Source organism: Pinus tabuliformis, chromosome 2_2, assembly GCF_031772625.1.
Source record: "Pinus tabuliformis cultivar Carrire ecotype Pingquan chromosome 2_2, CPIR1, whole genome shotgun sequence".
NCBI classification, from domain to species: Eukaryota; Viridiplantae; Streptophyta; class Pinopsida; order Pinales; family Pinaceae; genus Pinus; species Pinus tabuliformis.
In genome coordinates this window covers 1,161,494,319-1,161,638,497 of record NC_142300.1, presented here as the reverse complement: position 1 = coordinate 1,161,638,497, position 144,179 = coordinate 1,161,494,319, and the positions used below count along the sequence as shown (strand labels likewise).

The following is a 144,179-nucleotide window of genomic DNA, read 5'->3' as shown; positions in this document are numbered from 1 at the left end:
ATGATTCACATTTCATTGCCCCCCATAATGTAACTACCCCTTCTCTATAGTTCATGCCAGGACCTCCATACTAGAAGAAATGATAAGCGAGGGAGGGATTGATGATAAAGTGTACTCCACATCCACAATGCCCCGTGGAGGCAGCATCATGAAAGATAGCCACATTGTAAGAGAAATATATCTCCCTTCGCGTAACTTTTCAAGTGTGAGTGAATGGTCTCCCCATGCCTTTCTCCAGAAAAAATTCCACAATATGCAAGACGATGGATCTCACATCTAGAAAGATTTTCTCAAAAATAAACTTGTTCCTACTACACCAGGTACCCTAAAAGATATAAATAGGAATGGCCTTGTATTCTTTCTTCCTAGAACTACAGTTTGTAAAACATAGTTCAATGGAGGATCTCTTCACCTCATGGTTGAGTTGAAGTATTATAGAGACCTCATCCCATACCACTTTTTCAAATGGAAAATGAAAAGAAAAGATGAATCACCTCCTCACATTTGGAACCACACAAAGGGCATTGACTAGGGCCCTAAAAATCTCTCGTTAGGAGATTGCCCCATGTTATAATACAATTTTGGACAAGAAGCCAATAAAAACATTTCATCCTTGAAGGAATATTCCACTTCCACATATGTGGTAAAAAATTAGCAAAAGGCTTTTTTTGAACCTGTGAGCAAATAAATAAGTATGAGTGTTTTGTTGAGATGTTGTCACCAAAAACACTCCCTGCCCATGATAATTTTTTTGGCTTATTTGAGAGATAGAGTATGGCATGAATAAGTTTTAATTGGCATGTATCCCACTATTCCTCATAAACCCTTGGTGGTATGAGATTTGTAGAGTGGAGCCAAGTAGTTCTTGAGAAGATGGAGTTGCAAGGTCTCCAATATGTGCCAGCGTGAAAATAACAAGTTTATTGAGGAGAATGATAAGGGGGACAGGGAGATTATGACCACTAGACAGACCTTTGATATTATCTAATCCAATATAGAATTCGTCGTTAGTGCACCTCCTAGCAGAGGTCACTACAAAACCATATTTTAAATTTCATGAGGCTTTGCCAAATGAAAGGGGCATTACTCTTGACAAGAGTACCCAATGAGATCCAATATTCAATGGAAATATTCTAAAGATGTTTTTTTTGAAATGATGTTATTCCACATACCAAGAGCAAAAAAATGCCTCCATAAGCTTTTGGATAAGGAGCACTTGGCTGAAACGTTTGGTATCTCGGATACCCCAACCACCCTTAGACAGTGGTTTGGATATAGATTCAAGACTGCATAAGTGATACTTCTTTTGTGAACTAACATTGTTCTTGAGAAATTTGAAATAATCGCTTCATTTATTCGAATGATGGTCAGAGGGAGATGAAAAATGTGCATCTAGTACACAGTTATACCCTGCAACAATGACTTGGTTATAACTAACTTTCCACTAAGGGATAACCATTTCTTCTCTCATTGCACTATTTTCTTGGCAAGTTTATCCACAATCCAAGTCCAGTTCCACATTTCATATTTATTTGGTTTTAGGTGAAAACCCAAATACTTGAAACCAGTGGATAAAATTTTGACCTTGACACTAAACATAGTAGTGATATGTTGGAATTCCTTATTGTCTTCCTATGTTGCTATGAGTTCATATTTGGAAGCATTCATAGTAAGCACAAAGGCATTTCTAAATTTTGTGATAACATAGTGGATATTTTTCCATTCATCAAAATTTTCTCCCCCCCATAGTAAGGATGTTGTCAGCAAACATATGATGGGTGTGAGTGATTTTTTGGGTGACTCTGGAAGCCTATTTTGTATAAAATCAATCTAATGTAGTCCCATTCCACCCTGTCACATGCCTGGATCACATTTATTTTCATGAGACATGCATTTATATTTTGAGATTTTATGAAGTGAATTATTTCTGGTCAAACTGCCACTGTATCCTGAATTCTTTGATCAGATAATAAACCATATTGTTAAGGGGAAATGTGTTTTGAGATGACTCTCTTAATTTTGTTTTGTAATAACTTATAGATCATATTATAAACAATTTTATATAGTGAGATAGGCCTGTAATTAGAAAACATTTCAAGTTAAGATTTTTTTATGAATAATAGTTAAAAAAGTAAAGTTTATAGCACCTGAGGTGAAACTAGCTCGACGAGATTCTTCCGTGATTCTTCACAAATATAGAAATGAAACTATAAACTTATGAGTAAAGCCTCCTTCATAGATCCATTAGAATTTCTCGTAAAATATATAAATTTTACATTTATAACAACCACTTAAAGAATAATTTAGAGATTTTAATTTCTACACCAGCCTCCTTCATAGATCCATTAAAATTTCTCGTAAAATATATAAATTTTACATTTATAACAACCACTTAAAGAATAATTTAGAGATTTTAATTTCTACACCACTCTGCTGCCAAATAATTAGACAAACTCTCGAATAATTCCACCATATAAGGACTGAACTTCAATTATAACTCAAATTTCTATTGAATTATTGCGCGAACAAGAAATCTTTTTGTTGCAAGATTAGATTTTTACTTACTCCCAATGGGACGTTGTATTTCATAGCTGTATTAATTGACTTGAGATATGTCCGCCAAAGTTGCAAGTTCGAATCCCTTGTGAAATCAATGGATGTTGTTGCGTTTACTATTGGTCTCTTCCCTACTTGTTTCCCTTTTTGTACTTTTATGGAGTCATTATTGAAGTAGTGCAACAGGGTACTCGACAAGATATTTGAACAATAGACATCCAACAGTTGCTCGCAGAAACTTTCTGACCATGCAATTGTAGTAAATGTGTTGTTCGTTGAAGATGATAATCAATTGAAAAACACAGTGAATGCCAACAATTCTATGATGAATCCAAAGGTGATACCTTATGTAGCTTGGGCCTATAAATGACTCAGGAAACAAGCTTTGTGATGCCTGCAAGAAGAACCACAAGAAGGAGAATACACTTAGCTCTTCAACAAATGCGATGCGATTAACAAATAACACAGAGCCCTAGATCGAATTCTAAATATTTGTGAAAATCATTCTTGCCCCACTCTTTTCCTTAAAATACATGATATGGAAGCAACAAATTGAATTGAAACAAGCTATAATACCGTATTAGAAAAAACAGAGAGAGAGTCGAATAATATTGCACACATAACACAAAACCACACTTCATTACTTTATTGATCACAATAGTTACATATATAGGGTATAGAACACAAACTTTGGTGAATCTAGATCCCAAGAAAGTGGATCTATCACTTAGACATGATAGAACTACAACTCATACACATTGGAAACAATTATTTCTATATTGACATCTCAAGACTCATGATCATGACCTGTAAATCACATGACACACATGATAAACAAGGAAGAACTACTTCCAAGACCTCCAATTAGATACAATATTTAGAATAGAAATTATAGTATATAACACCAAAGGTGTAGAACAAATTTTTATGACATCCAGACTTCATACCAAATCTACTCCCCTCATCTATTTTCCCATAGTCATTCTAAAATGTCTTTCTCAACTTCACACAATTATCTTTGTGTGTTTTGTATTTGTAATTAGATTTGTAGTAGTCCCTTAGCCTTACCAAGAAAAGAAAGAGTAAAATATTCAATAAAACAATCAATTTTCTATATTATTTCATCAATATGATATTGGAGTAAGCGTTCCCTTTCTCATTTTTTTGTTACCACACTGAAATATAAATAACATATATCACTTTAAAAATCCCTTTAATCATGATAATGTTGTGGATGATATATCCCATTCACCAAAAATAACTAGAACTTACACGTAACTCCAATTGCATAATTAATTTTCTTAAATAATCTTTTATTTTTTATATTTATTATACTAAAGTTTCTATACACCAAGTTAAAAGTCTATACACACAAGGTAAAAGAGAGATGTCAAAATGCAATAAACTTATAACAATTTTAACAAATTTTGGTTTTATAAATATAAAGCATATATATAAAAGAATTCATCTCTCTAAACATATTATTGAAAGAGGTTTTTTTTTTAAATTTTGAAATTCACATGTATAAATGGATACATTTTATTTTCAAGGTTGTGTTTGTTTTTTTTTTTTTTAATTTTGAGTTGAAATAAAAACAAATTCAGAAAACCTAACATTTTTAAATTTCAAATACTCAATTATAAAAATATTATTTTTGAATTTATTCAAAAATATATATAATATTTTTAATTTAATGTTTACTTAAAAAACAAGTTATTATATTATAAATAAATTTAAGTTAAGAAACATAGAATAAATATTCTTTCAAATGTTAGTTTTATATATATATATATATATCTTAATAAAAAAAATTATATAATTGAATAAATTTTAACCTTTTACAATAAAAATATCATGGATTAAATTTCACAGTTGTTTATTCGTATTTTGTTTATTTAATCATCAATTACTAACCATTTTAAAATTTACATGTTACTAATGATATTTACCTAATTTTTCAAATCGTCAATTTTATGAATGACTTAAAAAATTATTTGTGTGTATTAGCAATTTCAAATAAAAATTATAGAAAGAAAAGAAGCCATTGATTCCTTTGGAAGAGACTTCAAGACTAGTATTTCCATATGCAACACCCACAATACTAAGACATTAAGATGAGACTTCAAGATAAGCATGAACTCATTTTTTATATGTCATTTTGTCACATCTAGTTAATAAGCCTACAAACTAGATCAATCAACATCCATGGACACCTTGTCATCATCCCTACACAAATCCCTAAGCATGACTCTCCAAAATCCCTACGTTTCTGACCTTGACTGATTCATTTTAGTGTTTTTAAGGCCCAAGGCACCGTGGCCCTTTAGGGATCTGCGTTCAACAAAAAATTGCTCAGTTATGTACCTGATTTGATCAAAGCAGGTTGTCCCCTACTGAGGGTGCATTGATTCTAGAAATTCGGGAAAAATAAAAATAATCTCGAAGCTTCCTCTTCTAGAAGCTTCCAGGAGTTGTTGAAACCATTTACCTTAGATAATAACTTTGAATCCTATCTGATCCTACCTTGGAGATTTCACCTCTTATCCCTTGAGCTCAACCTCTTATCAAGAGTGGATCTCAAGCCTAGATTGGTAAATGAATAAGAATTCCTAAAATACCATCCTCTCTGCCATCCAAAAGCTAGAGCTTGGCCTTTGGATATTGATCATACCCGTATGTTGTTGCTTTAATCATAAGAGAGTTATCATTCCCATGCACTAGGGTGACCTTGATGTGTACATTGTGACAAGGAAGGACAAGTAAACTTGGGAGATCTCTACAATATTAGCTTCCACTTTTGGTTGTAAACTCTCTCCTTTCATATTAATAGAAAGAGCATAACATTTTCCTATATGTGTTATGTTATGCTCACATTCATAATTTTCAATGTTATGTTTATCCATTAAATAGAGTGATTGGATAATGCCACATAGATGTCACAAATCGTTGGCTTGTGTTGATATTTTGTGCAGGTTCTATTTTTAGCGATTAGAGCTATGGTTGGAGCTTACAATCCAAGAGGAGAGAAGAGCTTGCGACAGATCACAAGCAAGCATATTTTCATTCTCCAATTTCTCTAAGGAGAGCTCTCCTTTTTTTTTTTTAGTTGTTTTAGACCAGGCCAATAGGTCTAGGGAAGATTCTTCTATCAACATTTGTAGATTCTGTATAGAAAATTGGTGACTCCACTAGGGATCGATTCATTCCCTTAGTGGTTTCCTTGACTTTATCCCTTGTTACGCCTCTTGAACAGACCTCCAGTGCCTCACTCAGTTTGAATTGATGATAGGAAGACCTTTAATTGAGATGAATTTGATTTTTTGTGTCAGAAACTCATTTTCCTTGAGTGTTGCAGAGAACCCTGGCCTTCTTTGTACCTGCTCTCACCCCTATTTCATGAAAAAAATCCTTTTCATGCTTTTATCTCTGATTAAATTAGTTATAGTTTGTCCTCCTTATGTACGTGAGTGCTTTTAGCTCTCTTAGAAGCCTTCATTTTGTCTGCTTTCGGTTTTGATTGCCTTTGATAAGGATTTGTTTAGATTTTTGTTTGTTCTTTTCATTAGGTCATTAGCAAACTGATTACTTGATCATTAGGTTGCTTGAAGGAATTGGTGTTTTATTCATCGTTATGAAAAGTACTTTTTATCAATGATTATGCGAATATCTTAGTTTTCATCTGAAAATCAAGTGGAATTGAAAAGAAAAATCTTATGCAGCATGCATTGCATCTAGGGTTTTGTGAGTGAAATTGTATTTAGAAGCAGTTGCATTAGGGGAATTTCTTAACAGTATTGTTTGTTGCATCTTGTATGTTGAATATTATGTGTTCTCTTCTCTCCCATATATAGGTTTTCATTAAAAATAAGTTTCATTTTATCATTCTAGCTTTCATTCTAGGATATTCAGGTGAAATTCGTGCTGAGACTTGAAAAACGAAACTTAACTCAAGAGAAACTTTAAAATTTATTGAATCAACCTAAGGAGAATTTGTAACATTAACGCAAACATCTAGAGGTCTAGGCTAGAGATGTGTTCTGGCGTCTATAAACATAGGAGTTGTCAATTTTTTCTAGCATTTCATTCCGATGGTGATACCATGTTCCACGTACATAAGTGTATCGAATTGTTCTCCACGTATCTCCAAGTATATAACTGGATGACACTCAATAGATGAAAATTATATGGGAATGCTCTCATTGTATGGTTACACATTAGACACCACTAACACAGACTACACTTGCACATACCGTTGAAAATGTTTTTTAATTCCACCATAGGTTGCTATCCTCGCCATAGATAATTGAGTCGGATGCCTTGTACACTCTTATACACCAAACACAACATTCAAGGAGATTGCCTTCCCGTACGTAAATCCTTAGTTCTCCAATGTTGTATATTACAGTTCACAATTGGTTGGTAAACCTTTATGCCTATTTTACCCTGTTTGAATTATTTTGTGTTAATTATTAAAATGTATTAATCCAATGTGGAAGAAGAAAACCCTTTACCCCGTTGTTTGCATAGGATCAAAATAAGCCTCCTCTTCCACCTAAGGAAACTCTTGGTTGTAGTGAGAAGCATAAGAAAACACAAAATACCAATTTTAGTACCTTAAGAGCTATTACTTTTGGTCCTCCATCTAAGATAGATCCACCGGAATCATCTTTTTCTATGAGGATGGAGCCCGATATTACCTCTCCACTGGCTGGTGAATCTGACATAGTCAACATTGAAGCACCTTAAATCTCATTACCTAATGTTATGGAACTTGGCTATATTGAATCAGAGATAACTCAACCTGAAGTTATACCACTTGAGGTGCCTCAGGCATCTACACCTATAACTTCACGACCTTAGTATTATCTTCCTTTGTCTCAGACACAACCCCAAACTATATACCTTGGACCTGACGGTGAACCCCTTCCACCTAGTCTTGTGAGTATCGAAGAGATTCCATAGGAAGAGCCTCAACCCTCCTCTCTCATTCGAGAAAAGGCTCATTTTTATTAGGGGCATCCATTTCCTTCTCCTCATACTCCATTTCAGCATCCTTTGTATGATTCTTTTCCTTTCAACTCACCTTTGAGTGTCCCTTGGCAATATTCTTTGAGATAGATAATCATGATTGAGTCTGCTATGGTTTCCCAACCTGTATCTACTACCATGGCTGAGGCAACCTGAGTTTCAACCTCTTCCATGTTTGTAACAAAACCACAAGAACATTTGTATGGTGGCCCATCTATCATTTGTGATTACCAATCTTTGTCGAGTACCTTCTCTGGTGCAACATCTATTCCAAGGACCTCTCCCATGACATCTACATCTGGAATTCCATCTAGCAGTTCCTTAATGAGTGCAACACAGTCTGATCCTCTTCTTCCATCTACACCTGTAGTTCAACAGCAGACTGGTCCTTATGTTAGTAGACATGGTTATCTACTATAGCCCAATCCATCTCCTGTTGGGATCACTCCTCTTGGGCGGAAGTTTCCTTCGTATTATCCTCCTCTTTCAGTAGGGGGGGTAACCTGTTGTAGGTTCATTTCCATCTCCTTAGGTTATTTCTCAGCCTCAAAATGAATCCTCCCTATCCAGTAATGGCTGGTAATATTTGGAAACCTACTATTCCTATCCAACCTGGTTCATTTGTGGCTTCATCTCTAGTCTCTCAACCTGTTCCACCTACTTCTCAGATTTCTGTTCAATAACCCATATATCAAACTATTTAAATTAAATGAACGTGAGACAAAATTTATAGGTTGTACTTTTAACTCAACACATTCCATGGGTATTTAGCACATCTCAAGCCATGTATACCTAGCCTCTTCAAGGTAACTTACAATCACAATAGTTTGGGGAAGTCATTCCTCAAACACAAATGGCTTAGACTGTGTATGGTATGGTTCAAGCACAACCTCAACCAAAACCACCTTATGTTGGGATGATGGAAAACCCCACAAGGAAACAATATCTATTGTATCAAGGTATTCCTCAAATGCCTTATGGTCAACATGTCCAAACTCACTTGCTTCAACCTTTGCAAGGTTATCCTAGAGCTGGATAATAGGGTTAAGTGTATACTAGATATAAAATCCTCCCTATCTTGAGACAAAAATACATGTTGCTTAGGCCATCCCATATTACCAAAGATATCCTCCACTGGAACTTAACAGACAGTTGCTATTTGTAGCAACTTTCGAATCATCGGATTTTACTAGGCTAACCAATGATCCCATTGCTCTTTCTCCTTGATGATTGACTATTCCTACCAAGTTTCCTTCTAGTATTCCTAAATTCAATGGAAATATCTAAGAAGACCCATCCATGCACATAATGACTTATCATTTTTGGTTTTATTCAAACTCCCTCAATGATAATTATATCCGTTTACGTCTTTTCGAACGTACACTCACTAGTACGACAAGTAAATGGTACATTGAATTATATCAAGTTTCGTTTGATAAATTTAGTTCCTTGGATACCACATTCCTAGCACATTTCAAGTTACCCATCAGGTATGAGACTGGAACATAACTCTTAACCAATCTTAAAAATAATAATGCCACTCACATCCCGATCATATTCATGATTGGCAACATTGTCATCGTTTCGTTAAAACTTTTGTTCCTAACCAATTGTTAGTTGAATGGTTCATTAAGTCTTTTTTGACATCTATCATAGAAGATGTAGCCAAAGGCGGAGCCATAGCCGAAGAGCAGGTGATTTATCATGCCCAATACTTGGATCTCATATATACCCAATCTAGCACACTTTATGATAAGATACCAAATTCTCTGCGACCTACCAATATTGTTTCTAAAACTATTGTTAAAGAATCACATGTTGTCGATGGCGTGATTGGTTCTACCATCCAACAATCGATGAATAAACAATATGGTATAAATATTGTTGTCACTTATCAAAGCTCTCCTTCCACTCCTATGGCTTCTACTTCTGATATCAATTTCATTCAATCATCCAATGGAAAATCTCTGGAACCAAGAAGTAATAAGAAAGGAAAAGAAAAGAAGAAGAAATAATATGCTCCATAAGATTAAAAAAATAAATCAGTCTCCTAAAGAAAAGAGGAAACCTCATTACTCATGTCTGATTTGTAATGAGGAACATTTCACTCGTGATTTTCCGCACCAAGGGGAGTTGAATCAATTCCTTAAATCATCTACTGCACCATCTGTGTTGACGGACCCATTTCTGAATCAGGAGACCATTATGGTTTCCCAGGACCACAATTCCTCTAACTTCGTTTTGATGCTTTCCTCTACTAAGCCCAAAAATGAAGCTATGGTGGCTACTCGAAGTAAGGACTATGGTAATATGAATCCTTTGAATGGTTAGGACACTGATCAACCTACCAGTTAAATCAAATCTACATCGGATCTTGCTCCAAATGTCTTACCTACTAAATTACGATTAAGCCTCCCAAGGATGTTATCCATAAATTGACATTCAACCCTCATGCGAGATTTTCTTAGAATTATAACATAGTTGAGGATCTAGCTTAGGCTCCATCAGCTATGTCAACTCTTGAGGTGTTAAAATATTTCCCCACCCAAAAGAAGGCTTTGCTTTCAGTAATTGGATGTATTGATCCATCAGATTCCAACCTAGTAGTTTTTAACCATGAGAACCATACACCTCGACTTCCAACTCAATTAGCTTTCGTGATCCAGGTTTTTGTTCGTGGTAAGAATATCCATTGTTTCATTGTGGATGAAGGAGACTCGACCTGTATTATGTCCATGTCCTGCTGGAAGGCTATTGGTTCTTCAAAATTAAGTCAGTCACCAAGCACCCTGAAAGTGTTTAATGGAAGAACTTATACACTGTATGGGATTTTGAATTCTCTACATGTATAATTAGGCAGAAAGGTTGTATCAGTACAAGTCGAAGTTATTGATGAACCTCTAGATTATAATCTTCTACTGGGTCATATGTAGGTCTATTCCATGGTTGTAGTTGTTTCCACATATTTTATAATGATCACTTTTCCACATAAAGGCAGTGTCGTAGTCATCGATTAACTCACTTTATTTTCCATTGATTCTTCAGTTACTGGAAATGTCCCTCTCGTGGGGGAAACCCCTCACCCATATCAACATGTTGGGGTTGGACTGCTTAAGGATTTCTCTCTCATGGGAACCTTTTTGCTTCCTCCTCCCTCACTTCCTAAAAATCTACCTTGGTTTCCTATATTAATATGGTATCTTCTTGTATTTCCCTAGTTGATCCATGGGTAATACCAAACCAATCTAATATCAAAAAAATTTGGTGACTATATGGAACTCAGCCCCATTGAGCAATATTATGAAGCCACCTATTCGCCTTGTGCGACCTATTGTGATCCTTCCTCTTTGATCAATTGGTTCCATCATTCTTTAGGTTATGGTACATTGTCTGATCCTTTCTCACATACATTTTCCACGGATGTGAGAATCATAAAGATCATGATGCTGAATGATGCACCATGGGAAGATCATCATCATCGTTCCTCCTTTTCAGATTCCTTTGAGGACAATATTAATGAAATTTATTAACCCAATATCATTGAGTTACCTATAAATTTTGCATATATCTACGATGTCAATTCTGAGAAGAACTTGTCGATTATTGAAGAGACACTTCCTCTCGAAATTTAAATTAAACTCAAAATTGTTGAAAATCGACATATTGGTGCGTCTTGTTCTCCTGATGAGGTCAAGACTTATAAATCCCTATTCCAAGAATTCATAGATGTTTTTGTGTATTCTTATGAAGAAATTTATGGTATCGATCTGAACATCGTTGTGCACAAAATTAAAATGTATCATGATGCTAAACCAGTTTGACAACACCTTTGTCCTATTCATCATAAGAAGGTCACTACTGCTAAAGTTGAAGTTGAAAAACTTCTATGCATTGGTTTCATCTATCCCATACCTTTAGCTAACCGTGTGTCTAACATTTTTCCTATCATGAAAAAACAGGGAACAATCCATGCGTGTGTCAATTATCAGGACATAAATCAAGCTTATCCAAAGGAAAACTATCCCACCCCATTCATCGACTAGATTGTTGATGATTGTTCTGGTTGTGAGATATTTTCATTTATGGATGACTTCTCCAGCTATAATCAAATCAACATTCTCATGACGAATCAACATAAAAATGTATTCATTTGTCCATGGGGCACATTTTCATATAGAAAACTCCCTTTTGGATTAAAGAATGTTGGGCTACGTTGTAGAGGGAAATTAATTATGTCTTCAATGACATCAAACATATTGTGCAACCTTTTTTGGACGATTTTCCTGCTAATTCACGACATTGGGTTGATCAACCAATGCATCCTAGGGTCATTGTTTTACAATGTAGACATTATAACATTCAACTCAATCCGAACAAATATGTGTTTTGAGTAAGCTTCAATTGTCTTCTCGATTTTGTTATATCAAAACAAGGAATTCATATTGATTTGTTGAAATTTCTAGCAATCATTGATCTGCCTACTCCTTCTACCCTCCTTCAGCTTCAATGACTCCAAGGGAAGGCTAAATTTCTTCGGAGGTTTGTTCCCAACTATGCGAAACTAACCAAAGGATTTAATCGCCTGTTAAAGAAAGGGGTTCCCTTCCATTGGGATGACATTGCTTAAAAGAAATTCGATGACTTGAAAGATGTACTGATTCAGGAATCCTCGTTATATCCCCCAGATTACCAACACGATTATTTCTTATACCTCACCGTTGCATTTAATACCATTGCTATGAGATTGCTTCAAGAGGATGATGTAGGAATTTAAAATCATATTTATTACTTAATTTAGACTCTCAATGATACCGAAATCAGGTACACCCATGTTGAAAAGTTAGATTTGGCGACTGTTCAAGCTGTCAAGAGATTTCGCCATTACATTCTGCTCCAAAAAACTATGGTTGTTTTTTATTGCAACCCCATGACATACATATTATCATGACAATTATTGGGGGGAAATAATCTAAGTCAATTGTCATACTACAAGAGTTTGATTTTTAAGTCATCAAATCCAAGTCAAAGAAATCATTAGTTTTTGTTGAGCTATTTTGCGACCCTCCTAGTTCTGAATCTACAATAATATTTAGTGATTTTATACCAAATGATTCATTTATTTTTATCTTGTCATCTGACCCATGGTATGGAGACGTGATTATATATCTTCAAAACCAGAATTTCTAATCCAATACCTCTCGCTTTGATGAGGATTGTTGCATGGTAGCGATAGTCTCATGGAGCACAAGATTCTTTGCGACAATTTCTTACACATCACTTCAACAAAAGTACAACATTTGACAGGGGAACAGGCGGTTAGATCTTTAGGATGTTCTTTAGTGAAAGGGGAAATTATAGGCCACAAGGACTGCATTTTGGAATGAAAATCACTTACCCAACCCTCTAACTCATATTTCTCAATTTGCAACTGCGTTTGTACTAAAACGATGACATTTATTTGACATTGTTATTCATCACAGGAAACTTGGAGATTTGTGCAACAAATCTCGGTCTGAACTAGATGGTTCTCTAATTGAGAGATGGAAGCATGAATGAACTGGAACAACTACAATGAATACCATGTACTAAGGGTGTCCAATAAAGTTGAATCTGCCGTTAGAAGTCACAATTGCAGTGGTTGGCCACTAGTGACTGAGCACTCTAAGTGTGAAGATTCTGGATTTTATGAAATTCTATGAAGAATATGGATAGAAATAAATGTAATGAGGTCATGTTGTTGGGCTACAAGGGAGATTACTTGATGAAACTACTCTAGATCTTTCATGAAATCAACAACTTACGTAGGAGAGATGAGCGAAGTGGTGGAAGAAGAGGGACGAGATGAGGTAGTGAAAAAGGAAGAGCGGTGGATGGTGGGGGATTGGTAGTAGCAAGAAAACTAGAAAAAATAATAACACTGGTATCGATTTCCATGTCTTCCAGCTAATCGGCAATAATGGGTGAATTTGGGTGGTTAGATAAGGTTGCTCCTGTTAAATGAGCTAACTCATCGGAAGTAGTCTGTGGGGATGGTGGTTGTTCTTCATCAATGGGAACAACAAGATCAGTGGATGGTTGGCTGACATCAAGGTCGATGATGGTGGAGGAAAAGCTAGTAGCAGGTGGAATGGTGGTTGTGATAGTGGGTTGTGTAATGGAACAGGGAAATAAATCTTCATATTCTTTAAGCATATCAAAAATAAAAAAAATTCCTGAGTGTTTTGATCATCCCAATATTTCCCAATAGAAGAAAGCTTCATTTTATCTTCTATCATGATATTCATCTTCTTCAACTTAATGGGTTATAGGTGTGGGGCATCATGTAGAATATCCTATTTTATTTTCCATTCCTCTTTAGACTCTTTAAAGGAAAAATGTTTTAGCTCCTCGTCATCATCCGTATCTTTATTAATATTACTGCAAACAACATCATGGAAACCTGATTCATATTGGTGTGCAAAATATCCATACCTGTTGCATTCTTCTAAGATGTCCACACCTGAAAATAATACTCCTCTAATAGCTCAAAGGGCTTGTGCTATCCTTTGATCAACATTAGAAAAATAAAAGTCTCTACAAAACTGGGTAGATAACACATCCCAATTTGTTGTTTGGCATTTCAACTCCTCCAAATACCAAGCTTGTGGAATGTTTCCCAAGGAATGGATAAATAAATGTGGCCACATTTCGACTGCTGGCCCATCATCCCCCCATACAAAACATCAATGCTCAACATGCTCTTGTGGACAAGTATGACCATAATAAGTGAGGTTTTTACTTAAAATCTCACTTAGAGGAAGAAACTGATAAAGCAGGACAACCTTAAGTGTGCTACAATCTTGAATTTGATCCCAATGGGTTACCCACCATCTTGCAGGGGTTTATTGCAAAGCAATACTCATGAGAGGAACCTTTTGAATTTATTCTATGCAATAATCAACTTATTTAATAAAATTTACAATAGAATTAGTACCAACGAAGATAGGAAACTTGCATACCTCAGTAAAAATCTAGTGGACACATCAAACAATGGAACAATGCCAGGAATGAATTTCATGAGCTCCTTGTTATCAATCTTCCATCATAGCATTACAACCAACTTTAATAATTTGAATACTTCACCAACTGGTAGAACCAATTGTCGTGGGGTTAATATAATCTTCTTGCCTCCCAGCGGTCAGTTGATATAATTGGTCCAGTAAATTAGGTGGCTCAAATCGTCCACTAGTTCAGTAAATCTCGAGTCTTGATAAGGATCAAGAGGTTGTATGACTCACATGCCATCTACTTCAAAATTCATAGTTTCCCGCTTCAACTCAATGACTTCATATTTTTCAAAAGCCCAGTCGATGCCCAATAAAGCTCAATATAGATATCTATCCCCAATAATGTCAATAACTTGAAAATTTGCATATGTTTTGACACCGATAATATCAAAGTCAACATCCTTTAGTCTTCCAATTGGAATAATACAATATTGATTTTCCATTTGCAACTGAATAGGGGAAAGAACAACTTGGGTTTTCTGAGGGCTTCCCAGGTTTTTCTCGGCATAATATTGACATCCAAGCCCAAGTCCAACCTGGAGTGATTGATTTGAAAACTTGGTATCTTAGTGTCTACCCAGAACTACCTTCCATTTCACTTCTTACTCCACTGTACTCGTCTAGAATTTTGCTCAAGTAAATTCACGGAAATTGGTTCTTTAAAAAACACATCATCCTTAACAATATCTTTTAACCTTTTCCAGAATTGACCAATGAGTTGTTCATCATTCATAATTTGTATAAATAGCTTAAACCAATGCATTATTGGTTGGAAAGGTTCTAGAGAATGTCTCTCATCACAGACCTTTACTTGCTCTTATTGTTCACAGTGAGATCCTTGTGAAGAAATCAATTGACAGAAAAGTTAAGTTGCATCCCTATAGTATTCATTGTGGTAATTTGGATCATAAGACTTCTTTGGAGATGCAAGTCTTATGATGGTTGGTTGATTAGGAGTTCCAACATCGACTATGGTCTTCTTTCCTCCTCTTGTAACAACATTGATATTAGGCTGCGTTGTAGGACTAGGATCCCGAGGCTCTGCACATACCAAATTAGCTCCTTTAGCCCGGTTGTGCTCCTCCCAATGAGCAATAAGTTTAGGAAAATATTCAGTTGCATGGTTATTCACTCAACAATATGAACACCAAGGTATTCATGGCATATGGAATTCTCTTGCCCATCCTTCCTCCCTTGGGAGCTCCCCCTACTCATCTCGAGGAGTCTCATTGATAGAAAAGGCTAAAGGGTGAAGTTGGTCAGCTAAAGAATCCAAGGACCGATATTGATCCATATGATGGTTGAGCGATCCACAAAATTCACAGAACAAATTATTAGGAACATTGGGGTACTTATGCAAAATGGGACATCGGTGTGGTGAATGGCCAAAACTTTAAAAGATCTCACAATAATCATTGCTAGACAAACCTTGAGGATTTGGAAATGATTGAAATTGTGTATGGCCTGGAAAAGGAAGAGCATATGAAATTTGTGCAACTCCGAGTGATTGTAGTAGAGGAGGTACCATTAGGCCACTAGACAGTCCTAGTCCCCTTAGTCACAAGAATTTTGTGACATGATTTCCTTCCACCTAATAGTGAGTACACCAAATATGAGGTATCGTAGGCCATAAACGTGCAATATATTTTAATCTATCTATCAAGGTAGAAATTTGATTTTGATGGCCCACAATAGCAGGATTTGTTTAAGAACCACTGGTTCTATAGTCTTGCAGATAACTGACCATAGCTTCTACGTGCATCGCTTGTTCCAAATAATCTTAAAGTGTATTAATCTCGTGCTGAGACAAAGGAATGTGATCCATTGCTAACAGGGCCTTAATGAAGCAATCTCTTTGATGATTCATATCAATGGGGCAAGAAAAATTGTTGATAGCATCTTTAAAATGCTGCATACATTGCCAAGCAGATTCTCCCTCCCGCTAGAGAATATCCAACAATTTTGCCAAACCTTGCTCATTTGACCGAGGTAACTTAAATTTCTGAATAAACTCTTGTTTGACTATATCCATAGCAACATTGGGATTAGCATCGAGGAATTTGATAAACCACTATAGAGATCTATCCTGCAATGTAGTTTGAAATTCAATAATACTATTTGCATAAGGGGTCTTTCGAGCTCTCCATATAGATTTGCATTTAAATACTAGTGTTGTTCGACATCTTCACCTCCCCTTCATGGGAATTCTGGGTATCTGGTAAGTGATTCAACTATGACTCTGTGCATAGTTGATTGTCTTAAGGAAGCAAGTTTAAATCCTTGGGAACCTGGTTGAGAACAGCTAGCTAAACTTGGCTAGCCAATACTACTAAAACTACCTTTACCCTTATATCGATTATGCACTAGCTGGAATTTAATAATATTATTTACCATAGAAAAGAGAAGATCGTGACTTTGATATGGCACCAGGGGAAGGTTAGGGAGAGGAGGAGTCATGATGTTGTGTTGCGGGGTTCTATATTCCGGTACTGAATCATCCTCAAAGAAAAGCAACCTCATCGCAAAGTGTAGATCATCATCTACTGTTGTGTGCTCATCTGGTAGTATTCCATTGGTCAGTTGACTTAGGTGTTAAAAATCCTTCTGAGTCCACGTTTATTTGAGTATCCACTTCTAAACTTTCTACTTTACTCCCACTAGAAGCTCCTATTTTTCAAGAAAAATAACATTCTTCCTAATTTCCTTTCCACAACTTCAAAGTCTCCATTTACTTATTATGCACCATCGAACTTATTACAATGTCTTCTATGTGCTACAATTCCCTTCTTCTAACCCTGACTTCCTACAACTTCCTCTCTTACCACTCGTCATCTACTCTTGCCCTCGGCAATGCCCTAAAATCTCTCACCTTCCATAACTCTTCTTGATTCATTATAATAACTTCTTCATTCTCCTGCATCTGCACGCCATTCCTCTCCCCTAATCCATTCCCCCAGTACTAAAAACTTAAGCTTCCATTTGACCTTGTGGAAATACCAACAAGTTGTCTTCAACCATTAGTACTTTAATCCAAAGTGGAATCTCTTTTAGCAGTCGCCCCGTTAGCCCAGCTTTTAATATGCATTCTGCATGAGAGAAGGATTGGTGATTCTCAAATTCAATGATGTAGCTCTCAAGAGTCATGTCAACCCAAAAATCGACAACTCGCATTAAATATGGATCCAACTGATGAAGATCAACCAGATAAGCTAAAGTCCAAGTTCTGCGCAACATCGACCATGTCACAACAGCCGATTTATGTTGAAGTCAAGTCAACCAATTCTGTAATTCCTTAGGGAACCTTCACCAAAATATCTCGTATTGATCACAAGTAGACTTAGCGTACAAAACCTCCTCTTAGATCCAATGTTGATCCTTCTATCTCAATTCTTCTTGTTGCAAAAAAAAAAGTGATCAACTTTCTAATGCCAACATTCTTAGATCTCCTACCCAATATACCTTGGTCACATGATTTAGATCCCCTAAGAAGTTTAGGGTCACAGTGATTGAACCATTTGTTGGTAGAAAATTTTAGATGAATAATGACCCAGTGTTTGTCCTAGGGTGCCAACAAAGATTTCCCCGTAGTCTAGCGCTTTGCCAGCATTTTCACTCCCTTGGATCAAGAGAGTGTCTAACGTGAGGCGAGCAAGAACCAAAGATAGATAGAAGGGGATATAGAATTATATATTATGCAGTATGCGCAACCATCCATGCATTCATTCACAACAAGCTAAATTATGCATTTAAAAGAGAATAATCAACATACATAAATTTTTAAAAGGGGGTGTGACATGCATAAACCTGTGACAAAAATCCCATTCTCCTTTTATTATTAAACAACAATTCTTCAGTACAACTTATGACAAATTATAGACTTGTGCACATATATTACAACTCCAAATAACTATCAAAATACATAAGACATAATAAAATCTGGCTACAAACAATCTTTCTTTTACACAACCCAGTTCTAATCTTTTCAATTCCATCTAAAAATTTCGCAAATCCTTCTAAGCTTGTTTCTCACTACTTTGCATCTTCTTTTATAGCCCATTTTCACTTGATCTTGTCTTTGATACCTCTCTCGTTTGATCCACGATTTTTCAAAACCTTGAGCCATTACCTTGGTTTCCTATTGATTGTATCAAAATTGATTCCAACATTTTCGGTGCACGCCCTTACTTTTCACCACGCAAGTCCCAAACCAGATATTCTGCTGCTTCTTTGATTTTTCGGTGCTCCACTTCCGGCAAATTTATCCAAAATTTCCTCCATAACTTCTACTCCTTCAAAGCAAAGGATCCAACAAGTTAACTAATGTATCTTGTGAACACATGACCACATATGTGATATGTAGTCAACTAGTTGAGTCAAGCTATGGTTAGTCTAACAAAACTATTTTGGAGGGAAGCTAAGTATGTTCTACAGTACCTCATAGGCATTATCCAATTTTGACTATGGTACAAATGGACAGAAGTAGTGAAGTTATGTGGCTTCACAGATGTAGATTGAGTTGGGATCCCATTAAACTGAAAGAGTACATCAGGTGGAATTTTTAGTGTTGGGTTTGCAATGATTTCTTGGAACAAAAAGAAGCGTAGATACGTGGTACTCAACTTGGCAAAAGTAGAATATATGGATGCAATTCAAGTAGAATGTGAGGCGATCTAGATGATAAAGATACTTTGTTGGATTGTTTCCTCAAATGATGGATCCAACTATGATATATTGTGATAATCATAGTTGCATCAAGCTCTCTAAAAATGTTGTTTTTCATGATTGAACCAAACATAAAGATATTCGGTATCACCATTTACGGGATTGTGTGCAGAGGTGGATAATGTTGTTGCAATACATTTCGACAGAGGAACAAGATGCTTACATTTTGACAAAGGCCTTGTCAAGAGGGAAGTTCGAGTTCCACAGGTGTAGGATAGGGGTGGTTGATAATCCCTTTTTTGTTGAGAGGGAATGTTGAAAATGCTAAAAAAAAAATCTCTGTTTAACTTAGAGAATATTTGAATTTCCATTTCAACAGAAATATTGGAGGTATTTAACTGAGATGACATGGCACTTCTCACTTAGTTAACTACGTTAATTCAAGTTGGGGAAGCTTGAGTTCAATTTAGTATGATTGATTGCTAATTTGTAGCAATCTATTTCAGTTAAGTTGAGTTATGGTCAGTTAAACCAATTCTAACTATTAGAAGAACTAATGGAGGTTAAGTTGTGGAAGTGTAACTTCAACCACACTCAATCATCAACCAGTTAACTAATCAACCAACCCAAAATAATTGATCATGAAGGGAATTTAAGTTACCTAGCTGAGTTGGAGATTCCAAGGAAGTGTACTATCATTTGTACAGTATTTTGAAGTGTATAGGTGGTGCATGTAGTCAAAGGAACATCCTAGAGGAATTGCACAATTTAATTGAGGGAATTTCCTAAATAATAGGGTATAATTTCCTCAAGGAACAATGCAAGGAAATAAGAGCTTGGAGGGCTTGAAAATTGGCTAAGTGTGTGCCAGGGTCAGTCCGTTAGGCAAAGGGATAGACTATACAATTGCAGGTTATGCTCAAGCTTGAGCAAGCATATGTATTTCATATCTATTCTTTGATTAATGCAATATAGATAGGAAAGGGTTTTGGGTAGTTGAGTTCCCCTAGATAAGTCTTTGTGCATGTGTGATAATTCTTCTTGCATGTTTTAATTTGTGTTCTTGATCGTGAATTGAATTCCGCATAACAGTAGAGTAGATTTGAGTCTTGTGTTTTAGTAAATTTCATGAGCTATTTCAGATCTACACAATAATTTCTACAACTTAGATTTTTTATAGTCCCAAATCTATGCATCCTAATCTCTCCATCTTCTCACTAGATTGTGGAAAAGTTGTTGAAGAGACCTATGTCCCCTATCAATATAATTTTCAAGAACAATACAATATTTTAATAGTGTCATGATTTTTCTTATGATATAAACTTGATCCTTAGAGTGTATGACATCAAGCAAGGTTACCTAAAGCATGGAACCACAATGCTTGAGGTAAAAAAAATTCCTACATTGAAACTTTCCATATAGGACCCTAGAAGAATGCTTGATACTTGAATTAACAACAAAATTTGACACAATGATAGTTGTCGTGATTACAGTTTTTCAGTTTTTCATTTTAATTGAGAGGAATTGATAACTCATTGGGGTTTCTTCGGCGAGGCCTACTTTCAAATCTAGTTTGTTGCTACTATATCCCTTAAATTAGTGCCAATAACTTGCCATCCAACACTTAGTAGGAATATTATGACTTACAAAGGTTAAGATGACTTAGAGCACCAAAAGAAAATCTACCTTTCTAACCTCATCATAATAAGCCAACATCTCAATATGAATTTGAATTTAAAAGAGAATATCATGAAACATACTTCCTACACATTAAAGCAAATCACCTCACCCTACATCTTAAATTTATTTGTTGCATCTCCATTCACTAGTAATTTATGGTGACTAAACATTACATTGTATTTTATCTTTTGAATTTACTTCCAAACTTAAAAACTATAAACTACAATAATACAATTTTGATATAATTATTAATCATAATTATAAGCAATATTAATAAATGCATACATAAATTTATATATAAAAAATTATGAAATTTCAATATTCCATCTGACATCCCTAGCTTCTATACAAATCCATTGAAACCTTTAATTAAAACATTATGCATCCATGGAAACCTTTAATTAAAACATTATGCATCCATGGAAACTTTTAATTAAACTATTATGCATCTATAGTACAACATTGTCTAAGATTACTACTTCGCCGGTATATGTATCATATCTATTGAACTTTACTCCTCAGATTTAGCAACTACGAAATTCTAATAAGTTCAATTTAGATGTTTAGGAAATGAACTTTAAAAACCACTAAACTTAATCTCACACTTATATACTTAAAATAATTATCCAGGAAAAAAATCTCTTATAACCCAATATTAAGGTATATGAGAGTAGAAGAGATTTATGTCTATATTTATTTATGTGTAGTTTTAAATTAATTTTTTATAAATTAAATATTAATTTTGGTTTATTTTTAAATAATTTTGATTATAATATTAAATTAAAATTAAAATAAAAATAAGCAATGTGATTTTTATTAATGAAATTAAACAAGAACATAGTCACATTTTAGACTAGCAACTGTTCCGGCTGCCATCAAATTCCATGAAATGAATAAAACCATCTGTATATAAACAACCCAATACCATTAATGTTAGAATTCTTTTTATAATTATAAAAGTTGTAGTAAAAATTGGAAAATTGTTTGCAATATTTTTTTCCACATCTTAATTATTTTTGGCAGTTCCGACCATTCTTCCACCTGAATAAACGATACCTAAATAAAATCCGAAAGTGGCCCAAAAAAAAATTGAGTTGTCATCAAGAAAAAGCCGTGCCGATGTTTTTTATGGTTTTTCCTGAAAAAAAAAAAGGAAAAAAGGCTTGCTTTTGTTGATTTTTTTTCTTCTTTCTCATAAAGGTTTGAAGTTCAATATTTACATACCAGCTTTATCATTTTAAAGAATGGTTTGTGTTGGTAATTTTTTTAATTACTATAATTTTTTTTAATTATATAATATTTTGAATTATGAATTTTGATTATTGATGAGAGGATTTATTAAAAATTTATTTTTATTATTGAAATATTATTTGTGTTTAATATTATTTTATAAAATAATAAATTTTATAATAATAAATTTAGATGTTTTTCGATTAATCACATCATTAAGAATTGGGTTGATGTGGAACCAACTAATGTGATTCATCCTCAGAACAAGGTTCGAAACCTTGTCTTGAGGATGAACCATATTAGTTGGTTCCAAAGGTGGACCCAATTCCTAACGATGTGATTAATCCAAAAGACATTTATCTACAATATAGATCACAAAAGTCTTAAATCTAACAATAATAAATTTGTACATATTTTTAATTTTATTTTAATTTTTGATAACTTTGTGTATATGAATGATGTAGATTTTCAATTTTAATAGAGAATTTTCAACAATAATTTTATTATCATTATTTATAAATATTTAATAGTTTGAAATTCCAGAGAATAATATAATATTTTGATGTGATTAATCTAAAAGACATTACTAAAATCAGTGTAAATCACAAAAGCCTAAAATCAAAGGATATAATATTTTATTGAGTGTCATTAATTATAATTTGATTTTTTTGCTTACAAATACAATACCAAAAGGTTTTATTCCAATAAAAAATATTGAAACATATTAATTTAATATAAATTAAGGAAAATGTGTATTTATAAAATAAGAAATTTCATAATAATATTATTTTATTTTATTTTATTTGAATTTAGTGATTACTTTGTGTTTATTAATGACTTAGGTTTTCAATTTTAATAGAGAGTTCTCAACAATAATTTTATTATTATTTTGAAAGGTTTGTGGTAGTTGTTTATGAATATTTAATACTTTGTAATTTTAAAGAATAATATTTTATTTTATTTCTAGATTGCTATTCCAAATAAGCATTTCTAGACTGCTATAGCTTTTCTAAATAAACAAATGAAGAAGGTTGGTAGAACTCTCCAGCCAACAACACATGTTGTTGACCTGATCTTTGACAATCTAAGCATTTGATGGGGAGACTCTGCATATAGTTAGGGGGAGCTTCTGATCTTTGCATTTGTGAGATACTGGACCCTCTGAAGTCATGGAGTTACGAGTTCAGTGGAGGATGGGAGAAGCAAGAAGATCTTCGTTCATGGGAGATTCGATTAACTTCCAAACTGAGAAGGGAAAGGCGATGATCAACGAAACAGGTGGCTTCGATGAAATAAATGGTCAAAAAGATGCAACTGTGGAGAGTTTAGAAGGAGAAAATTCGCATATTTCACAGAGCAGTAATTTTCAAATTAAGAGGCTGAGAGAGATACAAGTAGTTGAAGTAGATGAAGCTATCGAATGTGAATGTTGATTTTGCGTATATCAAATTGAAAATATTGTACAGTGTCAAAATGGGCATCGCGATTAGGCATTCTTGCATAAGCTATTCATGGATGGACCCTATGAAAACCTTGATGAGTCATATCTGGACATCCATAGATCATCTCTCAGGAACACTCCATTGAAGAACATGATCTCTTATCTATCCAATGAACTATTGTTGAATACTTCTTCCACTTGCTTACAAGACAAGAAGTTTTCATGAGCTAGAAGAGTTTATGTAGGCACGAGGAGTTGGTTCATTACATGAATGAATGTAAGCACATCTATCATGAACTTCATTGCCAGAAAGAAGAGCACCATGAAATGGGGAGTAATACACCTATGAAGAAACTAGTCGTGAAGAAAAGGAGTAGCTTGACAAGAGGAGTACTTGGGCACCCCGTTTGCCATTGATGTCAAAGGGGGAGAGAATGTTGAAAGTGAAAAAATATTGCCATCAATGACAAAGGGGGGGGATTGTTAATCTAGGTTGTCATTGATGTCAATATAGCATTTTTTGTGATGGAAAATTCTTGTAGACGCCATATCAAGAAGATGATATATTATGATATGATGAGATGGAGGACCCAAGGTTTGAATACAGACATAATAGAAGCAGTGGACCCAAGGAGGAAAGATATCGGAAACCATCGGAAGAGAAATAGAAAGAGAAAGAGTAAAAAGAAGAAGCCATCGGAAGAGAAAGAGAAAGAGTAAAGAGAAGAAGCCATCGGAAAGCTATCGGAATCCATTGTGAAGCCAAAGAGTAAGAGGAAGAAGTCATTGGAAGCCATCGAGAATCAAAGAGTAGCCGTCGGAAATCACAGGAACGAGAAGCCACAGGAAAGCCAAGCCAAGAAGTGATACAAGGAAGAAAACAGTGATATCAACAAAATATCCAATAAAGAACCAAATCATATCATATCGATGATATATAATATTGGCGTTTTTATTGATGTATCACTGCCCAAAACCTCTGATGTGAGATATAAGGTGCAGACCTAACATGATTATATAACAATTAAATTGTGAAATCATATCCGCCACTTATCACCATCTTTGAAATGTGACCTCCGATAAGACTAAAACTCTGATTGCGACATATGTTACGAACCTGATAGGACTATCAAAGTAGTTTTATTGAAATATTGCATCCACCACATCGCGAGTCTTGAAGCCTTGTTACGCTGAAATCCCTGATTGCGATATGAGTTGCGGACCCGATGGTCCCATTATAACATACCCTAAAGTAATATCGCATCCGTCATATCGAAACTTTCATATCGCAAGTCTTAAATGAACATCACGATAAAACCTTTGATTGCGATATGTATTACTGACCCGACTGCACCATTATAGCATGACTCAATATAATATCACATCCGCAGTATCCCAAGTTTCAAAGGGATGACGTGTAAAACCTCTGATTGCGATAGAGTTATGGACCCAATTGATATTGCATCCGCTACGGTGTGATATGTGAATATCGGCGATATTGATATCAAAAGACAAAGCATGTGCACAACTTGTAAAACCTCCGATTTTTTATAAAGTTGTGATTGTGGGATTAAAGGAATGGCGTGGCATGTGGGACCTCCAATGTGGGTATAGCCTCTCCTATGCGATTTCCGTAAATAACAAGACTATGTTGTAATTGGATGAATAGTAACAAAAGGCTCCTCCAATATATTAATGGGTGACCTCATAAGTCAGCCTCTCCTCCAGAGAACGTGTCTTTTTGGTTATTGGTGAGACTCATATAAATACAAGTCAAATGCTTCACCTCAAGGGTCGATCAAGAGCATCTATCACAAAGAAGAAGAGACAGTTCAAAACTCGTGAACTTTAAGGAACAAAGGAAAGGAAGCCGAAGGTCGAGTAGGAAAAGAAATTCTGTTGATTGGGTTAATCTGTGAAAGGCTCGGGCCTGTGATGAATTGATCTATGGAAGAAGTACATACCGTAACATGAAGAATAGTTTTGTAAAGATTTGTATGACCTCGAACCAGCGAAGTAAGATTTCATCGGTCATCGTTTAAAGGGAGCAGTAGACAACACCAGCATTGAAGTGTTTGTGAGTTCGTTCCTTGGAAGTAAGATATCGCAACAGTGAGAAGCAGTCACCTCTGAAGCAATTACCGCAACAATCAATCCTCTGAAGCAGTGAAGTAGTCACTCCTGAAGAAGTTACCGTGACAGTGAGAACAGAGGCTTGAAACAAAGAATTGTTTTGTGCAGACATTGAGGCTTAGCGCAACCTATTAAAGATATCTTGTTGAAAAGCTTCAGCAAATCTTGGAGACATTATTGAATATCATGATGCATTGTTGAAATCATCATGAGGTAACTTTGCAGACTCAGTTTAGGTAACATGAAGAACAGTGGAGACTCCAAGTAAAGACACAGTTGTCATTGATAATGTCATGTGGAGACTAAGTGAGGTGTAGCATGAAGATTACAGTGAAGCTAAAGATTGAAAGGGCTCAGTGAAGAAGAACTAGGGAGTCGTGAAGTACAACCAAACATACCTTGACAAAGTAAAGCAACAAGGTTGGAGCCCTTGAGGTTGGTGCCTCAAAATTGACAAGGTTGGTGCCTTGGAAGATAGGGTCGGAGCTGTGGAGGATAGGAGTCCTCAAGAGACCAGGTTGGTGCTTGTACCACAGATAGGGTTGGAGCCCTAGAGGTTGGTGCCTCAGAGTGACAAGGTTGGAGCCTTGGGAAGTCCAATTTGGTGCTTGGCAAAATACAGGTTGCAGGCTGGGCGATTGAAGATTGGTGTCTTCATTTAGAGTTGGAGCCCTACACAAATATTGTACTTGATTTATTGAGATTAATAATAGTATTTATTCTTATTGTTCATTTTGTGTTCTAATTATAAGTAATCTAACTGGTAAAAGTAACAATTGAAAAAAAATACAGATTCGCCCCCCTTCTCAGTATTTCCAACAAGTTAGAGGAGATGAACAAGTTGATAAGGAATTTGCTAACAAACTGGTAAAACTAGAGTTGGAGAAAAAAAACCCTCCTCGACAAATTCAACCAACTCCTAACAGAAATTTTAACCCCCAATATGGGAGGCCACCCTTACAACTCTTGCAAAGGGAGAGAAAGGATCAACATGATCATATTTAGCCTCATTTGGATTTAGAAGAGGATCCTGAGGAGACAGCCGAAGAAACTATAGAAGTTCAAGAAAATCAATTCTCTTCTCTCTCAGAGCGAGAAAATGAAGTAGAAGCACTTGAAGAAGAAGGGGATGATATAGGTGCCGAGAAAATGAAGTAGAAGCACTTGAAGGAGAAGGGGATGATATAGGTGCCCCACTGGATGATGATGAGATAGATAGTTATTTCAAATAGTTTGTTGACTTCATGCAAGCCCAGTTGCACAGGGAATATTATCTCAGGACATCTAGGAAAAGGCCCAGGGGGGAGATCAGAATGAAGGAACTCTTCATCCAAGTCCTCCTAAGCCATCAAATAAAGGGAAGAACCCACTCAACCCTATCTCACCAACCAAAACAGAATCCTCCAATCTTATTCCAAATGAGTCTAGAGCCTCCAAAGCATAGAAATTTCCCCCGTCGATAAATTCAATCTGCAATGAGAACAAAGAACTTGTCAAGTTTGCTAAAATTGATAAGAATCCATTTGCCTTTAGTCTTCAAAAAGAGTTGGAGAAAGTAAAAATATATGTCCCTTTGACTGAATTTTTGAAACAGCCTAGTTATAAAGCTAAAGTGTCTCAGTTTATGAGTTCACCCACCACTACTCCCCTGCAAGATAGCCTTAACCTTCAAGAGGAAAGACCTATGGTTGTGTTTGGACTGCATGTGGAGGAGCAGGACTCTTCCACTACGCCATTTTATGTCACCTTGGTGATTCATGACCTGCTACTACATAATTGTATGCTTGATTCAGGAGCATCTCATAACTTAATGCCATTATCTGTGATGGAGTAGTTGTGACTACAGATAACAAAACCGAACAAATATCTATACTCCTTTGATTCTAAAAGAGTGAAGTGTCTGGGTATCATCAAGGATCTGGTGGTCAATTTTGGCTCAAATCCCAGTAAAAAGTGTAGTAATGGATATTGTAGTGGTTGACATCCCTGCAATATTTGGTATGCTTGTGTCCAGGTCGTGGGGAATAAAACTTGGGGGTTCCATTAAATTGGATCTAACATATGCTATAATTATTGTGTTTGGTGGAGGGGAGTGTCGATTATACAGGGAATCTAGATTCGTGAAGACAGTTACAAAGGCGGATTGTTAAAACAATGCTCTTGTGTATGGTAAAGAGAGATTTCTCTTGTCTGCTATTGGAAGAAGATGATCAAATTATAAGAGACAGCGAGGTTGAATGTTCTGCTCCACTGAGTAAAACAACATTGCAACATGACAAGGTATGGAAATTGTATTTTGACAGTGCTTATTCTAAGTCAGGAAATGGGGCAGGCATGTTATTGGTATCTCCAGGAGATAGCTTGATACCTCTCTCTTTCACGCTGGAGTTTGAGGCCACAAACAATGTTGTCAAATATGAAGCTTTGTTATTAGGGGTGCAAGCTACTAAAAACCTTAACATCAAGTGCTTGACCGTGTTTGGGGATTCAGAGATGCTGGTGAAGCAAATAAAAAATCAATGCCAAACCAAGCATCCAAAATTGAAGTCCTGCAGGAACAAAGTATGGGATTTGGTTGAAAACTTTTTCTTAACCTTAAATATTCAGTTCTTGCCCAGAGAACGAAATCAGACAGCTGACTCTTTGGCAATTGCCGCTAGTAATTCCATACCCCCTCAAAACCCCTTGCTTAGATATCAATTCAAGGTCAAGTACAAGCCTTCAGTAACAGAGAATGTGAGGTACTGGAAGGTGTTTGAGGAGGAAGAACAGATCAAGCGCTTCGTGGAGGTTTTTGGGGAATTCTCAAACTCGATGATTGATCAGGAAAACGAAGTGCTAACAGAGGAACAACAACTCAGTTGGGAAGGATCTATTGTTGGTCACAGAATCTTGCAACTAAAGGGAAATATCATCCCCAGAGGGTTGGTTCCATTGGAAAGGCTCTTAACTCAAATGATGTGATTGTTAAGCCAGCTAAGCAAGAGATTGAGGAGGAGGTGGAGGATTGTAATATTGGCACCGAAGAAGATCCTAGAATCATATAATTAGCTAAAGGAGTTCCTAGGAAATACAAACAAAGGTACCTGGAACTTTTCAAGGAGTACATTGATGTGTTTGCTTAGTCATATGATGATTTCAAGACTTTTGACACCGGTGTCATACAACACAAAATTCCTCTAAAATTTGGAGTGAAGCCATATAAGCAGAAGCTCGGGCATATTAATACCCTGTTACTTCCATCAATTGAAAAGGAGGTGAAGAAACTATTACAGGCTAAGATTATTGTGCCTTTGAGGTACTCATATTAGGTAGCAAATTTAGTTCCTATCAGGAAGAAGAATGGGGAGATAAGCCTATGTGTAGATTTCAGGAATCTGAATCAAGCCTCACTGAAAGATAATTACCCTTTGCCTAAAATGGATTATATTATGCAGAAAGTGGTAGGGTCTGCCCGAATGTCCACAATGGATGGTTTCTCTGGATACAACCAAGTTGTTGTACACCTTGAGGACAAAAGAAAACAACTTTTAATACACCATGGGGAACATTTGTGTATGCCAAAATTCCTTTCAACCTCATAAATGTTGGAGCTATCTTCCAAAGAGCGATGGATATAGTGTTTGTTGCAGAGGGATAAATTTGTAGTGATTTATCTAGATGACATAATTGTTTTCTCTAAATCAGATGAAGGGCACCTCAATCACTTACAGCTCACTTTTGCAAAATGTAGAAGGTATGGTCTATCCTTAAACCCAAAAAAATCACAGTTTGCTTTAAGTGGAGGGAAGGTATTGGGCCACATTGTGGCAAAGGAAGGAGCGAAGATTGATCCCAAAAGGGTGGGGGCTATTAAATATATTCCATTACCAATGAATAGGAACGAGATTCATGTTTTCTTGGGCAGAATAAACTTTTTGAGAACATGTATACCAAACTATGTTGAGAATGTCAAAGAAATCACAAAAATGTTAAAGAATGATAGGGAGGTCAAGTTGACTATAGAAGCCCATGAGTCATTCTGCAAAATTAAAAAAGCTTTTGCAGAAGCCCTAGTCTTAGCTAGCCCAGACTATCAGGGGCCATTCCTCATTTTCCTTTTGCCTCCCAAAACACATTGGCAGTTGTTTTATTGCAAAAAAACAACAAAGGACAGTAACAGTTGATTGCATTTTTCAGTGAGGTGTTGCGAGATGCAGAGCTGATGTATAATATCTCGGAGAAACAAGGCTATGTCTTGGTCAAATACCTGAAGGCTTTTCGAATTTATGTCTTGCAGTCAAATATAACATATTATGTCCCTACAGTTGTTGTGAAAGATATTCTTGTGCAGGGGAACAACGAAGGCAAGAGACGCAAGTGGATTGCCAAGATTCAAGAATACGACATGGATATCAAACCCACTAAGTTGATCAAGGGGAAGGGATTAGCGAAAATATTATATGAGGCTAACTGCTAGGCCTTAGGCATAAACCTATTGGAAAATATGGAAGAAGAAGGTAAAGGAGAAGAGGGGCATAAAAGCATTGTATCCTCAACAAAGAAATTTCAGATGAAGTACCTCGCCTCACATTGGTACAAATATATTGTCCATTATTCACTTTTTCTTAAATGACCAGTAAAGTTTGACAAAGTTAAATACAGGGCCTTGAGACTGCAAGCCTAGAAGTTTGTTATCTCAAATGGCCAATTCTACTGGAAGGACCCAGTGGGGATTTTGCTTTCATGCATGGTAGAAGAAGATGTTGCTAAGGTGATTAATGAATTCCACCCAGTGGGGATTTTGCTTTCATGCATGGTAGAAGAAGATGTTGCTAAGGTGATTAATGAATTCCATAATTGTGTTTGTGGAGGAAATTACAATTGGAGAGCCACAACCCATAAAATCCTTAAAGAAGGTTTCGATTGGCCCAAGTTGTTTGGCAAGGTTCATGCTTATGTCAAATCTTGTGAAAAATGTCAGATTTTTGCTGAGAAGTAGAAGTTAGCATCCCTCCCCCTCATTCATGTTTTTGTGGAAGAGCCCTTCAGGCAATGGGGGCTAGACTTCATTGGAGAAATACATCTAACATCCAGCGATTAACACAAATCGATACTTACATCCACCGATTATTTCATGAAACGGTGGAGGCCATTCCAACCAGAAATGCAACCAATGCAGTGGTCATTAAATTTATGGAGGAGAATATCCTTGTTCGATTTGGCTGTCCAAGGAAGATTATCACTAACAACGCTAAGGTATTTAAGTCAGTGAAGTTTCTTAATTTCTCCCAAAATTTCAACATCCTTGTGGGGCACTCCACCACCTACTATCCGTGGGGAAATGCACTCGCTGAATCATCAAATAAAACTTTAGTAAGGATTTTGAAAAAGACCATATCAGAAAATCAGAAAAATTGGGACTCAGTTGAAATTTGCTCTATGGTCCAATAGAGTTAACTACCAAGAGCTCAATTGGGAAGTCTCCTTTTGAGTTGCTATATGGAAAGGCTGCAATTTTCCCTACCAAACTAGCCATGCCAGTAATGAAATACTACAAGATGTTGAGGAGCAAAGATTTCTCATTTTCATCACCGTAAGTTTAGGGAAGCCATTGAAATTGAGAGGAGTTAAGAGTAATCTAAACAGGGATACGGATGGAAAATTAGTAGCTATTGGATCACAACCCTTTGCTCTTAGGCTTTCTCCTTCTTGATCTAGTGAACTTGTCATTTTCCTTGATTTCATTTTTCCTTGATTTTTGTTTTCTCTGTTTTCTCCCCTTTGGTTTTTTTTCCCTTTTGTTTCCCTTTTCCTTTTATTTTTTATATATTATATGGATCTTCATTTTTTTCATATTCTTCCTTTAACTTATGTTTTTATAATTTAGTCGATTTTCTTAAAGCTGTGTAATTAGTATGAGTTTCCCTCTTTCTTTTTTTTATAATTATCCCTAACCCCTTTTTTATGAATAAAGGGTTTTATTTCTTCACCCTTTATATATATATATATATATATATATATATATATATAACTCATTCTATTAACTTAAGAAATTATTTTCTCCTAATTCTTAGTCAAATCAGATTTAGTTTGGGAATCTAGGTTTTTAATTTATTTATATATTTTTAATTATTTGACTCATAATTAAAATATTAATTTTCTTAGTTTAGTCTAAAATATTTTATGTAAAAATAGTAAATATAATATTAACATCTTTGGTTACACATTAATTAATTCTTAGTAGTTGTTTTATAGCCGTTGGAAGGATTTGTCTTTCTATTTAACCTGTTGTCATGATATGATTCTTCATCTTGTCTTGACGATGAACCACAATGGTTGATTCGAAACGCGTCAAAAAATACTCTTTGATCTGATTTCTTCCAAAAGAAATCTTCTTATAAAGGAGCCAATTTCTCTTACCAGGAGAATAAATTAGTTGGTGGAACTTCAAGAAACTAGAGGGGAGGTAATTCAGAATCTGATTAAATATCAGGAAAGGATGAAGCCTCATTTTGACAAGAAGACTAGGGATAGATCCTTACAGCCAAGAGATTTGGTACTCAAATGGAATGTTGGAAGAGAGGACAAAGGAAAGCATGGGAAGTTTGATCCCTTGTAGTTTGGACCTTTCAAGATATCTGAAAAAAAATGAAACAACACCTTCTTACTAGAAAATTTGGATGGTGAGGTGCTTAAACTGCGTGTGAATGAGCAATTTCTCAAGCTCTATTTTTAGCATTAAAGAGGTCCATTTCCACCCATTGTATATATCAATGAGCCATTGTACATACCCGTAATGTTTTACGTTCTTATTGCTTATGTTTTTGCTTTTTTATGTACTTGAATAAAATGACTCCATGCCCAATAGGCAAAGGCACTAATCTGTGGGTTCTCAATGCATTGTTTGCAATACATTGTCCCCAATTGGAGTCGATGTTGTCATCTTTCATACCCTCTTGTAAATGTGTCAAATGGTCCTATTTCTTATCCCTGGTACAGAGAAGGATGGGTGAAATACTGGTCGACCAAAGGGAAAGCTCAAAGGGAGAGCCGAAGTCTGAAAGCTGAAAGGAAAGCCCAAAGGGAGAGCAAGTCTGAAAGTTGAATGGAAGGCCGACCATCGAGGGTCGATTCTCGGAATGGTGGATATCAGAGATAGGCTCAGAATATCGAGGGTCGATATCGAAAGGACCGGCTGAAAGGCATATCGGTACTTCGGGATATCAGAGGTCAGAACATAAGATACCTCAGCTGCCTATTTAAAAACGGACCCGAAATGGAATATCGGAGCCGACAGTCGAAAGGAAGGTATATCAGAAACTCGGCAGGTCAAGACCTTAGAGCGGGTTAATATCAGACCCTAGAGCTTGCGGAGATCGGAATCTCGTAATCCTTTATAAATTGAATTACTTATTAAACATTGAGGTTGTGGAGAAATAGAATTTCAAAGGAAATCTTTAAAAAACCAAAGCACTGAGGGACCCTTTCTCTCTCCTCAAGACAGGAAACATGGCAACAAGTAATTGGCCCCTAAGAGTTGATGAGGCAAATGACGTTAACATGACGTGATAGTACAAAGGACACGTGGCAGTAGGTTTCAGCGATTTTAGGTAACCTAGTGGGGCAAATCCGTGTGACACGTGTCACCACTTAAGATGTGTCACGTGGAGATGATGACCTCAACATGACGTCATCTCAAAGGTCGACATTTCGGAGGGAAGAGATTTTGAAACTCCTGTGTATTTGCAAATCGAATAAGTTTTGATGAAAGGGGCTTCCGATGTATGATTGGCACATGGTCATGGGAACCCAAAAGAACCAAGGGCATACAACAGGCCTTAACACCTAGTGTTGTAAAGGCACCACGTGGAGCATTTCAAAGGTCGGTTTAACGGAGGTAGGAGGCATCGTAACTTCGTTCTATTTGCCTTTCGAATAAGTTACGAAATAGGGAGCTCTCAATGTTGATGGTCGTATGATCGTAGAAGGGTCAAAAGACCAAAGGCATAAAGAGGGTTGGGCACCTAAGCACTATAAAGAAACATCGTAACTCTATTCGAATTTCAATTTGAAAAAACTTCTAAAGAAAGGAGCTTCGATGTGTTTGTGGCACTTGGTTATGGAAACCCGAAGAACTAAGGGCAGGGAGCGATTACAAAGGGAAATACGCCCCTAATAGGAGCCTGAAGGCTTTAGCACCCAAGTGCAAAGCCACTGGGAATGGCACCCAATTCTATGGCAGAAATGCGATAAGGGAGCTAAGAGCAAAGGCGTTGAAGGCGTCAGAATTTTATGATTTTGTAATGTTTCTTTTAAATAGAGTTACGATGTGTTGTTGCTCCAAAGTTGCACTATGGTGCAATGTTACGAGATAGAAATTCTCTTATACCGCAATACAGAGAGTATGGAGGATGTATGGGTCGACAGCTAAGTTATAGAGCACCTCTAACACCACCACACTCAATCACATCCAACTCCAAAAAGGGGAAATTTTAAGTAGTTAGAGAGAGAAAGTGATAGCAGAAATGGCAAGTAACCGTGGTAGGAATATCATGACAGAGTCATGGCCAGATCATCAACCCACCACTAATCCCATATAATGGAGCCTGAGTCCACCTTGGGAGATCAAAGGAATCGACATCAGATATATTTGGTTGTGTCCATTATGACACCTCATGCTTTTCATTTTTTGCTAATTTTGCATTTTCAAGAAAAGAATCAAGTCTGTTCAATATCATTATCACGGTGAGGCCATTCGCATGCTCTGAGAGTTGGTAGTTCATACATCTGTAGCATTCTGAGATATTTTGTAATTGTTGTGTGTGCCCTCTCTCCCTATAAAAGGGAAGAGGAACTCAGTAGTAAAGGTTCCCAAATTCTATTTTCAAAGGCTCTGAATTATGTGTTTGAGAGTTCTGAATTATGTTTTTAGAGGTTCAAAGTTTGGTTCTAATTTCATGTTCCAAGGGTTGTATTTGTTTTGCAAATTTCACAAGTTTAGGCCTATAGCAGGTATTTCATTTTTGAAGATTAATGAAGAAAGTTTTTGGTGATTCCAAGCATTGGGATATGTAGTATGTGTTCTACCTCCGCGTGTCATTTCAGGTGTATTTTCTTCTCCGGAAATTGTGTAATTGTAGCTGCTAGATTCACTCTTAAGTCACAGATTTACTTATGTTATGTAATAGTTGATGGTACTTGTGAGATTGTAGATTTATCTATGTTATGTAATAACAGGCAAGACCTGTGAGATTGCATATTTACATGTGTTATGTTATAGCAGATAATAACTATGAAACATTGAGTTGAAAGCCTTAAAATGTGCTCCATAATTTATGCACTTCATTCCTTTTATCTTGTAATGATTCTACCGGGATTTGTTGCATAGGATTTTGTGTTTATCAAGCCCTCTGCACTAGGTTCGTCTCTTATGTTTCTCCTTTCCATCTCCACTGCAATGACAAAGTTAAGTGGCATTCACTGTGTCGGCCGCCAGATTTGAACATTTATTCTTGGGAATGATATTTTGTTTATGAGCACACTGAATTTGTCTCTGAGAAAGGTAATTGAACCAAAATCTAAACCATTCCACATTTATCTCTTGAACTACACTAATTTATCTTCAAGGGACACTAACTTACTAAGATGTCCTAGACACTTACCTCACCTCAACTCGGGGGTTGTCTCTAGGAGCTACAACAGTAACAAACATAGTTTTTATACGCAATGGAATATTCAAAATATCTAGAATATGTAAATATCCATTATAGGACAAATAATATTTATATAAGAATGTTGAATGTACAAGAGATATGAGATATATGATTTGCGATTATTTGATTATAAATGAGGGCCACTTATATACCTAGGTAGGTGCTCCTTCATGAACGGGCACATCATTTAAGACATGCCTCTTTAGTAACCAATTATTATTTAATTAATAATTATTGTGATTATTATTATTATTATTTATAGTATTTGCATTATTTGTATTATATTCATAACAATTTCTTTGGTTCGAAGGTTTTTTCACATGATAATATTTTGCACATTCATATTAGACAAAAAAATATTGATGTCTTTACTCCCATGATTAATCAAATATTTGGCTTACACATCCAAACATCTTTGTATCCATCCCACTCATCCTTGAATATTGAGAGGCTATTGCAACAAGAAGTCAATCCCACAATAGAAGGCACTGAATTGCACTAAAAGTGTAGAGGCTATAGCCTTGGTGAGGGGCTAAAAGAACCAAGGGTTCCACTGAAATTTTTCTGTATTTATATATTTCTTAATTACAACAATGCCTCATATCCATGTCAGTATATGGTGGAGAGAACATTACCTATAGATCAAATCCAAAAATAAATAAGGAAATTTACTTAAGCAGCAACTCCAAACTCTTCCAGACTGTTCCACAATTTCCTGAGATCTGTGATGCATTCTTAGTTTCACTAGGCATGTCGAATCATCCTATCATCAATATCTTGACTCCATCTTAAGTACAAGATTCAATCCATTATTTGTAACTCTTTAACAACCCTCACAGAACATTCCATTTGCGGAATTCTGTAAGTAAGACGGTGCTTTGTCTATACTGCATTGTTTACTAGGTTAAAATCCCGATGGAAGAAACAAAATCAACAAAAATAATATTCACAGCCAGCATTTGAACATTGTTGATATGCATAAAATCAATGAGACTTGCAATGACAACGTAGTTGTAGTCATATCTCATTTGCTAAAATATTTGAACAGAGAAACAACCACAAACTATTTTACCTCTGAATTAGGCCCTCTGAGTTTAGTAGTTTGGCTGTCTAAATTTGATCTAGGAGGATCTTCTCGTGATTCTTTCTTGGACTCTAAAACATTTCTGGCTTCAACATTGTCAGTATGAGAAGTCTCTTTGTTTTTAAATTCTTCCTTGGAACTTGTATTAGCATTCCCTTTACTCTCAGTTGCAGCAGCCACTTGGTTGCTTGGCTGTTTCCCATGGTTACCCTGAGGTTCTGTTGTCACACTACAAGAAGTTTGTTCTCTCTCAGCACTAGTCAGTCTCTTAATAGTCTCTTCTAATGTATCAAGCCTGGATTTCAGTTCCTGCAAAGTTTCTACTTTTCCCTTTCCCGGCATCTCAGCGGAGCCACTTAACTTATCATCCAGCTCAACTTCCTTGGAGTTCACTGGCAAATCTAACTCAGAAGACTGGCGTGCTTGCTCTTCTTCTTCAGCTAGCTTCTTTTTCATCTCAACTTCCTGAAAAATGTTTCCAATTTAGTAAAGCATAACCTCAGAGCATTAAAGATCCATATAACTTATATCAAATTAGAGCCAAGGAGGTAAACCTTATGACAAACTAGAATGATAAGCAGAAAAAATCCTGTCATTTTCAAATGTATGCAGGAATGGGAGAATTATAACAAAGCACGCAATCTCTAAAGATTCTGAGTGTATCAGCATGAATAGATAACTGTAAATCAGGGAACAAATGACTCCCAGGCCAACAATGGTATAGGTCTTCACAGCCATCACCCATATATTGCATAGATGCAGAGAAACTGGAACCCTATTCTCAGATCGATAAGGCCTTTTTACAGCACTGAAATGCATTATTCTTATCCAATCAAAGCTACCAGATAAAGAAGCATAGCATTTATGAAAAACAGGCTATACAACAAGTATAAACAGGTGATTTAAACTTAAATAAATAAACAAACAAACATCTTAATTGATTAGTATCTAGATAGATGCTGCTTAGTTCAGATCAAAGGAAGCCTTCCAGACCTTGCCCTTCCAAGATTACCCAAAGCCAAAAATAGAACTCAAGAAAGCTAAATGCCACAACTTTAAAGACCCCTTTTCTTATCCAATCAAAGCTACCAGATAAAGAAGCATAGCATTTATGAAAAACAGGCTATACAACAAGTATAAACAGGTGATTTAAACTTAAATAAATAAACAAACAAACATCTTAATTGATTAGTATCTAGATAGATGCTGCTTAGTTCAGATCAAAGGAAGCCTTCCAGACCTTGCCCTTCCAAGATTACCCAAAGCCAAAAATAGAACTCAAGAAAGCTAAATGCCACAACTTTAAAGACCCCTTTTCAGAGGCCAAGCATCCAAGACAATGCAAGAATACAAATCTCGTTAATTAAAAATGACATTTTCTGAATTATATCTTTCCCCTTCCATGGTATAAGTTGCCCTGCAGAACTTGTTTTACATTTAAGAACATAAAATACAAGATAATCCACAACTTTAAAGACATTTTTAGAGGCCAGGCACCAAAGACAGCACAAGAATACAAATCTCATTTGTTAAAAATGACATTTCTGAATTATATCTTTCCCTTCCTTGGATATAAATTGCCCTGCAGAACTTTTTTTAAAAACACGGTTGAAATGAGATTATAAGTGTTGTTCTTGTTCATTTTTGTGTAGCATTGGGAGGTATTCTTGCATGCCAAGAGGCCTCCTAAGTCGGCCTAGAAAAATTATGGAGATTAAAATAAAATAAATTTTATTTTTGGACTTCGTCTAGGCTCAAAACAAACAAGTCGGCTCCACCATGAAAGGGCGTGTCCCTTGGGTAAATACACTAATTTGACTTGTATGTATACACATGACATGACACTTCATTTGCCTCACTCACTCATCATCTCTCTTATATAAAAGACTCTTCTGGGAGCAGAAAAAGGATGAAATGGCTAAAGTTTGGACTTGGTTTTTGGCACAGATTTCTAGACATTTTATTGTAAACCTTGCTGAAGAAGAATTTCTCCTAGAATAAGAGTTCTTGGGTTTTCTCCCAAGTTTGGGTTTCCCAGAGAAAATTTGTTGTCTCCATTGTGCATGGCCGTCTCTTTATGATCTTACTTCTTTCTATTGTTTTTGCTGCAAATCTTCTGATACCATGTTAAATTTTCTACAATAAATAAAGTGGAAACCAATTTTCTGATCTGCTAATTACTTCTAATTAATTGAAGATAATTAGAAGTAATTATCAGATCAGAAAATTGCTTTCCACTTTATTTATTGTAGAAAATTTAACATGGTATCAGAGGGAGGTTAAGAGAACAACCACTAAAGACAAGATGGAAGGACACAATCTTCTGGAGAGCATAAACCTTAGAGGAACTGCAGCTGTTCAAGAGAGGCCGAATTGACTGTCTGAAAGAAGAATGAGTTCTTTGATTGCTTCAGGTCTGAAGAACGAGTTCTGTGATTGCTTCAGGTCTGAAGCTGCAGGAAGCCGTAGGTCTGAAGCTGCAGGAAGCCGCAGGTCTGAAGTTGCAAGACCCCACACGTCCAATGTTGCAGGAAGGTCGCAGGGCAAGTTGTGCCCTAGTTTGGGCCACAGTTAAGAGGAGGCTTGTCAGAGGCTTCCACAGTGTGAACAGAACCTAGCCACAACAAAAAGGGAGTTTGTCCATTGTGTTTGAGGTATGGTTTGAACTCTGAGGGACAACTGAGGTGGTAAGGGCCTCACCGCAGGTCCTAGACAGCTCTGTTGTGTGGGTTGCAGCCCAAATTAGGGTTTGCCACAAGCAGGCCTAGCCCTAGGAGCAGGGCCGAGGCCTATAAAGGCTCAACAGATATGGCTGAGAATAATCTGAAGCAAGCCGAAGCTGTCAGGAGTATGGAAAGAGCTTAAGGAGAGGGTTGAGGTGTTGGCTAAGTTAACAGGAGAGAAATAGGCTTGATCAAAGGGTTGTAACAGAAGTCTGTTAGGTGAAGGAAGACCTAACAGCAAGGTGTTTTGCTGGTTTAGTACAGAGATCTAAAGGAGGTCAACCAACAAATGTCTATTGAGCCATTTGTAATGGGTCTTTTGGATCTTGAAGCGCATTTAACTTTAATTTTGGTCGCTCTCGGGAGCAAAGCCAAGGTCAGATTGTGTGGGATAATGAATTCATTAAGTACAAAATCAAATGCTCTAATTAATAAAGTAACTTCATATTTGGTTGACAACTTCCAAAGATGGATGGTTTTCTTGATGTAGAAGTAACGGAGTAGGATCTTCTTACCCTTGAATATGTTGGAAATTTGCATTAGCTTGGGATACTCAAGAAGGTCCCCAGCATGTGCTAACAATAGTGATATTTCTCTACTGGAACACCTCAGACATCAAGGACAGCCTAGCTGGGGTCATCTATAGCAAACTGAGTGTTCTAAAGTCTGTGGGAAGGCTATCCAAGCCAAGGAAAGGCTGTTGTAGATGAAGGCAGAAGTGCTGTAGAGGTCAAGCTGAAAAAGAGGGCTAGATCTAAGAGGATTCAGGCTATTGTAGCAGCAAGCAAGGCATTTGGTGATCTGCTGGAGAATTTTGAGGTGGTTGTGGCTTAGAGAAGGGTTGAGCAGTGGTCCAGTAGCCCTGGTAGTGGTTAGGGAAGACAAGAAGACTGCAAGTAGGCTGAGGCCTAAAGGAGAACAGTTGAGGGCTAGAAAGTGCCCAGATCAGCTGGACCAAGTGTTAGAAGGCAGATAGAAGGCTACAAGGAAGTCTGTTAGACATGTTGAAATTTCTGAATCTAACACATCAGAAATTCTTTCTGCATTATCTTGTTTATTTCACCTACTTGTTTATTCCTTAACAAGTTATTTAACCATATAAATACTGAAAATAAACACAAATGTAGTCTCAACTCATATACAAATCATCGACTGAAATAATAGACAAACACACAAGGGACACCATTATTTTTGGACAATCGTCCCTGGAAAAACCCAAGGCGGGAAAACCGGTGCAGCAATTCTAAGGGTTTTATTATTATGCAGATTTCTTGAGTACAACTAAGGTGCCAAACTAGCTCACCCAACAGAGATTTTTACACGACAGTAATACCTCTCATCGGAAGCAGATATTCAGCTTCTCAGCACTAGTCTGCACCACGAAAATCCTTCCAGCACTTCTCCAAGGTTCTGCATCAACCCTGTTAGCCTCTGCGTAGCTCTGGAACCCCCTGCGTCAACCCTCTGCCTCTCTGCATCAACTCTCTGGCCTTCTGCGTCACCCACGCAGGCCCTTCAGCCTCTACGCAATCTCTAGTTGTCTCTGTGTGGCTCTTGTTGCCTCTGCGTAGCCTCCTCAGTCACTGCGCCAACCCTCTGGCACTATCTCTTCCTCTCTGCTATTTACTCACTGCCCCTCACTGCACCTCAGATCACTTGTTCGAATTTTCTTAGCAAACCCCGCTCCAGAAAATTGAACTGACTGATCAATCTTGGTGTATCTCCAACTGACCCTCAAGCCTCCTCTTATACTTTTCTTGTTGAGTCTTCAACAACCTGTTGGAATTTCTAAGTCTAACCCGTTAGAAATTCTTCTTGTACTATCTAGTTTATTTCACCTACTTGTTTAATTACTTAACAAGTTATTTACCATGTAAATACTGAAAATAAACACAAGTACAGTATCAACATCTACAGATCATCAACTGAAAGAAAACAAGCACACAAGTGACACTGTTATTTTGGACCAATGTCCCCGGAAAAACCTAATGCGAGAAAACCGGTGCAGCTATTCAGAGGGTTATATTATTATGCAATTTATCTGAGTACCACTGGGTGCCTAAACCGGCTCACCCGACAGAGAAAAATATACGGCAGCAATACCTCTATATTCGGAAATAGGTATTCAGAAAACATGTCCCATGAAACATTCTACGACACAACTGAAGCTCAGCGCTGGCCCTTCTGGCCACTGCATTAGCCCCAGGACCCTCTGCATCAGCCTCCTGCTGACCTGTGTCAGCCTTCTGAGGCACTGCACATCCTCTGGGAGCCTTTGCGTCACTCCCTCTGCCCTCTGCGTGGATGACGTAGTCTCTGTTGGGCTCTGTGATGCCTCTGCTGGGCTCTGCGTAGCCTGGACTAACTGTTGCTCTTTCTCTCTCTGCTTCTGTGCTAGTCTCCCAGTGTTGTCCCTACCTCTCTGCCTCGCACTCACTGCCCCTCGTTGTTGATAATTGATTCAACTTTGCTTAGCAACCCCGCTCAAGCAAAATGAATGATTGATCACTCTGGTGTGTTCTCCAATTGACCCTCAAGCCTCCTCGTATACTTTTCATGTTGGTCCATCAACGACCAAGATTAAATATCTAATCAACAGCTAAGATTAGATTTGGCTTGATCCATGACTTTTGGAACCTTCTAACCCAGTTTTATATTAATACCCATTAATATTTTATTTTTCTTAAGTTTAGACTAAGGAACTCCATTAAAAATATTAATTATTTTAATATCTCCCAAACTTGTTAGAATCTACCCAAACCATTTTTGGGTCTTGGAGATCTCATGTGCTTTAGCCTCTCCACCAATTTTCATGGCTAGAGCACATCCGATGCTACCCCAAATCAACACTCCCTCTTAGCGAGGACTGTGCTCTAGTAATATTCCACAGTGAGCATCACCCTGATTATCCAGCACCGGTCCCTATGCTGATGCTAGGCCTCCCCGCCCAACATCCTCTACACTGCTACATCCTGTACTCCTGCCCATGGCCCTGCCACTGCCACTGCTGCATTCGTACAGCAACTCCCTCTGCATCTGTGTTGCTACTGGTCCATCCTCCTAGCACTTCATCTGCACTGCATCCCCTCTCATCATGTTGCATCGTGCTATTGCACTGCAACTCAATTACTGAGAAGTAAGTAACTGATCCACCCAACTTCTGACATCCCTGTCAGGCTAGAAACAGTCTCGATGTTGAAGCTCCCTCTGCCGCTAACAAGTGCTCCCTCTACTGACCTTTGCGTTGCTGCAACAACTCCCTGCATCTCGCACTGTTGCACACCTCTCTGTGCCATACTGCACTGGTGCAACACTCCTGTGCCTCTCGCACTGTTGCAGCCTGCTAGCCTCACACTGCCCCGAGACTCCTGCACTGTAGCACTCTCTGCCACTTCATTCACATCCGTCTCTACCTGCATTCGCCAGTCCTGCTACTCCTCTTCGGAGCTCCCGTAGCAAGGTATAATCAAAGAGGTTGGGTACCTCAAGGATCCTGCCCCTCATCGCCTGACTACAGCTCGATGTCTCCCCACTTATTCTCAAGTGGCACATGGGCACTCATGGCACAATCTGCATCCTCCTCGACTTCTTTCTCCACCTTCCTTGGCGCTGCCTTCAAGTCCAAAGCCTCTCCCTTACTCTTCTTCCTAGGACATTGGTTCGCAAAATGACCCAATTCCCCACAATGGAAGCACTTGACCTTGGAGAGGTCCTTCTTCCTCTTCTCTTGCTTTCCCACAGATGCTAGAGTTGCATCCTCTTCTTCCTCCTCCTTGATTCTGACCCCTTTTCCACTACTCCCCGCCTTGGTTAGCTGTCTGATCTCTTCTCGACGAAGAGCCGCCCACAGTTCTAACCAATCTAGAAGACTCGTCCTACCCAGTATGCTCTGACCAAATACCTCCCAATCCTTGGAAACTGCGTTCAGTGCGGTCCTCACCATCAATTCCTCATCCGGCGTGGCCCCTATGGAAGTTAGCTGGTCACGGATCTCCTTCAACCAACCGAGGAAGATCTATCTGCACTCCCTTCTGCATCTGGTATGCTCTTAGCTGATTCTCCAGGAGCATCTTCCTCTGCACAGAAGTATGTTGATACAACGTCTTCAAGGCGTCCCACATCTCCTTTGTCGTTTCCTTCTCGGCAATATGTGGTACCACATGATCCTTGACCCCATCAAGGATGATGCACTTAGCCTTAGCCATTACCTCCTTGTACCTTTCATTAGCTACCGAGTCAAATAGGATAGCTATCACTCTCGAGACGAAACCCTTAAGGCGATGTCTGTCTAGAATGGACAAGATCCTGGCCTTCCAAACTACAAAGTTGGATGCTCCGTCCAGCCTATCCTAATCTCTCAGCCCATTCATGGCCATCTCACTGCTCTTCTTTCTACTCGAGTCTCTCAACTTCCCGTCTGGAAGTTCTCGGTTTGACTCCCTCTGAGTCTTGATTTCCCTTCTAGAAATGCTTCTGCCAACGTCAAGTTGCCCCACTCCGATCGTCTGTGCAACTGCAACAATGATCCGGATTCCTTGGTTAGAAATCTGCCTCGGCGGCAACTCCCTCCACCTTGGTCTTGCCCTGTTAGGTACTGTTCTGACCACAGTACCCCACCAGCTTCACTCCGCAAACTACCCACAGCCTCCTATGCCCCAGCAACTGAAGGATTGAGCCACTTGGCTCTACGCAATCCCGGCACCAGAAAATCAGCTCCCTCAGCCAACTGCGTCAGCCTAATTTTGCCTCCCTCAGCCTCTGTGTGAGCCTAATTTTTCCTCCCTCAGCCTCTGCGCTAGCCTTTCTCTGGCCCAGAATGATGACGCAGTCCCACTGCGTCACTCCTTCCTCTATCACCTTCTGCAAGGACCAGCTCTGTCACTCGGGACAACTGAATCTACTGCAAATGCTCTACTCAGCTGATGCCTTCAGTTTTCCTGTGATCTGCGACCACGCTCTGATACCATGTTGGAATTTCTAAGTCTAACCCGTTAGAAATTCTTCCTATACTATCTGTTTTATTTCACCTACTTGTTTAATTACTTAACAAGTTGTTTACCATGTAAATACTAAAAATAAACACAAGTACAGCATCAACATCTACAGATCATCAATTGAAAGAAAACAAGCACACAACTGACACCGTTATTTTGGACCAATGTCCCCGGAAAAACCCAACGCGAGAAAACTGGTGCAGCGATTCAGAGGGTTATATTATTATGCAATTTATCTGAGTATAACTGGGTGCCTAAACTAGCTCACCCGACAGAGAAAAATATACGACAGCAATACCTCTATATTCGGAAACAGGTATTCAGAAAACTTGTCTCATGAAACCCTCTCCGACATAACTAAAGCTCAGTGTTGGCCCTTTTGGCCACTGCGCCAACCTCCTGCTGACCTACTTCAACCCCAGGACCCTCTGCGTCAGCCTTCTGAGGCACTGTGCAGCCTTTGGGAGCCTCTGCGTCACTCCCTCTGCCCTTTGCATGGATGATGCAGTCTCTCTGGGCTCTGCGCTGAGTCTGTTGGGCTCTGCGTAGCCTGGACTGATTGCTGCTCTCGCTCTCTCCGATTCTGTGTTGGTCTCCCAGTATTATCCCTACCTCTCTGCCTCGTACTCACTGCCCCTTGTTGTTGATCACTGATTCACCTTTGCTTAACAACCCCGCTCTAGAAAAATGAATGATTGATCACTCTGGTGTGTTCTCCAACTGACCCTCAAGCCTCCTCTTATACTTTTCTTGTTGGTCCATCAACGGTCGAGATTAAATCTCTAATCAATGGCTAAGATTAGATTTGGCTTGATCCATGACTTTTGGAACCTTCTAACACAGTTTTATATTAATACCCATTAATATTTTATTTTTCCTATGTTTAAACTTAGTAAGTCCATTAAAAATATTAATTATTTTAATATCTCCCAAACCGGTTAGAATTTGCCCAAACCATTTCTGTGTCTTGGAAATCTCATGTGCTTTAGCCTCCCCACCAATTTTCATGGCTAGAGCACATCCGATGCTACCCCAAATCAACACGGCCAAGATTAAGTCTCTAATCAACATCTAAAATTAGATTTGGCTTGATCCATGTCATTTAGAACATTCTCACCCAGTTTTATATTAATACCCATTAATATTTTAATTTTTCTAAGTTTAGACTTAGGAACCCCATTAAGAATATTAATTATTTTAATATCTCTCTAACGGCTGGAATTTCCCCAAACCATTTCTGAGTCTTGGAGATCCATGTGATTTAGCCTCTCCACCAATTTTCATGGCTAGAGCACATCTGATGCTACCACAAATCAACAAGACAAAGGAGGGGGCTAACAGTAAGCTTGATGATGAGGATGAGCATTCACCTCAGAAGGAGACAAAAGAATCCAAGCTTAATGAGATTGCAGACGGACTTCATTAATCTCTGGAAGGAGGCAAGAGGGAGTTAACAATTCTCTACAAACCTCAGCAGTTTCCTTCTTAATCAAGAGATAAGCACCTCATATTTTTTCTCCCTTGATCAGTCTTATTATTTTACTTTTTGTTTAGCCTCTCGTCCTTTCTATTTTTCTTCCATGACATCCTGAATGGAGGGAAGAATGGGTACATTATGCTAACTACCAATGCAATGATTCATGCAACAGTTGGCAGCATCAAGAAGTTTATGACAAGAGGTTTCTCCCAGTAAGAGGGACTAGACTACAAGAGGATTTTTTGCTTCTGTCACCGATGGTCAGACTCTTGGACTCGAGCATAGACTCAGCAAGAAGTGATTAATGTTCAAGAGGGAGCACTAATAGCAGAAGGATTTGATTACATGACAAAGGAAGCAGGGATAGAAGAAGGACTTGCTTACATGACAAAGGAAGCAGCCAGAAGGACAGGGCCAGGCCACTTCATACAAGGCATGATATAGAGAGGAACAAGAGAGCTCCAGTACATATCCACACATGAGCAGATTGTGGAAATACTTCAAAGCTTAGTATGAAGTTGAATGTCTCCCTCATTGGAAGGGAAAGATGAGGTCTTTGCAGGATTGGGTTGACCATCTCCTGAAGCCATAAAGGAATTTGGTTGGGTCATAAAGGACTTTGACTAGGGGAGATGGATACATTCACCTTTGAAGTCAAAAGGACATGGTTGGCAGAGGGACTTGGCTAGGTCATAAAGGACTTTGACCAGAAAGGTGAAAGACCCAAGGCAATTATAGGAGCAATTATAGAACACATTCACCTTTGAAGCCAGAAGGACATGGCTACCAAAAGGATTTGGCTAGGTCAACCAAAGGTCCCAAGGAAATTATAGGATTGGACAAATCCTCTCCCTAGAAGCTAGAAGGACTTCGCTATGTCAACTGAAGGAGATAGATGTAATTCACCTTTGAAGCCAAAAGGACTTGGCTACCAGAAAGACTTGGCTAGGTCATAAAGGATATTAACCAGGAAGTGTTGAAAATTGGCAGCTCATGGATGAATTTCTAAAAATAGAAAGGCTAAAAATGGAATTTCTAAAAATAGAAAGGCTAAAAATAAAAAGTCTAAAATAAATAGCATAACATCATAACAAAATGGAGGTTGATCCATAATAGAGAAATCTGATAAAGCCACTACAATAGAGTACAGACAGCCCTAAAAGTAAAGATGTCAAAACAAGCGATGCCACAAAACTAAGAGAGATGGCCATATTAGCATCAAACAGCCAAAATACATGTGTTGTTCTTGATTTGTGTCTGAGCCTAAGAAGGGACGACGGTTTTCAGAAGCACTCCCTAGAGCACATTCCCAAAACAAAGCACTATTGGGAGAGGTCCCACAAGCACACCCCTGGAAACAAACCACTTTCAAGAGAAGTCCCAGCAGAATGCTCCCACACAATACCATGGCCTATATCATGCTCTCCCTCACTAGACACTCCCAAAACACTCCTATGGTGGTTCAAAAACACTCCATAGATGCTCTTGAAACGTTCATGTAGCACTTGGTCACTCGCAGAGAACATGTTTGATAGTCCACTACAAAGGATAAATAACCCAAAGACGGACTAGCCAAAGCTATATAAAGTATATTTATGAGAAAAAAAGACCATTTGCAAACACATCAAACATAACCAAATGTAAAAAAAAAAAGACAATCAGATGTGATTTGTCATGACAATTAATGTTACGCAACATGTGTTGATCAAAAAAGTCGTATAGTTGTGAGTTATAAACGATTATGGCTTGTGGTATGAGTACGTTCTAATTTGAGGAAATTCTAGAAGGGGCTAGCCTTGGGCATGGCCCATGGGTTTCCACCTAGTTTATTACACACTTTGGTTACCATCAAAAGATATTCTACAGATTCTATGTTCTACAATGAGCTTTTGCTGTGATGCGTCTTTGTTATGTTTAAAACATGTATTGATGAGGTTACATGCTTTGAACAACAATTTAAAGAATAAAAGAGAAATTCCTAACCTACAATCTCCATATAATGTATAGATCAGTCATTCATAATTAAAATCAATATCTTCCCCATGAAATATCAACATTTATCAAGTATACCCTTTAGAGGCAAAAACATGCATGTTAATTTAATATCGTCTATATAGAGTTTATACCAACAAGACTAAGTTCATTTGGAAGGTGCCACGTACAACTAGGTAATTAAATGGTATTGAAAGGCCTTGAAAAGGTTTCTCCTGTAGCAAAAGATGTGTTGCCAGGATTTGTTTCTGGTGAAATAATTAATGAGATAGCCATAACTTCAAGTGAAATATGTTGATTATCCACTAGAGTTCTACACAGAGATTGCAGCCTTTGGCAACCTGTACGTTTTAATAGTCAATGAACACGTCTTCTGCAAAGGTGTTAGAGCACCTACAGTCTACTTGTTAATTTCCTAAATACCAGATCTCATTTATATCCCAAGTAATTTTTATAACAAAAAAATTTATTTAACCCAATCAATCCTTTTCTGAAATTACTGAATAACATACATTGTATTTTTAACAATAAAATTTGACAATAGAAACACTAGTGAAATAAATTACAGAAAAAAAATATAAACTTTCCAATTTATCCTTCACATTTATTTCTCAGAATAAATAAGGCCTCCCATACAGGGAAAATGGCCCAAAAAATATACAGCAATTGAACATAACAATTAGGCTCCCTGAAAATTTTGATGTGCACCCCTAAGCGATTGTACAGCAACTCTAGCACCGCCCTACCACTCGTGCGAACCTATTGAAGCTCTCCTCCATGTAGCACATGTGAATTCTGACCTCTCCTTCCTGCTCCTCTCTGCACCATATCCCGGATATAGTGATATTTAATCTCAATGTGTTTGGGCTTGTCATGGAACACGAGATTTTTTGCAAGTTGAAGCCCACTCTTATTGTCATAGTAAATTATTGTTGTATCTAGTACATGCTCAAACAGCTCTCCAAAGAGCTTCCTCAACCATACTGCCTCATAGCTAGCCATGCTAGCAGTAATGCACTCGGCTTCAGTCGTTCAAAGGGCTGCATACTTCTATTTTCTGCTCATCCAAGATATCATGGCAGTTCCCAAGCTAAAGCAACATCCAGATATGATATTTCACTATCAGAATACCCATGTAGCCTCACATGTACAGCAATATATCTCAATCCAAGATTGATGGTCCCATGCAGGTATCTTAGTGCATGCTTTGCAGCAATCCAGTCTGCATGCGATGGCTTAATCGTATATTAGCTTAGAGTATTGACCGCAAAGCATATGTCTGGTCTAGTGTTCACAGCCAACATCAGTGCCCCAATCAGTTGTCAATAGTCAGAAAGATTTGTCAAATCAGGTGTTATGAATAAATATATAAGAAATAATGTAAATGATAATAATTAATAATGATTAGTTAATTAGTAATTAGGTTGAAGAGTCATGTCTAAATGAGACATGACTCTCCATGAAGAGACACCTGCTTGATATATAAGCAAGCCTCTCACTCTCATTTGTAACATTCTTATTCATACATTTAATATATATTCTTGTATCCTCAATGGAGATCTACATATTCCAAGTCTTCTGGAGTAATTAATCTGAAAAAGGAACTTTGTTTGCTTCATTTGGTATCGGACCACGTTGGCTGATCACCAGGCCTTTGGCCATCAACTTTGCCGTCGTCAAAATTGAAGTGTTTCGCTACAACTCGGAGGTTCTCCATTCACCTAGTTCGCTACTAGGCCCTTGGCCACTAAAAAAAAAACAATATATACCAAACAAACAAACAAAAAAATTAGTCAAAAAAATCGAAAAAAAATATTATACATATGGAAAAAAATAGAAAAATAGTTAAAGAAATAGTTAAAAACAAAACTGCAAAAAAATTAATAAACAAAAAAAACAACTCGCAGTCATCCAGCCACATAGCTCCCTGCTCACCACTGCCGCCTACTACCACAACAACCTTGCCCGCCCGACCGACTACCACTGCACATTCAAAAACAACCACATACAAGTATTCAACCAAGGTTCAGACAACAACCTCCGCCGCCGCCGAAAGTCTGTTACCAACATAGTCGCAACTAAACATTCAAATAGCCAGCCATCAGAACCATTTATTGTTACCTCCTCTTTCATTGAACCAGTGATCGCAGTTGACGCTCCAAATTGTCCGCGGTAGCCACCCTCTCCAACAACGCTCCAAACATCTCACGGTCGTCCCTCGCTGCATCATCAGACCCCTGCCCGGTTGACTTACCTTGGCCGCACACCCAGCCCTCACCCTCACAGACCCACGCTCGTCCCTCGCTGACCTTCTCCTTGCGTCGTCAGACCCCCACCTAGCTGACTTACCTTGCCCACACACCCAATCGTCAACCATTCTCTCCATCCAGAACAGTCGCACACCCAAGTTGCCATCCAAACACTCTAACACCTCTATCAGATCCATTTTTCCGCTGCAACTAGTCGTCACCCTCTCAAACGCCTCCTTCAGTTGTGTTTCCCTCCTACTAATTCGTTGCTCCTTGACTATCATAACCTTCCAACACTGTTGCCCTCCAATAACTCATGTCCTCCACCATTTCATTCCCAACACCGTTAACAACGTATAATCACCATTTCATTCCTAACACCATTAAAATCGTATAATTTGTGTTCATACATTTGAGTAATAACCTTATAAAGTTACAAATAGTTAATCTATTTTGGACATAGACAACATTATTAGTAACTTCTCCCCATAGAAGCATTGGTAGCTTTTGATCATGCAACATAGCTTTCACTACTTCCATGATAGTTTTGTTTTTTGTTTCAGCGGCCAGCAACACCATTTTGTTCTAGGCTATATGGTACGGTGGTCTCTTTCCTAATTCCAACTTCTTTGCAGAAGTCAAAAAATCATTTTTAGTGAACTCTTCTCCATTGCTAGATCTGAAGATTTTGATCTACTCTCCAGTTTGTTTTTCTACCAGAGCTTTGAAATCTTTGAACATGTTAAATGCTTGACTTCTGTTTTTCAAACAGAAAGTCCATGTCTTGCAAGAAAAATCATCCACAAAGATTATATAATATGAGTGGCCACCAACAGAAGTTACAGGCATAGGTCCACATAAATTAGACTGTATAAGATGAAGCACATGACTGGTTTTGCTTTTGCTTGAAGGGAATGGTCTTTTTACATGTTTTCCACTTGCACACCCTTGGCAAACCCCATCATGATCCACTCTAATCTCAGGCATTTTGGAAACCATCTTTCTCACATGAGGCAATGCTTTATAGTGTAGATGAGCAAACCTTCGGTGCCAAAGTTCACATTGATGATTGTTGTCATGATTCAGCGCATGGATTTGGTCTTCCATTGACTTTATAAAGACCTTCAAATCTCGATTCCAGAGTGAAGACATCTCTCATGCTACATCTCATTGGCCAAGTGAGAACTTCTCCATTTATGAAAGCAACTTTCATTTCTTTTGTCTTCTAAGGCAGATATAGATACAAGATTCTTTTTCAAACCAAGTACATATAAAACTTTTGGAAGAGATATAGTTTTACCTTGATCCAGATGAAAAGAAACATAACCAGATCCCTTTATATGATATGTAGAGTTATCTCTAAGAATGATTTTCAAATCCATCTCCCTATGTAGAGTTATCTCCAAGAATGATTTTCAAATCCATCTCCCTATCAACCAAATTTAAGAGAACTTCTTTATAACCAATAAAGTGTCTTGAAGCACCATTATCAATCAACCAGTTATCACAAGAATCTGCAGGAGAGGAACTAGAAAGAGAAAAAATGAGAAAGCAATCTGATTGTGTCTCAATTGCATTATTGTCATACCTTGTGTTCCTTGAAGTCTTGGAAGAACGAAAGTTTTTCTTTACGAGCAGCAGGTGCTTTTCTTCTTTTTCTATAATCAAACCTAAAGTCGTTGCTACGATTATTATAGTTGGATCTTGGTGCTCTTTTGTTTGTGGGCAATCACAAGCATAGTGGCCATGCTTATGGCAGTTGTAGCATTGAACTTTTGATAAGTCCCTGCTCCATTTATAGGATTTGTTGGATCTGGGAGTGGCTTGAACCTATATCCTTGTGTCATTAATAATAAAAGTGATATTTATTATACTATCATGTTTCCAAATGTGTTTTTATGAAATATCTATGCACCCATATAAATTACATTATATCATTATATCAAGGGACCTGAACCTGTATCATTTTTTCATATGTAGAGGCAATTTGACTTGTAAAAGATGAAACCAAAAACTATGCATATATATACTTCCAAAAAAATGAAAAAAAGAAAGGGAGGAAAAGACCCTAAAGAATGTTATAAGCCATAAGAAAACTTACAGTTGGTTAGATCGCTTCCAAGAATCAAAGCAATAACATGCAAAGGTATGAGAGATAAGATAGATAGATTTTTAATATCCACCAAATGACCTTAAATAGGTCAAAGAGATTGCTAGTTACATCATTATCAATACACAGTGGGAATGTGAGTGCAGATACTATAAAAGCATTACTAACCTCTGAGGAAATTCAATGACGTTCACAAATAGTTGACTCACAAATCCTCGCAGATATTTGTAGAGAAACAGATGCTCAATATGGTGTTTATCTAATGAACAATAGACAACAAACTTCTACCTTCAACATGAGGGTAATGACAATTCAATGGCATAACAAAGTCCGGTTTTGAGGCAATTTTTAGTTGTCGAAAAATATTAATTTTAGATAACAATGGTATGTTCTATGCTTAGCACAATTTACTTCAATGTTCCTTTAGCAGCCCAATAACAATTTCCAATTATTTCCAGTAGCAATCACATTAACCATTAATCACATTGACAGTAAATGCAGATAGAACATAAAACAAAATTGCAGAAGACAAGCCAAGACAAGAGGACACCAAATTTGGCGGATGCCAGGGAAAAAACCCAATGTGGGGAAAACCCTTTGATCAATTCTTCTTATTATTATTCAATAGTTCAGCAAAGAGAGAGAGTACAAAAGTCAAATTAACTAGCCCAATACAAAGTCAAATCAGCCTTGTCAAATTCTGTAGTCGGACTTCAACCCCTAACCAAAAAGTCAACTTTGGTCAAAACAATAGTCAAATACCTCCTTTGAAGCTCGAACAAAACCAGTCAAACTCGACCTCCATCAATGGTCAAAGTCAACCCAAAATAGTCACAAAAACTCTAGTCAAACTTGGTCAACCTGCGATCAACTCTGTGGTCATACAAGCATGTAGTCAACGTAGGTCAAACTACCCAAAGAATTCGATTTTTGTGCCAGTCAATGCGGCCCAAGGAAATCGAAATTATGCCCTCAAAACAGGTCAAAACATCCTCGATCAATGTTGGTCAATGTTGGTCAAACTGTCTAAAATTCTGCAATTTCGGTTCTGTGATTTAGCCCAAAAATTTTGTCCTCCTAGCCGCACGTGTGACAGAGAGAAAGAAGTTTCCCAAGTTGTACGAACCAATCTGATGAAGAAAGAGAGAAGAATGTGTGAGTGATGGATGTCCAAATGAGGTGTGAGGTCTCTTCTATTTATACACTTCAATGTGGGTGAAGAGGCACATCCATTGAGCTTCTTGAGCCTACATAATGATGAAACCGACTTGAACAATTTGCACATGTGAGGGAATAAATTCAAAATCACACTTCTGCTTGTCTGAATAAGATGATCTTTATATCAATCTTGAACCCCTTGAAAATAGGAATCCAATACAATCAACATCTCCAACAAATGAGTTGTCCCAAGGTGGAATTTGACCCTAGTTTCCAATTATAACACTCCCTCTCAACTAAGAAGAATTCCACCTGCCAATCCATCTGTCGTCATCATGCCAACATGTCGTCATGTACCATCTCTGTCATCCCATCTCTACTTCGTTGAACCCTGAAGTAATAATGAAGAAGAATCAATCGAGAGTGAGCCACAAGACCTTACCACTCTCCTCTAACAAAAGTCAGTCCAGAGGTAGAACCTCAAATGATCCCAGATCAAGTTGGTCAACACCATGCATCCTAGACATAGGGAGTACGGTAGTACATGATGCGTTCATAGGTAGTGTTATGGTCCCTATCCACGGTTCCCTACTCATTCGCCAAATGAGAGGTACTTCCCATGAGTCTCGGACTCCATGGGTAGGATGTATGTTGGGGCATTAGCAAGAGAGGTTGTTGGGCATGGAATCCCCCCAAGGCATGTTTTGGGGCTCAAAGCCTAAGTTTTGACCCAATATTGTTGTAAAGACTCCGCGAATTGCGGACACGAAAAGTGAAATGTATGATAGAGTCAGAGGGTTGTCCGCCCTAGTCTTGTAATCTAATGTCGGCCTACCCATGGTCCGCAGACCATGGGATTGTATAAACAGAGTGAAGCTCTAAGTGTAAAAGAGAACTAAGAAAGCAGAGCGAAGTAGAAGAGAAGAGCAAGAGACTAAGTGTCTAAGTGTGTCTTGGGTCGCAGGGTAGGAGAAGGCTCTGCAGCTGAGTGCGCAGAGGCCTAGTAGTCTGCAGCTGAGTACGAGGACCCCTGCAGCTGAGTGCACAGGACGGAGTCAAGTCTGTGAGGAAGAAATAATAAAGATAAGTTTTATCATAATTCTATGTATTTGTTCTTGGATTAATGCATGTTTGATATAAATTGCAAATACATTGTTTATTTACTGCACGCACCTGTATGAAGAAATTATGTTGTTAAGTATAACTTAAAGCATGCAAGCAGGCTAAAATAATCAACTAACATTGGAATACTAGTAAGGACTTGGGTAATAACAGCAGGGTCGAACTGCAGACCACTTAAACTCATCAAACATCTCCAAGGTGCGGAAACCTGGTTCTAGCACCCTCCCCTACTACTTCGGGTGAGACCTCAGACCGCGCTCTGCAGACTGTTGCCGAAAGGACCAGTAGTACCAGGATTTGTTTGGCTAAATCACCTCTGAACCTGGGTTAGGCCCCAACAAGCCAACAAATGGTTTCGTTGTCGAGACCGAGATCTGCACAAGATATGTCTAATGTCGTGTCACTGGAATCCGACAAAGAAAGAAATTGAAGAGTGGCTGGACAGAAAGATTCACGAGTTCGCGCTGTAGGAAAACAAGAATCTGCAAGCATCAAGGAACAGTGGTTAGAGTGCTACTTATATACGGAAATCCACGAAATTTTCTTTGCATCCTTCCCCTCTGAGTTGTACGAGTGGATCGCGAAGCTAGCAGATAGTCAAGGAAGGTGTAGGCTCGACAAACCTATTGTGTGGACTCCAGAGTTGGTGCACAGACTAGAAGCATCGGAAGATAAGATCGCGCACGTTGTGGACCATTGGCTCGATCGAATTATAGGAGGGTTTATCACCGAGTTCGCAGTAGATACTTCAGTCAGCTACAGCGAGGCGAAACGACGCTTCCTCAAAGGACCGCGAGGTAAGTACGTTAAATCTTTGAACACTTGGATTAAAATGCTACTGTGTGAAAAGCGGGTTATGCGAATAAATTGATGTTTGGGGCTACACGAAGTGGGAGGATCTATAGAAACGAAGGTAGTGCAGAGATAGAAACTAGCCCCTTGATTTCGCCTCGGCGAGAAAGCAAGGAAGAGCTCACGAAAGTTTCACCAAGAAGTGCAATCAGTCTGATAAGACAACGAATTCCGCACATACCACCCCCACCTACACCACCACCAGTTTCACCATCTTCACCCCCATCTCCGCCCACACCACCTCCGCCACCACCACAGTTCAATATGGCGAGCGCAATAAAGTTGTCGGTGTTCAAAGGAGTAGGGAACGAAGATCTAGACCAATTTTGGTTCGTGGTAAAAGCTGTATGGGAAGCGCAAGGAGTCACGGATGACAACATAAATAAGGCAACGCTAGTAAGAGCGTTGCAGGATCACGCACTGACGTGGTACATTAAGCATTCCAATGACAATCCAAACGCAGGGATCACAGATATCCAAGTTGCGCTAAACAGGGAATTTAGCAGGCCAAAATCGGAGACATAGTCGATTATCGGGTTTAAGGAAATCACGATGCTTCCAGGCGAGACCCCCTGGGAGCTGGATCAGAGACTGAAGGGTATGATTCATGAAGCCAACATGACCTTGACAGATGGGCAACACCGCGCATGGTTTGTAGCGTCACTAACGCCGCATCTAAGGACCGCGTTGTCACAGCAAAAGCTATCCACTCAAGCCGAAGCTTTGGAGATCGCAATGAGACTGCACGAGACCCCGATACAAGATCCTAACTTGGGAGTCCAACAGATCCACGCGCAGTTGAAAAACCTGTGTCTGGAGATGCAGAGTTGAAACAAGACAGGACAACTCACCCAGAAGCACGCGAGGAGGTATGGTGCATAAAGTGCAAAGGCCAGGGACATGACAAGGACCATTGTCCAGTCTTCGCAAACTACCTGGCGGGAGGAGGACCAATGCCATTGAGACCAAAGGCACAAGCATGACCGAGCGCGGTGCCTGCATTATGGTGCGCGATTTGTCAAATAGGAGAGAAGCATGCTACAGATAACTACCACCTATTACAGAAGTATATGCACACGTCCCAGCAGTTGTTCTATAATTTGTGCAGATCAGTAGGCCATGATGAGCGCACCTATAGAAGTTATGAACTGATGATGGATCGGACTCCTACCTACAGAGTTCAGACCTAAACGCTACTTTCTTGGCGGTAGATATTCCCAAATATTGCCCATAAATCGCGTCTTAAATGTCCGTCGCCCACTCCATTTGGCCTCAATTCGATCATCCCCATCGTGAACAATGACTTCAACGGTCACTTTCTGGCCAATTCGCGCGACAGCGGAGTCCCCCGTGCGCAGTCGCGGACCTTGTGACTCTCTGCTTTCTGCGCGCATCTTCAATATCGTGCAGCTCCCGAGCAGGATAGTTTATAGTCCCGCGCTCCCTTCCAACTGCCTAGAGCGTTAAGACTGTCCTTCCCTTGGCTAGTCAGGTGGTCACACCACCCGTGTGGGGCTCCATCCTGTCCTCCATCACAATTCTCGGAGAATCCCCACCTTCTTTTGTTGTGGTCGGCATCGCGCACTTCACCATTTGCAACGCACTACCCTGAGCACTACGCTTGACGATATGCGATTCAAGCCAAGGCATCAAACTAACCAATTCACGGCGATAGTTTTCAAACTTGTAAGTATGATTGTACACACCTTGCCGTACCATTCTAGTGTTTTCAGCGAGAAACTCTTCCTTTATCTCGTCCTCCAGCTTCTTGACCTCCACATCCATCAAAGTGCTTTTCTCTCTTAACCGTACCCTTTCTTTTTCAAGTTCGCAGAGTCTAAGGTTTCCTTGTTGGATTTCTTCCTTAAGTCTCATGTGTACTATCTCTTGCAGTTGTGTGATTCCTTCTTTCCGGGCTTTGCGAACCATCGTATCTACGGGTGTTGTCATGTGCGGACTAGGCTTTGCCTGCTCCATAGGGATTACAGCATCTGCTTCATACTTCAGCATCGGAAGTGCCCGCGCGGTCAGAGTTTTGCACACGGTCCTATAAGCCCATAGAACCGTTGGTACGCGCAAGTCCCAGTCAATGCGTCTCACATGGTGGACCGTGTTCAATACTTTGCATACTTTGTCAAAGGCTTCCACGCAGATAATCTTCGGCGCGCTTGGTTTTATCATACTTCGTCGTTTGTGCCATCGCCTTGCCCGCTCCTGCTTGTTGGTCTTGTTTCCTATCGCGAGGACGGTGTGCGTTCGTGCAGGTTGCGTACCATATGCCTGTACCCATCTGGAGAGGTGGGCGTGCAGGCTATTTCGTTTGTCATACCCGGCTTTCATCCTCATCTGAGGCTTTCCAAACTGTATGAGCATCATCCTTCTACATTCGCGCCAGTCCTCAAAACTTCTTTGATGTGTACCCCACCACCTTGCGGGCATAGCGCGCAATACCCATTTCAAAGCATCGAAATGTTGCTGTTCTGGCACCTCTCTTTCAAATTTGGTTAGGAAATCATCCACTTCGCTTAACCCGTCATACATAGGCAGATCTCTTACCTCTGTTGTCACGCATTGCAATGACCTCATCATCGTGTTGCAGTTGAGCATGGTTACCTCGTGTAACCGGTTCTACCATCATTTTATTTCCTCGTTCGAATATGAGGTGTAGGAGCTTTCGCGCTCCCACGAAATCCTACCATCCGATGTTGGATTCACCCAGTTCTGCTCCCGCACGGTTATCTTATAGATATAGTCTAGATCTTCGTCGCACACTGGCTCTGTGTAGCGCGATTCTTCCGCGGGGTCTAAAGGTACCACTACGCGTAGTGACTTTTTCTCAAAAATCATCTTGTGCTTCTTTATATTATCACTCCATTCATGTCAGTGGCCCAATCTATCCCCAGTAGCGCGGGATAGGGATTGTTGTCATCAACAATCTCTATCACTTCGAAATCTGGAAGCGCGCTCGCACCTTCGATATCTACCGTTATTCCCTGCAACCTCCCATCGGTAGGATCTTTTGTTGGTTCGTCATTCGCAATTGAATAGGAGACCATTGCAACGCGGGCCTGCCCATGCGCTCCCATGTCTGCTTTGGCAGGACATTCGCATCCGATCCTAGATCCAAAATCACTTGATCCATTTCATATTCCCCGATTTGCGCAGTCAATCTCATCTCCCTTCCTGTTCGCATTGTGTGTTTCCCGAGCTTCCGGACTACGCACGGTTCTCCTGGTCCAACACATCTAGTGATGAGTTCTTACAGCCCCTTCACCGCTTTACTGTCATGCAGCAGCTTCATGCATGTCTCCAGAAAGGTAGTGAGCATTGATGGGTCCATCTCCGGTTCTAGTTTGTCTTTACTACCTGAAGTGGAGGCCTTTGTGAAGCTCTTCTTAGCTTCCATGAATGTCTCCTTCGCGCGCTCCAAATCGAACTCTGGTTCCTTTGTTAGAGCCTTGTGAACCCAGGCACTCTCTTCGGGTTGCTTGTCCTTGTCATCTCCTGTCGTGATACCGCTTCGGAGCACGATGTTTACATTCAAGTCCTCCTCACGCGGCTCAGACCTCATCATTTGCAGGTTCTGAGTCGGGGGAGGCTGGAGTGTTCCTTTATCACGCAACCTTGCTATCAGTGTGGGGCAGTCCTCTGTCTCATGATCAAACTGGGTACAATATAAACATGATGCTCTTGTCAGATTTGTACAATCGCGGGCATAATGCCTTGGCCCTCCACAATTGTAACAAATCAGTTGTCCGCGACCCCTTCCTGGTCCCATTCCACCTCGACCTCGTCCACAACCTATAGTATTAAAGGAAAAAAGAATTCAACCATGTGCAGAAAGGAAAGGCAAGGTTGATCCTCAATAAGTATAGTTAAGATTCAATGCTATAAAAAGATTTTGGAAGCTCATATCACTGAAAGATGAAGGAAGCTAAAGATAAGAGCCAAGGAAAGAGGGAGTATCAAATCTCTCCTGAGTAAGATAGTATCCCTCACAAAAGGATCCTATCATAGGCTCCTATATCTTGTGTTATAAGATATGACAATGATAATAAGATGCATCATGGCAACATGCAAGCATTAGAAGCAAGAGCTCATGACATCACCATGGGAATCATGAACAACAAAAAGGATAAAATCCGTGGTAGTCAAATATGAAGGATATAACCCTTGGGAATCTCATTGAACATTAAAGAAAAGAAAGATGTCATCCGGGACAAGGCTCATCATACATCAAGAAACATCTGCCAGATGGGGATATGCAAGATCCTCAAGGTTCTCTAATGGAATCCTCATCGAAGGGTTTACTAATCTAGAGAGGAAGCAAGTGTTTCATCAGGAACTCCAACTTATGGAATTCATGAGATAATGGTGTGATAACATGAAGCAGATCAACAGATTGAAGATCTCTTCAATCAAGGAAGTTGTTGGAAGAAGCCTAGATGACCTAAAGGTAAAATGAGGTATGTATGCTTGTATTTTATATTATAATGTCATGTCATATGGTTGCAGGTTACAATGGATCATTACTTCTATCTTGAAAAGCATGATCAAGAGAAAAAGGATCTTCTCCTCTAAAAGAATGCAGGAAGGCATAAGTCACACTAGACGAAATCAACATAATATGTCCTCATACGAAGTATGAGGTAGTTGACTAAGAAACTTTGCTCAAAAGCTCCAAGAAATGGAATGTGTGAGGAAGGAAGAGGTCATGAGATATGTAACCATGATGAAGGCAATCATGTTAAGATTAGGTATGTTCTATGCTAGAGCAATTTATTTAAATTTTCACAGTTAGCAATCATATCAACATTACGATAAACTGCAGATAGAACATAAATATAAATCGCAAAAGACAAGCCAAGGCAAGAGGACACAAGATATGGCACGAGCCAGGGACAAACCCCACAATGTGTGGGGAAACCCTTTGATCAAATCTTCTTTTATCTTCAAAGTTCAGCAGAGAAAGAGAGAGAGAGAGAGAGATAGTACAATTACAACAGAAGTCAACACTTTGACTTGTCTAGATCTAAGCATAGATCATCTTCTATAACGACGAGATCAGTTGAAGACATTCTGCTTCAACTGATACCTATCATCGTGCTGCATCTCGTCCTCTAGTTGCACTACTGCATATTGCCCCATGCTGCTGTCCAGGTCCATGATCTTTCTCAGACTAATGTGCATCATTATCATGTTGCTGCCCCTGCTAATGTATCATTGGGCTGCCCATCATGCTGCATCCAACAGTGTGTTGTATTAACCATGTTGCACCCAACACCAAGCTGCACCCAACAGTACGCTGTATTAATCATGCTGCACCCAACACTGTGCTGAATGGCTGATCTAAACAAACTCCAAACAATCCTAAGACAGCAGCTCCAAGGTAGTCTTAGCTATGGTGCTATGATCTGAGGCCTAGCACATAGCAACGCTGAAGAGAGTGACTTCAAAACATCACCAATGCATGTGATACTATTTCCTCTCATTGCACGCAAACCATGAAGGAGCACAGATACACATATGTATATATACCGAGACCTGTTGTGATATCACTGATATACATATTAATATAGCAGGGGGGCAGATCCATATACTGTGAGATAATTGATATCACAGAAATTGTGACTACATCATTCATATTAGTACAGTGCCTCTTTTCTGCTCCGTCCATTTGAAGACTATCTTGACTACGTCTTTAATTTACAGGTGTGCCGAGAATGATACAAGCACATACCTCCTTGCGTCCTTCTGCCATGAGACTAACCTGTGGTGCGGATCTGGGTCTTCCTCTTGCTGCGTTTGAGAGTCTCTTGTAACAGTGAGTAGACCTCTCCTTAGAACAGCATATGGGTGCTTTTATTCATGCTTACATTAAGCCTTCTTCTATGATTGTGATAGGGCTATCTCCATGATAGCGTTTAGGTTCACTTCTATGACAGCATTAGGGCCTGTCTTTAGTCCTCCTTTATACAGTCAATAGCCCTCCTATTCCCTGCAGCTAGGGCATAATATGACCCTCAGAACTCTGCGTCTAGATGACTGCGTTTAGGACATATAATGACAGCGTCTTAGGGTCTGCATTTAGGGCACATGGAATGTGCTATGAAAGCCTCCTTTATGACTGCGTTAAGGTCATCTCCTATGACAGTGTTAGGCCTCTCCATGACAGCGTTAAGATTCTCCTCCTGATCAGCGTATAATTGCTGCGGCTCTTCAATATGACAACGAAGCAGATTTATCATGAGACAGTCTTGCGTGTAAGGAACAACCTATTCCCAGATCTGCGTATCAATGTACAACATTAGCTTATTCCCTAATCTGCGTATTAATGGTCTCCATTAACACCGTACAAGATCTCTGTGTGCATCCTCATAAGCCTGCGGCTGCGGCTAGGGCATTACAGCAGTTAGGGCATCATAGTGGCAACTACTCTTAGCGTTTTCTCCTTCTCCAAAAACCCAGACGTGGAGAGGAGATCACCTAAAGAGTGTGTCTAAATGACATCAAATCCTCTTATATTTATACTAAAATGAGGGTGATGAATAGACACGTCGGTTGGGCTTCTAGAGCCTACATAAGAGCTGGTCGGCTTGATAATAATTACATAAACAAAATAAATTCATATCTCCATAAATACTTATCGGAATCGGATGATCTTTGGATCAATCCTACACCTCTCGACGAGAGGGATCCAATAAAAATATCAGCTGCCATAAATAAGCCAACCCACATGGAGTTTGGCCCTAGTTGCCAATTTAACACTCCCTCTCAACTAGGGAGAACTCCATCCGCTGATCCATATGTACGACTGTACTATCTCTGCCATTAGTGCCTTGCACTACTCTGCCTAGCTCTGCTGGCTCTACTCAGCTCTGCTGGCTTTGCTCTGCTCTGCTCAGCTCTACTCTGCTCATCTCCGTTGAACTATGAAGAAGAAGAATTGATCGAGAATGAGTCATATCATTCTCCACTGACCTGAAGTCAGTCTCAGAGTGCATACCACTAGTCCCAGACCAGTCTCAACTGACCCGAAGTCAGCTTCATAGTAAGTACCACTCGTACCACTGGTCCCAGACCAGTATCGCAGTCTCAGAGAGTGCACCGCTGGTCCCAGACCAGTCTCAACCAACCCGAAGTCAGCGTCATAGTATGTACCACTCTCACTGGTCCCAAACCAGTACTGCACTGACACGAAGTCAGTCTCGAAGTATGTACCACTGGTCCCAGACCAGTCTCAGCCGACCCGAAGTCAGCGTCATAGCATGTACAACTCCTACCACTGGTCCCAGACCAGTATCATTGATCCCAGATCAATGGAGGACATCCTAGCATAGGGAGTACGGTAGATACAACGATGCGTCCATCGGTACTACTATGGTCCCTAACTTCATTTCCCTGCTCATTGATCAGATGAGAGGTACTTCCCATGAGTCCCAGACTGCATGGGTAGGATGCCTCGACAGGAGAACTTAATCAATCCTGTCCTCACAGGAGAACACATCAATCCTGCTACAATCGCCATGGAGAACACATCAATCCAGGCCTCACAGGAGAACACATCAATCCTGCTACAATTGCCATGGAGAACACATCAATCCAGGCCTCACAGGAGAACACATCAATCCTGCTACAATCGCCATGGAGAACACATCAATCCAAGCCTCACAGGAGAACACATCAATCCTGCTACACAAGAGAGCGAATCATCTTGTCCCACAAGAGAGCGAATCATCTTGTCCCACAAGAGAGCGAATCATCTTGTTTCAGTGCGCACCACCAGGGGAGGGTGAGTCACCCTGTGGTCGTATGTTGCTCCAATAGAACTGCAAGCCCCCCAAAACTCCTAGAGCTCAATGTATGCCGCATGCAGGACCCTTTTACAAAGGTCTCTCGACGACTCCAAGTCGTTCGGGAAAATCACAAATTTGATCTTTCCTCAGGGCTCTGTCCTGTACATCATCTCAGTGTGATGAAGCCTCTTTGATCATCGACTTGCCATATCCCAGATAAGGCAGTAATTGATGTCTATCTGCTGGAGCAATTGTGAAATACAAGATTCCTCAATAATCGAATCCCATCTCTGGTTGTCACAGAGATTCACAGTGGTATTCATCATGTGTACCAACAGCTCACTGAAGAGCTTCAGCAACCAGACTGCCTCACAGAAGGCCATACTATCAGCAATGTATTCTGCCTTGGTGGTGCTCAGAGTCACCGACTTCTGCTTCCTTCTCATCCAGGATATCAAGGCAGATTCCAAACAGCACTGAGAAGTGCTCTAGTGATCCTCCATACTTCCTGCCCACTCATCATTCGAATAATCATGTGGTTTCATATTTCCGACAGTGTATCTCAATTCATGAGAGATTGTGCCCTGAAGATATCTTAGAAGATTCTTGGCACCAATCTAGTGAGGCTCAACCAAATATGAGCTCACCATGCTAACTGCAACATAGATGTCCGGACGGAGGTTCTCCAAGAACATCAACGCGAATGAGTTTATGAAACTCAGAGGCATTTCCCAAATTTGGTCCGACATCATTACCATATAACTTCTGAAAGTTAAGATCCTCGAGGCAGTCACAAGCTTGCATCTTATCTTCCCACATTCAGAATCCAACTCCCTCTGTCTCCTATAAATGAGAGGGTCTGCACCTATCAGACATAGGTGCCGGTACGAGAGGTTTATCGTCCACAACCTTCGAGTAATGGTATGGATCAGTTTCACTCCTAGTGAATCTCAGCTGCATTAGACAGCTATCAATCCTCTCATATTATGCCTGAGGTGTTTTTCTTCAAGCCATAGAGGGCTTTCTTCCACTTGTATACATGAGATTCCTTGATCATGATTCTCAAACTCCTCGGGTTGTTCCAAACCTGTGAACCTGCTGCATGAGGGGAATGGTACCCTTATAATATTTTCCTTCGGTACATTTCAGACATGTACCTTCATGCTTCTTTTTGAATTTAGGCATCCTAGTCACCATCTCACTCACAGACCTCCAGTGCTGAGTCAATGGACATGGTCCCTGGTGAACTTCCTGCAACTTGATACAACCCTGAACTCAAAACATCTTTAAAAAATCTATTTTCAAACACATACCTTTCATCGATAAGTGCCACCCTGTAACCTTTGACTCCCATTTCCGAGATGGACATCAAGTTCGATCAGGTTCATAAAAGAGATTTTGGGGTTCCTTGCTTTCCTGGAAGAGTCGACCATTTCCTTGATGACCTGCATTACCAGTCATTCTTTTGATCATTGAAGATGTCCCAAGAATGATTGTTATCTTCATCAAGAGATGTGTCTCTGCCATTCGAACACTCCTTCGCATAATGGCCGAACTTATTTCAACAAGGCATTCGCCTTTCCTTCCACCCTTAGATCTGAACTTCCCAATGAAGTGATCTTAAGATGGACCATCATAATCTTCCACTGCGCCATTCTGATAACATTCTCTGCTTTGACTTCACCCTAGGTGAATTATGAGGAACCCATTGATCCTTTTGTCTTGTCCCAACTATCTTCGGTGATTGCTCTTTCACTCTTGCTTGGGCATTGTCTTCACCTCAGCTCTGATACCATGTTAAGATTAGGTATGTTCTATGCTAGAGCAATTTATTTAAATTTTCACAGTTAGCAATCATATCAACATTACGATAAACTGCAGATAGAACATAAATATAAATCGCAAAAGACAAGCCAAGGCAAGAGGACACAAGATATGGCGCGAGCCAGGGACAAACCCCACAATGTGTGGGGAAACCCTTTGATCAAATCTTCTTTTATCTTCAAAGTTCAGCAGAGAAAGAGAGAGAGAGAGAGAGATAGTACAATTACAACAGAAGTCAACACTTTGACTTGTCTAGATCTAAGCATAGATCATCTTCTATAACGACGAGATCAGTTGAAGACATTCTGCTTCAACTGATACCTATCATCGTGCTGCATCTCGTCCTCTAGTTGCACTACTGCATATTGCCCCATGCTGCTGTCCAGGTCCATGATCTTTCTCAGACTAATGTGCATCATTATCATGTTGCTGCCCCTGCTAATGTATCATTGGGCTGCCCATCATGCTGCATCCAACAGTGTGCTGTATTAACCATGTTGCACCCAACACCAAGCTGCACCCAACAGTATGCTGTATTAATCATGCTGCACCCAACACTGTGCTGAATGGCTGCTCTAAACAAACTCCAAACAATCCTAAGACAGCAGCTCCAAGGTAGTCTTAGCTATGGTGCTATGATCTGAGGCCTAGCACATAGCAACGCTGAAGAGAGTGACTTCAAAACATCACCAATGCATGTGATACTATTTCCTCTCATTGCACGCAAACCATGAAGGAGCACAGATACACATATGTATATATACCGAGACCTGTTGTGATATCACTGATATACATATTAATATAGCAGGGGGGCAGATCCATATACTGTGAGATAATTGATATCACAGAAATTGTGACTACATCATTCATATTAGTACAGTGCCTCTTTTCTGCTCCGTCCATTTGAAGACTATCTTGACTACGTCTTTAATTTACAGGTGTGCCGAGAATGATACAAGCACATACCTCCTTGCGTCCTTCTGCCATGAGACTAACCTGTGGTGCGGATCTGGGTCTTCCTCTTGCTGCGTTTGAGAGTCTCTTGTAACAGTGAGTAGACCTCTCCTTAGAACTGCATATGGGTGCTTTTATTCATGCTTACATTAAGCCTTCTTCTATGACTGTGATAGGGCTATCTCCATGATAGCGTTTAGGTTCACTTCTATGACAGCATTAGGGCCTGTCTTTAGTCCTCCTTTATACAGTCAATAGCCCTCCTATTCCCTGCAGCTAGGGCATAATATGACCCTCCGAACTCTGCGTCTAGATGACTGCGTTTAGGACATATAATGGCAGCGTCTTAGGGTCTGCATTTAGGGCACATGGAATGTGCTATGAAAGCCTCCTTTATGACTGCGTTAAGGTCATCTCCTATGACAGTGTTAGGCCTCTCCATGACAGCGTTAAGATTCTCCTCCTGATCAGCGTATAATTGCTGCGGCTCTTCAATATGACAACGAAGCAGATTTATCATGAGACAGTCTTGCGTGTAAGGAACAACCTATTCCCAGATCTGCGTATCAATGTACAACATCAGCGTATTCCCTAATCTGCGTATTAATGGTCTCCATTAACACCGTACAAGATCTCTGTGTGCATCCTCATAAGCCTGCGGCTGCGGCTAGGGCATTACAGCAGTTAGGGCATCATAGTGGCAACTACTCTTAGCGTTTTCTCCTTCTCCAAAAACCCAGACGTGGAGAGGAGATCACCTAAAGAGTGTGTCTAAATGACATCAAATCCTCTTATATTTATACTAAAATGAGGGTGATGAATAGACACGTCGGTTGGGCTTCTAGAGCCTACATAAGAGCTGGTCGGCTTGATAATAATTACATAAACAAAATAAATTCATATCTCCATAAATACTTATCGGAATCGGATGATCTTTGGATCAATCCTACACCTCTCGACGAGAGGGATCCAATAAAAATATCAGCTGCCATAAATAAGCCAACCCACATGGAGTTTGGCCCTAGTTGCCAATTTAACAAATCAACATCCAAAAGACTAAGAAGAATTGACTAGGAAATCTCCCGGAAATATATGAAAACTCTAATGAAAGTCTGAAAAGGTGAAGACCCTTGATAATGGATATCTTTGGGAGATGTGTCAATATTTGCGCAGGATGTTGATACCTACAAGAAGATGTCATGATAAAGAGCCATCTTGTAAGGTGTGATTTGATTTAATATGATGTTTTGATTTCTTGAATAATATCTGGATAATGCAAGGCTGCTAGAACAAAAGTTGTAAATACAAGTACGACTAGCATTCTTGTGGTGGATGGAAGAAGCATGATAAGAAAGAAGTAGTCATACAACGAAGGTTCCAGATATGAAAAAGGCCACTTTCCATGAAGAAAGGAATGACATTATGAACTGAGGAAAGTGATCGATGGTTGTTGCCCTACAAGGAAGAAGCTCAACTAAATTTCATGACATCGAGGAGAAAAGTTGATCAAGCAGCTGAAGAACCCACGAAAAAGTTGTTGATGCATAAAAGAGTCCCTAGCTAAGAGGGAGCTCTAACAGGTCCCTAATCAAGAGGGAGTTTGAATTAGATCACCCCTGATTACAAAGGAGTGACAATTGTGCCTTTCCATTTCATGTGTCATGCGCTAGACCAGGACTAACAACCATAAGTCTAGATGAAGGCCATGAATGGAAATATAGACACATAATAGACACAAGTTACAACATTCTTGTCTTCACTTGGGAAGAAAGAATGGGAGGGTTGGATAATCATCTGGCATCCAATACTCTTTGAGGATGTGTAGCGCATCCAAAATAAGACTAGGCAAGAGGACCGATATTCTTTGAGGGCTAGGAACCCAAGATAAGAATAGTCCTAGAAGGTCATACTTAGTGAACACCCGGGTGGGTATGTACCTTGAGAGACAGTGATGAAGGTGTCTATAAATCATTAGTCTCGCCAGGATTGTAGCTCATAGTCTCATAGAGAGATGGAGTTGTTAGTCAAGGATTTGCACTATGACAATGTTGATTGATATGATGTTATACAGATGGGATTACCAATCCGATTCTTCTTATGATAAATTCTTCAGATTGAGAATAACCAAGTACCATTGTAAATACCTCCCTAGTTAAGAGGGAGTGTTGAAGAAAAGGGTAACTAGGTTCGGTATTTGTCAATGTAATTTTGATCTTTGTACTTATCAAGAAAAAGAATTATTATTTTTATAAAATTATATGAATGAGTTTCTTGCTCATTCTATAGGTCTAGAAAAGTCAAAGAGTCAAAATCATATTGAAGAGCTCTTCTTGAGCATTTATTTAATGAACATGAGTCAACCTAGTGTCAAGCAGCCTTCCAAGACAAGCTCCATCCTTCAAAGAAGAAGCCTACAAATAAAGCAATGAAAAGACATCATGTCGGCCTGCAAAAATATATTAATGACTAAATGATGACATGTTGGTCCACCTGGATAAGTCGGCTCAAACTGAAGACATAACCACTATATATACCCACCTGGGGTATCCGCAAAAGACATAAGAATAAATCTCGGATAAGGCTCTAAAATTCTCGGATAGGTGCAGGATGGAATCTCGGATGGGTATAGGACAGAATCTCGGATAGGTGCAGTCTCGGTGATAGTTACAGTGAAGTCCTCGCATATCGCTTTGTTGTCTCAACCTAGTCATAGGGTCACAGTAATAGTTTCGGCATCCATAAGAATCTCGGTGAAGTATAGACACAGTCATCACTATAATCACGATCCTAACGCAAATGAAGATCTCGGTTATAATCCTAGTGAAGATAAGATGCAGATTTTGGTGCATTGGTGAAGACATGTTATGTAAGAGTGCAGCTATGATTTCGGTGAAGGCAGAGCTATGGTAAGACAGTGATGATCTCAGTGAGTCTAGGAGCAGACCTCATTAAGATAATGATCTCAGTAAGTCTAGGAGCAGACGTCATGGAGATCTCAATGGTATGGTGAAGACCTCGGTGAAAGTGCAGCAATAATGATGATCTCAACAGTGACAAGGAAGAAGAATGGTGTCTTGGTCTTGGAGTGGCATAGAAGGTCAAGTGTCAAGGTCTTGGTGTTCGTCAATTGGAATCTCTATAAGAAGAATTACGTGCGGGTTTTCCTCTCCAAGAGGGAGAGGTTTTGGCCCTGGCAGAATGCCAACTTCTTGAGTTCTTGTCTCTTTGTTTTGATAGCAGTTTGATGAAGTAAACACACACACTAATAATAAGAAGAAGATCAAGCTAAGATAAATTGTAAAAAGCACTTCACAAATTGTTATCAAGTCTAGAAGAATCTTACTAATGCTAATTGCCCTAGATTCTTCAACATGCGGCAGCCTCTGTGCAGCCTGCTTGACGTCAAGCCTCTGACTGGTTTCTAATGAAGTCGTTCTACCCTCTATTGGCTGGAAAGATGCTTCTCTAGCACTCTAGGACTCCTTCCCGGCCTCTAGAACTGAAGACGTCTTTCCCTCTCAACAAATTGAACTGTCCTCTAAAAGTTGTTGTGTTGCCCTTGCGTCAACTTCTCTGTGGCTCTTCCAGCTCTCTGCAAATGCATTCGTTGGATCCTCTAGCCTCACTGTCTCTGCCCCTCACTCATTGCTTCAATCTCTAGCTCTCTCTGGCAACTGACTGCTGCTACTCTGGAAATCGATCTGCCAAGAAATCGAACTACTGAAGTGTCTCGGGTGATCTCTCCATCACCACATCAATCTCCTCTTATAATCCTTTGTTGGAGCACCAACGGCCAAAATTAAAACTTAATCAATGGCTAGGATCATCTCTAGAAGGATCCATGTGAGTTTCTAGATGATTCTCACCTTGACTTAAATAATATTGGTTAATTAATCATATTCCCTAAGTTTAGGCTTAGGAAATATTTAGAAACTGGTTAATAATCTAATTAAGTCATTTCTAGGCGGAATTTCCAAAAACGATTTCTGGGTTCTAGAGATCTCATGTATTCTAGCCTCTCCACCAAATTTTGTCGCTAAAACACATCTGCACATCTGTTAGAACTTAGAAGTTTGTCAGAGGTTTCATGTCCATTGTAATTCCAAACTGTAATATTATATATTTTATGGTGTATTTCTATTTAATAGAATTTGTTGTTATGTATTGAGTCTTTGTTGTCTACAAAATTACAAAGAAAAGAAACACACCTTCTTTACATCCTGGACAAAAACATTTTTCTCCATGACTCGAGACATCCTAAGGATTTGGGTTGTCCCCCAGACCTGACTGCTTGATGTACCCAACTTTCATCAGCTATAAATACTTGGTGTACTTTCTATTACCTTTGACCAACATTGATATGAATTTAATTTCATTTTCATTTTCTCTTAGTAATTAGATTAGCATTATGATAAAGAGGCATATACATTCATCAAAAGGATGAGAGTTGTTTGGAGTCGATCAGCAAAGCCTCACCATAAAAGATTTGAATACCTAAATATGCTAAAAAACAGGCTAGCATTTGAGAGGAACCACCAGAAGCAGGAATTTAAACCCTGTAATTTACACACCAGGTATCGAGAGAAAGATATTGTGCTTTCCATCTCAACCAAGATGCCCTGCACCAAGACCATGTGCTACCTATTGCTCTAATGCCAGTAGATGGTGGCCACTTCTGTGATTTTCACTTTTAGTTTAGCCATGTCCAAATTTGACCTGTATTGTAGCAATCATACTGGGATTGAGATAGGCACCATTGTTGTTTCATAGAAGTGTTGTGACACCGCTTTACATGCTCACTAGACCAATCCATGAAAAACCATAACCCCACCTTTATTCAGTTCCATGTAATTTTTCTATTGAAAGAATAATTTGTTTTAAGAAAAGTAAAACGTCACTCATGCAGCAACAATCAACAGGGAATATTTCATCACCATAAGATGCCAGAAATAGCACTACATTATTACTAAGGACAGGAATAGTTGAAAGGAATTTTCTCTTCAATGAAGAAACAATATCTCAACAGTGAATAGGGGAATGAAATAATATCATGAAGGAATTTCCATTACCGCTTCCATTTTTCTGATGTCGTAACGTGCATATTGTGCCACCAAATACACAGCTATAGACAAATAACAACAGATCAGCCTTTTAACATTTAAGAATATGCAATGAAAATTTTCAGTAATAAATATCAAGAGATGATGATAATTTTAATAAATTTTCCCCTACACAAATTTTTCGAATGTCATTATGAAGCCAAAATGAGAAAAGCCTAACCAGCAAGTTTCATTATGTTCTGAATCTTGAAAGAAAAATTAAGTATCAGAATATTAGAACTAAAATTAATAATAAAATGTGAACATCGTAAGCAGTGAACAGATGTATTGCAAATAATAGAAAAGACGAGAATTACCCAATGAAGGAAGACAAGCAAAGAAAAATTGCACCAGATGGAAGTCAATCCTGGATAAAAAGTTTGAATTAGAGGTCCACCCAAGTATACAATACGTGTTCAATTACTTGATAAAAAACTGTACCGCAGAAAAAACATTTGATAGACAAAACCCAATTTGCTGTAAATTAAAAGCCCTGAAATAAGGAACTAGATCATCTGAGAAAGAATACCTCGACAATTTCTGCAAAATATTCATGGTATACATTTCACAGATTTGTCTAATGAATTATTTACATATATCTCCTCGAGTTTCTTTCGTCTCAATTCAGGCACTTATATATGTTACACCAATATTTTCTTTATCAGGATTCAGGACATCACTCCAACTTTCACACTTCAACTAATTCATAATGTGCACAAATGAACAAGGTAATAGAAAGAAAGCAGTGCCCATTAATATAAGATTATTTTAAATATGCTCCACACGTTTCAAAATGTTCAACTGCACCGCTCACCCGTAATGAGGATAAGAAAAGTATTGTATTAGACATTACCATCACTAGTCTCAGACGCATTAATGATTAGGATGAGTACAAACATCCAGAAAATTGAATAGAATTACTCTAATCATAAATAATCAAAAATAGATTTCAACTTGTGCATGTCAACTACACAAACAACTTCCTCAAGATAATTTTGCAAAGTAAAGCAAATTTTTTCCAAAACAGAAATAAAGCTATATCATTTCTCCACAAACAAATATATTGTTTCATTACAGAGTCCAGACTCAGATTCGCTGAGAGATAACCTCCAAGTTGGGCAAAAATATTAAATCTTAATTCTGCTCATTATGCTGCCTACTGAATGGTATCCTTCTGTGCTAACATTATTCATGAACAAGTACAATAAGGCTATAAGCTACTAAACACAAGCTGGAGATCACTACACCAATCTGACTAACAATTGATTGCACAAGAGGCTGCTTGTTGTCTTGCTTACACACCTAAGTTAATGTGGGAAAAATCTTCAAGCCCGCTAGGTGTGGCCTTGGTGGCAATGCTCAGAGAAGGTGCTGTCACCTAATCCCAACTCTCTCCATCTAGGCTCTCTCCTAGCTAAAGCCAACGGGGGTTGGACCCTAAGGATGGATTCTAAAGGAAGGCTTGATAAGGTAACAAGTTCTAGGAGATAATACATTAGAACATTCACCATTCAACAACTTGAAAGAAAGTTTGAAAGCAAATAAATGATAAGCAAGTTCAAATAACTATGAGCATATAAGTATTAACAATGTAGATAACACAAATGAGTTCAACAAGATAAATCCTTCAAGGCAATTATATATGAGTTAGTCCAGTGCCAATATACTTGCAAGAAATAATATGCTCAAAGTGAAATCATAACACTTGTATGTAAATATGTCTTTCAAGATGCAATAATTTGAAGAATGGAAAATTGCTAAACAAGTGTTAGTAGAAGAGATATTGGAAATTCGAGCAATAAGAAACAACTTGCGAAAGAAATACTCAAGAAAATATAGCAACATCAAATAGCCATGAGCAAAACTCTAGATAACAAGTATAATGATATTGCAAGTAAGGTACAAAAGCCCACAAATCAAATTGATGCCAAGTTAGACTAGGTGAGACACAAATTATCTTGGTTAATTTTAAATGCCTAATCCATGGTGAGAAATTTCCCTTTCAAATTCTTACAACAAGGTAAAAATTGGGGTGAGTTGCAAGGAAGATGGGCTAAGGAGGAACTAGTCCTTCGTTAACAATACCCTTCACAGGATCCTTGCAATCCACGTGCCTTCGTTCTTACAAGGGCTCAACCACAAGAGAACTGCAAGGTCACGTGTTTTAACCTTGCTCAGTACCAAGTAAAATAAAAATTAGAAAACTTTGTCCTACAATGTCTATTCAACCAAGCTTATGCTTGAAGGTAGTTTTTAGAGATGCAAGTCTAATTTTGTATGCAAGTGAAATGCCTAAATATGAGTGAAATGCTTCCAATGAGATATGTTGATGACAATGTGCTTCCAATAGAGATACAACAATGATATTAACTTTAAAATGATGCTCAATAGAATATGTACCAACAACTCAATGGAAATAAAGAAATGGAGATTAGCTCAATGCTTTAAAATACCAACTCACAAGCTTTGAAATGAAAATGATGTGATATATCATATGACAATTATTGCATGAAATCATAAGCTAATAAGTTACTTGTAAATCAAATGAGCTAATAAAAAATACACAATTAGATTGTTCAAGCTAAGTTGAAAATAAATGGACTTGTAAAGAGTTGCTCCAAAGATGTGCTCAAAAGTGAGATACAAAGTTTGCCCATAAACTAAGATGAGCATTAAGCTTCAAAACTAGTATATGAAATTGCAACTAGATGACTTGAGATAAAAATTAATGATTAGCATGAAATGATGAAAACATTAGCTTGCCAAATGAAATGAAGAAAGCATTAACACATCTAAACTAACTTCAAAAAGGAGGGAAGAATGTTGATTTGGGGTAGCATCGGATGTGCTCTAGCCATGAAAATTGGTGGAGAGGCTAAAGCACATGAGATCTCCAAGACTCAGAAATGGTTTGGGCAGATTCTACCCTGTTAAGGAGATATTAAAATAATTAATATTTTTAATGGAGTTCTTCAATCTAAGCTTGGGAAAATAAAATATTAATGGGTATTAATATAAAATTGGGTTAGAAGTGTAAGAACCCATTCATCCGCATATTTTATAATAGCAGAACATGAAATTTTACATACAAAATTTAAATAATTAATCTATTGAATACCAACCTGACTGCTTTGCTGACAATCTGTCTGCTCTGCTGCAATTCTTGTCCGGCTGCATTACTAAAGCAGTCAAAACCTCCCTGCCGAACTGAGTACAACCTAGGTACTAAGTCACAGAAAGCTTTCAATTGAAGCAATATGTTTTCCCCCGTGCCCAAAAAACATCAGTATAATCAAGACTCGTATCCAAAATTATTCTCCACTCTGCTGCCTCCCTCCAAACTGGTTTTTCCCTTCTCCTTTTATTTCCTCATTCACCGCTTTCTCCTCATCCCCATGTCAAAAATGTGGTTACGTGTAACTTTATGAAATCCAATCTCATTTGATTTTGTTGATCTTTACTTGGATACGTAGTTTAAATAAGGTTTATTTTTATTTTTTTAATGAATTAATTAAATTTATAGTTTTTAATTAATTTATATTATTATTTTATTATTTTCTTAATTTTAAATTGTAACTTTTAATTTGTACTTTGAAATTAAAATTTTCTACTAGTTTTAAGGACTTATCATATATATGATACTCTAGTGTGGTATTAATTTATTACCTTCATTTATATCTCCTCCTGTAGTAACTAGTTTACATATAGTGCGATACATGCAAGTCCATGCATACGTAGCTATCATATGGAGGTCTCGTATGTATGCTAATACTTGTATTTTGTTTATAGGCGGGTCATTACAAGAAGGTTCTAAAGGACATGGATCAAGCCAAATCTAATCTTAGTCGTTGATTAGAGATATAATCTTGGTCGTAGAAGGACCAACAGGAAAAGTATAAGAGGAGGCTTGAGGATCAGTTGGAAAACACACCAGAGTGATCAGTCATTCATTTTCCTAGAGCGAGGTTGCTAAGCAAAGTTGAATCAGTGATCAACAACAAGGGGCAGTGAATACGAGGCAAAGAGGCAAGGACAATACTGGGAGACCAGCACAGAAGCGGAGAGAGCCAAAGCAGCACCCAGTCCAGGCTAGGCAGTACCCAGTAGAGGCAGTGCAGAGCCCAGAAAGACTGCGTCATCCATGCAGAGGGCAGAGGGAGTGACGCAGAGGCTCCCAGAGGTTGCACAGTGCCTCAGAGGGCTAACGCACAGGCCAAGAGGGCCAGCGCTGAGCTTCAGTTGTGCTGGAGAGGGTTTTGTGGGACAGGTTTTTTGAATACCTGTTTCCGAACATAGAGATATTGTTGTCGTATATTTTCTCTGTCGGGTGAGCCGGTTTAGGCACCCAACTGTACTCTGATAAACTGCATAATAATATAACCCTCTAAATAACTGCACCGGTTTTCCCACATTGGATTTTTCCAGGGACATTGGTCCAAAAATAACAGTGTCACTTGTGTGCTTGTTTTCTTTCAGTTGATGATCTGTAGATGTTGATACTGTACTTGTGTTTATTTTCAGTATTTACATGGTAAATAACTTGTTAAGTAATTAAACAAGTAGGAAGAAATAAACCAGATAGTACAGGAAGAATTTCTAACGGGTTAAACTTAGAAATTCCAACATGGTATCAGAGTGTGGTTGCAGATCACAGGATAACTGAAGGCATCAACCGAGCAGAGCATTTGCAGCAGATTTAGTTGTCCCGAGTGACAGAGTTGATCCCTGAAGAAGGCGACAGAGGGAGGAGTGACGCATAGGGACTGCGTCATCATTCTGGGCCAAAGAAAAGTAGCGAAGAGGCTAAGGGAGGCAGAATCAGGCTCACGCAGAGCCACGCTAAGGCCAAGAGAGCTGACGCAGTTGGTTGGGGTGTTGATTTGGGGTAGCATCAGATGTGCTCTAGCCACGAAAATTGGTGGAGAGGCTAAAGCACATGAGACCTCCAATACCCATAAACGGTTTGGGCAGATTCTAAACAATTTGGGAGATATTAAAATAATTAATATTTTTAAAAATATTAATGTGAATTAATATAAAACTATGTTAGAAGGGTCCAAAAGTCATGGATCAAGCTAGATCTAATCTTAGTCGTTGATTAGGGACTTAATCTCGGTCGTTGAATTGTCAACGAGAAAAGTATAAGAGGAGGCTTGAGGGTCACTTGGAGAACACACCAAAGTGATCAGTCATTCTATTCTCTAGAGCAAGGTTTGCTAAGAGAGATAGAATTAGTGATCAACAGCAAGGGGCAGTGAATACAGAAGCAGAGAGGCAAAGAGGGTACCAAGAGAATCAGCACAGAAGCCGGGAGAGAGGGACGCAAAGCCAGCCAGAGGCCACGCAAAGCGAGCTAGGGCCCACGCAGAGGCAAACAAGCATTGTGCAATGCCTCAGAGAGCCAGCGTGGGTGACGCAGACGCTCTAGAGGCTGACACAGTGCCTCCAAAGGTTGACGCAGGGGTTATTGGGCTGACGTTGGGCCAGAAAGGGCTGACGCAGTCCCTAGAAGCAGACGTTGGGGTTTTCATGGGGCAGATTGGAGCTGGGAGCTGTCGGAGTGTTTATCTGGGGTTTCAGCAGGAATATCTGCTTCCGAGTAGAGAGGTACTACTACCGAGATTATTCTTTGTTGGGTGATTCGGTTTTGGCACCCAGATTGTATTCTGAAACTGCATAATAATAAAACCATCAGATAGTTGCACCAGTTTTCTCGCATTGGGTTTTTCCGAGGACATTGGTCCAAAAACAACAGTGTCACTTGTGTGCTTGTTTTGTTTCCTTCAGTTGATGATCTGTAATGTGTTGAGCATGTACTTGTATTTATTTCCAGTATTTACATGGTAAATAACTTGTTAATTAATCAGAAAAGTACATGAAGGGTTCCTAACAGTTAGACTTAGAAATTCCAACATGGGGGAGCTGATTTGTCGGTGCCAGGATTGCGCAGAGCCAAGTGGCTCAATCCTTCAGTTGTTGGGGTATAGGAGGCTGTGGGTAATTTGCGGAGCGAAGCTGGTGGGGTATTGTGGTCAGAACAGTACCTAACAGGGCAAGACCAAGGAGGAGGGAGTTGTTGCCGAGGCGGATTTCTAGCCAAGGAATCCGGATCAGTGGTGCAATTGCACAGACAATCGGAGTGGGGCAACTTGACGTTGACAGAGGGATTTCCAAAAGGGAAATCATGACTCAGATGGAGACGAACCAAGAACTTCCAAACGGGAAGTTGAGAGACTCAGCAGGAGTCAAACAGAGAACTTCCAAAAGGGAAGTAGAGAGAGTCGGAGGAGTCGAAAGAAGAGCAATGAGATGGTTGTGAATGATCTGTGAGATCAGGATAGGCTAGACGAAGCGTCCAACTTTGTGGTTTGGAAGGCCAGGATCTTTTCTATTCTAGACAGACATCGCCTCAAGGGCTTCTTCACGAGAGTGATAGTTGTCCCAGTTGACCCGGTAGCTAATGAAAGCTACGAGGAGGCAATGGCGAAGGCTAAGTGCATCATCCTTGATGGGGTCAAGGATCATGTGGTACCACATGTTGCCGAGAAGGAAACGGCAAAGGAGATGTGGGATGCCTTGAAGACATTGTACTATCATACTTTCGTGCAAAGGAAGATGCTCCTGGAGAATCAGCTAAGGGCATACCAGATGCAAAAGGGAGAGCAGATAGATGTCTTCCTCGGTCGCTTAAAGGAGATCTGTGACCAGCTAACTTCCATAGGGGCCACGCCAGATGAGGAATTGATGGTGAGGACCGCACTAAATGCAGTTTCCAAGGATTGGGAGGTATTTGTCCAGAGCATACTGGGTAGGACGAGTCTTCTAGATTGGGAAGAACTGTGAGCGGCTCTTCGTCAAGAAGAGATCAGACGGCTGACCAAGGCGGGGAGTAGCAGCAAAGGGGTTAGAATCAAGATGGAGGAAGAAGAGGATGTGGCTCTAGCATCTGCAGGGAAGTAGGAGAAGAGGAAGAAGAAGGACCTCTCCAAGGTCAAGTGCTTACATTGTGGGGAACTGGGTCATTTTGTGAACCAGTGTCCTAGGAAGAAGAGCAAGGAAGAGCCTTCGGACTCGAAGGCAATGCCTACAAAGGCAGAGAAAGAAGTCGAGGGGGATGACGATTGTGCCATGAGTGTTCATGTGCCACTTGAGAAGAAGTGGGAAGACATCGAGCTATAGTCAGGAAGGCTACAGGAGATGAGGAGCAGGATCCTTGAGATACCCAAACTCTTGGATCATAACTTGCTACAGGAGCCCCTAAGTGAGAAGTCGCAGGATGGCGGATGTCGGTAGAAACAGATGCGGATGAAGCGACAGAGAGTGCTACAGTGCAGTAGTCCCGAGCAGCGCAGAGCTAGCAGGCTGCAATAGTGCGAGAGGCACAAAGGAGGTTGCAACAGTGCAGGATGGCACAGAGAGGTTTGCAGTGGTGTGAGAGGCAGGGAGTTGTTGCAGCAGCGCAGAGGCAGTAGAAGGAGCACTTGATAGCGGCAAAGAGAGCTTCAGCATCGGGAGTGTTTCTAGCCTGACAGGGATGTCAGTAGTTGGGTGGATCAGTTACTTACTTCTCAGTAACTGAGTTGCAATGCAGTAGCAATTAACAGTAGCACAATGCAGCATGATGAGAGGGGGTTGCAGTGCAGATGCAGTGTTTGGAGACAGGACCAGCAGCAGCACGAATGCAGAGGGAGTTGTAGTACGGATGTATCAGTGGCAGTGGCAGAGCCATGGGTAGCAGTACATGATGCAGCAGTGCAGAGGATGTCGAGCGGGGAGGCCTAGCATTAGCACAGGTACCGGTGTCGTATAATCAGAGTGATGCTCAGTGTGAAGTATTACTAGAGCACAATCCTCGCTAAGAGGGAGTGTTGGTTTGGGGTAGCATCAGATGTGCTCTAGCCATGAAAATTGGTGGAGAGGCTAAAGCACATGACATCTCCAAGACCCAGAAATGGTTTATGCAAATTCTACACGGTTAAGGAGATATTAAAATAATTAATATTTTTAATAGAGTTCCTAAGTCTAAACTTAGGAAAAATAAAATATTAATAGGTATTAATATAAAACTGGGTTAGAAGGTTCTAAAGGACATGGATCAAGCCAAATCTAATATTAGTCGTTGATTAAAGATATAATCTCGGTCATTGAAGGACCAACAAGAAAAGTATAAGAGGAGGCTTGAGGGTAAGTTGGAGAATACACCAGAGTGATCAGTCATTCATTTTGCTAGAGCAGGGTTGCTAAGCAAAGTTGAATCAGTGATCAACAGCGAGGGGCAGTGGGTATGAGGCAGAGAGGCAGGGACAATACTAGGAGACCAACACAAAAGAGGAGAGAGCCAAAGCAGCAGCCAGTCCAGGCTACACAGAGCCCAGCAGAGTCAGCGCGAAGCCCAGAGACACTGTGTCATCCAGGCAAAGGGCAAAGGGAGTGACGTAGAGGCTCCTAGAGGCAGCACAGTGCCTCAGAGGGCTGACACAGAGAGTCCTAGGCTAAGTTACCGGAAACGGCTGCCTGAACACCCAAAACGCCGTTTTACGTTTTGGATACGTATGCACAGCAGAAACGGCAAAAAAACGGGGGAAAAACGTTTTGGGTGTCGTTTTCTGATTTGGAAACGTGTCGTTTTTTTCCTAGCCGTTTTTCAGGCGTTTTCGTAAAAAAACCCTCCCGTTTAAAAAAAAATACGTTTCAGCAAATCGTGATACGTTTTTTCAAAATTTCAAAACGTTTTTGGTCGCTGATACCTTGCCCGCCGGGAACAAATTTTCAGAATTTAACTTTCTAAGTTTTGAAGTTTTAACTTTTAACTTTACGGGTCACGGTTTATAATTTCATTCTACCCTAACCTAATTCCTAAACGACAAGAGTGTTGAGTGTTGAGTTCACTGTCGCCACTAAGTTTGCTGAGTGAGTGCTGAGTTCACTGCCGCCGCTGAGAGTTACTGAACCTGCCGGCATCGTTGGTACACAACTGATAATCTTTGTCTCTCTATCTTTCGATTCATCTCTAAATGCAATGATTTCTTGCTTTCTGCGGCATTAGCAACCTGTTTTGATTGTATGTAACCGTTAACGCCCAATGCACATTTGCTGATATTAATAGTTAAAGGAAGCATTCTATTTAATAGAAGTTTTTCCATTGTTGGGCACAGGAATTTCCCATTACAAAATTTGTTTCCACTCAATGCCTTTATATGGGTCAAACTCTCCAGCCTCCTAATAGAATTTAGCAATTTTTTGATGTTCATACTCCAAGCGTTTGAACATACTGTTTGTCAAGGTCTGTTAAGACAAGGCTTCTTAAAAATTACATAAATGACACAACACATTGAATTTTTGACAAAACAACAAAAAAACTTCAACTCAATGCAACAATAATAGAAAAAATGCACATTCAAACCCAAACAAAAATGATGCAAAAAAATAGAGCACAAGAAGAAATTAAACTAATAAATCTAACAATCAAGTTTTTGCATTTTTGACCAAAATGAACCCTCTCCACTCTATGCAACAAAAATGAAAAAAAAACACAATCAAATCCACTCAAAAATCATTGATAATCAATGGGTTATAGAAACCCAAGCAAAAACAAGAAAAAAACCAAAAAAAATGGCCAAATTTGGTGCCCATACCTGGAAACCACGGTTTGCCAAAGAAATTTGGTCCAAACACGAATTTCTTTTGCTTGGGATGCTAAAATCTTTTGTTTTTCTCCTCCTCTGCCCTAGTAGTCACCTTCCTCTCCTCCTCGGCTCTCAAACAAGCCCGCTGTCTGCAAAAAATGACAAATAAAAACCATGAATTCGCTTTTAAAACGCGTTGTTCCAAAGTCACACGATTTTTTCCCGTCGAATCACGATTTTTTCGTGATTTAAAAGAAACCAAAAAAAAACACCTTAAAAATCAAGCGATTTTATCGGCAAAGGGAAAAAGTCGCGATGTTTGCAACACTGCATAATATAGATGACCTCCAAGTGATTTAGGAGTGTCATAGGGCCACATACATCAGAGTGAATGAGATCCAAGATTTCTTTTAACCGTGAAGCACTGCTTCCAAATGGTTTCTTGGTATTCGTACCCAATGCACATCCCTTATATACTCCTTCATGATCTTCCTTCAGTTCAGGTATTCCATCTACTATGGAACTTAGAGTTGGAAGGATCTTGAAATGTAGATGACCAAATCGTCTATGCCAGAGTTCACACAGGCTAATTTCAATGTGAACTAGGGCTTGGGCCATAGGAGATATTAGTCTGTAGAATCTTCTTTCTCGAATGTCAATGACTTTAGCTTGTTCTATACTTGAGTCTTTACCCATACAACAACTTTTCCATCAATGAAAGCTACACGATCACCCTTATCTTCTAAGCTTGAAATGGAGAGTAAGTTCTTATGCAAACCTGGAACAAATAAAATGTTGTTGACGTGGATGTTGCTTCCATTCTCCAGTGTTATAGAAGTTGATCTAATACCTTTTAAGGATAGCTCTTGTTATCTCCAAGTTCCACTGAATAAGTGGATTTTCCTTTTGATAAGGTCTTCAATTGTTTGGAATGGCCAGTGATGTGCCTTGATGCACCACTATCAATTAACTAAATGTCTTCATCTTGGAATGTGTCGGAGAGAGCCAAGAAGAGACCTTCATCCTTTTCCTTGATTGATAACTTCTTTGAAGAAAATAAGGGACTCCATGCTTTCTTGATACCTTCCTTGAGATGGCTTGCTATCTTGGAACACTTTTTAATGAGCTTCTTCATTGTAGAGGAGATCCTCATGATGCCCTTTGCTAACCTTAGCTCTGATACCATGTTGACAATTCAATAGGGCAATGAATATGTTAATTCTCTTTAATTGGATAACTACTTGTGTTACCTTTTTCTTTATTAGCTTTGTTCCTTATTATTATAATGTGAGATACATCAAACAGCTACCAAAACAATAAGAACAGTGACACAGTATATAGGCTGCAAGCCAGGGCCAAAACCCCTCCTCTTGAGGGGAAAACCCTTAAATCTCTTCTCTTCTTATAGATCCTTCAATTGATGAATACCAAGACCTAGTGACTCAGACAAATACCCTCCAAGATCAAGATCAACCACTAACTCAACCTCCTGCTGCAAGAACTTTGACCTCCTACTGCAGATCCGAAATCTTGTCTCCCCGGCAACTACTGCAACTGTTGTTGCCACACTAGAAAACTTCGATCTTCTTCTTGTAGCCTTCCTCTTCCCTTCGCTTGCCTTTCCTTGAGACTTAGGGCTAGAGAGATTCCCTAAGTAACCTTCGCTTGACTTCTTTCCTCTCCTCCTTCCAAGATCGAACCAGAGATGACCCTTGCACAGAAACCCTAGCTTTGACTTGCATGTGGGAGAGAGAATTAGCCCAAACACTTCGACTTCCTTCGTCCTCTTCTTCGATAGAATGAGAGATGAGTGAGTGATCCTTTGGAGAACGGGTTCCTCTCTATATATAGGCCTCTTCAAGGGGTAGACGTGGCTCTTCACTCAGGCCGACTTGATCTTGGAGGGCATTTTGACACTTTATAGACAGAAATATTTTTTCTTTACAAGATACAATGTGCCCATTGGGGTCTTCATTATATGACAATGACTCTTAGACCTAGGACAAAACCCTAGAAGCACTCAATGGTTGCTTGACCTATAAAATAAAAGAACTTGAGCATGAAACCCATGCTCCAATAATAATAATTTCTTTTCATTTTACAATTTACAAGAATACATTTCATATTTATGAAGACCGAACCTAGTTACACATTTTTCAACAATCCTAACCCTAATCTCAAAGTGATTGACGGCCGAAATTAGATCTCACCTCACTTGAGATTAATGGCTAAGATTAAAACTTACTAAAGTAAACTAATTTAGTTTTCCTAAGTTTTATTAGCTCAATAAGCCAACATATTAATGTCTTTTTCCTAAGTTATACTTAGGCTAAGTTACATTAACAACTTGCTCAACCTAGAGTAAGTGTTCTAAGGAGATGTGGGTGACTTCAACGCGCCTAGAAACAAGGCTTGTACAAAAGCACCTGCCCAAGCTACGAACTTCAACAGTTATGAAAGATTTATTAGATAAGAAAGAGGTGTATGTAAAGTTGAATGCCTACCCCAGACTCTTGTAGATGTACTTGTTGCAATATCATTAATATATCTAACATTTATTACTCTCTCCGATCATGTTTGTTTGTTATTGTGTTATTGATGCACCATTATGAAATTCTACAGCTTCCATTCAGCCCAAGGTAGTTACACATCAATGGGTTTAGATTCTAGAATATTCATATATAGGTTATAGCTATAAAAAAATAAAAAATGTATGCTGTAGGGCTCCACTGCAGTTTGCCCCAAAGAAATTTTGAACGAATGAATAACCTAAGGCAAAAAAGTGAATGCATACCAATCCAAAAAAATTTGAGCAAATGAAAAACTTAAGGCAGAAAAGTGAATGCATGCCAATCCATCCCAGTAAAGCCTAAGAGTCTCACAAGCACCAAATCGATATATCCTAAAGAGAATAACAGATTCTATTACAGTCTTCCAATTAGGAATGTATATCAATACTGCTTTTAAAACAATGGTGCAAACAACTGCATATTTAGGAAACAATGAAACACAATCATTTATTTGTCATGTCTAGGAGTGGACCTGAAATTCCAAATTAATACAATGACAAGAAGCCTTCATGAAACAAAAAAAGTTATAACAGAACAAATAACTAACAGTAAGTTTACTAATAAACATCAGGACCTACCCAAACTTTTTGGGTTTTGAAGGAGTTGAAAAGAGTATTTTTGAAGCCGTAATAAAATCAAGCTTGTCTTCTCGAACAGCATCTTCTAGCTTTGAACTGAAACATCTAGCTCCATAAAAGGACATCCTTCTTGGAAACAAAACATGTGTTGCACCTTGTAAACTGATATACCAAAGTCTTGTCATTCTCATCATCTTGTCTTGCATGATATGCTTGTCTTCATTCTTCTCAGCATTTCAATCTACACAGAAAAGGTCATCAATTTAAAAATTAAGATGGATGCTAAAATCTCCTAGAAATATCATTATGCATCTTTAATTTACAGTCAGACTTCCCGGATAGGGAGTGAAACACCAAAACTTGTAAGACAATACTGTTTGTATGAAGAGTAAATGTTTGTGGGGTTATACTTGCTCCAAAATGTATATAGCCTTAAAGAAGTTTTTATGGTTATAAACTTAATCACACAAGCATTACATAAAAGGGTATAAAGATCAGATCTATTGGACATAACCCCAATTGCTAGACATGGAAAAATAAGATGCTACAAACCTTGCAAGAATCAAAAAGGTGGGGGTAGGAAATAAATTCTTTGATAAAACCAAGGTTGTTGGAAGCAGAGAGAGAGAGAGAGAGCTGGAAGCGGGAACCGCAATTTTCAAGAAAGTTCTGGAAGTGAAGAGTTTCAGGAGCGTTTTTTATATAATACCTATTTTAATATATTTTGATGCATATATATTCAAAAAAACATACAGCATGTCCAATCAACTGCAGCAAACATGAAAACATAGATTTAACTAGGATTAATGATGATAATTAAAGCATCAACTATTTAGTACACATATAACATCAAATATCTAGTAGTTATAACATTGTCATCGAATGATCAATCATCAACCACAACAACAGTCTTCAAGCTTCAACATATAGAATTTATCATCAACAAATTGTAATAGATAACATCAACCACAAAATGAAATAGAGCATTATATTCATTATCAACGAGTTGTAAGATTCAGTCAACAGTTCAAAAGTAAGTTCAAATTTCAACTGAAATTCGCATATAACGTTTACAAAAAAATCAGCTATAACAAGGACAGTATTAGTAAAAAGAAAAGTATATAAGCTTTCCTCTTGCCATGAGATACTTCTAGTTTCTTTTCCCGTGATCTATAAACAAGAGTAAGTGTAGGTGGAAGTGTTTGTGGGACATGACCTATAGCTGCATGGACCCCATGTAACATTCGAGAAGATAAAGGCAAATCTCCCGCACCTGGAAACCTGCTAGTGGATGGGGGCAGCATCTCTATTCCATGAATATGATCACCATCATGACCACTAAAAAGTTCAGTGTCCAAATGCTCTAAAGCTATGGCTCCATCCTCCAAATTAACCTCCTTTGGATTGTTGTCCTAAGTTACATATGTTCTATCATTCTTTATTGATTTACAATAATGGGACAACAACCTCAAGTTGCGGTGCACATATACCAAGTTTTTTGCTCAATCTACATTCAAATTGTTTCTCTTAATGTTGTGGATGAAGCTATAGGTACTCCAACACTTCTCTACGGGCGAAGTGTTAACAACTTGTGAACAGTGTTATCAAAACTGGAGCAGACTGGACTGAACCAGTTGGTCCAACTGTTTCGAGGGAAAACCAGTCCAAATTGGTGTCACAGACCGAAGAAGGTAGCTTCACTACCGAATTGGCCCTTTTCACTGAAGAAGCCAATTTGTTCATACAATGCTACCAAGAACCCCTTGAATGCAATTTTTTTAAACAATAATTTATGAGTGGGCAAGCCCAGTATTTGACCATATTGCCCTACTAATGCTATGCAAATAATGGTAATGTTAAAAAAATTTATCTTTCAATTTCATTCTTTTACTTAAATTTTTAACATTACCATTAATTGACTTAGGATGTTTGAGAGTGGTTCCGACCTCATTGGATATCATATGGAGAAAGTAGAATTTTAGATCCCACTCAAAATCCAGCAAACTTAACAATTTTCAAGATTTCGGGATTGGGGGCCTTGCAACATTTCCATTGGATTTTGTCATGAACGAGGATATGGAACTAGCAGTTAATCAAGAGCACCAAGCCTTCTATGTACCTTGATTTTAGTGGCATTGATTGTTGAATTCTTCTATCATGGCCCTGTTACCCACCACCCATGGGTGACACCCATAGGAGAATTTTTTCTCCTAGGTGGTCCTCAGCCGGCAGCCCCTTGCAGTCACCAGATAGCTCGATGTGCCACCATCTCCACCACCTGAGTTAGCCATTATGGACCCTCACCCATTTGTTATGATCGTATGTTCGAGGGTGGGCCTTGCAACCCCGAAGGTATGGCTTTTCATTATGTAGTTGGGTACCTTTGCTTACTTATCATGGACACTTTTGGACATGAATTAGTGGAGGGATTCGACGAAAAGAATGGACTTGGTTTGTACTCTTGTCCCCTTGTCCAATTTGGTGGTTAACCTTGTATCTTAGTCCCATGGGATCTCCTTTATTGGCTACTAGACTTAGGAGCGCCAGTACATGAGAAATCCTTATTTTGGTTGCGTGGTCCCACTTCCCGACACCACATACATGTTGAAGTTTCTAATTTTACCAGTTAGAAGCCCTCCATGCACTTTATCTGATTTATTCCTACCTACTTGTTCCATTACTTAACAAGTTATTTACAATGTAAATACTGAAAATAAACACTAGTGCATGCTCAACATATTACAAATCAACAACTGAAGGAAACAGAAACAATCACACCAAATGACACCGTTATTTTTGGACCAATGTCCCCGGAAAAACCCAATGTGGGAAAATCGGTGCAGCTATCTAAGGGTTTTCTTATTAAGCAATATCAGAGTACAATTTGGATGCCAAATCCGACCTACCCAATAGAGAATTTCCTTGGCAGTAATACCTCTCAGTTTGAGACAAATTTCCCAGCTGAAACCCCGGATAATCCTTCTGGCAGCTCCTCAGCTCCAATTTGCCCCAGAAACCCCAGCGTCTGCCTTTCTGGACTGCGTCAACCCCTCTCTGCCCAGCGCTGGCCCTGTGTCACCCTGAATGGGTCTGCGTCAGCCTTAGGAGGCCCTGCGTCAGCCTTCTGGCCCTCTGCGTCAGCAACGCTAGCCTCTCTGAAGCTCTACACAGCTCCCGGCTACCTTTGCGTGGCCCTGCGTGAGCCTTGGCTTCTACTGCATCACTCTCTCTGGCTCCTACGCTGCTCTCCCAGCACTATCTCTACCTCTCTGTCTCTCTGTACTCAATGCCCCTCAGCTGCAACTCCGATCATTGATTCTATCTCTTTTAGCAAACCCCACTCTAGAGAATAGAATGGCTGATCACTCTGGTGTACTCTCCAAGTGACCCTCAAGCCTCCTCTTATACTTTTCTCGTTGACATATCAACGGTCGAGATTAAGTCCCTAATCAACGGCTAAGATTAAGTCCCTAATCAACGGCTAAGATTAAATCTGGCTTGATCCATGTCTTTTGGACCATTCTAACATAATTTCATATTAATTCACATTAATTTTTTAATTTCCCTAAGTTTCGACTTAGGGACTCCATTAAAAATATTAATTATTTTAATATCTCCTGAACTGTTTAGAATCTGCCCAAACCCTTTCTGGGTATTGGAGATATCATGTGCCCTAACCTCTCCACCAAATTTCATGGCTAGAGCACATCCAATGCTACCCCAAATCAACACTCCCTCCTAGCGAGGAGTGTGCTCTAGTAATACTCCTTACTAAGTATCACCCTGATCATCTGCATCGGTCACTGTGTTGATGCTAAGCCTATTGCCCACCATTCTCTGCATTGTTGCATCCTGTATTGCTACCCATGGCTCTGCCACTACCACTGTTGCATTCGTACTGCAACTCCCTCTGCATCCGTGTTGTTGGTCCTTTCTCCCAACACTGCATATCCGCACTACAACTCCTCTCATCATGCTTCCCATTGTTGCACTGCAACTCAGTTACTGAGAAGTAACTGATCTCCCAACTCTTACCTCTTTGTTGGGCTAGAGACCCTCCTGATGTTGAAGCTTCCTCTGTCGCTGACAAGTGCTCCCTCTCTGACCTCTGTGCTGCTACAACAACTCCCTGCATCTCGCACCGTTGCACTCCTCTTTGTGCCATCTAGCACTAGTGCAACACTCCTGTGCCTCTCGCACTGCTGTAGCCTGCTAGCCTCGCGCTATCTCGGGACTCCTGCACTGTAGCCCTCTTTGCTGCTCCATCCGCATCCATCCCTACCCAACTCAGCCAGTCTTGCTACTCCTCTTCGGGGCTCCCGTAGCAAGGTCTAATCCAAGAGGCTGGGTACCTCGAGGATACTACCCCTTATCGCTTGTAGTCTGCCTGACTACTGCTCGATGTCTCCCCACTTTCGCTCAAGGGGTGCATGTGCACTCATGGCACAGTCATCGTCTGTCAAAACTTCCTTCTCTGCCCTTGCTGGTGCTGCATTAGTCTCGGAAGACTCTCCCTTACTCTTCTTCCTTGGACACTGGGTTGCATAATGACCCAGCTCCCCACAATGGAAGCACTTGATCTTGGAGAGATCCTTCTTCTTCCACTTTTCCTACTTTTCCTTGGATGTTAGGGCAACATCTTCCTCCTCCTGCTTGACTTTGATCCCCTTGCTGCTGCTACCTGTCTTTGACTGTCGTCTTATCTCTTCTTGGCGAAAAGCAACCCACATCTCATCCCAAGGTGTCCCTCTGCCCAGTATACTCTGGACAAATACCTCCCAGTCTTCTGAGACAGCGTTCAAGGTTGTCCTCACCATCAATTCCTGATCCAGCGTGGCTTCTATAGCAATCAACTGATCTCAGATCTCATTCAGTCCTCCGAGGAAGGTGTTAATCGGTTCTCAACTTCTCCCTTCTTCATCAGATACGACCTCAACTGATTCTCTAGTAACATTCTTCTCAGCACAGAAGTATGCTAGTACAATATCTTGAGGGCCTCCCACATCTCATATGTCGTTTTCTTCTCAGCACTGTGTGGTACTACATGGTCCTTGACCCCGTCAAGGATGATGCTCTTGGCCCTCACCATTGCCTCCTCGTACTTGTCGTTATCATTTGGGTCGACTGGGATAGCTATAACCTTCAAGGCAAAGTTCTTGACACGATTTCTGTCAAGTACGGATAAGATTCTGGCCTTCCAGACTGCGAAGTTCGACGCTCCGTCCAGTCTGTCCTGGTCTCTTACTCCGTGTAGTGCCATGATGCTCTTCTACTTCCCTCCTAGAAGTTCTCGATCTGACTCCCTCTGAGTCTCGATTTCCCTCCTGGAAATCCTTCTGTCGATGTCGAGATGCCCCCTACTCTGATCGTCTGTGCAACCACACCATTGATCCGGGTTTCTCGGCTAGAAACCCTCAGTAGCAACTCCCTCCTCTTGGCCTTGCCCTATCAGGTATTGTTCTGACTACAATACCTCACCAGCTCCACTCTACAATGTTCCCACAGCCTTCTAAACCCCAGCAACCTGAAGGTGAGAGCTCCTAGGCTTTGCGCAATCCCGACACCAGCAACCCGACCTCCTCAGCCAATTGCGTCAGCCCTCCTAGCTTCTACATGGCTCTGCGTGAGGCTCCCTTTGCCTTCCTTAGCCTCTGTGTTGCCTCTTCCTAGCTCACCCTTGATGACGCAGGCACTGCGTCACCCTTCCCTTGTTGCTGCTCTACTAGAAACAACTTATGTCACCTCGGGACAGTTGTTTTTGCTGCTATTACTCCGCTCAGCTGATGTCCTCAATCCTCCTATGATCTGCAATCACGTTTTGATACCATGTTGAAGTTTCTAAGTTTACCAATTAGAAACCCTCCATGCACTTTATCTGATTTATTCCTACCTACTTGTTTCGTTACTTAACAAGTTATTTACAATGTAAATACTGAAAATAAACACTAGTGCATGCTCAACATAGTACAGATCAACAACTGAAGGAAACAAAAACAATCACACCAAATGACACCGTTATTTTTGGACCAATGTCCCCGGAAAAACCCAGTGTGGGAAAACTGGTGCAGCTATCTAAGGGTTTTCTTATTAAGCAATATCAAAGTACAATCTGTGTGCCAAATCCGACCTACCCAACAGAGAATTTCCTTAGCAATAATACCTCTCAATTTGAGACAAACTTCCCAACTGAAACCCCGGATAATCCTTCCGGTAGCTCCTCAGCTCCAGTCTGCCCCAGAAACCCCAGCATCTGCCTTTTTGTATTGCGTTAGCCCCTCTCTGCCCAGTGTTGGCCCTGAGTCAGCAACGCTAGCCTCTCAGAAGCTCTGTGCAGCTCCTAGCTACCTCTGCGTCGCCCTATGTGAGCCCTGGCTCCTGCGCTGCTCTCTCGGCACTATCTTTGCCTCTCTGTCTCTCTGTACTCAATGCCCCTCAGTTGCAACTCCGATCACTTATTCTATCTCTCTTAGCAAACCCCGCTCTACAGAACAGAATGACTGATCACTCTGGTGTACTCTCCAAGTGACCCTCAAGCGTCCTCTTATACTTTTCTCGTTGACATATCAACGGTCGAGATTAAGCCCCTAATCGGCTAAGATTAGATCTGGCTTGATCCATGTCTTTTGGACCATTCTAACACAGTTTCATATTAATTCACATTAATATTTTAATTTCCCTAAGTTTCGACTTAGGGACTCCATTAAAAATATTAATTATTTTAATATCTCCTGAACTGTTTAGAATCTGCCCAAACCCTATCTGGGTATTGGAGATCTCGTGTGCCCTAACCTCTCCACCAAATTTCATGGCTAGAGCACATCCGATGCTAGCCCAAATCCACAATACATCACTCCCCTTCGCTCATTTTGACCCCTTTTCACATGTTTCTCATCCAGATCCACATTTGTCCATTAGGTCCACAAGGAGTTAGCATCCCCCGCCCCTTGTCCACACTTTGGGTCAGGCTTGGAACGATGCCTCGGAGGTTGATGCAACTAAAAAGAAAATAAAAAGCATAATTTGGCCACTTTCAGCAAGAAATGTACCATAAAACGCAAAAGATGGTTAGCACATACAAATTTAGCACGTGGGCAAAAACCAACATGAGCTCTAGCCCTATCATTATGGCCATCACCCTGGTTCCTAGGGCCCCTATATTGGCCCCCCTACATCATTAAGAAACCCATGATTGTCCCAACCCCTAGTGGGCGATGAACTTCCCAACTTAAGGGGCTACTCAATGCTATATCATTCACATCATGCTCTCATCCACTTAAGCCCCACGCAGTTTTAAAAGAAAAAACAATAAAAGGCAAAATGCATATGAAAAGGGTGGAAAAGAAAAGGTCAGGGCAACTCATGTACCACGATTGCTCCCTCCTACATTCATACAGCCAAGTGTGGGCTTCCCTTATCTTAGTTACCCTTGTACCATGGCATGTGGCTTGGAGCCTTACCCTGATGCCCCAATTTTGTTCCATCATCATATCACATGACACCTTCCACTTGATGGATGTACTATGAACCTGTCACTCCCTTAAGAGGTTGAAACCACCTAATAGGGTCCTTGGTTAACCTCCTTCTTGAACTTGGAGGTACCTGTACACTCTAAAAAGCCCACTATAGAAGGGCAACTATGAAGTGTCCACTTGGTTCCATGGTTTGTAAGCTCATTTCCTCAATTACAATGATGATTTTTCGTACTAGAAGGTGGGGAGACGCATTGGATCTTATACAGGAATGCAGGTGGGTCTTCATCTTGGGGTTTGGTCTCTCTCTATACGAGGTCCAAGCCCTTCAAAGGGTCATATTGGCATTTGTAGGGTGGGCGTTAAGAGCCATGGGCCTCCACTATAGCAGAAAACAAATAGCCATGCCATGGCATCCTTTAGTACCATCCATTGCTCGCTCATGTTCCACCTATTTGATGATGATGATGCACCTAGACCACCTTTTCCAGCCGGCTACACACTTCACCACACACTTGGCAATTGATCCAAGGCCTAGATGGGGTTATGTCTCACCATGGGAGACAGAGAGGGCTTGCATCATTGTTCCAGCCCTTATAGATGGGATACAGGCTTGATCGATCTACTTGGAGACCCATGAGAATGTTTTGTGCCCCCATAACCACTTGGGAGCACCACAGGTCATTTGCTTGGAGATCAAAAGGTCGCCCCCTTTATTGTGAAAATTTCAAAACTGAAATCCTATTGCAACAACTCGTATTATTTCCTCTAACTGATAAATTAATTATTCAGTTCATTACTACGGCAACATCGAAATAAACACGCAGCAACCTTCACAAATAAAACTACGGAAAATAAATAGCGTTGGAACTGAGAAAATACTAGCACACACACATAAAAATGACACCGTTATTTTTGGACAAATGTCCCCAAAAAAACCCACCTTGGGAAAATTAGTGCAATAGAGAGGGTTTTATTATTATGCAACAGTAAAAATCTGAGTACAATCTATGGATGCCCAACTGGCAATCCAAACAGCAAGAAAATCTGGGCAAAATTATTTTAAGGGAATTACAATTCTTCCACAAGCAATCCCGGCACAATTCCCTTCAAAAAACTCGGCCTCCTAGACCCTATGTGTCAGCCACTGTGCTGCTCTGCGCTGACCCTATGACGTCAAGCCTCCAACCTGCCTCTGATGAAGTCGTTATGCCTGTATCGACTGAGGAAATTGTCTCTCCAACAATTTGGACCCTTTGCCTAGCCTCTAGAACTGAGAACGAATTTCTATCCATCAAATCGAACTACTTCTTTGAAGCAACTATGCAGTCCTTTGCGCTGCCTCACTAGGAATAACTCGACCCTCTTGTTGTTTCCTCTCTGGGTCTGGAAAACTTCCTCCGGATCATTGTCCCTGCCCCTCACTATCTTTGTTGCCTCATTGAAGCTTGAACTCTTCAGCAACTGAGTACTTCTACTCTGGAAAATCGAACTCTCCAAGTGACTCTGGTGCATTCTCCATCGCTACATCGATCCCTTCTTGTATCTTCATGTTGGAACTCCAACGGCCAAGATTAAATCTTAATCAATGGCTCAGATCATTTCTAGATCGATCTATGTGAGTTTCTAGAGAATTCTCACCTTGACTTAATTAACTCTAATTAATTAGCCATGTTCCCTAAGTTTAGGCTTAGGAAATATTTAAAAATTTGCTAATAATCTAATTAAGTTATATCTAGGTGGAATTTCCATAAACGATTTCTGGGTTTTGGAGATCATGTGTATTTTAGCCTCTTCACCAAATTTCGTGGCTAGAACACATTCGATGATACAGAAACTAACACTCCCTCTTAGCGAGGTATGTGTTCTGGTGTTGCACGTCCTGCCACAACACCCTGTCTCTATATCACCTCCTGTCACGTTGCTAACGTCTGGCTATTGTGATTGTCTTGCACTGCCCACCAACCACTGCACAACTCTAATGTTGCATTTGTGCTACTGCTAACCCTGTTTTATTGTTGTCAACATTGCATTTGCACTGCAACAATGTTGCTACTGCAACTACAACATCTGCAACTGAAAAGCATCCAAAATATTGAATCAACTGAGTTCAATATGATGCATCTGCCTCCCGAATCTTGACTGCTACTAGCCTCTGCATTGTCTCTGAAGAATTTGTGGTGCTATTTGTTGAGAAATCTAGGGCATGAATAGTTAAAAGATTTCTCTGCTTGATAATTGCTTGTGATATACTATTACTTCTTAGCTTATAGTCTTTTCTTCATGATGTTATTATTGTGTTCTTTTCATCAAGAGAATTACCAATATGCACAATAAAAGACAAGAGACACAATATGTAGGCTTGTCAGCCAGGGCAAAAATCTCTCACCTCTTAAGAGGAAAACCCAATCAAAATTCTTCGTCTAGATCTTCAATTGATGAGTACCAAGACCATGACAAAGACCCTTCACCCTAGCATCCTCCCAAGAACCTTGTCACTAACCTTGATGTTGTGCCTCTTCCCTTTCTCGACTTTCTTCTTGATCTTGAACTGATCTCCTCGGCTCCTTCTAGAGAAACTCGGCCTCTATCCTTCACACTGGTTTCTTCTCGACTTCCAATAGAGAAACTCAGTCTCTATGATTTCACTGGATTCCTCTAGAGAATCTCAGTCTCTAGATCTCTATCTTTGTCACCTAGAAAAAGTACCCAGAAGAACCCTTCCTTTGCTGGCCCCAGAAGAATCCTTTCTTTGTTATCCAAAAGAAACCCTTCCTTCGTTATCCCAGAATAAACTTCTCCTTCGCTTGCCCAGAAGAAATACTCCTTTGCTGACCTAGAAGAAACTTTCTTCGCTAACCCATAGGAAACCTTGTTCGATGTGCCCAGAAGAAGCCTCTTTCTCCCTTATTCGCACTTCCTTTTGTGGCCTCTTTCTTCGCACTTCTCTTCACCAAATGTATGTCGAGTTTCTTACCTTTAAGTGAGGCTGAGTGTGGCTATATATACACTTCATCTCATGTCCTTGAGGCCGACATGATCCCAAGAGTTAGGCCGACTTCTTCTAGCATATTCTTTCGTCGTTGTAGGCCAACTTGAAGAGGATAAGTGACAAGGTCTTGGAGGATAATTTACATAGACAAGATTGACCTTTTACAAAGTGTAACATGAGTTCATTACATGACAATGACTATCATTTTATAACTAGATGACAAATAATTCCTAAAGACTCTCAATCGGAGTCTTGACTCGAAAATAAAATCCCTTGCTCATGAAACCCATGAAACAAGCAATACAATAAATTTATTTTTCTTCTTTACATCACACTACATAAAATCATAATTACATGTCATTATGAAGACCAAACCTAGTTACACTTTTCAACATTGTTGACTTTGCACTATGCCACTTTGCACTGTTGCTAACTCTTCACTGCGCTCTCCAGCATCTGAGTGCAACTAGTCTGCAACTGTCACTCTGTAATTATGGCTACACCTCTGACACTGATCCATCTTGCTACTGAATACTGTGTGCCCCCGTAGCTAGGTAATGATCCATGAGGTGGACTCCTCAAAGACCCTGCCCAGTCTTTGGAGCTCTCTGGCGCTACAACTCCAAGTCACCCCACCTCACTCCTGGAGGTATGGCTGCGAACATCGCGAAGTCTTCCTCCAACCTAGAGGACAGCCTATCTATCTCAGCATGTGTTGCTACCTGGTCCTGCTTCTCCTCTTTGTCCTTCTTTCTGAGAGGACACTGGGTACTATAGTGGCCAAACTCGCCACACCTGAAGCATTTGACCTTAGATAGGTCCTTCTTCTTCTTTCTCTGCTCCCCCTGCCCTTGACTGGGACCCTTAGATGCGAGGGCCACATTCTCCTCCTCCTTCACCACCTTTTGTCTGCTGCTACTGTTGCCACTAATGGAGCTCTTCAACAAAGCTCGTCTCAACTCCTCCTGCTGCAAATCGGCCCACATTTTGTCCCATCCTGGTAGCGTGTCTCTGCCCAATATACTTTGGACGAAGACTTGTCAATCCTCTGAGACACTATTGAGTGTCAATCGTACTAGCTCTGAAGGTTGAGGCGCTGCCCCAACAGCTGATAGTTGATCTCGAACCTCCTGAATTCTAGTGAGGAAGGGATCTATGCCTTCCCCCTTCTGCATCCTGATGCATCTCAGCTTCTCCTCTAGGAACATCCTCTGTTGCTCAGAAGTACCCTGGCATAGCATGGAGAGAGCATCCCACATCTCTTTGGTCGTTCCCCTTGCCGCTATATGTGAGACTATATGGTCCCAGACTCCATCTAGGATCAAACGCTTTTCCCGTGCCATCTTCTTCCTATATTCCTTGAGCTGATCTACATCTTTAGGAACTGCCACTACATTATCAATGTAGGCTTTGAGTCATATTCATCTAGAAGGAAGGACATCCTAGCCATCCAGATGACATAGTTGGAAGCTACATCCAACCTATCCTGATCTTTAGGCCCTGCAGTGGCCATCTCTGAAATTGTCGAAAATTCCCTCTTTCACTATGCTCAGTTGTTGCTCTGCTATTCACACTCCCTCCTGGAATGTGTGCTTCTGCTAGTTGCTACTACTAATCTGCAACTGGAAATTCGAACTTTCGAGACTCGAAGTTCCCTGAGGAAAATTTTCCCTCTACTATGTGTGCTTTTCTCTTCCACCTAACGTGGATTTTGCTTCTGCAACCTGCAGCAAAACCCTCTGCGTCCAACCAGGAATTTTCTCAGCAAAAATTTGAGCTGCAGTTGCTCCCTCTGACTACTAGAATCACAATCTCGAGCAATTCAGCCTGCTTGTCTGGGTACTGCGCTACCTCTGAAAATTTCTACCTGTTGCTCCCTTTGAGCAACGAAATTTCCTTGTCCGCTTTTGAGCTTCCTGGTTGATCACTCACGCTCTAATACCATGTGAGAATTTCAAAACTGAAATCCTATTGCAACAACTGGTATTATTTCTTCTAACTAATAAATTAATTAATCAATTTCATGCTACAGTAACATCAAAATAAACACGTTGCAACCTTCGCAAATAAAACTGCGGAAAACAAATAGCGCTGGAACAGAGAAAATACTAGCACACACATAAAAATGACACTGTTATTTTTGGACAAATGTCCCCAGAAAAACCCAACTTGGGAAAACCGGTGCAGCAGTGAGGGTTTTATTATTATGCAGAAGTGAAAATTTGAGTACAATCTATGGATGCCCATCTGGCAATCCAAACAGCAAGAAAACTTGGGTAAAATTATTTTAAGGGAATTACCCTTCTTCCACAAGCAATCCTAGCACAATTTCCTTCAGTAAACTCAGCCTCCAAGAACCTCTGCATCAGCCTCTACGCTGCTTTGTGCAAACCCTATAACATCAAGCCTCCAACCTGCTTTTGATGAAGTCGTTTTCCCTGTCTCTGCTGAGGAAATTGCCTCTCTGGAACTCTGACCCTCTACCTAACCTCTGGAATTGAGAATGAATTTCTCTCCAGCAAATCGAACTGCTTCTCTGAAGCAACTGCGCAGTCCTCTGCACTGCCTCACTGGGAATAACTCGCCCCTCTTGCTGCTGCCTCTCCGGATCTGGAAAACTTCCTCCAAGTCACTCTCCCTACCCCCACTATCTCGAACTCTCCGGCAACTGACTGCTGCTACTCTGGAAAATCGAATTCTCCAAATGACTCTAGTGCATTCTCCATCACCACATCGATCCCTTCTTATATCTTCCTGTTGAAACTCCAACGGCCAAGATTAAATCTCAATAGATGGCTCAAATCATTTCTGGATCGATCCGTGTGAGTTTCTAGAGAATGCTCAACTTGACTTAATTAATTCAGATTAATTAGCCATGTTCCCTAAGTTTAGACTTAGGAAATATTTAAAAATTTGCTAATAATCTAATTAAGTCATCTCTAGGTGGAATTTCCAGAAACGATTTTTGGGTTTTGGAGATCTCATGTATTCTAGCCTCTCCACCAAATTTTGTGGCTAGAACACATCCGATGCTACAGAAACTAACATTTATCACTATATTTGGAGCCCTTCCACTCATTTTGGCACATATTGGACTCCACTAGGCCTTCCAATGGCCCTCCTAGCTATGTATTTATCATTTTGTCCCTCTTGAGAGGCTTACCTTTCATGTTATGGAGCTATCTTGGTGGCCTTGTCAGCGTGGAATGTTATTTTGCACATTATTGTATTACTAGAGGCATCACTAAGCCTAGCTAGGAAAATTGAACCCTTAGAGGATCATATATATTGATGAGAGGATCATTCTATTCCTCATCATCACTTGGATTTGTATCTCTCTCTTCTTGAGAATCTCACTATAGTTTTTGATGGACGAATTGGATGATCAATGATGCATTTTGATGTTTGGGTATTTGTCTTGGTCTTGGAGCTTTGATTTTGTCTCTCTTTGATGATTGGATATACTCGCTATACTTGTAAGTGGTTTTTCATGGTTTATCTCTCCCTTATATACATGTATAATGTATGGAATTTTCGGTCATGAAATCTAAAATTTTGCCCTAATTTAATGTGAATTAGTCAAATTTTGATCTTGTGAGGGTATTGAATATGTTACATGATTGGGTATAGTGAATGAATGTTCCTAGGGGTAAATTATATCCATAATTTCCTTGAGAAATCATCAAATTGCTACAAAAAAAAAGCATAAATTCCTTTGGTAACCTAGTAGCTGCCTCTAGAGCCATGTGAACTTGCTAAAAGAACTCCAAAAGTAGAAAGCATATTAACTCCATTCTCCGAATAAGCTAGGCATTGATCCTATCCTTAGTGATCACTCTAAAGAATACCTTTTTCACCTCCTTTCCTCTTTTCTGAAGCCCTAACCCTAAAAGTCTCCTAGGGCATCAAGCGGAATTCATTGTAGCCATCCATTTCAAGAGCTAGTTGGGCAACAACTGCGTTAGGGTGTCCTCTAGGCCCACACAAATTTTGAAGGAGTTTCTATGGCTACATTTGGAATTATCCCAAGCCCTAGCTCCAATTTTGCTCTTAACCCTAGGTTTCCTTGGTTAGTGGCTTCATCAAGAGTCATTGCATTGAAATCACAAGTAAAACTCAATTTCATTGACTCTTTTCTCCTCCTTTGCCTGATCTAGGCCTTTTCCCACACAAATTTTGAAGGAGTTCCTATGGCTACATTTGGAATTATCCCAAGCCCTAGCTCCAATTTTGCTCTTAACCCTAGGTTTCCTTGGTTAGTGGCTTCATCAAGAGTCATTGCATTGAAATCACAAGTAAAACTCAATTTCATTGACTCTTTTCTCCTCCTTTGCCTGATCTAGGCCTTTATCTGAAGTTTCACCCAAAACCCTAGCCCTTGCTTGGGTCCACTTGGGCTTCTTTGTGGTCTCGCACCTTAATCATTCCTATTTCACAAGATCACTTAGAAAACCCCTTTTCCTTAAGGATCTTAGGTCTAGGGAATTTCCTATCAAACCATACCTCTAATCTCTAGGTCTAGGCCTCTTTGAGCCTTTCTTGGAGAGCCCCACACCTTGCTTTCAAAGCAAGCAAGCCCATAGTTTGAGTCTCTCTTGTGAATGGGCTCTTAAGTCGCTATCTTTCCATTATTGATATACATTTCATAGTGATTTCCCTTCTACCAAGACTCCTCCCATGGGTGAAAGTTCGTAAAAAGGAGGGGACATGACTGAGGTTACAGTTGGTCTTTGTCCCATTGTTGCCACTTGTTCTAGTAGTTGCCCCTTTGGAACCCCTCTTAATACCCCGACTAAATTGAGTGATATGTACCCATCACTCAAACAAAACCTTGATTTGACATGCTTAGCCTTTATCTTATTTTAATGCTTAGATGGTGATATTGATGACTACAATCCCAATATAAGCAATGATTTTGATGATATGTAGGTATTTGTTGTAGCATGACTTTTCTTGGACGCTACAAACCATATAGAGCCTATTTGTTGATGTATATTTGATTCGGAGATGTATTGCACTCAATACTATTTTGGTTATGCGTACCCTTACATGTTATATAAATGAGAACTTTTCCTTATTTGAGTATAAATGGTTTGAATTCATATGGATGCACATGAATATATATGTGTTTCTTTAAAATTTGAATCTTTTATGTGTTTTTGGTTAACCGACTTTTTGGTCTGATTTTTTACTGGTCCCAGTTCGGTTCTAACTGGGTCCCGATTGGGGGGTCTACAGATTAACATTCTTTGTGAAATCACCCTCATCAACAATTTATGCAACTAGTACGAGCCATATATGTTTCACCATTCAATAGGACTTAACCTATCTCAATCTTGAGATGCATGCAAGTCACCAAAGGCTCCATCTTCAATGATGCAACTGCTCAATTGGCTTCATACCTAAGCACACTCCTCTTCATCAAGGACCAACTTGTCCAATGTGAGCACATACTCAATTTGTACCTCTAGATCTGTGCAGTTTTCTCCTAACCCCACCTTCAAAGTGTTAGTTGGGCCAACCAAGATGGAGAATAATATTTTGATGTAAAGACATATGCTAAGGCTTAGAGTGGAATATTGAGATTATCCCACCTTTTGACCACATGTTTATGGATATGATCATACAAGATCGCATATCTCAGCTCAAAAATGTCTTGGATTTGGCCTATCATGTGGTCTATAAGATCATTCACATCCCTAAACAATGGGTTCCTTATAGTTGAAAATCGAATCATATTGTAAACGCTACAATGCACCAATCCATCTATAATTATGGTCCTTCATTTTAATAATATCATGCATCAAAAGGTCCAATCTATGAACCAAACAATCTAACGAAAATATGTTAGGGTACATTGTTTCTTTTTGTAGCATCGGATGTGTTCTAGCCATGAAATTTTGTGGAGAGGCTAGAATACATGTATTCTCCAAAACCCAGAAATCATTTCTAGAAATTCCACCTAGAGACGACTTAATTAAAATAATTAGCTTTTTTTAAAGGGTATTAATCAATTCATGGTGAGAATCTTCTAGAAAGACATGGATTGATTTCTAGTTAATCTTAGCCATCGATTATGTTTTAATCTTGGTCGTTGGTGCTCCAACAGAAGATTATATCAAGAAGTCGATGAGCAAATCAATTTTCTCAGTGGCTGAAGTTCGGCGAGAGGAAATCGAGTCAGTGAGTGAGTTGCAGGTGGGAGAGAGAGGGCATCAACATAGTCTGAGAGTGTAGGACAAATTTGGAAGGGGCAGCACAGAGGGACACAGATCATCAACGCAGAAGGGTTGACGCAAGGCCTACACAATCACTACGCAGAGGCTAACGCAGAAAGGCTAGGGAAAGGGGCAGGAGGTCCTCTTCGGGGTCAGAAAAATGTTGTGGAGTGTGAAAAATTCACCAGTAAATTTCTCTCAGTGATTCTTCCTCTATTTTGTCTTGTACAAAAATTATTGTTGAAGATTAATGAAAGAAACCCTCATTTGTTGCACCAGTTTTCCTACATTAGGTTTCTCTGGGGACAATTGTCCAAAAATATCTGTCATTGTGGTTATATATGTGCTAGTATTTTTCTTGGGGAGAACGAGCTGAGTTGGTTGGGCCCTAGCCAATCAACTCGTTTCCATTTAAGGAAAAATGTTAGCTTATGTGAGCGAAATTAACTAAACAGAAAATAGACATAAGACACACATGAACCCGCCATTAAATTAAAATCTTAGTCTTTTACAACATCTACAGTAGTCGAGCCTCCAATTGATCAGAGGGAAAGGGGTAGAACCCCCAACACTCAACTCAGTAGCATCAAGGTACAAACTTCAAAGAAATGGCTTGTTAGCTAGGCTTGGAGCCATGGCTCTGTTTTTATAATAGTTTTACATTACAAGTTTGGCTTTAGACAAGACAATCATTTGCAAAGAATATGGAGATTAAATCCCAACAATATGCCATGGATGGGAAATCTAGTTCAGCCATGATCTAATTGAAGAAACACAAATTTGATACGAAGTTTGCAAATTTGGGCATATTTTGGAGTTCTAGAAAAAAACAAAGTTTTTCATAAATTGCCTCAAAGAACCTCGTGTAATTCTTAGACCAATGCGAATCTAGGAAAGTTGTTTGGAGTCAACCTAATTTGTCATGTTTTCAACAATAATCTCTCTTGGATTTTTTTTATTCATCTCCATTGCCTTGGAAATCGTGCACAAAGTTGATTGTTTAGTTATTTTTGCAAATCTAGGTAAGATCCTAAAATTCATGAAAAAAGTGTTTTTTATAAAGCTATCTCAAAGACCCTCGTGTAACTTTTACACCGATGTGAATCTCGAGAAACAGTTCGGTTCTAGATAACTTGTTATACTGGTAAAAAACCCATTTGCTCAGATTTTCGAGATTCGCCTCCAACTGCACGCAAATTGAGGTCAAACTTGGCAGTTTGAAAACTGTGTGAATTTTGAGCAGATTTGTTGATTTTCTTCTAGACCCACACGTGCGACCTGGGTGTAATCCAACTCATGGGAAGGTGTTAGAACATCATTTTGGACAATAACCTTCCTTGGTTTTCCCCGGAAGCATGCCGAGATGTCGAAGCTCCAAATTGGTTGCTCTCTAGTGCAGGAATGTTGCTCTTTAGTGCAGGAACAAGTCAATGAAAGATAAGTGCACCTCTGATTGTCAAAAAGGATCCAAGATAATTCTAGATGCATGTTTAACCTACCAGTTAGCATTTTCCTTCGTGGAAAGCTTGAATGATGAAGTAGCCCACATATACCTAGTGTAGGATCCCTATGCAATTCAGAAACAAGACGATCTACATTAACAATATTTGAATGAACATTAATCCTAGAAATGCATATAATGAAAGTATTCTTATAAAATACAAATCAATCGTAAATCTTTGCTATTGCATTGAAAGAATGTAGAAAGAGTTCATAAACTGGTCAAACAAAGGAATAAGTAGGGCATCATATGAATAAAAAGGTGCATTAAGTACAACAATTTCGGAGCCTAAAATTTATATGACCTCGTGATTGTTATGGTGGAAAACCTTATTGCAATTCATATACCTTGTGTGAAGAGACATCTTTGTGGGGTACTGGAAAGTGATGATAATAAGAGTGCCATAGGATCTCAATTTGCCCTGAGGTATCAATGGAACAAAGGAAAAAATACATCAAAATATAGAAGGCTACACGAAAAAGCCAAAGTACTTCAATCTGATGCAAGTGCAACTTCTAGATTTCGTGGTGGTGGCCACACTTCATCTCCTCTTAAAACTTCTAGAACATTTGAATCTAGAAAAATAGCAAATTTCCTTAATATTGGTGAGAGGAATGATGTGTATGCAAAAATGGTGTAGTTTCTTTATGCTTGTAGCATGATTTGGTTAAAGCCATCAATGAAGCACCAAAAAAATACAAGAGCCCCAACTATGAGAAAGCTAGAACTTTGTTATTACACAGAGAAAAAGCAAAGATTCATAGAGCTTTGACATGTTTTATAGATGAGTGGGGAGATTGTGTAGTATCCATTATATCAAAGGGTAGGACAAATGTTAGAAACCAACATTTGTTCAATGTTCTTGGTGTTTATGCTAGTTGTGCAGTGTTTCTTGTAGGTCATGACTCCTCCATCATTGCATCTTCTCAAAACACTGCAGATCTCCTATCGAAAACAATTAATGATGTTGGTCATAATAATGTGGTTCAAGTAATCACCAACAATGCAGCAAGGAAAAGTCATTGAGCAACATCATCCGCACATCTTTTGGTCTAAGTGTTTGGTGCACACATTGAGCCTTTTGATGCATTATATTGTGAAGCATAAAGAATGTGGATGGGATTAATCAACTATACAAGACATGAAAGCAACTCATTAAATTTGTCACAAGACATACAAGAGTCAATCACTGTTATGGCACTTGCTCAAAGTTGTAGTTGCTTAAGATTACAAAAATTAGATTTACGAGTTATTACCTCACCTTTAGGCACACAAGGTGAGACAAGCATTAAGTGCTATGGTGACATGTGATTCATGGGATGATATGAGCATTGATAGAGTAGGTGTTATGTAGTGAAGTACATTGTTCTTGACACTTTTGGTCGCAAGTTAAATATGTTTTGCAATTCACCAAGCCAATTTATAACATAATCAAGTTCACAAATTCAAATCAGCCAATAATTGGAGAGGTGTATGAACAAATGGATAGGATAGCATGTTGGGGCAGATAAAAGACATGGTTGAGCCTAGAGATATCAACTTGTATAATTATATTCACATAGAGGTGGAAAAACCATGGGAAATGCTAAAAAATCCATTGCATGCCTTGGCATATGTTCTTACACCTAAATACTATCATGTATCGTGGTTTTCATCACTAGCACATGGTAGGACCAAAAGAAAACCACACCAAGAACCAAAGGCTTAAGTTGGTTATATGAAAGCATTGGATAAATTAGTCCCTCACAATCATGTAAGTAGAGATCGAGTGAATATCTTCTCTCAAGTGGCAAAACATGCATGGTGATGTTGTTCCACATCTACAATGTTTGGCAATATGGATGTTTTCACAGGTGGTAAACACTTCTTCTATAGAGAAGTATTGGAGCACCTGTAGTTTCATCCACAATGTCAAAAGAAACAAGTTGAATGTAAATAAGGCAGAGAGCTTAGTTTATGTTCATTACAACTTCCTATTATTGTCCCCTTGCTGTGAGGAGGCAAAAACAAATAAAGACTTAATGGTTTGGGACAAAAATCTAGTGGATAATTCGGCAGATGGAGTGTTGTATTTCGAGCAATTGTGAGATGTTGTTATCCAGAATGATGATGAATGATCGTGTTAAGATGCCACCCGCATGCAGTGCCATTGTTCCCATGCTCAACTCTTCAATATCAACGGCAAGGGCTTCATCTTCAATTCCATGCCCACCATCTACTTCACTACCACCATGTGGAGGTCCACACAATGGTTGTATTGGTGTTAGGAGAAATTAGTAAATAGATTCACAATTCACTACTTTATTTATTATAGTCTATAGATGATAGAGTATAGTCTTGGATTTTAGTGTTGTGAATTTGAACCTTTTAGTCTTCCAACTTCAATGTGCAGCTGGTGGTGGCCTATTTTTGTAAACGTTGCTAGTTGCTACTATATTAGTTATGCATAAAATTTTGATACTTTATACCTTCTATTAGTTGTGATATGCTTACAAATTTGATGTTTGTTTGTAAGGTCCAAGCTCGAATAATTAATCATTAATGTTCCATGGATCTCATTTCTATATTAGTTGTGATATGCTTACAAATTTGATGTTTGTTTGTAAAGTCCAAGCTCGAATAATTAATCATTAATATTCCATGGATCTCATTTCTATCTTGATATATGTACAAATATGCATGTTTTTATATTTTTTTGCATCTATTTTGATATTTTGGATGTTTATTTTGAATATAAATGCAAAATTATAATTATATTGGAATTAATGTTCCATGGATCTCATTTATATCTTGATATATGTACAAATATGCATGTTTTTATATTTTTTGCAACTATTTTCATATTTTGGATATTTATTTTGAATATAAATGCAAAATTATAATTATATTGGAAAATGCCGCCTACAGTGGTGCAATCTACCATTTGCCAACAATGTTGTCACCTACAGCAATACATGGAGGGGGAAATAATCTTACATAAATGTATTGACCATGTTGCATCGCTGATGTGAATGAGTAGCCTACAGTGGTGCAATCTACCATTTGCCAACAATGTTGTCACCTACAGCAATACATGGAGGGCGAAATAATCTTACATAAATGTATTCACCATGTTGCATCGCTGATGTGAATGAGTAGCACGCACATCTGAAACTCTGCATGAACATCAGCATTATATGTGTTTGAAATTAGACTGAGTGTGGTTGAATACATGCAGATCTGTAGCAGCTTGAATGAATTTTGTTTGAACAGATTTGAAGTTCTGTGTAATAATTTGAAAATTGCAGAGGTTAATAATCCTTTTGAGTTTTGAATCTCACTTGTTCTTCGAAAGTCAACTTTTAGTGCTATGAATACCACTTCAGAAAATAGAATGTGTAATGTAATTTAACACTGTTGAAATTGCAGTGTTTTAATTGTTGTATCAGCTCAATCAAATAGCTGAGTTTGATGCGCGTATATATATATATATATGAATGGGTGATTTGTTCGACTTAAAATGCATTCAAATCTGTCTAGCACAGTTGCAATGTGCAGTTTAAACTCAGCATAGATAGAGCAACTAAATGAAGCTTTGAGCTGAAATCTAAACTGAGGTACCCATTCAGACAGAAAAGAACCCTTGAAATCAATTTTGAGTAATGACTGTATTGACATCTGACTGTGCAGACTATAATTATAATGTTTCTAAGATCCATGTCGTGATGCAAGTGGGCCATAATTCCCTCGTTTACAGATAAACTCAAGTTTGGCCACTGTTTCAATAACTTTTGGCAAAGACTTGAGGCATTTGAGAGAATCGCTCTCCCAGCTCTCTTGTACAACCCAAGAAACTGGTACAACTTAGGTTTTAAGTTTTAACCTTGTACAGTTAATCGGCGCAAACAGATTCTTAATAAAACAAAAAAGATGTAATAGAAAACGCACACATTACCACAGAGATTAAAAAGATGTAACAGAAAACACACACATTACCACAGATATTTTACTATACAAAGTCAAACCAGAAAGGTTTTTCAGATTCATCTTTATAATATTACAACCCATGAAACTGGTACAACTTAGGTTTTAACTTTTAACCTTGTACAGTTAATCAGCACAAACAGATTCTTAATGAAACAAAAAAGACGTAACAGAAAACACACACAATACCACAGAGATTAAAAAGATGTAACACAAAACACACACATTACCACAGATATTTTACTCTACAAAGTCAAACCAGAAAGGTTTTTCAGATTCATCTTTATAATATTACAATGAAATATATAATCTCATGGCATCCACAAACGGCCAATCCATTTACCCTGAATTACAATACAACCATAATTCCTTAACCAAAACTACAAAACCATGGGTTAGACCACCATGCACCACAAAACCGCTAAAAGTGAAAATCATGTCAAAATGGCCACAAAAGACTACAGAAAATTAATAATTATAATAATACCAGTTCGGGGACACTGTGGCCAAACCTCTTGCAGAGAGGCTTTTGCCCACTACTCTCAGTGCAATACACAGCACATGAAAGTGATCATGCAAAAAAATATAACACATACCCAACACGACTCTCAAATCAGAACTTAAAGACCAAGAATGCCTTCACAACCAACGACAAATCATATTAAAAAGAATTATATCATAGGTCAAGCCTCAGAATGTACCGCTATTATTAAAATCAATTCGTTCAGATGTTTTCATGGCTCAAAGTTCTGTTAAACTCTGTTTTGGCCACTGTTTCAGTAACTTTTAGACAAGGCCTTAGGTTCTTGCAAGAATCACTCTCATGAACAACTCATGAAATTGTTACCGACTCTCAAAATGCATGTTAAAGATATAAATAATGACTCGACAAACAAAACATATAAAATTGAAAAGAATTGTATCATAGGTCAGAATGTACAGTTATTATTAAAATCAATTCGCTCAGATGTTTTTATAACTCAAAGGTACCGTTAAAGTTTAAACTCAGGTTTGGCCACGGTTTCAATAAAAATTAACAGTACATTAGACTTGTGCCTGTGACAGAGTAGCATTCTACATATAATTGGCATTGGCAGTTTGGGTTTACATGTTTATAATTCCTTTGAATGTTGCTGTGAGCAGGATATTATAGCATCATGCCTTTGGCTTTCAAAAGTGTTGTGCTCTGCAGACTGTCAGTACTGGCATTATGAATACGAATATTAAGTGGTTTTGAGTGATTATTCCTATATCATTTTAGAGCTCCTGTAACAAGATGAAGCACCCATGGGATGAAATTTGAATAATGTTTGTTGTGTAAGGTGAAAAAGGAATGAAGTTTTCTCTGATTATCATTGCAGCTGCTCTTTTAGTTATCAAGGCTGGAATAGAAATATAAATTCTAACTAAACTAAACTGGAAAACTGGATTGCTAAGTTGAACTGTGTTTAAGATTCCAGGGAATTCTTACGTAAAGAAAATCACTTATCATTGTTCTGTTATAATATCGAAGCTAGGCAAGATACTAGTGAATCAGCTCCAAGTATGATTTCAAAAATCTAGTATGAAGCATTCACCTAGCCAATCTCCTTTTTTGGCAATGCTGCTTATAGAAACTTATAGCTGTCCTTCAGCTAAGCAGCTGCTGTATGAAATGTCATTTCAAAATCTAGTGAAAAGCATTCAACTCGGCCAACTTTCTTTTCTTGGGAAAAGCTGCTATTAAGACTCACAGCGGTCTTCGGCTAAAAATCCAAATCAAGGACTTGCACCTAGCCTTGTCTGCACTACTAAGGGATGTTGAACCTGGGTCTCCATGTTAATATATTTGCAATCACCCCACTGCTATCTGTTAGACCACACATCTGTGGGCACTTCAGCCAATTCTTTATTACAAACAACGGTCTAAAAACACCCCATAACAGAAATTTTAATCATTAAACAAGTGCTATAATCTCACTGAAAAGAGTGACATCATATCTCCCTATTCCAGTATGAGACATATCAATAAGGTACTGGAGTAGAGATCTACAAAACCACATCAACATATCAAGAGAGAGCACGTACCATTCTGAGCTCTCTCAGGAAAGGAGAAGCTATTGATCCCTGGGAAGCCCTTTCTGAGAACAATGAATCCTAGGTTAATAGCATGGCTGGGCAAGAAAGGTTAAAAAAATTGAAGCTCAATTCTGGCCCTAAAGCTTAATTGGAACATGGTCACCATTGTATTTGATAGCTATTGAATATAAATTTTTCAGAATAGGCTTGGAGATGACATGCAATTAGGCTTTTAGCAGCAGGGAAGGAATACAAGAAGATATTTCAAAGAGAAATGCAGAATACTGAAGCTATTGATTAGAAAGGGAGAATGACCTCTTCAAAGCAAGAAATAGATGAAGCTCTTAGTGAATGGATGGAGGATATACCAATGATCTTAGCTACAAATCTTGTGATGGAAGAAAAGTACGAGATTCCAATTGAGCCAAATAGGGTCACAGTACTAGATGAATAAGGGTTTGATACTTCAAACAATGCCTATCGTCAGAAGTGGAAACCAATAAACGAATCTGTTTATCTCAAGCGATCTAAATGCAGCAAGTAATCTGCCCCAGCAGATGGGCATGAAAGTCGGTGTTTGTGTGACTTGCTTGATGACGAAGCAAATCTCGTTTTCATACGAACAATAAGAAGTCATTTTAAGCAACAATGAATTGATGAAAGAACTCATATAACATAGTCACAAGGATTTAAAGGGCGGAGAACTTGCGAGAGGAGCCATGGCTAGGGTTTTAGAAGTAGCGATTTACGCCGCCACCGCACTGCAAACCAGAGATCGAGCCTACAATGGAACAGTACAAAGCCCTCACAGGAAATCGGCAGTCGGGCTAGCTGACTATGACATTCTGTCAATGTTATGGCTCGGCCTTGAACCAGAAAATGATCCCTCTGCGGCGGAACGAGTCTTACTCAGGCCAAGGGCGCGCCCTCTCTTCCTGAATCAGGGTGGTTTTTACTGTGTGAAGCAGGGATCAATATTACCGGGACAAGGTAAGGGAGACTCACCCCAGCATCGACCAGATCAGCCAAATGAATACCCTGTTTTCGATCGATCTGTCGTTAACAAGCAAAACGACAAGGGAGAGGTCGTCAGGCAGGATTGGGTTGCGCGAGAATGGCTGAGGGCCGTGAGGCTCGCCGCGTTCCCGTTCTCCATTGGACTGGCAAGGGTTTGTGCCACCAAGCGGCAGACGAGACCCATGGTTGGGGCGTCTCTTGCCAAAAGCGCCATGCATTTGGAGGTTCGGGCATGCTTAATGCGAGTAGGATCGGGGGCCATGCGATTCGCTGCACCCCCACTCTCATTCAAACTGGCGCGGCTCGATGCCAACAAGGGGAAGACGATGCCAGGGGTTTTCCTGGCAAAAATCACCATGCATCTGGAGGTCTGGGCTTTCCTGATAAATGCAGGTACTCTGGGCATCATGATTGGGCCTCTGAAAAACGACCTCGGACAGCCTGAACAAGAGATAACAGGGTACAGACAGTTTCCCAAACTTTGCGGCGCTCTTGGGCAGACAGAGAAGGCAGATCCAACAGATCGAGACCTAGACAAGGTTGATCCACCAGGTATGGAGGAAGATCTGATGCAAATTTTTATCAGATCGATAGGAGGCAGACATTACTGCATACAGATCAGCAAGGGGATGAGCATTAAGGAGTTAAAAAAGGAGATCCAGATAAAACTGGGAACCCCAACAACACACCAAAATTTGATATATACAAGATACAGTTCGCAAGATAATCACACTCTCCAACAACACACCAAAATTTGATATATACAAGATACAATTTGCAAGATAATCACACGCTCCAGGACTATGGTGTCACCAAAGATTCAACTATCATACTAAATTTGACACTGTGAGGCGGATGCAAGGGAGCCAGCTCAAAAACTTCAGGCTCCTTTCGTGATGCAATCAAAGGGAAGGAACACATGCAAAACAAACCAGTACGAACATCAGAGCTACCAGGACCATACATCGTGGAATAGAAGCAGGAATCTCCAATGCTTACAGTATCTCTGCCGGAGGTAACTAATCTATACACAAATTTAGCCCAAAATTCTGTTATCTGTAGATTTAATGGTTTTTGGCCAAAATCTGACGGACTGCATCAATGGATCTTCTCCACATGGTCACCAAACTGTGAAATTTATCTATGCCCAAAAGGTTTTTCATAGTCAGGTTCAACACAAAACAAGAACGAGATAACATCATCAATCAGGGGCCTTAGTTTTGGGGAAATGTTGGCCTCTTCATCACCCCCTGGTTCTCGGAATTTGATGCCAATACCATGGTAGTTTCAACAATGCCAATCTGGGTAAGGCTACATAACCTCCCACCACATTTTTGGCATCATAAAGTTTTAATAGCCATTGGGAACTCCTAGGGGAAGTTCCCAAAATCAGATGCAGACAGGGCTATTTGGGGAATCTTCACATTTGCCAGAATATGCGTAGAAGTGGACCTGAGTCAAGGACTACCAGATCACATCACATTGAATTTTAATAATTCACTGTGGACACAACTGCTTGACTATGAGAACACAGCTTTCAGATGCCGCGGATGCTTGCAAACAGGGCACCTCCAATACGCCTGTCCACTGGCTAGGAAGGAGCCTAAAGGGAATAAGAAACAACAAAAAAAACCCAAAGGTTGGCAGCATACTGAACCGTTAGAAGAAGAGGAATTGAAGACAAAACCTACAGGCAAGCAAATGGGACAGGAAGACATACAGGAAGAGAATACCCGGGAGACTAACTTGGGGCAAAACAATATGAAACAGCAACAAGAATCTCAGCTGGAAGTAAGTGGCATCAAACGAACTCACGGTTCCGAAGGATCGGAATCTGACAAAGAACAACCACTGAATACAATGGAAAACCAGCTTGCCATTATTACTCCCACTCCCAACACTGGAGGTTGGCGAAGAGTGGAGAAGAAGAAGGGCAGGAAAGCATAGGCCAGCTGGATCTTTTTTACTTTTCTTGTTTTTTTGTATTCTTTGACATCACCCTGCGTGGTGTAAGGGCCAAACACAACATATGCTGAAAAGCATCTACAACATGTAATTTTTCAATTTTAATGAAAGATTACGATTTTTCCAGTGGAAAAAAAAACAGTCACAAGGGTTAGCCCAATTTGTCTTGGGGCAAGATATGGAACCTTTCAGAGTTGGGAGGTTACAGGTTTGACACTCTCAATCCCTTGGTGCCATAACCAGCACCAACAGTTTACTCTATTTGCCATCCATGGATCATGTGGAAGTACTAAAAGGGTTTTCCACAAGGTCTTCCTTACGAAAAAAGACTTGTACTGCATAATTAAAAAGGTTACTGCTAGGAGAGTCCTCAATATGCCTACGCCTCCACCTGTACTGCATAATTAAAAAGGTTACTGCTAGGAGAGTCTTCAATATGCCCACGCCTCCACCTGTTAGTCTGCTGTATTTCTCTTAGGTGATTTGTCAACCCTAACCAAGCTAATGAAGCTATAGATTGTGTTTTCAACATTGGAAGAGATGAAAATGTGTCCGTTTAATTTTTATGCCGTGCACCAAGGTTTGATCTTTAAAATCATTTCGTTAATGCATTGCCTGATTTAACACATGAATGTTCTTTGACTCTGGTTCTGGTTTGCAGAGCAGAAGGTTGCATGTAGTCCTCGTAGGTCGCAAGAAGGGGGAACTTCTAATTAGTGAAGAGCAAACATTCAGTTGTTAGTTAGTTGTAAACACAGAGTTGAAAATACAACTTCAACATCCAACTAACTTCCCTAAGTTCAGAAATTTCTTAAAGTTATCTGCATAAATAATTATTGAAGAGATGCATGACGAATTCTTCTATGGGTAAGAATGAGACTGCAACTAAACTAACACTTTTACAAAGCTAGATGAGATAAGACCACAACCTCACCATGAATGTGACTATTATTTTTAATAGGCTTGATATTGTGGAATGGTTGTTAAATGGTTTAAGGTTGTGGAAATTCTCCTTATAGAAGCTTACGGCTTTCCTTCAACTAAGTATCAAGCTATGACAAGAGTTTCTATGCCATCAAAATCACCCCAGATTCACTCGAGAATTTTAAGCTCAGCTCTCTACATTACAAGCCCAACCACCTCACCGCTTGCCAGTAAGCCACACACTCAATCTGGAAGTTTTAAGCTCAGCATGAGAACCAGAAATGTATGTCCTTATAGTAGTAAGATTTGTATGGTAGCAAGGGCGACGACATCTCCAGCTACAGGCGAGAACTCTCCCTTGCCATCTGATCACCCTGCAGCATGATAGCTCTGTTCGGAATGTATTTAAGTCTTTTTGTATATGTAATTTTGTCTATATAAAAGCCAAGTCTCTGGTTTAAGCTCTCAATCTCTCAGGTCAAAAACAATGAGTAATTTAAAAAATTTGTTTATTTGTTACTAGTCTGGTCTCTGGATTTTAGGCATCTGTGGTTCATTTCTTTTGAGTTAAGTCTCGGAGTATCCACAGTAATAACCATATTTGTAATAACCATATTTGTAATAACAATATTTGTCAACCATCATCAGGACAATTCTGAATAATGGACCACCAGACAAGCACATCAAAGTTGTAATTAAGTTCTTCCATGAAGTAATATAAATCTGCCTGATCTTAAAAAAACAAATAGATTTGTATATGGACACAAATTTGAATATGATTCCATATGGAAAAAATACATGCAATGAAAAAATCCGATAGGGCTCCAAAATGGAAGTATACATCTCATAGATATGGAAATATGTTTTTTTCCTTGCAAAAAAGAATTTCAGCTTTGGGAAAGCCCAATAATTCAGAAAAATAAGTTTTTCCTTGAAAATTTGACAATTTTATGAATATTTATTGGTCCCTTTTAAATATTTTTTTAGGCTTTTCTGGTGTTATGGGGTTACGGGTGAGATGTGTATCAAATTTATCAAAGATTATCAACAGTAAATTCACTGTACACTTACAATATAAAAATTCACCCAATTTCAAAGTAATATCAATTTTCTAAACATAGAAGGCCAATATGACGGAATTTTGCTACTATCTCTATGTTATGACAAGATGCTTCATTTCCCATAGAAAGGGTGGGGCAGAAACTTGTTGGAGATAAAGAACAAAGAGTTTAAAGTCAAGAGACAGTGGAGGAAAAATAGATGATGAACAAGCTCCAAATCACGCTGAAGCCATTATAGCATTGAGGAAGAATGAAAGACCTTTTGGAGGCCCAAAGGCTGACTCAATCAGTGTAGCATGCCAATGCCAGATTCAACAACAGTAAAAGGATGTGCTGGCACCAGATTCGACGAAGTAGAAAAGGGTGAAGCAGTGAGAGACCTACTTCAGTGGGCTTCTCCCTAATGATGTTCCTTCTATCGGTACCGAAAAATCCAATGCAGAGGGAAACAAGTAGGACCAAGGAAATATAAAGGACTGATATGCCTACATTTCCCTTTGCTAGTTATATTTTCTGATATTTTAGTATACTCTGGTAGTACGAAACTCTGAACTACCCTTACCTTTTTAACTTCATAGATAATTTTGGTAGTTTTAAGACCTATTTTTTCTGGCATTTTGAACGACTTTATTCTTTTAAACTTCTGATGATACTAATAGTAACAATAACACCTGGAAAGGAGAAAAGGATGCTTCCCTTCCTGAATGGTTCACGAACCAATTTTGGTAGTTTTAAGACCTATTTTTTCTGGCATTTTGAACGACTTTATTCTTTTAAACTTCTGATGATACTAATAGTAACAATAACACCTGGAAAGGAGAAAAGGATGCTTCCCTTCCTGAATGGTTCACGAACCCACTCTCCCCAACCAGTTCCAAGATTTTTTACACCCTTAACATCGCTAAGCACTGTTTGACATCATTGGTTCATTTAGTTCTTTCAGATTCGTCGCATTTGGTAATCCATCATATTGAGTAATTACTCAATATGATAGATTCAGAAAAACTAAATCAAAGCATTTCAAATGACAGAAACCTAAACTGAGAAATCATTGGTTCATCTCAACTCAGAAATCATTGGTTTATCTCTTAAGAACCAAATTGCCCACACAAGCAGGTTTGGCTGTCTATTTATCTATGTATAAAGCATAAAGTAGCCCAATGGGTTGACTCAATCAGTTAAAGACAACCAGTTAAAATTCTTAATCACTGAGAGATCATGGGTTTTATGTTAGAAGTACATGTATTTTGGTGAATTTTGGTGAGATTTACTGCAAGTGTCATTCACTTCCCCGATAAAATTTTCCATGGAAAAAACTTGAGAGCCTTATAAGCTTATGTCTACGTGTTTCCACCACATTTTCCGATCCCCCTCAATAATAGGAACTACTTTATCACAATACATTTAGAAAGGATACCCGTCCAGGAATGTGATGAAACACCCTTTGAATTTTTCCAAGATGGAAAAAATAATAGCTGAAATGAATTTAAACGGAACGTTTAACGGTGGACCGTTTAGATCCAACTGAGTCCTGTCAAGTTACTAACCGCTACTACCGTGTCTGTTAAGTTACTAACCGTCACCGTCTCTGGCAGCTGAGCCACCCTCCAGATATTCCAGAGAAGCGTGAAATGAATATTTCCTTGGACATATTTTCATAAATTTGTTTGGGAACTCCCTTTTACTTAAACAGCATTGTAATGTTAAACAGCATTGTAATGGTTCAATATGAGTGAATAAGATCCGTTTCTTCTACACTTTGGGGAAATATCTCTATGTTATTGAAACACATATCGTCACCACTAATTTCTGTTATTAAGAAATATTAAAAAAGGTATTAAACGCTAGTAGAGGTATTTAACATAGATCTATAAATCTCGAGCCGAAAAAAAATCGCAACAGCCATGAAATTACAGAGCCCAGTTAACATAATCAGCATTCAGACGAACAGCACAAACTGGTTTTACTAGAAAAAGAAGAAGGAAAAGCATACATAAGAACCCCTCAGCACGCCAGTTATCCACCTTGATTGCAAAACATATCTACAGCGCTTCAACCTCTGCGCAATGACGCAGAGGGAGCACTGTTTTCCGATTGCAAATTTCAGATTACTAAACTGATCATCACCGGGGTTGAAGAAGCTCGCATCATCCATCTGCGAAAATTTCTGGTTTGAGACATGCCTCCGTTGCATATAAATCGTTATGAAACCCTAGCCAAGGTTTACGGTTTACGGAAGTTAAAAGAATTTAGTATTAAGTTTTCACTTCATACCTAACATTCAGGAAAAATAGTTATTTTGGACCGATCATGCCCGGGGTTCATGAAGCTCGCATCGTCCATCTGCGAAAATTTCTGGTTTGAGACATGCCTCCCTTGCATATAAATCGTTATGAAACCCTAGCCAAGGTTTAGGGTTTAAGTAAGTTCAAAGAATTTAGTATTAAGTTTTCACTTCATACCTAACATTCAGGGGAAAAATAGTTATTTTGGACCGATTATGCCCGGGGTTCAAGAAGCTCGCATCGTCCATCTGCGAGAATCTCTGGTTCTGGACCAATCATGCTATATGTTTCTTACTGAGGAGAAATTTTCGTACACTTTTTAAATGTGTATATGAAAACAAAAGTGAGAATAGTGAACCTCTTAAGACTAAGATATCACGTAAAGGTTGCTTTGGTCTCGATGATTAGCTTCACTGTTTTAACCTTATTTGCTAAGACATAATGTTTAAGTAGGTTGTGGGATTTTTTTAATTGAACCATCTAGGGCATTATCTACAATTGGGTTGGGTGTTAGCTGTTGTTGTAGATGGAAGTTAATATTATTTTCATTTAAAATGTTGTTTGGAAAATATGGAAAATAAGAATATATTGTATCAATCTTCTTATTATTTAGTTAAATTTGGGATAGTGGTTGGAATTAGGTATCATTTAGCCATAGATAAGTTAAAATGTAAATTATACTAGCAAACTCATGAGTAAATATTTAAAGTGGGATAAATTATATTAATATATTTACATTCTTTTTAACCATTTTTTTGTTGTAAAAACACTATAGTGCTAGTCTCTCCCTTGTTGTAATAGCACTAGAAAAAAATTTAGGGAATTTTCTTTTGAAGGAAGCAAATGGTGAAAGAAAATGACATCTACTTGCTAGGAAATACTGGTAATGTCAAAATGGAAAACTAAAGCATCTTTAAGATAGGTGGACTAAATAAATAAGGGCTTGTATGTGAATTTATCCTCGAGAATCCTTAAGGATTTGAACAACATGTGGAGTAAGTATTAAGAACTAGACATTGTGAAATGAAGGAGATTTGGAAGGAATAATCGAGAGAATTGTTCTCATCCAAACATTTTAAAATGGAGTCAAACAAGCTAGTTATGCAAATGAGTGTACGAACGGAGGAACAAAATGCAAGGGAAGGTTCGACCTTCAAAACCCTTTATCTAATATGATTAATAGTGACTTCATCCCACTTGAGAGTGTAGATTCCATGAAGATTTGTAGCAATGCCATGATGGAGCAAATGTTTTTACTTTAGCATGCCAATTTCCTAGACAAGCTTAATCATGTACTTCACCATGAAATATTGCAATTTCCTCATTATGCAAAAAACTCAATTTAAAGAACATAGTAGATTCAAATAAATATATCTATTCTCGTAATTGGGTGATTTAATAGTTGTTTTTGAGTCTATGCATATGGAAACCTCATATTAGGTGGAAATGTAGATCATGTATTTTAGTTATTGTATCATTTCCCATGGTGATAACAAAATTATTTGGCTTTTACTCACGAAAAAAAACATAATCAAAGGTAAGATGGTAACTGACAAATATATTTGTCAAGACACCCATGATGGAAATTCAACAAACTTTTAAGAGTAGTCATGAAGTTGTAACCCATTGGGACCTAAGAAACATTCAATCTCTAAATAGAATTTAATGAAAGAATTGAAGGGATGTGCTAAAAAAAAATCAAACACTCTTAAGTACTCAATGCCTTACATGGGAAATAGTAAAAAAAGTTTAATCAAAAAATTTGTGATATTAACCCATACAACTATCGGAAGACAAAAAACAGGTTAGTGTATAGGAATGGGATAAAAAAAATCTTCCTAATTAGTTGAGAATGTGATCTTGTAGAAACAAAAAGGAGAAGGTAGGCATCCCATAAAAAAACAATATGTGATGGTTTTAATGGAGGACTAGGAGGTCAAAAAATATCCATTGTGGAATAGATATGACCACCATTGGCTTGGCACAAAATTATTGTCCTTGTTTGGCTCGCAACAAAAGAAAGAATATTGTCCTAGTTGATATCACAAAAAAGAGGTCACACAAAACCATGTAAATGCAATGAATGGCTCAAGGAAGAAGATGAATCACCATATTCTTAGTTATTAAGTGGAATAGGAATTATGAAGTATATGGGCTCAGTTTTGTAGGTATGATCCTTGTAATGAAACCTAGTCGAGGAAAGAATGGAAATCTAAATGGTTGAATAAAATAAGGAATCAAAGCTTGTGTATTAACTTAAGTGGACATCCCCTGAATGGGGTGTTAGGTGTGAGAGTTGGTGGGGATTGGGCTAATTTCGTACCTGATCATTTCACTGAGGGATGTATTAGCCCATCCCCCTAGATGTCATAAAGTTTAATACAAAACATAAACCACTCAAACCCTTGCACCATGTTTTCTCATATTCGCTATCGTCGGCCTCACCCCTGTTTAATCGACCTTGTTTGGCCAGACACCACTTGGTACAATAGCTCGCTCCTCCCTTGCGTGAGAACTCAATCACAACAAGTAAAAACTATGGCATTTACACCCCTGCAACTATTAATCAATTCAATTATCCAACTAGTTATCTCGACCTTCAGATCGCTATGTATCTTCAGAAGCCTATAGAGAACCACTCGAATATCTCATGGGAACCGTTCTTTCTCGTAGGAAATTGCATGCCAAAAGCAGAATCCTCCCTTCCAACCCCCTTGTTCATGTCAGATTTGAACATCAATACAACTCTCAAACTGCCACTGATTGGAGATAGAAAGGAATCTCAGCTAGTTAGCCCATCTCCGCAGTGATGACTTTTTCTAGTTTCACTAGTAGTTGGCATCTTGATGTTGTCAATACAAGCCTCTCTTCCAAATTGTATTTATTCAATGAAACTTACCTATCGCAATTTCCATACAGTCTCACCATGAACAATGGCGCACTCGACTACGGTATGTGGTAAAGTCTGTTAGGGTTTCTGAGACTGTGTCGGCGGCCTCGGCCCTCTGGGCGACTGAACGGGCTCCCTCACCATGTTCCGCTTCACTCTGTTGCGCTGCGCCTTCGGCTGGGCGTCTATCTGAGCCGGGTTCTGGATCCAAGCTTGTTTTCTCGGATTTGAAGGGGCGCTGGGGTATGAGCTGAGATCCCTGGTTGCGCTCCTTTGTGGCAGTCATGGGTGATCCTGGGGGTGGGGAATCCTCTCCCACCCCTCCACTATCCTCTGAAGAAGCCTTCCGGATATTATTAACGCAGAAAGGAAAGAAACGTCCTGCCCCAGATATCCCAAAATTCATTAAAAAACTCAAGGAAGTGCCTGAGATAGCCCTGCAAGAAGATCAGCCGATCAAAACTGCTCTTGCCCTTGCTGATAGAGGATTTGGTCGGGCAATTCATGGGGCGTTGGCCCTCTACAAAAACCACGGACGATTGGATTCAACGCAACTGGAGGCCCCAGCTGAAGAACAGTGTGATCTGTTATTCAGTAGGGAGAGGTTTCTTCATTTTCGAGTTCACCACCAAAGAAGACCCGGATCTGGTTTTCAGGAATGGACCGTATTTCATGGGAAATCAGGGTCTGTACCTCAATAAATGGACCCCGGACTTCGATCCCTCAGTAGATGTTCCGAAGGAAGTTCCAGTCTGGGTTAGACTCCCCAACCTTCCGATCCACTGCTGGAGCTATCAGTCATTGCAAAAGATTGGGAACGGTCTGGGCAGATTCATTGACAAAGCAGACAATAAAGGCCAATACACTTGTGCAAGAATCTGCGTGGAAGTTGACTTAGAGGCTGGTCTTCCCGAAGCGATTAAAATCACAGTGGGAGAATGGCATCACTACCAAAAGCTGGACTACGAACAACTACCGTTCAAATGCAGAACATGTCATGAACACGGACACTTCCAACGGAATTGCCCCAAATCCCAAGCCGGGACTAAGGAAGACGAGGAAGGATGGAAAGAAATCAAAAGAGGCAAGGCTATCCCAAGACCAACAGAGAAGAAAAAATTTGGTTCAGGGGAGAAGCCGCAGTCCAATCTGAAGAACAATGAAGATCCAAAAGTTGGAACCTCCTCCGGAGGGAACGCAGAAACCATCGAGACTCAAGAAGCACCTGAAAACTCAATGAAGGAAGCAAAAGAAACGGGTACTGAAATACTCACCCCCCCGGCCTCAGGAGGCATTGAAGGAAATAAAGATAATGAAGAACACATAAGCCTAGCCTCCGAATCGGATGAAGACTCAGAAGGAAGAACCGATGAGTCAGACAGCTCTCAAGTCACTCCTATCAAGTCAGCCAGGGGTCGAAAATCCAAGAAGAAACTAAGAGAGGAGAAAACCTATAGGGATGTTCTCCAAGGATCCCAAAAAACTCTCAAGGGAATGATGAATACAAGGTCGGGCGCAAGCAGGGCTCGGCTCCAAAAGGAGCCACACTCCCCCAAGCCAATAAATAATGAAGTACGTCTCCTGGAATTGCAGAGGACTAGGCAGCAAGCTAAAAGAAGATGCCCTCAAAGATATAGTCAGAATGTACTCGCCTGAAATCCTTCTAATCCAGGAGACAAAGTTGGAGGAAAATCTCCTCCTTAATGCTAGCAAATCCTTCTGGCGAAAAGGTATTGGATGTGCTGTCAGTGCAAGAGGCGCCTCCGGTGGAATCGCTACCTTCTAGGACAGCACTATCTATGACCTGATTCAAAAAGATAACTCCTCCCACTGGATATTCACGAAGCTCCTCCATAAAGACTCCGGCCATCAAGTAAGTTTGTTTAACATTTATGCTCCTGTTCTTCCTTCTGAGAAAAAATCTTGCTGGGACTCAATTTCGTCCTATCTCTCGCTGAACAACCCTGAAAACATTATTATAGCTGGTGACATGAATGTTACTCTTGCTGCAAATGAGAAAAGGGGAGGATCCCCGATCAGGGACCCAGCAAGAGAATGGGTTGAAGATCTCATATTGGGATGGGAACTAGAGGATATCAAGCCCTCATCTGGGAAGTTCACATGGTCCAACAAAAGGGTGGGCCCAAATCATATCGCAGCTCGGTTAGACCGATTTTTGGTTCAATCCTCTTTCCTGACTTGTGGTCTCATGGCTTCGTCCAAAATTCTGCCAAACAGCACCTTGGACCACAAACCCATTCTTCTTGAGCTTTCCACGGAGGAAAATCTTGGGCCCATTCCCTTCAGGTTCAGCTCATTATGGCTTCAGCATGAGGGGTTCCAAGAGATGGTTTCAGAAGCCTGGAACAGACCGGTTCAAGGTTCCCCCTTCTATGTGTGGGAAGAAAAGCTGAGGGGGCTCAAAAGAAGACTCAAGGAGTGGGCAAAAACGCTGAAATCTCCCTCCTCCAACAAAAAGATGGCCCTGGACAATCTTGCTACCCATCAAATGTCTTTGGAAAATACTGTAGTCACCCAAGACCTTCTTCAAAGAGAAATTGACATGCAAAAAGAATTTCACAAAGCAAGCAGGGAAGAAGAAGAACTCTGGAGGCAGAAATCCAGAGCTCTCTGGTTACAAGTTGGGGACAAAAATACCAGCTTCTTCCACAAGCAAGCTGAAGCCCGCAAGCAATTCAAATCCGTTAAAGAAATTCACCACCAAAATGTAGTGGTTAAAGACTTCGAAGAAATCAAGCGGGCAGCTCACATTCATTTCAAAGATCTTTACTCAGCCCCAGATGAACCACCATTGGATCCTCAGGTCTATCCGATGAATTTGATCCCTCATTGTGTCCAAGATCCTACCAACGCTATGCTGACGGCTCCGATCAGCATGAATGAGCTCAAAAATGCCTTGGACAGTATGGAACCGGACAAAGCTCTGGGTCCGGATGGGTTCCCTGTTAGATTCTATCTTTCCTGTTGGGACATAATCAAATCTGACCTTCTGAGAATGGTTAAGAAATCCCAATCTTGTGCAAAGATCGGAGGCGGCATCAATTCAGCGTTTCTGGCCTTGATTCCAAAAGAGAAAGGAGCAGCTAATTTCAGCAGATTCAGGCCAATCTCGTTGTGTAACTCCAGTTACAAGCTTATAACCAAAATTATAGCCAACCGCCTCAAAAAAATCTTACCTACCATTATTCCTGAAAATCAAGGTGGTTTCATCAAAGGGAGAAAAATTCTTGACAATATAGTGCTGGTGCAAGAAGCAGTTCATTCAAGCTACCATCGTAAGGAGAAAGGTATGGTGATTAAGCTAGACTTGGCAAATGCGTTTGACAGGGTAAAGCATGAATTCCTGTTTATGGTTATGAAGAAAATGGGCTTTTCTCCAGCTATCATTAACTGGATAAAAGCCTGCATTGCCTCTCCTTGGATTGCGCCTTTAGTAAATGGGCGACCTTCAAACTTCTTCCAAGCCTCTAGGGGCCTCAGACAAGGTTGCCCTTTGTCCCCGCTTCTTTACGCGATTCAAGCCTCAGTTCTTAACTTCAACTAGACCATAACCTCCAGACTCAAATCCTTCCTGGACTCCGCATGGTTCACCAGGTCAAAGACATAAATCATGCCCAATTTGCTGATGATATGCTATTATTGGGTGGGGCAAGCATAAACTCTGCAAAATCCTTCAAGAAGGAGCTGGACAGCTACAGAGAAGTCTCGGGCAGCAAGATCAACTTTACAAAAAGCACAGTCTATGGCTGGAATTGCTCGGTCAAGGAATTATCGGATATTGCCAGGATTCTCCATATGGAAGGGTCCTGGGCCTGGGACTCCTTCAAATACCTGGGGATCCCTATCTTCAGGACCATTCCCAAAGTAGCCCATTGGATGCCCTTGCTAGACAAGTTCAAAAACAGAATTCAGGCCTGGGGAGCTTCATGGCTGAATAATGCGGGGAAGATCATTTTGATGAAAGCGGTCCTCTCAAGCCTTCCGTTATATCAGCACTCTATCCTCCTGGCCCCTAAAACCTTCATCAACAAGATGGAAGTTCTTCTCAGGCGCTTCCTGTGGGAAGGGGGAAAAAACAACGAAAGAAGGCTGCACCTTGTTAAATGGGATACTATTAAAAAGCCTTTTATGGAAGGAGGATTACAAATCCGCGATCTGGCTGCTCAAAATCTGGCCTTGGGAACCAAGCTGCTCTGGGACATTGTCTCTGGAAAAATTAGTTGGAGCAAGAAGGTCCTGTGGAGAATATATTTCCATGGGAAGCGCCTCAGATGCCTGGATCATCCTCCTCGTTCCCCCAAAGGTTCTCCTGTTCTTAATCTCTGCATCAAAGCTTTGGAACATTTTAGTCATAAACTGTATTGGATTCCAGGTAATGGGTGGAAAATAAGAATTTGGGATGATCCTATACTAGGTGACCAACCGTTGAAACAGGTGGAAGAAATCTCCAATATCAGAGCCTGGCTTCAAGATCGCAATCTGAACACTGGGATATCTCCTCTTGGTCGGAGGATGGTCTTTGGGAAAGATGGCAATTGGGGGAGGTCCCTCAGTGGCTGGAGGGTGAAGCCTCTGTTCTTTTGGATAAGCTTCAAGGGAAAGCTCCAGTAAAAGCCTCAGCAAAAGACAAACGAGGGCGGGGTTCTGTCTCTGGTTCGTATTCTGTTGCTGAAGGATACAAAAGTATTACGGCCATCCCGAATGTTCCCCCAAATCCGGCTCAATGGCATTTTATTTGGGATTCCCCCTCTCTTCCCAAAATTGATTTCTTCTGCTGGACATTAGCCCACAATAGTATTCTCACTCGAGATAATCTCCGTAGGCGCGGAATGGAAGGACCATCTTGGTGTATTCTTTGCAAGTCAGAGGAAGAAACAGCTGATCACCTGTTCTTAACCTGCCCTTTTGCATCAGAAGTCTGGAAGGGGGTTCTCATGCTAAATTCTGATAATTTCGAGCTCCCCAGGAACATCCAACACCTTTTCCAGTCTTGGAGCAAATTATCTCCGTATGGTCTTTCCAAAAATATCCTCCTCAAAAATTGTTGGCTCTGGATCCCCAAGTTCGTTTGTTGGAAGCTGTGGCTGGAAAGGAATAACAGACTTTTCAGAAACGAAAGCTGCAACCCGATCAAAGTCATCACCAAAGTTAAAGCTCTTTTAGGAGAAACTCTGGAAGCCAGCTCTGCCAAAAAATCTGGGAAAGCCCTGAACAGAGAAGAGGAACTCTGGCTGAATGGTTTGGTCCCAAACCATAAAGATTGTGCTACCATCGCTACCAACGTTCCCTCCAATTGGGAAATCAGGCTGGAGGAGCAAGAGTTCATTAAATGGAGGTCGGCTCTGAATGAGCATTGCCTGTTTTTTGATGGGGCCTCCAAAGGCAACCTCGGTTTCGTAGGAGGCAGCGAAGTTCTTTTGTGTCCGGATGGCTCTGAGGTGTTAAGGTTTGCTTGGGGTTTAGGCAAGGAATCCAACAACAGAGCGGAGGCTCTGGCTTTGTGGCAGGGGCTCTCTCAAGCGATCAAAGGCAATGTCCGTTCCATTTCAGTCTTCGGGGACTCCAGGATTATTATCCAGGCTCTGCAATCCAAAAAGAATCCTTCTCAGCTCCAATTATCAACCATCCTCCGGAGAATCAGACTTTTATTGCCCAAATTCCACAAGATCTCCTTCTATCACATCCTCAGGAATTTAAACTCCCAAGCAGATATGGAAGCCAACCAAGGCGTTCTGCGAAGCAAAAGTTCGCTGTCAGTTAACCAGGTCGATTGCTTCTGCAATATCCCCTAAGAAGTGCTCCCTGGATCCTTTGCTACTGACTTATCGCCCTGAGTTTTTTCTCTGTTGTAAGTGCAACCAAAAGATTAATAAGAAGAGCGCATATCGTGGTGTTCTGGGACTGATGAATCCGTCTGCTGCTCTGGAGAGATCCTTTGCCTCTGGGCCCATTCAGCATCCAGCGAATTGCTACAGATCTAAAGGTAAAGCGCTGATGTTTCCGTTGATTTCTGCCGATAGTCTCCAGCAGTGGGATGTTTTCTATCTCCGATTAGCAATGTTTTGTAATAGCTGGAAAAACAGGCCCTCGGTTAGTTTCCAGAAAAGCGTTGTATTCACTCTTTGCCTTAACGTTGGCGCCTTTTAATAAAATTAACCATTTTTGTCTAAAAAAAACAATGGCGCACTCCATCAAACAAGTTTAGTTCCCCCTCCTTTAGGTTTAGCCTAGCTCCCTCTCCTCAACATTTGTTAGCCTAGGCTTTTTCTCCTCCTCGACCTCTGTGTTTCTTCCTCATCTATTTTCTCTTCATTTTCCTCCTCTTAGGGACTCTTGCTCTCCTTCCTAACTTTCTATTCTTGTCAACACCTCCCTCCACTAGCATTCTTTCTCATTAGCCTCCCTCTTGTCTCTCTAGGTTGCAGTTGACCCTACTTCTTGGCGTATCTCTCTGATGTGGCCTTGTCTAGCCACTCATTGCCTCTCCTTGTTCTTCGCCTTTCATGTTCTTGAAATCCTTCCTTTTGCCCTTTGTCTCTATCAACCCCCCCATGACATCGTAATGCCTAGTTACTAAGCCCAGTTCAGATGGGGCTCTACTTATTATCAAGAGTGGGCTAGTCAAGGAAGCACTAAAACCCACCACAGACTGGTAAAATTTATAGCTCACTTTTGAGATTTGACACTATGCTCCATTCAGGCAGAACTGACATTAGTTGAGTGAGAAGGAACCTCTTGACAAGACCTTTTCTCAAACACTAAAGTATTCTCTAGGTTGGAAAAATGGGTGTCTAACAGAGGCCACACGTGATGACGTTTTAATCAATACATCCATATCGTGGACCTATATTGGCACAAGAAATTTCGCATGGGCAAGGTTTCATTGGATTAACATGAGCAACTAGAGGATCTTCTCCTCTCCATGGATCATTTACACCAGCATATGACAAACCTAGACCAGCTATTGGAGGGAAGCGAGAAACACCTCGACATTCCCCCCATTATTGGTTGCTCTTCGGGTAGTAACAAGGAGCCAATCAAAGTCGTAGCTACAAACTCGGATCTTGCCTCCTAGCTTTATATTTGTATTATGTCTTTATTTTTCCAATCTATTTGTAGTTTTATTTGGCTTTATGTCCTCCAAAGGCCAGACAATAGCGCATGTGTGTCTCGTTTTGAACTTTTTGTCTTCGGCCTCTCTTAGAAGAATGCTCTTTTGGATATGGTCCAACCTTGCTAGTGACCAACTGGTCTAAAAATACTACCTCATTATGTAATCTTAAGTTTTGAAGTCAATACAAATTTACTCCACAAAATAAAAACAAAAAAACAACCAACTAAGCTTAAAATGAACTTGTTTTTTATTAATGTGATTAGTATTGTAGAGCTTTGTGAATTCTTCCCTTTAGCATACTTCAAAACAATTCAAATAACCCAAAGGCCTAACATAAAACTCTCAAACATAGTTGAATGGCCTTAATCATGTACTTTACCCACTACCCATAGGGAAACCAAGGGACCCAATCACCTAGATTGCACTAATATATATATGGGTGATGTCATAGAAGCTTGTAATTATATGAAGAATTTCTAGTTGTAATGATGTCCATGGTTTAGGAGATGAGAGGTTGATCATTCACAAGTCATGCAATTGGTTCATACATCATGCTTTGCATAATTTTATGATAATGCCACTTATTTCTCGTTATAATTGTGATTGTATATATTTCATTATCATTATACTTCTTTGATACCCTAACCTCTTATGTTCTAGATGAATCTTGTAGCACCTATATAATGAATTGGTTAACATGAAAGCATAAAAAAAATAAACAAAACAAAACAAAACAAAAAACAAAAACAAAAACAAAAGAGAAGGTTGACACATAGGACATTTCCTAGGTGTCAACCTCATTGCAAGGTATACTATGTTTTTATTTCACTAATATTTGGTTTGAAAGTATCCAATATTGTCTAATGCGTTGTGCATACAAAATCTGGTTATGGATAATGCATTACACACATCATTTTTAATTATGGGAATTCTCCGTATTGTATATGGTAAAAATAATTGAGTTGAATGGACTTTGTACTAATCACCATGCATTTTAAAGTTCACTTTGCTTTGGCAATTGATGATATATGTTACATGGTACATGTTTATAGTTTAAATGCAAAGTGCACATGCATTGAATCCTTCTTATATATTTTGGGAATATATTATTTGATTTAAATATCACATGTGATTCATTATATGGTTGAAGGTTTAACTTTGGTAGTTTGCATGGGGTATTGTATCTTAAGCATTGTAAATTTTGTTGACCCTTGGTGATGATTGCACGACTTATAAACTTTCAAAAACAAATATGTATGGCATAACCTATTGGATTTTAATGATAGAGATAAAGTTGTGATTTGGGGTTTCTCCCACCCAATTGAATGTTTACCTCAGTATAAGTGCATGCTTAATAATTGGTATCAGAGAAGGTTCCTTTGAAAATAGTATAATCACTGGAAGGTATATCTTAGGAGCACACATGGATAGTTAAGAAGGTTTCTCCACAAACAAATCCCTATTGTTTGACGAAACAAACTATGCATTTTGCAATATGAGGATGCAGACTTACCTAACGACTCTTAGGTTTGATATTTGGAAATCAATCATGTTTGGTTATACAACCACAAAATATCTTCCAATAGATACAGTTGGGAAGAAGGCTAGTGAACATAATGTAAAATCCATGAATGTTATCTTGTGTGTGTTACATGTCATTTTGTCACCATTATGCAAATGACCGCCAATTCGGATCTCTCGTTATCCGATGAAGTGTTCCAAGCATTCCCCTACAATTTTGGAAACAAAACAATCTCAAAGACGACAAGAATCTTGGATTACATTTCTTTAAAAACAATTTTCAATCACTTGCGCAGTCTTCCCAATATTGCATGCGGAAGCACAGTTTTGACCATCGTGGCCTGTGCAATCTTGCGCTATGTTCTCCACTAAAAACTGTGCAAATCTCTTAACTTGGGTAAAAATAAAAATAAAATTCTAGAAGCCTTGTTGGGGGGATATTTCTCAACCAAAAGGCCTTGAGCCCCTACATATTTGGGCCTCATCCCTTGGTTCATCAATCAAACTCCCTCTATTTGTGGAACCCTAATCCCTCTTTTTATGGATCTCATCCCATGAGAAGAGGATCTCAAACCTCCTCCTCTTGGTCAATAAATTAAACACATGCCAAAGGGTAAAGGGTGACTTTGGAATGTAAACTTATGCTGTCGAATTAGGGCTGGAAGCTTGTCACCTAAAGGGAGGATTGGATACTATTGGGAGGAGGTTTGCAACATCAAGGTTAAGGTTTAATCTCTCCTTCTTATTCAAGGTTAATGCAAGCAGTTGTTTCTTTCCTATTTGCGCTTGTTATTATGCTCATTGCAAAGTTCCTTGATCTTTTGCATAATTTATAATTAAGTGTTGGATTAATGCTATGATATATGCTATGTTGCAATCTCCATTTATGTTGTGTTTCAATCTTTTTCTATGTTATGCTTTTATTCCTTGTTTGGTTATGTTTATGTAGGTCTTCTCTTGAAGCAACAAGGAAAGGCTTTTGAAAGCATCAAGGGACATCTACAAGCATTTCATAGAAAGGTAAGTGACTCTTGCATATTTTTATATATCATATTCTCTAAGGAAAGTTTGCAGTTACTTATCTGTTTGTTTCTAGATTTGTCTTTGAATCTAGGGAGATCGTTCTTGTCTGCAAGAGCGATTCTCTGCCATAACAAATTGGTGACCATACAGGGGAACGATTTGTTCTTCATTATGCCTTCTTGTGACCTCTGATTGCTCTCTGTTGCCTTGATTGATTGTGTTCAAAACCTTGAAAGTTTAAATTTCTAGATTTGTATGCCATAACAATGTGGTCTATCAAAATCAAAATTTGTCAAGGTGAGGCATTCTGAGTCAAAAAAAAAAATTGGGACAAACTTCAAAACATATATGAAGGTGATGATAAGGTGAAAAAGGTAAAGCTCCAAACTCATAGAAGATAATTCGATAGTTTTAAAATGAAAGATGAAGAAAATGTTGCAGCCTATTTCCTCCATGCAAATGAAATTTTCAACATCGTCAAAGGAATCAATGAGAAGTTTGAAGAACCAATGTTTGTGCAAAAGGTGATAAGGTCACCCCCCTTAAGATTTGATGCCAAGGTCTTTACCATTTTATAAATCAAGGATATGGAGGAACTAACAATATATGAGTTTCATGGGATTCTCACTACACATTAAATGAGGATAGAAAAAGAAAAGCCAACACAAAAGGAAGCAAATTTTGAAGCATCAAAGAAGACAAAAGGAAACAAATCATATCATTATTCCAACCATGAATTAGATACAAAAGCATAATAATTTGTGAGACAACTAAAAAGAGGATTTGTTAAATACAAAAGTAAGCTACCCTTCAAATTTTTTAATTGTGGTAGTGTATGAAATTTTGTTGTTAAATGTTCATGTGCAAAAAGGGAATAAATTGATGATGAAGGAGAACATAAAAATAAAAGAAAACCTTATAAACACAAGAGGAAAATATACCAAGAATAAAAGATTTTACTCTAGAGAAGACAGTAGCTTGTCTAAAGAAAGTGACGAATATGTTTTTGATATTGAAAAAGAAGAATTCATCTCCATAGCCATGGACATAAAGTCTACTAATAAAGAAAATAAAGTTAATCAGAAAGAAAAAATAGATTTAAAAGAAGAAGTCATTGATAAGGAAATGAATCTTGAAGTAGAACTCATGAGTGCCTTAGAAGAAATAGACAGACTCAAGGGAAAGAATAAAAAGTAGAAGGAGCAATTACAAAAATATGAAAAGAAGGATCATGATCTTGATGAAACAGAAAAATAGTTATCATCCTGAAGAATCAACTAGAAGAAGTAAAAAGGATAGAAGAAGTGGTGAGAAGCCTGTTGAAAGGAAAGGAAGAAAATTGCGAGAAGTTGGAAGCTTGTAAAGATCCTCACTTATACCTAATTTTCTTTATTTTTTTTAAAGGGGAGTACAACATCTTCAATCCATGTAATTAATCTACTTTCTTGCTATAACTATTTTTGTAACTCAACATCTATATGCTTTCTAATGTTTAATTATATGAACATATGTTAACTAAAAACACCATGAAGATAATTCTCTCATTTCTCTTATAGTGTTATTTGTAATTTATTCAAGAACATTACCAAGGGATTAATTCTCCACCTTTTGACCATACAGATTGTTTCCTCTCCCGAAGTCTACTTACAAAGGTTTGTTGGAGTAATGATTTATGATTCCAACTTCATCATATATAAATATAACTCCAAACTTTCAATACTCAACTATATAAAATTTGCACACATTTATTACCATCACAGCTTGGTGGCAGTTCGATCTTTCTTGCAATTACTTACACCTTTAAACTCCTATATTACAACATGACTTTATTTGTTTATTATATGTGATTTATTGCTTTGGCAGATATATTATACATCGTAAGCCTTTGTATAAAATATGGACCTTAATTTGTTTTGACACCTAATCATCAGGATTGGGTGAATAACTAAAATTGATGTAAATAAATAATAGAAAATATGAAGAGTCATCAGGAGATGAAATGAACAGTCTCTCCCTCACATATATAATAAAGACCAACCTGAATGAATACCAATGAATTGTTTTGAGGAGTTACCTCCTGGTCTAACATGGTATCAGAGCCAACGCCATTTTTGGCTTCCCTTTGCTTTGTAACTCCCTATTTTTCCTATGGTATCCTGAATCCTATGTAGACTGGCTAGCCTGGCAAACACTCTCAAGGAGAAAAGTCAGATTTGCACTGCATACGCCGCAAAAGAAATGGATCACATGATGCCTCTACATGTAAGTTACCTTGGGACAAAATTGAGCAGCAAAGAAACCAACCCAAAGGTAAAACTAATGACACAGACAAAGGTAAAGCACTTGAATCCGCTCATTATGTTGTGGCACAATGTAATATTGGAGTAAACGAAGACTTAATGCTTCACTTGCTTCTTGGAAAAATGATTGGTTGCTTGATTCAGGAGCAACTTGCCACATGACTCATAGAAAAAGATTTTTTTGAATAATTTACTGACAATGTTGATGGAGTAGTATACTTTGTAGACCAATCAAAACTCAAGCCATCATGGCTTGGCACAATCAGGCTTAAATTGCCTGGTCTTCCAGACTTTCTTCTGCATCATGTTCTGTATCTCCCACAACTGAAGAGAAACTTGGTGTCCTTGGTTCACATCCGCTAGTAAGGTCATTCCATTCATATGTTTGATGGCAAGCTTGAGGTGAGAAAAGCATCTGAACACTCACTTGTCATGAGGGGGATAGAAGAAGAAAGGCTTCTCAAGTTGTAGGGTACCTCTGCTCGTGCTCAACATTTCTCATACAATTCTCATTATGAAGAAGGTACACTTCCATCAAGTTTATTATGGCATGCTAGATTTGGACATTAAACTATGACAGCCTCTGCTTGTTGAAGAAAAATGGTGTTACTCGTTTGCCTACAATTCCTATGAAACTTAAGCAATGTGATGCTTGCATTCTAAGAAAGCATAACAAATAGCCTTTTCATGATTCACATTCAAGAGCACATAGAAAACTTGAACTCATTCATTCAGATTTATGTGGTCCAATGCCTATTCCTTTTGCAAATGGGAATAAATATATGATGACATTTATTGATGACTACACCAGAATGTGTTGGGTTTATTTATTGAAGAACGAATCTGATGCTTTTCAAACATTCAAGAACTTTCATACATGGATTGAAAATGATGCACAATCTCATATTGGCTCTATTCGCACTGATAATGGAAAAGAATACACTTCAAATGAATTTGAAAACTATCTTCGCCAACATGGGATCAAACACCAAACAACTGTGCCTTATAATCCCCAACAGAACAGTGTAGCCAAAAGAATGAATAGGACAATCTTAAATATGGTGCGCTCCATGATGTTTTTCAAAAATGTAAAATTGATGTTTTGGGCTGATGCAGTTCTATGTGTTGTATATATAAAGAATAGATGTCCATCTAATGCTACCAGAAACAAGACTCCCTATGAAATGTGGTATGGACACATTCCTTCGGTAAAGCATCTCAGGGTCTTTGGTTCCACATGTTATGCCTTGATACCAAAGGTACATAGAAACAAACTTAGTGCAAGACGTCGTAAGTGTATCTTCCTAGGGTATTCAAACTCCTCCAAAGCATACCATCTCTATGATGAAGTCAATAAAAAGTTTGTCGTATCTAGAGATGTAATCTTTCTTGAAACATTCAAAACTAACAATGTTGTTGAGCGGCAACTTGATCGCTTGGATAGATTCGCAAATGAAAAATCATTTCAAGAATTTGATAATCAGATTCCACATCTTGAAGGGGGGATTCCTATACTAGATCAACCTGTGGAATCTTCTTTTAAAAGACTCTCTCCTTTACATGAAACTCCAACTACGGATGATACTTTAAGTGATGTGATTGATATAATTGGGAGACTCAATCTTGATTCAGTCCCAACTCAATCAACGGAGCAGCCTGGACCATCTGAGAAAGGTCCTCCAAAGTGGATGACAAAGACACTTGAAAGTGTTCATCTTGATGAGGTTGGAAAGACAGGAACTAGAAATTTCAGAATGGAGATGATGTAGATGACTCTGATTCACCTGTTGATATGGATGTTTCTTATGATTGTGAATTGAATTTGTCTACAGATTTTGAACCAACTTCCTTCAAAGAAGCTACTTCTCATGATGAATGGAAAGAAGCGATGCAAAAGGAGTATGATGCCCTGATAAAGAATGGCACTTGGAAGTTGGTTGATCCTCCATTAGGAACCAAACCAATTGGCTGTAAGTGGGTCTACAAGAACAAGTATAAAGTTGATGGCTCACTTGACAAGCACAAAGCCAGGCTTGTGGCAAAAGGTTTTGCACAGAAGGAAGGGGTCGATTATGAGGAGACTTTTGCCCCCACAACAAAATGGGCTACCATCCGGACACTCTTTGCCCTAGCAGCTCAGAATGGTTAGAAAGTCCATCAAATGGATGTAAAAACTGCTTTCTTGAACGGAGATCTAAAAGAGAATGTTTTTATGTCCTAGCCTAAAGGATTTGTTGTGAAAGGACATGAACATAAAGTATGCAAACTTGTGAAATCCTTGCATGGCCTCAAACAAGCTCTGGGAGCCTGGTATGAAAAACTAACTGAGAATCTTCTGAAACTCAATTTCAAACATTATGATCTTGATGATGCAACTTTATTTGTCAAGAAAATTGGCAAAACAATTGTATATCTTGTGATATATCTAGATGATCTTTTGATGACGGGGAACAATGAAAGCTACATTGCATCCATAAAGAAGGAATTGAAGAAAGGTTTTGAAATGACTGATTTGGGCAATGTTCATTACTATCTTGGTATTGAAGTAACTCAACATCCGAATTCCATATTCCTTTCTCAAAAGAAGTACATTGGAGATCTGTTGAACAGGTTTGGCATGACAAGATGCAATCCTCTTACTACTCCAATGGAACAAAACATAAAGTTCACATCCATTGAAGGAAAAGAATTTGAGGTTGCAACAAAGTATAGACAACTTGTAGGAAGTCTCAACTACCTAACTACTACTAGACCAGACATTTCATTTGTTGTTGGAATCCTCTCCGAGTTTATGCAAAAGCCTTGTGAGGGACATTGGTCTGTTACAAAAAGAGTTCTAAGGTACTTGAAGGGAACTCAAGGCTTTGGAATCAAGTATACACAGGTGGACGACTTCAGCTTGATTGGATACTCTGATTCAGACTATGATGGAGACAAAGAAACTGGGGTATCTACTTCAGGTTATGCTACGAGTCTTGGATCAGGAGCTATCTCCTAGAGATCACGCAAACAATCAGTTCCAACAGATTCCACAACGGAGGCAGAATATGTGGCAGCAGCTGAGGCAACAAAAGAAATTGTGTGGCTCAGGAAAATTCTTGAAGATTTGCAGGTAAAACAAGTACAATCGACTCCACTCATGATTGACAATACCTCGGCAATAAAGTTGGCCAAGAACCCAAAGTTCCATGATCGAATGAAGCACATCAATACTAAATATCATCTTATTCGACATCATGTTGAGGCCAAAACAATCCATCTCCGCCATTGTTCCACTAATGAGCAAATTGCAGACATCTTCACCAAAGCGCTTGGAAGAGAAAAGCTTGAAAGATTTAGAACGATGCTTGGACTCACCAACATCCCTTCAGATTAAGGGGGGGAATGTTGACACCTAATCATCAGGATTGGGTGAATAATTGAAATTGATGTAAATAAATAATAGAAAATATGAATAGTCACCAAGAGATGAAATGAACAGTCTCTCCCTCATGTATATAATAAAGACCAACCTGAATGAATATCAATGAATTGTTTTGAGGAGTTACCTCCCGGTCTGACGATTTGTTCCACATCTTTAGATACATATGATATTAACATCAATGATTATTTGTAAACTCATGTTATACCTATCCTACTACAATGCTCGTACTATATTAATAGTTCTCACCTTATAAACATCATGGCTTCCTTCAAGGTGTTACCACAACTTGTTGTATTGGACTAATGAAAACTTGGCCATTTGCATGACATTCTTTTCTCCCATTGTTTTGAATGTGGTATTATTTGGACTCACTTATAACAATGTTCATATTGGTTCTTATGCATTAATGGTAATGTTTTTAGATTATTCCATTCCTAAGTGGGAATTTTGTTCCCATCGCCACCTATACCAAATTGACTGAACCCAAATCAATAGCTCAAATCATTTCGTATAGAATCGACGATAAGGATCATACTAAAGTTTTGTTAAGATGTTAATGACCTTTATTGGGTTTCTACTATGTCGCATTCATTTCTCGAGTGACTTCCACCGATCTTGTCACTCTACGACTAGGGTTTCACTCACATTCTTTCAATGGTGTCCTTTACCAAATGTTCTCTAATCACCTTCTATTGGCATGCTTTCACCATCTGTCATTTCTAAAATGTTGACTCCATGCTTTCTCGAGTGAGAATGGTTTTCTCTTGCAACGTGTCAAACATTCTTGCCAGAAGTATAACCCATTTAATTTTTTCTCATACAACATTTGTGTTTTTGGTTCAAATTCCTTTATGGCTAAAGTTATGACTAACGATATCATTCTGTTGTTGCTTTTGTAGGTTTGCAGACATTTATTTCTTGAAATATTTTCCTTCCTAACTTTGTTGCAGAAAATCTTTTGCTTACTCACAGTTCCTAGAGAATGAATACAAACTTTTCCTTTCTATTACACTCTATGAATTTTTTTATTTATTTTTACAGAAACGGTTAGATTGATGTATTGATTCTTGGTTGAAAAGCCTTAATTCAGATTACAATGAGGTAAACAGAGATCAAATTTCTCATCTGTCAGGATCCAATTGACTTCCTTTCTAATGAGTCTGCGATTTTTGCTAGCTGTAATTCTTGTAGCTTTATCTATCTTTCCTAACTTGCAAATACAAACAAACTGCTTCAATAAAAGACAGTAGAACATATTAAACAGACGGTTAAGGGATGGGATCCCAGCCTTCGTCTCCGTCTCTTAGGAGCGCTCCGGGGGGGAGAAGAACCGCTTTGTTGGCTTCAGCATCGGCTTCTTTATTGTTTTCTCTCTTTACATGAAGAAACTCCAAATTCTGAAAGGTGTTTGTTAGGAATCTAATTCTGCTCAGAAGTCTTGATAATCTTAAATCTGAAGGAGAGGAATTAACCACCATGGCCATTATAATGGACTGGGAGTCCCCAAAAATAATTGCATCTTTGATACCCAGAGAGATGAGCAGCTTGAGCCCCTGAAGGAGAGCCAGAGCTTCAGCTTGAATGCTGGAGTTGAAGCCCACTCCCCAAGCATATCTAGATTCAGTTTTGCCTTCTGCGTTTTTAATAACACCACCTGCTCCGGAGCTGTCGGGGTTGCCTTTTGCAGCACCGTCAAAGAAGAGAGTTTTCCTTGCCTTCTTTTTACAAAACTCAACGAGTTCTGTAGCCTTGAGACGGATTTGCCAATGCTTTAGTGGGGGGGGAAGCCTGACATTATCAACGAAATGAAGGCCCAGAGAGGCTCCCCAAACTGCGTCTTGATCACTAAGGTCTGCCCTATCTAGCTGTTCTCCCAGACACTCTTTCAAGTGGCTTTTGATTTTGACCCAGATTATCTTGGGGTCGCTCTTTTTGTCATTGAAGATCCTTTGATTTCTTTCCAACCAAATGTGCCAGCAGGTTAATTTAGGGAGGGCGAGCCAGGCGTTTTTGACATGAGGATTCTGAGAAATGCCACCAGGATATAAGCGCTTCCAGTTTGAAAACAATTCTGAGCAATGATTAGGAGGAGCGAAGTCAGAGTTCAAAGGGCTTAACGCCTCCTTCCAAAGAACAGCTGCGTATTTACAGGAGAGCATCAAGTGAGCGGCAGTTTCTTCATGATCTTCGCACAGCGGGCAGCGTGAGGGACCGATAATGCCTCTTTTACGAAGTCTGTCCTCTGTCAGGATCCTGTGATGACAAAGGAGCCAGCAAAAGATGTCTATCTTGGGGATCGTTGTATGGGACCAGATCCCCTGCCAGGGCCTCGGATCAGGCGGCACATTCGGATGCTGAGTAAGCTGTTTGTAGCCCTGCGAAACTGTGTAACTACCCGGGATCGATCCCCATCCCCGAGCATCTGCTTTCCTGATATCCAATGGAGCTTTTCCTTTTAAGTGGGCGAGGAAGGTGGTGTATTCTTTGGACAGATGCGTTGGCACCTCAAGGTTTCTCCATCTCTGCCAGTTATTATTTTCCCATTGGGATAAGTCCCACAGCGTTTTAACGCCTGCTCTATCCATCCAGTCTTTTAACAGGACCAGAGAGCGATCCTCAGCAAGGGGGTCGCTGCCCATAATGCGATCCTCCCAGATGTTGATGCGCTTTCCATTTCCCGGAATCCAATGCGCATGCTGTTTAATTAAGACATAGGCTTTTTCACACAACTTATGTATCATAGTACCAGGGGTGGTGATAGGATTGTCCAGGCAGCGTGCTCTCTGCCCACGGAAGTACTTTTTCCATAACACAAGCTGAGCCCAACCCGGATTTGGAGCGATGATCCTCCATAACAGTTTTGCCCCCAAAGCAATATTTTGTTTGCTGATGTTCTTGAAGTGCAGCCCGCCTTCCATTCTGGGCAAGGAGATTGTGTCCCAGCTTATTAATGGAATTCTCTTCTCATTTGCTTTACCACCTTTCCAAAAAAAAATTCTTATATATTCCTCCATTTTCCTCGTGATGCCAATAGGAGCCATCATCACTGCAGCCTGATAAATGGGAAGACTATTCAGAACAACTTTTATTAGCACTGTCTTACCTGCTAAATTGAGCCAGTTGAATCCCCAGGAGTGAATTTTAGACTTGAATTTTTCCAGCAGAGGCAGCCAATCTCTGCTGAGGGCTCTTTTTTGGAAGACAGGGAGACCCAGATACTTGAAGGATGACCAAGTAGAGGAGGTTGCAAAACCAAAACAGTTAGAAATGGCTTGGATCATTCTGGTCGATGCATTCCAGCAGAAAATGTGACATTTGCCTTTATTGAGGCTACTTCCTGAGTCTTCACAATAAACATCCACCACTTCTTTGAATCTTTTAGCCAAGGGTAAGGAGGCAGCGCCCAGCAGGAGAGAGTCATCCGCGAACAGTGCATGATTTATGCTTTTGACACCTCTTGCAATGTTAAGTCCCATTATTTCTTGGTCTGCCTGTTTTTTATTCAAGAGGAAACTGAGGACAGAAGCTTGAAGGACAAAGAGCAAGGGGGATAGAGGGCACCCTTGCCTAAGCCCTCTAGAGGCTTTGAAGAAGTCCGTGGCCCTCCCGTTCACCAAAGGGGCGATCCATGGCTCACTGATACATGCCTTGATCCAGGTGATGAATTTGGGTCCAAACCCGAATTTGTGCAAGACATCCAACAGAAATCTGTGCCTCACTCTATCAAAGGCGCTTTCAAGGTCCAATTTGACAACCATTCCTTTCTCTTTCCGGGTCAAGCTTGAGTGAATCGCCTCTTGGACCAGGATAAAATTATCCACTATCTGTCTTCCCTGAATAAAACCTCCCTGGTTCTCTGGAATAATGGAAGGGAGAATGGTTTTCAACCTGTTGGCAATCACTTTTGTTATCAGTTTGTAGCCTATGTTGCAAAGGGAGATAGGGCGAAATCTGGAGAAGGTGTTGGCTCCTTTTTCCTTAGGGATGAGGGCCAAGAAAGCCGAGTTGGTGCTTCCTCCTATTTTCTGACAATTTTGAGATTTCCGAACCATTCTGCCTAAATCTTTCTCCACAATCTGCCAACAGTTCTGCAGGAATCTGGCAGTGAAGCCATCTGGGCCCGGAGCCTTATCAGGCTCCATGGCGAAGAGGGCGGTTTTGATTTCCTCATTAGTGACTTCTGCTTCCAAAGGCTGATTCATTCTGGCCGAAATCAGAGTGGGCACCTCATTTGCTAAGATTGAAGTCTGCCCCAGGTCCTCTTTTTCACTGTACAGATTTTTGAAATGAAGGAAGGCAACATTTTTTATACTTTGAATATCTCTGTGGGTGGTGTTCTCTTCCTTGATTTCAGAGATAGAGTTGAAGTTTTTCCGAGCTTGGGCTTGCTTGTGAAAGAAAACAGAGTTCCTATCTCCTGCCTTGAGCCAAAGTCTACGAGATTTGACCCTCCAATACTCTTCCTCGGCCAAGCTTGCTTTAAGAAGCTTTTGCTGAAGTTTTGCCTCCTTGTCAAGGACTTCTTTTGTGATCACTTCATTTTCCGCTTTCAGATGGTGGTTCTCGAGGCATTCTTGAATCTTCTTCCTTTCCACTGGTGGGTTGGGAAGGGATTTAACCCAAATTTTTAATGCAGCTTTCACTCTCCTAAGCTTTTCTTCCCAAACGTAGAAGGCAGAGCCGTTGACAGGTTGCTTCCATGTGTTTTTTACTAATTGCATAAAGGACTGCTCCTTGACCCAAAGTGGACTGAATTTAAAAGGGATAGGGCCTTGGTCCATATGGGCCACAAGATCAAGTTTGATGGGCCTGTGGTCAGATACACTGCAAGGGAGGATGTGCATTCTAGATTCTAAACCAAGAAGAAGGAAAGTACTTTGAACAAGAAATCTGTCTAACCTTGCAGCTATGTGACCCGGACCGAGCCTTCTGTTGGACCAGGTGTACTTGCCCGATGAGGGTTTGATGTCGATCATATCCCAATCCTGGAGCAGATCCTCCACCCATTCGCACGTCGGATCCCTTACTATGCTTCCTCCACGTTTTTCAGCCAAAGTTAAAGTGAGATTTAGATCCCCGGCAATGATGATGTTTGCTAGATCTTCAGAATCTGCCAATCCTCTAATGGAATCCCAACAGCTCTTTTTCTCTCCTACGCTAACTGGAGCATACACATTAAAGAGACAGAGGGACTCCTCTGAGTCCACATGTTTCAGCTTTGTGAACAACCAATGTGAGTTGGCAACCTCTTTAACCTTTGAGAATTTGTTTGCGTTCCAAAGGGTGCCCAGGCCTCCTGAGGCACCCCGGGCTGAGACTGCTTGTCCTTCGCTTCTCTTCCATAGATTTTTGCCAATATGGAGGAAGGCCTTATCCTCCATTTTAGTCTCCTGGATGAGGAGTATGTCAGGAGAATCGGATCTTATCAGACTTTTGACGGCTTCTTCTTTTATTTTGCTCCCCATACCCCTACAGTTCCAGGAGACGATCTTCATCACTTGCTTTTGGAGTGGGGAGCTCCTTTAGAGCTCTGGAGCTGATTTCTAGTCATCTTCGGTGTTTTAGCCAAGAGTTTCTCGAGGGTAGGCTGGCTTCCTTGTAATTTATCTTTGTAAGTCTCCTGCTCCCTTTTTTCGCGGGCAGATTTTCGGCCTCTCAATGATCTTCTGGCCGAGGATTGTGAACCTGCTATTTCTCCTTCTTCTTCTGAGTCCTCCGAGCTTTGCACTTCCTCAGCCTCTTCTGAGGGTATCTCTTCCGTTCTGTCTACATTGCTTTCGACTTGCTTTGGCTCCGATGGGGGCTCTTTGTAGGGTGGTTCTTCATTCTGTATCTCTATTCCTTGAGAGTCCTCTGCTGCTGAACTTAACTGGATAAATTTATTACCTTGTTCTTCCATGTGAGGGATTTGGAGCCCAGAGCCAGTCTGGGGAGCTTTGGCATTGTTATTGCCAGTTCTTGGGGCTTTGTTTTTGGTTCTTTTAACCTGCGTCCATCCTTCCTCCTTGCCTTTCTCTGCTTCACTATTTTTTGGACAACCTCTAGCAAAATGGCCGTAGACATGGCACTTCCTGCACTTGAACGGAAGCTGCTCGTAATCCAGCTTTTGAACATGCGTCCATCCTCCGACCCTAAGCTTTATTGCCTCAGGCAGACCGACCTCAAGGTCAACTTCAACACAGATTCTAGCGCAATCAAATTGATCTTTGTTGTTGGCACGATCGATGAATTTACCTAAGGTGTTTCCGATGTGCTTGAGGGATTCCCAGTTCCAGCAGTGCATTGGCAGGTTGGGCAAATGAACCCACACAGGGACGGCTGAGGGGACGTCAACTGCTGGATCAAAGTCAGGCGTCCACTTGTTGAGATACAACCCCTGAGGGCCCATGAAATAGGGGCCATTGCGAAATATCAGCTCCTTATCTTCTTTTTCAGCAAATTCAAACAGGAAGAAACCCTTCCCCAGAAAATACGAAGTGACTCTGTTTTTAATGAGCGGTGCCCAGTTCCTTGCGACCCAGCTCTCCGTAGATTTGGGGGAGGGCCAGAGCCCAGTGAACTGCCCAACCAAAGCCCGCTCCGCTAGAGAAAGGGCGACCTGGATCGGTTTCTCAGGGGGAAGCGAGATCTCAGGGATGTCATCCAGGCGCTTTACAAATTTCGAAGCCTCGGTCGTTTTCTTTTTTGGAAGAGAGCTCAGCAGATTGACAAAAGCCTCGGCTTCAGAGAGAGGGGGCGAAGGAGTCTCCATTGAAGCAGCCATAGCTCGATCTAATCGAGCTCACCCAAGATCAGTGGACATAGCCCCCAGATCTGCTCGGAAGAAGCCCCAGGAAAACGCAGCAGAGGCCGAACCACCATTAAGGAGATCGACACCTCGCAGGAGCAGCACCTCGCGGAGAAGGCTAAGCCCTCTGAAACGGCCTCAGGGCCGAGGCGACGGCCTCAGACGCAGAGATGCACAGTCGCAGGGCGCTCCCGCAGCTCCAGATCCGATCCCAATCTAAGTCACCGTTAAAAATACACTCTATGAATTAATAGGTAAGCCTTTGGGTATTTATTGTTAGTTACATTTTATCGAATACCTAGATATAAATTCTTCTAATTTTTGTTCCACCAATTCTTATACTTTAGATTGTTTCTATATTCATTAGGGTTACATGAAGGGTTTCATTCCTTCCAAAGCTTTAGGGTTTTTTTGTTGTTCAACAAGGGTGTCTTATTATTTCTTTTTAAAATAAAAACCTATTGTGGCTCTTTTGGATTTTCTATGGCCATCTGAGAAATGCCGAATCTGTAATATCGAGTTTCTAACTCTTTTTATTCTCATTTTGGTTTACTAAGGAGGGTTCGAAGATATTGTACTATTTATTGTAACAGGGTGGTATCACCCTCCTCCCTTCCTTCTATTCTTCAAAAATCCTACAATACTCGTTATTATTTTCAACACACTTAGATAGTAGCTTCAATTTAGTTCTAATTGCTTTTACATAGTCATACTCCATTAAATGTTTCCTTAATGTTTAAATTGGAATTTGTTATTTTTCATCGGTAACCCATATCAAACCAATAGTTATAAATTATTTTTCCAGTTACCTTGTTTGCTATAGTCACATGTTTTTACATTACACAGACTTATTATAACTAATTCTTTTCTCTTTTTTATGTGGATGGTTATTAAAGGAGGCATGACTGCCATATAGGGGTATTAATCATTTCTCCTATGCAAGGATTTTAGCTCGCTACTTTCCGTTTTGAGTTAATAAACTACATATTGTCAATTAACCTCTATATTTACTATGATTATGCTAGGTACTAGTTACTGTGTTTGCTCCGAAATGAATTGTTCACATATAGCATTACTGGCGTTATCACCCAAAAAATATTCCCCTAGCCATTTCTTACTTGGTTGATCGAAATACATTATGTAGGATGAGTTTTACCATGGAAAAACCCATGTTCACCAAAGGAAATAATTTAGTGAACCATTTTCCTAAATTTTTTCTCATTGAAATCCAAAAACCTCATGAGAATAATTAAATAAATCATTATTTGTTTAATATTATCTAGAAATAATTATTAAATCATTATTTGATGATTATTTCTTATCACTTTTGACTTAATCACCTTGGAATAATTAAATAAATAATTATTTATTTATCATTCCATATTTATGCTCTATTTTCCTTATGAGATAACTGTTAAATAATTATTATTTAATTATTAAATCACAAGTACCTGTGGTGCAAGAGACGACACTATTTATAACAGATCGATTAAGCGGAACCCTCAGGAACAAAATGCACTTTTTGGCCCAAAACATGCGCCCCATAACGCACTTTTAGGCCTTTTTCTGCATCGTGACGCTCTTAACAGGTCAAAATCCGCAACCTGTTGTTTTTCCATAATTTTTTCAAAATTTTCAGATTTTACTGAGAGTGTTGCCTGTGTGTCGAGAATGGCTTATGTGCTTTTCTAAGTGACCTCTAGGCCTAGATCCACATAGTATTTTTCTCATTGAGGAAGGAACAATCCCCCTAGGGTTTAGAGTACACCTCTATCATTTAGGAAGAGAATTGTTCAATTGAGGAGTCTAGTGCAGTATTTACAACCATTGCTTTTCTTTTTCCAATATTTTACAGCCTTTTTAGACAGTTTTTTACAATACTTCATTCCCTTTATAGTCTTGTGTTTTCTTTCCTCTTAGGATCCCCTTGTGCATTCTCCCATTTGCAGTTTATCATCTTCTATTTTCTAGCATTTTCACTTATGTTTTTTGTTGCTTTTCTGCATCACTTTTAGCATATTTTTGCCTTTAGATCCTAGTCCCTTAGACAATAGATCTTTTTCCCATTTTTGTATCTTTGATTTTCCTGTTTTCCATCATTTTTCTTGTTGCTTGATTTCCTTCTCAGGTGGGGGATTTTTTGCTTGAGTTTGTTGTTCATTTTACTATTCATTTTTAGTATTATTTATAGTTTATGCACTTTATTTTCAGCAACATTAGCATCATCAAAACATGCTTAATTATCTCATCCACTTGACACATTTTTCACACACACACACCTAAAGCAAACATGCGCTTGGTTTCAGCCGCCAAGTCAAGACTTGAAACATTCCACCATAATAATAACTTAACTCAAATAGATTAAGCCCACTTGAGCACCAGGGCCAAAACAATCTTTGTAGTTAGGTGTTAGATCAGTGGGATAGACTTCCAACAACACCCATTGATCGCTTACATTGAGACATAGAAAGTTGACATTTTAGGGAGCTTAAAATCTTTCACCATCCCAAAGTCCAAATCCAGTGCACGCTAGAGACCCGATTCATAGGGGGTTAGGCTTAGGTCATGGTGTGAGCAGTTCTCCTCGAGGCTACCCAACTCGTGGTAGGGAATCCCGTGCCGGAAACTAACTACCCAGAAGCCCAAGACTCGACCACCCCCATGGGACGAAGGTAACCTTAGTGGCCATTATTGGGAAAACACCTTATAGGAGTGGTTGTGTGCAAGCAGTCGGTCCTTTATGCCACCTTTCTCTAGATACCTCTTCTTGTGGGGATCGAATTTCATCAATTAAGAAGCCTCTTGGAAGGCCATCTAAAATAGTAGAAATAGGACTTATTTGAGGATTTAGATCACCTTTAGGCTAGAGGTCATTTTGATAAGACATGTTTGCTTGAATTAGAGTAGCATATCATTATAGTTATTTTACACTTCGCACCACTGCATTAGGTTTTTTCTTGTTGTTTGTTACTCTTTATCCTATCATCACACCTTAGCCTTTAAGTTTTCTTTGTCTTGACACCATTGTGCTCCCCAGGCGTCTGTTGCGAAGGCTTCGCCCCCAGTTTCCTTTAGGACATTCTCTTAACCCTGCTCGACAAGTAAGGGTTCATATACCCAGTCCTCCATTTAGTCCACATACAGACTCTAGTTCTTCTGATTCTTCCAACTCTTCCTCTAATTCTGCAACATCCAACCCTAAATCACCACCATGTTAAGTGCTAATGTGAGTGGTGGAAACTCAGGTGGTAACCAAGGTCCTAACCAAGGTAACCCTACAGGCAGAACCTCTTAAGGTATGGCCACTAACCCACCCTTGCTTCCCTATATGGTTGGTTTTAGCCTCCTCGATCTAAGCTAGCTCATCAACGATCCCCTTCTCCATGACTAGAATTGGCCTCCCATGCCCACCAAACTTCCCTCAGGCATTCCCAAGTTTGAAGATAATCCTGGAGAAGACCCCACCAATCATGTTCGCTCTTTCCACATGTGGTTTTCATCCAACTCCATTACCGAGGATTCAATTCATCTTCATCTCTTCCAACACATCCTCATTGGAGTTGTTTCCACGTGGTATGTCAACCAACTGCATGCCTCTCATTCTAGCTTTGTGACTCTTGCCATAGCCTTCATTTCCTATTTCCAATTACCTCTTTGATATGACACAGGTACCGAACTTTTGACTGCCTTTCATCAAACTTTTGAAATTCACCTTTATGACCATGTACAAGAATGACACATAATGAGGAGCATTTGTAAACCCCCTAGGTTTGAAGACCATGTCTATATGGTTTTTTAGAACCCTTTAGCCCCCATAGGTAAATATGTCACCTCACACTTCACCTAGACTAAGGAATAAGCTCTCCAAATAACATTGAAATATGATCTGATATATGCCCAATCAGGTTATGTTTATATTGTGCTTCCTAATCTCCCTAGGCCTTATGTTTCCAATACATCAGGGGCA

The 144,179-nt window shown here is 39.6% G+C and overlaps 1 protein-coding gene across 5 annotated transcripts; it reads right to left on the bottom strand.

The window, feature by feature from the left end:
- Window positions 1–35,828: 35,828 nt before the first annotated feature.
- On the bottom strand, window positions 35,829–115,468 carry LOC149197552 (uncharacterized). 5 transcript variants are annotated; one of them, XM_089405884.1, is made up of 7 exons: window positions 115,310–115,462; window positions 115,122–115,190; window positions 114,841–115,002; window positions 83,680–83,920; window positions 71,223–71,272; window positions 70,876–70,928; window positions 35,829–37,020 (listed from the first exon to the last, which is right to left on the bottom strand). In XM_089405884.1, the coding sequence occupies exons 4-7, from the start codon at window positions 83,883–83,885 to the stop codon at window positions 36,535–36,537; spliced, it is 795 nt and encodes a 264-aa protein (XP_089262010.1). In that variant the 5' UTR covers window positions 83,886–83,920; window positions 114,841–115,002; window positions 115,122–115,190; window positions 115,310–115,462; the 3' UTR covers window positions 35,829–36,534. The 5 variants fall into 5 exon arrangements, with proteins under 5 accessions (XP_089262010.1, XP_089262012.1, XP_089262011.1 ...); XM_089405886.1 differs by having other exon boundaries at window positions 114,872–115,002; XM_089405885.1 differs by lacking the exon at window positions 114,841–115,002.
- Window positions 115,469–144,179: the final 28,711 nt, after the last annotated feature.

Excerpts from the sequence above, each read along its gene's own strand:
- LOC149197552 (XM_089405883.1), bottom strand. The coding sequence starts at position 83,885 with ATGCAAGACAAGATGATGAGAATGACAAGACTTTGGTATATCAGTTTA. Across the intron at positions 71,273-83,679 it reads TCAAAACCCAAAAAGTTTGG|GATTGACTTCCATCTGGTGC; the intron begins GTAGGTCCTGAT and ends CTTTTTATCCAG. Across the intron at positions 70,929-71,222 it reads TGCTTGTCTTCCTTCATTGG|CTGTGTATTTGGTGGCACAA; the intron begins GTAATTCTCGTC and ends ATTTGTCTATAG.